Source organism: Falco rusticolus, chromosome 13 (assembly GCF_015220075.1).
Source record: "Falco rusticolus isolate bFalRus1 chromosome 13, bFalRus1.pri, whole genome shotgun sequence".
Lineage (NCBI taxonomy): Eukaryota > Metazoa > Chordata > Aves > Falconiformes > Falconidae > Falco > Falco rusticolus.
In genome coordinates, this window is record NC_051199.1 from 10551013 (window position 1) to 10695191 (window position 144179).

Consider the following 144179-nt stretch of genomic DNA (forward strand, 5'->3'; position numbering starts at 1 on the left):
GGTATTTAAAATCCAGATCTGAGTTCTGGTCTGCTCTGGAAATGAGCCCAAGCTACAAAGCAGAATTCCAGCTCTAGCTCATACGTGAACCTCTCTGAGGACCTTGTATTTATGATTCAGCCCTTTTCTAGCAATGACCTACATGCCAAAGAAAACCTCTACATTTTTAAGCCAGGCTTTCAAGCACACTTGCTGAATCTCTATTTCAACATAGTTCGTGGTGTTTTGGAGGAGGTGACAAACTCTCATGTCTTTAAGTGCCTTCTTCCACATTTAAAGTTAGATAAAACACCAAGTGCCCAGGAATCCATTCAGACTCTTTCAGGTAGTTTTTAGCAATAAGGATGGACAGTGACTCAGTGGCCAAGGAGAGGAAATGAGTCATGAAGCAGCATCTCTCCTTACTGAGCCAGAGTGCCTATGCTGAGCCCGGGCCTCCGAGTGCTAAAGTGATTGGATTATATTTCTGCTGCATTTTCTGAAAAGAGCTGATGAGATAAAGCTGGAGGGGAGAGCTCTGAATGCTACCCTTGGAGAGTCAGGGCTCTCCGCACACTGCCAGGGCTACCCTTTTGCCTAAGGGGTACACAGCCTGCATCAGTGATGTCCACGGCTGGTGGCACCCACTTTCTTAAAACTATAGAAAACAGAGCTGGAACAGGCCTCTAGACGTCATACGGTCCTCCTCTCTCCTGCACAATATTATGTGAAATAATTAATTAATATAATCTAAATTAGTTCTTTGGGACCAGGAAAAGCAATGCAGACATCCTGAAAAACAGGAAATCTCAAGACAACGCTCTCTTGCATAAGACATGTAGGTCGCTCCCCCTACCCCCTGCCCCCGAGCATGTTGTAATACAGACAGACAAGAATTTAGGGCACCATCGTTCCCTATACTCTGAAAAAAACCCAAGCAAAACCATCAGCACGCATTCACTTGGGAACAGTAAGTTCGTCTTTCTGTGCCCAGTTAATCCACCTGCACTCCTTCCAGCCTCATTACCCATGCTGCACAAGTCAATCCCGTGTTTTAGTATCAAGATCAGATCTGGTTTAGCTCACTTTTCCACAGGACCCAATACAGCCTCGCTCTGCTGGGGGAGATGGCTCAGAATATATCAAGCTCTTGCTCAGTTGCTTCCAGGCATCTTCCACTGAAAACCTTCCCCAGGAGGGACGGGGGTAACCTGTCACCTGCCAGCTTAGCTTAGTTTAAAGGATGACTGTTAAAGAAAAAAAACAACCCTAGTAACTTAAAGTGCTGACTGATTTTTTGGAAAAAAAAAAAAAAATGGTCATTTTTTTCAGCAGCTCTAAATTCTCCTAACCATGTAATTTGCTACTATACTTACCAATCCACATATAGCTGCATCTGATATTTATGTACAGTCAGGCTCCATTTAGCCAGGGAAATGCCACTACATGGAAGGAAGCCATCTGTTCCAAAACAGTCAGGTTGACCTTGTTTTCCAGTAGGCTGGGATCTAAGGCAAAGGCACGTCTTCGTGTCTCTGAGGAGACAAAGTGCCATGCTCTCGAAATGCAGAACAGCTTCGTGGGGACGCTCAGAATCCCTGTCACACGGCACGGAAGGACAGGGCTCGCAACAGGCAACATCAGGCTGCTGGAGCAGGGGGTGCAACAAGTATTGCCATCTTTACAAGCACTGGCTCGAGCCATGACCCACTCTGAGGATGCCTGCTAGCCACTCCTGGGAAGCAGGGAGTAGTTACTAACCGCGCCAAAGTCAGAACTGCTCTCCTGCCCGGGGTACCCTTATCCCGAACCCGGGCTCTTCCCGCGGTGTGCCTGAGCCCATCCAGGTACACAGCCCAGGGATTCGCTCATCGCCCCTGCGCAGGGACGGGGCTAGGTGGTAAATCCGCAAAGCTAGTGCCCTGCTGAGCACATACCAGAACTTTTTATACACTTTGAACAACTGTTTACAACTACATTTAGTCACACTTAATTCTCGTGGGTTCTCACAAGCCTGGTCTCCATATAAAGGTACCGTGGGGCTCTGACGGGGATCTTCTACTGTGCTAATTAGGATAGCTCACGCATAGTTCCAGTACTTTTCTGTTTAGTCTCATTAACCATTTGGTTCTCCTTGAGCATATCTTGTGCCCCAGCTTGACATATTTATGGTGCCGGTTCCTTCTCCCAAGGCCATGTTTTGTCAACTGGTTGTAAGGATTTAACTAACATCTTCTGGTTTTCAAATTCTGTCTTGTTTTTCACTATAGATACTTACTCTTTTGATTTTCCCCTCTCTTTCTTAGCACAAATAATTCTTACATCAGTACCATACCTGTGAGAGCAGCTTGTGGCTGAGGCATTGGAGTCATCTGCCATGCTGGCTTACACGGGACGCAGAGCCCTTTGTAAATCACGCGGCGCAGGATCAAAGATGGAAGCTGGAAGACAAATTTATTCCTGACCTTTGAAGAAAACAAACCTATCCTTCAGGCATGGGCAAACAGGCATCTCTTTAAAGTTTCAAACTTTTTAAATTTAACTTTAGAAACTATTCTTTTTCTTATAAAAGAAACACAAAACAGAAACATCACAACCCAATCTTTGAGTGCTCTGTCAATAATTAATAATGACACGTCGAATGTAACAGGCTATGGCATTACAAGAACTCCCTGACGCTTTGCCATGTAAGACATTGATAGCTGCCCTGGAGCGCCAGCAGGTTCAAGGACTCTAGAGGAACTCTCGAGCTCTCCCGAACACAAACCAAGAGGCCAGAAGCAAGGGAAGAAATCTGATTATTTGATCAACAACCAGTTGTGCTTTTTCCTGCCCCACAACGCTGCGATGGCTAATGAGCACCAAGGCAGGCAAGCAGACAGGCTTGCGCTCTGATGAGAGCCCCGGGGGGGGTGGGGATACCCACCCTTCAGTGTCACAGGATTGGTACTTAGCCCCAGACACCGGCCTGAGACCACGATTCATGTGAAAACCCAATGGACGATTTCTGGTTACTGTTGACCTAGGCTGGTGAAAAGTTCCAGAGCCCATCCTTTAATCACAGATGGTTTTGGTCCCTTGTGTTAATCTTTCTCCAATTATTATTTTTCCAGACCTACTCACACTTTTTTTACTGGGTACAGAGAACAAGAGATTAAATGGCTGGCTGAATCAGTTATTTAAAAAAGAAAACAACAACCAACTACACTTACTTTGCAATTAGGAGAAAAAAACGTGGCTGAAGAACAAGGAAAATTTTCAAACTTGTTTTTAAACCTACCAGCCCTTCCCTCCAGCCACAGGGATGGCAGAGCAAAGGCCTTGAGCTGTCTTCACCCACATGGCAAGGACTCCAGGAGAGGGAAAGCAGAGGCTCCCAAGTGCTCAGGATTACGTGCAGGCTTAGGCTTTGGTGTCCCAGAAGATTTCTTGTTGCTGATTGCTTCTCAGTTTTGTAACACAACTCACATGGGCAATTTCTCTGGGTGGCTTTTAATAACCTCCTCAGGCTTTATTGCCTTCCTGTACCCACGTCTTTCCAGAAATCCTTTTCTTTTTTAATATGATGTTTGACTACACAATGCACCTGATTTCTCAGGGAACAATAACTCTTCAGTAGGACCCTTTTTAATGAGCAACTGGAAAAAAGCATCTTTTGTAGAATCAACATCTGACGCAAGGCCTCAGAAACAGCGTTCTTTTTAGATTTTAACTGCCTTCCTCCTTTGGATTTTGTTTTATTCTCATAGTTCATAAGCTCCTGTTTGATTTTCTCTGTTTTCAATACTCAACTTTTCAACAGCAAGTTTGCTCTTAAAGATGACCTTCATTATTATTGTATGCCATACAAAATATGCCCTATGTGCAAGCAACACAATTTGCTTTGCTGATACCTTTCTCCCTCCAGCATAAATAACCACCCTAAACCGTGATATTCAAGCTGGGCTCTGTCCAATGTCCCAGGCTCAGCAGCTCATGATGCTGGAGAATTAAAATCTCAGAATATCTGGAGTTATTAGCAAAGCTAGGTATACTTATAATGTCATTAATTTATTAGAATCACAGCTTTCAATATACAAGTTTCTCCAAGCCTTAAAATTAATAGGAACTGGAATATGGAATCTCAAAGGCTCAAAAGGCAGAAGTCACACAAGAAGAGCTCCAGGAAGGATGTGCCGCAGGACTAAAGTTACGAAACAACCATCCTTGGGCATCCTATTTCTCAGGCTGTGATTCTATGGGAAGATACGTGGTTCATGATCTCTGATCGCTCAGGACGGGGTATATAAACATCCTCTCACTGCCAACATCTGTACATCGAGCTCTACCACTGTCAAATCAACGCAAACCTCACTTCCTTCTGGTCACACCTTCCACGGGTTTGCATGAGCAACACTACCCACTGCAACACGGCAATGATCTGAAAAGCTGGATACAACTCATGCATGTGCAACTTCTTCAGTGCTTCTGTCCTGCCATGAGAGGTCTGAAATTTTCCCTCCCGTGTTCCCTGGTAGATGTCAGGTCACCCTCAAGAAAAGGGCACAGCATTACTGGTTTCCTCATCCTGCTCTCCCACTTCAGTCCCAGTTTGCTCCCAGTCTCTCCATAGCTAGTCTCCTGTGCTGTGTGACGACCCAGGTACACTTCCCATCTCTCATTTACTTACAGGCAGCGCACAAACCTTAACTCCAAATTCACAGCACTGACACATTAGCTATCCTGGTCCCAGCACCTACTACTTCTCAGGCTCATCTCTGGTCCCCTGGGGAAAGACCCAGCCCAGTTGCCCTCTGAACTCCTCAGCGGGGACCTCCTGCTTTCTCCACCAATGCCAATTCCTCCAGGTTTGCTAAGAAGTCTTTCCAACATTCCTCTGGCCTTCATTTAGCTCTGCTTCTGCTGCTCTTCAGAAAAGCTACAGCTCAGCTTCTTGTTTAGTCCACCACTTTCCTCATCCTTCTGGATCTGGGTTCCCAGCTCAGGACAGTCAGCCTGTTGCCCACATCCCAGAATTCAACACTGCTTCCCCCATAAAATTTTTAGGTATCATCTCTGCTGGTCCTTCACTGTCCCCCTAACTATCTAAACAGCCACCCCCCTCTCATACCCTTCCCGGAGGCACGTACCTGCTCAGGGAGGGAGGGCAACTCTTCTGAAAGGGCCCACACTGGCCATCGCATCTGCAGACCGAGAAGCAGGCTCTGGAAACCATCTCATTACAGAAACTGCAAATCATCAGCTATTGCATTTCTAGGACAGCTCTCTCTTCCACAGTGGGGGTATTTGTTTTCATCTATCAACATTTTTTTCCATCTGTCAAGAATAGCGCAGCCAATTGAATAAGTGCATTTTACTCTGGTAAGAAGCTTTAGAATTTGGGGCTAATGTGCGTATGGAGAAGGTGATTTCATCAGTTAAACTTTTCTACTTAGCAATTCAAGAAAGTAAATCCACAGCAAATTGGCCACAGTGCTGAAAGATGAAAACCATACGCCATTTTCAACAAATTATTTAAAAATTTACTTTTCCAATGGCTGAGGCTAATTAGGTTCTGCCTACACGTTGGTGGGGATATCGTAAATCCATGAAAACAATGCCCAAAACCAGAAAGGTTCTTCAGACTCAAATTGTTCCACAGCATGGGGGCTTTTTCTCATTATTTCTCTGTCAGGCAGAATAACAACTGGCTTATATCTATATAAGTATTCTACTATATACTCACTGGCATTATATAGGTAATTCAGGTAAATGTCTGTAAGCAATCCCACTCCCCTAACAGTCCCAGCACTCCAACTGGGTAGGTGAAGTTTAAAGCTAGATTTAAACTTTGTCAAAGCCAAGTGGCATGCCTCTCTTCTAAGGCAGCTTCAGGGGACCGCTCAGGGGACAGGGATGCTTTGGCAGTAAAACTGCCCACCTTATTCTGCCTCCGAGTAAGAGGCAGCAGCTCCTCATCCAAGACACTTAAACAACCTAGAAGACGAAGAGTTGAGCAGTGAATAATTCACCATGCAAGAATTTATACAGTTTGGACCTTGGCTGAAATAAGATTCCTACTCATCCAAAGCAGAATCTAATGAACTCTCTGATCATTGCATGTTGGCAACTGAAATTTAAAGCTCATCACACCAAGAATGAGTGCAACGTATCTGGTCAAGATACTGATTCAGCATTAACCAAAATGATGGAGTCATCCTCAGAAGGTGTATATGAGCAGGAGAACCATCAGTGAACAAACCTGGACAACTCTGCTTCCTTTGAGAATACATGACTTTAGGCTAAGAGAGGTGCCAGATCTTCAGCCTTCCAGTAAAATTCATGTCTTGCCCTATCAAGGGCATTTGCTTCCCCAAGAACTCTCTTCTAGAAGACACGAGTATGACTGAAGTGGTTGCAGCAAATGAGATGTAGCTGACGGTCAGAGCTGCGTTACATAAGCTTTGCATGAAATTGTTAAATCACGTATATGCTTGACTAATACCAATAACTATCCAAAAGCTATTTACAGTCGTATCAATGAGATCATTGTCCTCCTCCCTCACTTCCCAATACCTGGATTCTAGCAGATCCAGGTAAATCAACTGCATCTTCATAATGAAAACAGAAATTCAATTATTCACAAGCATTCCCCTTGAGCTTTCTCTGGGCTTTTTGTGAATGATTAACAGAGCAGCTGCTCCAGACAGCACTCTCAATCCCTGCCTGCTGGCCTGTTAAAAGCAGTGACTCATCAGCACATGACGTCAAACCCTTCTCTCCTCTGAAATGGCAGGAAGGAGGTTTCATTAAAAAGATAAAAAAAGGTATCAACATAACAGCCTGAACTTCCTCCCAAACACACGGGGCTTGGTCAGGGGTCATCTCCGCTGCTGCTGCTGCCGCCTGGAGACTTACACCACGCGTATGCACCAACAGCTCCTTCAAAGGGTAAATTTTTCTGTTGAATACTAACAGCATAAAACGTACTTCCTCAGGCAAGTTGATCTATTAGATACCGACTCAAAAATCACAACAAAACCCCAACATCGGGCCTTTTGGTACACCTTGCTTGTGCATCTCGCAGGAACGCCTCCCTGCTCAGCAGAGCCTGGCAGGGCAGCGAGCACCCTGCCTTAGCTCTCCCCACGCTCCGAGCCAGGTGGGAGTACTTTCACAAGACGTTTACACAACCCAAAGTAGCTGTTAAGCAGTTCTTGAAATTGCCCAAATACTACATCTCAGTTAACACCTGATAAGGGTCCCCAAATGGACCTGGAGAGAAGCATCAAGTCCAGTACGGCCAAATTCATGACCGCCGCTGCATCCATGCCTCGCTAAGGTTGCGCTGAAATGTGCAGACGTGAAAAAAATCATACATGAACACGGCCACAATTCCCAGTCTTTGTGAAGAAACCTGGGCCCAGTGCCATGAAAGTTAGAAGCAGAAGAAATAGTCGAGAAAGGGGCTGTTTCTGGAGTTACTAATTCAGATTTTCACGGTCAGACGGACACACTGCATTTTACCCAGAAAAATCTGCAAGACAATGGCAAGGGGAACAAACCAGGTAAATTGAGATTTAGCTCTTACATGGGATTAATTACTAGCATCTGTGATATTTTATTTTCTCTGCTAGCTTTAGGCTGCAGAGGCAGGAGAGCCTCCTCAGAGCCCAGCTCCCGCGGCAGCGCATCCCAGGAAGCAGCTGCTCACTCTTCAGCTGCGAGCAGCAGTGGCAGGGGACCGGAGATATATTTAGCTCTGTTCCTGCTGCCTGGAGGGCAGCATCGCTTCCAGCCCACCACTCCTGACTTCCCCAGTGCAGGGATGGAAGTAGAAATACTGCTGTTAGCCCAGTCTCCTCACCAAAGGCAGTCAATTAGGGAGTAAAGTGGAGGTTTGGGAAGACAGTGTGGCAATGGGGGGGTCATCCACACACCTGGGGTTTGTGCCAGAGCTGGAAAATGCTCCTTGAGTAGGGCAGCGCTCCCACCTGCGCTCCTTCCCACCACACGTGGTCAGGCCACAGGTGATGGGAAAGCCCAAGGATGACTGAAATGACTGACGAAACATATATAACATAGCAGGGGCAGAAAAACCAGTGATACACAGGCCGAGAGTTACCATGACACGAATCTCTGCCCAACACATTTTTCTATCAAAAGAAAAAAACCTAAATAAACATCATGTCATTTTGCAGAAATGGGTTTACTGTCTGACCTTTTGGCTCTGTTAGTGTTAGCCTTGACTTGGTCTGATTGCTTATTTTTCTATGGGGTCTCTGTCTACCTGCAGCATGAATCAGAAGTTGTTTTCCCACAGATGTGCAGCAAAGTGATGGAAAGTGCACAGCAGAAATGCCCCCTGGGTATCCGAGTTAACTCTGGACAGCCAAGCACGCTAAAATGGGAGTGCAAATACTCTTACTGCTTATCTTTCTAGAATCAATTAGCAACAAAGCGCTAACAGACTTGAACACTGCACATGCCTCATTATCTCAAGTTTAGACCCTAAACAACATCTCAATTTGAAAAAGCCCCTAGCTGCCACCTTACCCAGCCACCCTGGCCCACGGTGCCAGGCAAAGCTCATCGGAGCCAGACCAAGCGCTGTGATTACTTCAGCAGGAGGACTGGGGAATACAATACCAGAAACGCGGTCATCCCTCAAACAAGGCTTTCCAAAAGACTTTGCATTCTTGGCAGAAACAAACACCAAAGGAGAGGAGAGGAAAAGGTCGCAGAAGCACCAGCAGCAGGAGCTGGAGGCTGAGCAGAACGTGGCTCCTGGGCTCCGGCTGCTCCACCTCCCCTGGTGAGACAGACCCTGCCGTTCCCTCTGGGAAGTCAGTTAAAAGTGAGTGGAGAAAGGAAGAGATGGGAGATGAAGGGGAGTTTATGCAAGAGCAGACAGCGGAAAAGGAAAGGAAGAAAAATGAGATTGGAGGAAACCTGGAACGGTTGCAAAAAGGTGGTAATGAGAGTATGGGCGGAGCAGCCCATGCAGAAAGAGTTGAAAGCTACGGGTAATGCTACCGACACCATTCCTCTCCGAATGCAGTGAAGACTACATCTGGAAGGGCGTCTCTCTTTCTTATTCCTCCCTCTTGCAGAAAATCTCCCCCCCTCACCCCCCAGGGCGGGTCACCCTCTCTTTGCCCTGCTCCCCACTCCCACGGGGATGCTGAAAGCAGGAGAGGCTGCCATCCCTCCCGCCACCGCCACTGGCTGGCACTGAGCACTTCCCTAATGCTCTTGGCAGCCATCCCTGACTAAGGGATCTCCTGCTTCCCCAGGCTGTGCAAAGGGGAAGCGTCGTGCCAGAGCCCTGGAGGACCCCCCTCCTTCTGGCCAGGATCACCCTGGAGCAGGAAGGGAGCAGTAAGCACTTTCCCTCCTGTTTACTGGTGCCGCACTGTTACTGCTTGGCCTCACATATACAGCCTTTCGCCGCTGCAGAAAGGCATTATTTAAAAAACAAAAAAGACAGAAAACCCCTCAACAACCACGTATTTGCCATCAGTACCATCTTGTAAGCAAATATGGTCTATGTATCTGCATCAAGGAACAGAAGGAAAACTGAGGCTCTCCCCCCTTTCTAAGCATCCTTTTGCTTTTCTGTTTTCCCTTTTACCAGAGTAATCTGGGAATATTCAGGGTCTCAGATTTTTCCCATTCTTTAGGAGAGAACTGGGTGCTCCAACGCAGCTGTAATATTTGGGATGACCTCATTAGCACAGGCTGCACAGGCTGCTTTGCCCGTTAGCGTGTGGCAGGACAGGTCAACCATCAGCAAACCCTTGTGTCTCCCAGCCCACTCCTCCATTCCTCCTGCTGTCCCCGAGGATTTAATTTCCCATTTCTTCTGGAAGCTAATGCAACGGCTTGGGGCACCGTTTGGGCAGTTATATGCTGAACAGGGCTAACCCAGCTGCCATGCTCTCTCAGGGATCAGCTGTCTCCATGTGCTTTTAGCCCTTCCATGCAGTGAAACACTAACAATTCAGGGTAAAAGCATTTGGATACTTTTTTTTCAAGGCTGAGTCCTACATGGAGCACAGCCATGTCTTATTAAACCACACGACCAAGCTCTAGTTCAGCCCTTGCAGTTGCAAGGTGGGATGCTCTGCAGGCCCTGGGCACGAAGCACCAGCACCAGCGACTCCTGCCCAGGGCTGCCCGGCACCAACCCCACCTGCACAGCGCTTTCAGGGTCTGCTGCAGGCTGCACACCCTGCCCTCAGGACAGGCACAGCAGTGCGAGTGCAGCTCCTCTCCTCCACGGGCACCAGGCTGAGCTCCCACACCCACCCGCAGGACAGATGTGCCCAGCTGTGCCTGCCTCGGCACACCTGCAGCACATCACTGACTGCCCCAGCCCTGCTCACCCCAGCACTCCAGCAGAGAAGCCAGGCAAGGTGGAAAACACCCCTTTTGTAATGCCTCACTTCACTGTTTGCCATGGCTTCAACACACACCCAGTTTCGTAATTTCAAGTTTCCCCTCCCCTCCAGAAGACCCCTGCCTGTCCTAGGTGAGCTCTTCTGCGGCTTTCCAGCTGGAAAATGTGTCAAACCCTCCCACCCACAGCCATCACCTGTTGGAATTCAAACAGGCTTTCCTTCTCATTAATTTTATCTCAAAGCATGACTCCGCAGTTGTAATAATGAAGGGAGCTCCCCTTTTTCTACATCTGAAAAAACCCAGCTGTTTCCGCAGTGCTGAGCCCGTCAGGCAGGGGGATTAATTCAAACCTCAAACACGAAGGTAGCTGGGCTGAAGCAGCCCGAGCGATCCTACACGCTTGGAACAGAGGACACCCCGCAGCGCCTGCTGAATACAGGCCTCGTGCACAGCTGTTACGAGCAGTTACAGCGTGTAAGAACAGAGGAGAAAGAGAAAGGAATTATGCTTCTGGGTTTCATCGGTTTAGTTGCTATTTACCTTTTCTGACCACCTACCAAGGACTAGGGTTCATGCAACAGAATCAAGGTTAAAGCCACCCATACTGAAGGCACAGCTGTCCTTGTGCTCCACCACTCAGAACCCCCTAAACCCTAAAAGGCTGCTGCAAAGAGAAACATAACAAAGGTATTTCTGTATCTATGCTCGGTATCACAAGTAGTACTGGGCTTATGTTGCAGTGAAGGAGCTGGCATTAGGAAGAGCATTTCAGCACGGGGGGAGGGGCTAGATTCAGGACAGACGATCCAAGAACGTTTTGGGATCTCCACCAGAGGCTGATTTAAAGAAGTTAGGAAAACATCACTCAGGTACAATCTAAGTGCAGCTGATCCTGCCTGGGACACAAGGATGAAAATATTTCTTGAGGTCCTAGTCTTTCCACTCTTAATCCAGGCTTAAAGATAAATACTAGATTATACATCATGACATAACGTTTTTGACATACTGGTTATTTTCATCATCATTCAGGCAGAACTGTCACGCTAAATGTTGCGGTTTCCTCACAGTAACCCAATGAGAATGAATCAATGTTTTATTATTGTATTTAAAAACAATTTAAAATATGTCATTGCCCTCTGCAGTACCTTTTTTACCAACAGAACGCTCTGTGTCAGTCCTTGCCAAACAAGAACGGATTACCCAAGCCAGTTTTTCCTCTGAGAACAAGGACCACCTTGTCACCGACAACAGACACCAGAAAAAATCCTCCTTCGCCCCAAATGCAGCTGTCAGCTCACAAACCCAGCCAGTTCTTTGTTCTTTTTCCCAGAATATTCCTTTCTTGCTGCATTGTCACAGTGCTCTTTCAGAGCTGTTATCCAGCATAATACTCACCCAGGACCACGTCCCAAGCCCTCTCAAGAAATAGAAAAGAACATATTCTTTCACCTGAAACTTCTCTGAAGATGTTCCTCTGTGATTTGTCATTGTCAGCTCTGCTCAGCCACGCTGACTCCTCGCTGTTAGCTTCCAGAAGGACCCCGAATCGTGATCTCCACAAGGCAGGGAGACTTACACAGCTGCTGGCAATTTATTCATGCAGGAGCCTGGTCCAGAGAGCAGCTGAAATCCGCAGCAAGCTCTAATGAATTTGTCAGCCTGTGTAACTAAGGATTCTACATTCAGTAGTGTTTTTTTACAACAGACAGACAAAATTCACCTTTGTAGGAAAAAACCATCAGCACTCTCTTCTCCACTGCAGAACATGGTGTGTAACGATACACACCGGATTTGGAGCATAAAGCTCCAGAAAAGAGGAAAATTCTCAGCAAAAATTCTACAGAGATGACAGAAGGGTAAAATAAACTTTACCATACCTTCCCTATGTTCCCCCCTCTGCCGAGTACCATACCTTCCCTATGTTCCCCCCTCTGCCGAGCTTCCTTTCAGCACTAGAGACCAGCAATCCTCCCACACTGATAAACAGGGGTAACCAGATTTTTCCACATGGCTATGTACACAGAAATGTTCCCCACCTCATATACTTGGACTATCTTTAAAACATACAGCTACAACCAAAGTCAAAAATCCTCAGCTGAATGACTATCCCCCCTTACTGGGGCATTCCAGACCAGCCACATGTTTGCTTTCAGTGTGTTCTTTCCATGAAAGTTGGACAAATTTTGTAGTGTACTGGGAAAGAGGACAGCAAATAAGATGCTATTTATTTCTAGACAGCCAAAGAATTAGCTCCGAACTATTTTACAGCGTTCTTTGTATGAAAACATGTGGTTACAAGAGCTGCTAAATAAGTAAATAAAAAGACAAGGTTAACTGGACTAGACAACAGAACTTGAAATAACTGTAATTTATGATAATGTATATTGCTGGTTTTCCTTAGGGTTTGCTGAACAATAGTTTCAAGAACAGCTTCTTCCCTTCCCTTAGCCTGGGTCTCATTAGTCATGTTCCAAGGCAACAGGTTTCCATGACAGCAAACATTAAGTTTTGCAGTGCAACCCTTTAAACTAAGCTTTCGCTACTATACTTCAACCTAGCCCAGCTATCTTCACGGTAGAAAAAAAAAAACCTACCCTGAAAAATCCCAACAGACATTTAACTCAACAGATATCTTATTTGTACTATCATCTTGCTGAGGAACACAGATGATGTTGAATGTAGCAGGAATGTCATCAAATTCCCCAGAAGGATGCTTTTACCTGGTCTGAGCTCACAAGTTCTTGGCAACCATCTAAAGCAAAAATATAATGATGTAAGCTGATGATGCAGACTCCATGCTCACAAAGGCATCAGACAGAGTTAATAAAAATCCCACCACAGGGATTAACTGCAGAACTGAGACCTTTGGGTTTACTCATTTTGTGCAGGGTGAGAGCAACATCTCACTCAGGCAGTAGCTGTGCTAACAAACATTTTCAAATGCATTTTCAGTGGAGTAGAATGTCACAGACAGACACAGACAGGAGTTTTCTCTATGAACTAGATTGAGCCTTGTTATTTTGCGGGGACTGCTGATTGAACGTCTCTGGGTATCTTTGAAAGCCTCACTCACACTGTTAAATTCTTCTAATCTTCCCTTATAAACCAATCCCTCCTGACCCCTAATGTACTGTTATTGCACACTGTATTACTCCAACGCAGCACAGTGCTACACAGAGGATAAAAAAAACGTGTTCTCTATTGAAAGGACTGTAAAATAAATTACAAAATAGCAATTCATCTTTTCATAAGTACAGCATTACTCTGTCCAACATAAATTCAGACAGAGAACCATACCTAGACTATACAGTAAGTTTCCGACCTGGGTTTCTGAAAGCACATGGGTTTTTTGTAGGAGCAGCCAGGGGAGGTGTTGAAGATTCACTTTCAGTGGCTTTTTGTTAAACAAAGGCTGATAGGAGGTAACCAAGGTAACCTAAATGCCAAATGTCCTACAGTTATTTGTAAGAATTGACACCTTTTAATGAGCCACAACACTCAGAAATGCATAATGAAAACAGAAACAGAAATTGTAAGAATTCATGAATCCTGTGAGATCCTGCCACTCTTGCCTCTCACACAAGATGATTTGTCATACTTTCAATATCCCTTTTGACATTATTACACTTATTTTTATCCCAGTCTGTCTGTCTCTCTTTAATTGTCATGGTATGTTCAAAGATGTCACAACTCAAGAGTTGCAAATAGTTGCGTGACAGATAACCAGCCCTGTCACAACTGGTAAGCAGTAAGATCAGCGTAAGAATCCTCCAGGCAGAGATGCTAACAAGGAAATAAAAAAGCTTTTTGTTAGATGCAGCTGGCAAAAGCAAGGATGGCAATCAAGGCTAGCAACATGACCACAATTAATGGTTATTTTAGTAACTGGAATTTTGCAAACTAGGACATGCGCTTGAAGCTTGTCAGCGAGGTCAGAGTTTAGATAACCACAAAAGATGTTGGTGAGATCAGGAAAGCTGTTAAGGCACCTGTTTTCTAACACTTTTTTTTAATTATAATTTCATGAAGTAATCTTAGAAAACTTTACATTGAGCATCGCCTAGAATAGTCAGGCAAGTTGAAAATAGAAACATCAACAGCAAACACAAATTAAACGGGCATTAAATGAGAGATTCGTGAACATATACAAAGAGATATGTATCTCCTCCTTTAAGAAAAATCAAAGAACTAAGACACTGAGAGCCAACCATCTTCTGATGAGCTATACTCCACAGTGCACTAACCTATGTAGAGTCCCGTCAATGGCAATGGAGTTCCACAAAGATGGAGGCACAGGGATTTTGACACAGTGACCTAAAGGTAACCTGTAAATAACTGGGTTTCACTTGGGCCTTTTCATTTTTGGACTTTTTCCCTTTGGAGAAAGAACTGAGCTGAACTGCCACTGTAACACCGCTTAGGTGAGTGACCCCTGCCTCACTGAAGGTTGTAAAAAGTATAAATACAAGTTTTATGTTTCCATCCAATCTGTTCTTAAGTGTGCTATACATACAGGCTGACACTTGCAAAAGTCACATTAAGTAACGCTCAACTGCCTACTTTGTGTAGGCAAAAGTAACAGGAAGATGTAGATGCTGCTTAGAGCAGGAATATAATTCAGCAGTTCTTTGGAGTGCTTAACACATGCTTTTCATCCCACTTTGTAGCACAAAGGTGGCTGGCACAGCAGGCATGCCATACTCAATGACCTTGTGCAGTAGGGCAAGGCAACCATACTAATTCTCTCACACTTCTCAAGCTGACATTGGATACATCAGTTTGGCAATACTATTTATTTCAGATGCTAGAATTGATATGGTTGGCATAAGTAATCCTAGCTAATGTATTATTCTTTTCCATAAGGAACTCTTCTCTATTTGAAATGAGAGAGAAAGAAGTCCTACAGCTCTTAGAATGACTAAAAAAAAAAACAGGCTTATGGTATCGTTATTCATACCAAGAGATCTTCTTTTTAGAACTCCTATTTTGATAATACTCCACAATTCAAGCAACATGACAGTTATAAGAGTCAGAGAATCACAGCGTGGCTCCAAAAGAAAAAGAGTAAAAGCAAATGAAACTACTGATGATTTCACTGAATAGAAGTCACTTATAAAAGCAAAGAGCAAAAAGAGCCTCTTTGCACATTCTGAAGTGGCTTCATAATCAATTAAACACTCTACTTCAAAAAACTTAATTTCAAACCATGCGAAAATAATATACAACTCATACAATTTCATTAATTTACTATTAAATGGAATGTCTTCAGAGCTATTAAAAGCCCTTCAGCAATTTCACTATTTTTTCAATGCTGAAAGTATGCCTTTGACATCAATACAGAGAAAACAGATGGATAAAGTAATTTTTAAAAAGAGCAGCACAATGCTATGAACCAGTTTGTCACAGTTTTACTAACAGACCAGATAACACAGGCAGAAAAGCGGGCTGAGAATTAGCAAAGTTGTCATGTTGTCTCAAAGTGCTCCCACCCTCCAAAAAGAACCCCCAAAACCCTTCCCCCCAGGAAGATACAGACAGACAGGAGAGAAAGGAGCAATGAAAAAATCAGAACAAGCATGCAGGACACTTAAAGATCAGAAAAAACCCTAAAGGAAAATACTGACTGTACATTCCAGAAATCAAAGAAAATATGTGGAAGGGAAATGTGAATCAACGCTCAGATCATTCTGGCATATGTCTCTGATAACTTACCTGATTTTTCTATAGGACAGTTTCATGATTTGACAGAGACAAAGCATCCAGCTATGGGTTATGGGCTAGGATAAATTGAATTTCTCTGAGCTTTGAATTCTGTTAAAGGAGGAAATTATCTCTCTAAGGAAGTGTTCAATCAGTTTAGAGAGACCAAATTGCACTGACGGACTTGCAAGTTAACATACCTGGCTCCCCACACACAGCTACAATGTTTTATAATACACAGTAAGATGCACAGCCCAGCTGATTCTTCTCTTTTTCCCTTTATGCAGCTTGCAAAGTTATAAAAGATTGATTAAATTGTCCAACCTTCACAAAAATGGGCCACGCTCAACTACTAGAAAGCTGATCATCCTAATAGGTGTGTGAATTTGGGACAGGAAAACTCTACTGGGAAAGACGGTTATTAGTAGATACCAAAAGATGTAAGAGATTATTTTCACCCTAAAATATCAAAGACTAATCTCTTCAGGATATCTCCTGCTCTCAAGCTGCACACTTCCAAAGGTTGCAGCCTTTGTCCAGGTCCAGGGGATCTGGGAAGGGGACAGCAAAATGAGAAGAAAGACAGAAACAGGCCACCCGCATGCAGCAGCAAAAAGAATACACTAAACCTGGCAGAAGCATCTTGAGCCAACAGTCTTCCTAAGGTGCGAAGTGCAGTCTAGTAGCAGTTGGAGCAGTCCTGCTACCAGACTACAACAGAAAATAGAAGGAAGATAGAGAAAGAAAGAGGCTGGTCCAAAAAGAAGTGTCTTTCTCCTTATACTAGGTGGCTTACATTTTCGAAACAAGCTTGCGAAATCAGGGTCCACAACCATTTGGCTTTTAGAAAAAAAATTATTATTAGAGCAGAATAATCATTACATTCAAAATAATGGACATTTGTACAAAAGTAGAGTCATACGGTCAGCAGTAGACCAAAACTAGTAAAAATAGCTCTTCGAAGTACTGTCAGTAACAGTTTATGATGACAAAACCTGAAGCTAAAAGACATGGTACAAAACAAGTGTTTAGCCCAGCTAGGAGAAGAGAAACTAGACGAAGGGTAGTAACAACTCTGAGAAACTCATCTGTAGAGTAACACAAGTGCAGAATTGTTAAACCCTCTGCTACATTAGCTGACCTTCATCTTCACCATTATACAAACAAACCCCTTCAGTTATTGGGTTTTGGTATTTCTCTGAGGATCTGGCACATTGGGAAGCAATTTCAGGAAGTGCATTTTAGAGGTGCATACAGCAGTTCTCTCTCCAGGTAGTTTTAACATTAAAATGCAGGCTTGTTCATGTACTCTTCCACTGTCTGGGGGAAAAACAAAACAAAACAAAAACTTGATGCATTATAAGCAGTACAGTAATATTCAAACAAATCCTCTCGTCCTCTCTGAAGACAGTTGTAATTTTGCATGGAATTAATTAACTAAAAGGTAGAAATAACTCTGCTTTAAAAACCTTTCAGAGCATTTTAGAATCTGCTCTTCTAATCGTGGCATCACGGTTGTGGCCAAACTCATCACATCCAGCTGGCCGTTGTACAAAGCTGGTGTAGTTTCACGTGCAAATGCCAGACCACTGTGAAAAACTGTTGGACTGACATAGCGTGCCCCTAGTTACTTCTACCAGCATGCTTTTCTTCCAGCATTAAAATGGGTCCTTCGCTACCCAGGAAAAAATGAAGTAAATCCATCACATTCAGCTGCTTTTGCCACTCCTGGCTCAATGGTACAAGTTACATTACAAGTTACAACAAGAGAATTCCTGCAGGGTTCTGAATAAAGTTACATATCTGTGCCCTGCAGAAAGACTACGAAGGTGTTATGAATGAAACTCGTTTGCCAGCAAGAACTTTTGCCCATGTTAAGTGTTAACAGTAGGTCATCTGTTTCCAATGTATTAGTGAAACAGAAGAGATTCTTCTGTATCCATATATATGTACGTATAAATGAAATATAACCTTAGATTATGTTCTCATATTATATAAATATCTTAGATACATCTTAAGCTATTTCTTAATATAATATCCAAGAAATTCTAGCAGTTAAACTGCAAGAGAGCATTATATAAAGAGCCTCCAGACAATTCCGCAAGATGCAAGAGGGTTGAATTGAAAGCTTATATAACTGCTACCTTGACTGCACTGTTGTACCTATTGAAACTGGACGTAAGACACATTTGGATAATTAAATACCAGAAGTGCTTAGCTGTATTTTAAGCTCCTGTCAAACAAGGAAGATGAAAGAAGGCGGAGGAAGATCAGGGGTTTGCCTTTTGTTTTCCTCTGCCTTACCTCCTGCAACATGTCAGAGTCTTCTATGGCTTTCACTGCAGACCTCTTTGAAGTTTCTTGAACTTCTCCACCGATTACAAACTCATCAAGAATAAAATAAGCTTTTTCAAAATTAAAGATAATATCCAGCTCGCACACCTGCCAGAACAAAAGGACACCCCACATTTAAATAATTTTTACAGCATTATAAGCACTACTAGGCCAAAAGTTGTAAGATGATCAAACTTATTCAACATATCCACTCTTGTGGCAAGTAGCAGGGTAAAGAAAGATACTGCATATTCTGTAATATTGCAGCTTCTGCATGTATTCTCTTCACATATATAGCCTATACTTACAGCAAAGATATTCCACTTACTATATTTTATACAATATATTACATTCATAGTAGTTTTCAGAGAACAAAGCTGACTTCCTAGCCCACTAACCTTGTAATAGGTCTTACATAGCACTTGTAATATGGGTTACACATGTTCATGCAGCTTCACAGAGCAAGACAAAATCCCTGCCCTAGTGATCTTACAGTCACGGACCACTTTTTTGTTTTGAGGTGGTACAAACGGCACAGTGATTTACATAAGAAATGTATTAAGGTAGTGGGAACAATTTCAAAAATGTTCATAGAAAAGATGGGTCTCCTGCAGTCTTCTAAGACTTACTGAAAAGACTTATTTGGACCTTCTTCAGGTCTTTGCTTTAAAAAAACCACCCACTTTATCTTTTTCCTCTTCATATGCCCTTAATTGTTACACAATATTGTGAAACAAACAAAATGAGCATATCTGAAGATGTCAGGAGAGAGAATCAGAGTACACTCACCCAGGGTTTTTTAAAGTAATTTTCCTCAAGCTTTCCCCTCAAATTCTATTCCAAGACAGACATACCAAGCACCGAGATTAAATTGGGAGGGGGGAAAGGATAAAAAAAAAATATCTTATGATAGTTTCAGCTCTATTTTATAAAATATTCTAATAATTCATTTCGCTCTGGATTAAGAGAGTCTACAAGTTAAGCAGTGCAGATGGAAACATGAAGCAAAACACCTTCAGACAACGGTTTATCAGACAGCCAGGAATGGAGTTCAGGGGAGAAAGTGAAACCTACGTTTCCAAAGTATCTGTCCAGAAGCTCTACGTATCGATGAACGACCTCTAGTGTCAGGAGCTCATTGTCTTGGTCTTCTATTGCACAACAGAAATATAAACTAGCATACCTAGGGAAACAAAGGCAAAACCATGAGTGAACAGCTATGCAAATGACAGTTAATGTCTATCTGGTCTCTAAAATAATCATTTTCTTTCATTCTTACAATGTCCCAGAGAACGCTTAAAAAGATCAGATAATTTAAACAAATTCTTAATTTAGTTAGAAAAACAAACTCCACCCTTGGCAAAGTGGGATACCTCCAACACCGGTCTTAAAAAAAAAACAGTAAATCAGCAGTACTCTAAGGTCTCCCTCAGCTGCTGCAACAGCACTACAGTAAGTGGGGTTAATTAATGAGTTACTGCTCTTTATTAAAAAATAAAGGCAAAAACCAAGGTGGAAGGAGTTACATCCCAGCAATCCTGCTGGCTATCAAGTAACTGACAGTGTTTTACATAGGGCCTGAAAGCATGAAACTGCTTAGACCAAGCAATCTTCACAACTAACTTGCAGCAAAACTTTATGTTTAAATCAACCCAAGATGGGAGTAACGATCTACCTCAACTCTCTGGTGCTGTGGCTGGAAGCCCAACTTGTCACAGCATCTGATCAGATGTTTATATCCATCGCTTCACAGCATGGAGCACCATTTTTGCTAAATGGGAGATGCCGCTTAATTTGTACAGCGTGCTATACCTTAATGCTACTTTTGTTTGCTCCAACTTTACATGAATGAACAGGCAGTTAATGCTAAGCATCCTGTAACTGGGGTCCAGTGATCGGTTTGGAAAAGGAAGTGTAAATTAACACTTTCCAGAGGAACATATATTTCAGACAAAATTTGACAAAATGTTGAAAGTGCCTCAGAATAGCTCCTGCAGCCTCCTGAAGAGCCTGATAAAGCTCAGCATGCATCTCAGCAGGCTACCTTGGGGAATTAGAAGGAGCAGTGAAGCCTAAAGCCTTCTCACAGAATTTCAAGCACCAATACTTATTATGTTACTCCCATTTCTCTCCTTTAACTGATTGTACAAGTATTTTGCACCCCACAATTTACCCTGCCGGTTTATCTGGGGACACTGTGCTGGTATACACAGATCACTGATGGCAGGCTCTGACTAGCTTAGTCTAGCACTTAAGGTTTTGTTTGCTGCTTTTCTTGAAGAAAGCCTTTATTTTCCCTCTTCTGGCACGTTATTTATATGAATAGTAATCATACGTTCTCACAAAATTACTCACACCTTTTGTAAACAAGCTTGAGGTCTTTCCAGTCAACAAAACTACATGTTTTTTGATTGCGAGACAAAATAATCTGAACAATTTCTCGAATGATCTTTTTCTTCTCTTTATCAGGTAGCGTCGTATACCATTTCTGAAGCCTTAACTTCCCCTGCCGACTGAACAGCAGTATAAAGTGTATCTAGAGTAAACAAAGCAACATGGTTAACACTGGGGCCACAGCCAGAGAAGAGCATTCCTCTGCCCCACGCCGGAACTCTGTGAAATCCTAGCGAAGGCATCTCCAGCCCTGACATGATGTCTGGACGTGGCGTCAGTGAGGTCTGGGGGAGGCTGAGCGGGGCAGCAGAGATCCCTCTTCTCTCCTGTTTCTTCCCCAGGCAGCTCTCTCCTCTCTGTGAGACCTCTCCCCTTCGCACCCTCTTCCACCCGACCTTCCCCACCTCCTTCCTCACCTCGTGCAAACAGCAGCTTTGCTTCCTACTCTACCACTTCCATGGGGAACGGGAGGAGCATCACCACTTTGCAGTTGTGAGAAGAGCCTCCTCCAGCAAGATTAGACACCTTAGTGAAGGGAATAAAGACTTATACACAACAAGGCTAGGGGCTAGGGAGACCAAGAATGCAGTGTGGCACAAGACCAGAAACACGAATACCTAGATAGTAATCACTAATTTTGGTATTGATCAATCTCAGGTCACAAACAAAGCAGCACATTCCTAGAAGAGGCTATAAGGAGCAGAAGAAAGCAACTGCTTTGGAAAGGGAGCTTGACTAGTTTTACTAAAGAAATCACCAGATTATGAAACACAGATGACTATGATGACAAAGGACAGACCTCAGTGACCAAGTATGTTACATTAAATAAAGCATAATATGTACACTGTTCTAAAATTTCAAATTTAAGTCTAGTCATAATTTTCCACAGTTTGGCCCATGATTTTTTCATGCTTAGCGTTAGCAGTATTATTGAAATACAGAAGTGCTCACTTTCAAATGCCAGTTGGCTTTTGGAAGAAAAGTATCAATTCACATTTATACAAATGCTTTTATTAGCAGATTAAAATAAATGACCATACTAAGTCTTTAAGCAGTACAGTAAGCCATCTACCCATAGCATGGCAATGGCTTTAAGAATGCAGGAAATCTATTTGAGGATGACATCCATCTCAATGGGACACCATCTGTCAAATGGAAAAAAACCCACAAACCAAAACCTAGCAGGGATAGAGATGCTTCCAGTGGCTGAAGACACTGTGAACTGCCCTGTTCCTGACAGGCATCCCCATCGCTTTTCTCACCAGTAGCAATGCCTGAAGGCCAGGGACCTGCAGGAAGGATGTCTAACCGTAGTCACGGCCATGTCACCATGACAGGCACACCACCACCTGCCCAAGCAGAGGCAAGGCTTCCTCTGATGCTGGGTGGACCAGGGAGAAGCACAGCTCATTTTCCTCATTTGTTCCCAGTCCTTGCGAGCCCCCCAGCAGAAGAGCTGGCAGGTCCCTTGACACATCCCATTCCCATTCGCCTAGCCTTACCCTTCCCTATAGTTTCCCAGTCTACACCCTAATCCCTTCTCCCTCTTTTCTACTCCAGCTTATTGCTGCACCTTTACTTCCCCATTGCTCCATCTCCCCAGTAAGGATTAAAGTTAATGTTCACTATTACTATCAAGATTAAAATGCAGGTTTCTATAAAGACAAAAATCATTCTACGCTCTGGTAAAGTCCAAGCAGAGGAGTATACCAGGGAAGCTTCTACATAAAAGAAAAAAAAGAAAAGCTACCGATTTTAAACAAAGCAATCATTCATAATTCAGAGCCACGCTCTAGCTCTTAAGTCACATAGTTATTGAGTAATCCAGAGATAAGAGTTCTGACTATACTGAGAAAGACTTTAAATGTGGGATCATTTTAAGGAAACGTGGACTGTTTTATTCATATGTGCCTGTGGCAGGATCTACTGGTGGAAATATGGCTCTTGCCATCATTAGTCTAATGTGCTTGATAAAATTACAAGGATTTTGTAGCTGCCTTGTATTGAGTCCTATAATACTCTCCAGATGAGCTTGCTAAATAAAAATTATGCTGCCAGCAGTACACATGGCCTGATTACAGTGAAGATCAAAGCACCATGCTCTTGCCTTTCTCTGTTCATATGACCAACTGGGTTTTGACAACATTCCAGCTGTCAGGGTTACCCCGGCCCAGTAGATGAAGGGACAGTACTTAGTGTCCATACACTTGGTCCGCTGAGAGGAGCTGAATGAATGAATGAAAGACTACTTTGCGTGCTGCACAGCTCATTAACTCCAAAGCCTTTGTAAAGGTGAGTGTATTTTGAAAAGCAGGGCATAGGTCCTGCACACAAGAGCAGAAGGTCAGTGGGTGTCCATTTAAAAGTAACGAGGCACAGGTAGCAGCTATTTGATAAACAAATTTCTAGAAATATGGTGGATCAGATAGGAAAGGGTGATTAGATTTGATTGACAATGCAGGGAATTAGTCAATGAATTCCTATCAAAAGCTGGCAGCACGGTCAGCATAACAAGGTCGTGCAGTTTGAGAGATCCTCAGGAAGAAATGTGTTTGCCTGCCGTGCTTCAATAGGGGAAGACAATGAAGGGGTGTTCTGGTTTGGGTTCAGCTGTTGGACCCAACAGACCTTAACTCTGAGTGCCTGCAAGTAATCCATGTATGTGCACGAGAGCAGCCTTATGCCTCTAAAAGGTTAAATACCAGCAAGCCAGGGAATTACTGTGAATATTATCACCATTTTCTGCTGATTAGTTTACTTCAGGGTGTTATGCTTCACCCATAGGAAAGCTGGCTGCTCTCCATTTAAAATTGCTTTGAAAACTCCACTGTTTCTTGTAACGATGCAGTTGATGTTTCACCACCCCTTTCATGAGCAGAAGGAACATTCTTTGCAATCAGAAAATACCCATTAACACACTTTTAAACGCATCAAGATTTGTACACAAGTTTCAAAAATCCCACTTTTGGGTCTCCTATCCCACGTTGCTTCATATACAGAATATAACTGCATACCTCATAAGGCGATTTTACTATTATAGAAATATATACAGCTAGAAAACAGGTAAGAGCTTCTACCGTAGCCCATTTCTAATTTTACAGTCTGCAGTAAAATAATGTGCCCTGAAGCCTAGGTATGTATTACCGGCCAGCTCAGAGCTCCTGTAACAAAATAATGCACTAGAAAGCTGCAGATACTTAGAAAATACGGTAGGCTTTTTTTCTCTTTTGACTCTTCTTCCTTTTCCTAAATTCCATTCAATTTGGGAAACTCTCTAAGAGGTAAATGTTGTTACATTCTCAAGAGGTTAAATGGCTTAATTCCTGTGTGAGCATCTCATTGCTATAGACAGACATTGTTTCAGGCAGTTCAGCATCGCTCTGCCCAGCCACACAGACACAGTGCGACACACCACATTCCCCACTGCCCCAGCTCCCTTGTTACAGCTCACTGGAAAGATGCCGACGCATCAATAAACCTGGAAATGTTGAAGAACTGCACAAACACAAATTAATAGCTCATTTGTTCCTTGACTGGGAAAACCTATTTGCTTTCCTATAGTGCTAACGGTGAGATGGATGTTGATTAAGGAATTTTTGGTTAGTTTTCAGCAGCCAAACTACGAACAGAGGTAGATTATCCTGGTTTTAGGTTTTACTCATCTTTAAAAGTTCTAATTCCAGAGGAAAACAAAGGCAAATGACTTGCTTCAAGCAAAATACCTTTGAAGCAGAGTGCTTGATTTCTTTTGCTTCCATTCTAGGGTGTGCTGGCTGTGACTAACAATCACCAGACCCAGGGGCGATGCCAGTGGGAATATTTAGGTCCAAGCCTGAGTGGGTCGGGATGAGGAGTGCAGTTCCTATGAGAGCATCGGCTGCCTTCACATGAGGAGTCTGTAGGAGACAAGCTTTGGTCTGGGAGCTGAGTGTAATTTTATTAGCCTGTTTTACTGAATCAGACCCAACCACCTACAGCACTATGCAAAATTATCTCCACAAACGTCAGTAAGTAGCCTAAATGACTGCATTTTGTATTTGTAAGCCATAATTTCCTAGTTGGAAAAATAGTTGTTTTTTTAAATCAAGCATTTAAACCGGACTTCTAAACCTGAATTCTATCCCCTCCTCATGCATTTCTGAATCAACTGCAGCTGTAAGTTGTGTAACAGGTCAGAAACTTAGAAGGCCTTTTGTTTCATCCAGATCTACAAAACTGCACCAGTGTTAACAACCACCCCCCTTAGTTTCAGGGCTACAAAAAACTTTCATATGAAATAATTTAGCAGTAAATAGACCACACACTGAAAATGCAAAATACAGAAGGTTTACATGTTCATAAAAAGCAAATATAAAAGATGTATGTAAAATGCACAATTGATACTTTTTTTTCCCCACCTTCCTTGGGAGACCTTTCTCTCCTTTTGCTAATGGGCTGCCATGGTCTGAGAAGTAGCTCACCTAAGCCTGTCTCCTAGACTGCTCCCTGCCAAGACCAGAGGTCCCCTTCGTGCAGCCTTCCCCAGTGTGCAGCCATTTCGCACTCCAGACCAATCAAACACTTTACAGTTGGCTCACTGGTTTTGAACTGCGCTCATTTGTTGCTTTTACAGAGGTTTTAAAACTTTATCTGAACTCCAACATTTAGTACAACTGCCTAAAGGGCCCCAGACTTTAACATATACATACAGAACAAACCACCTGTAAGGGTATCAAAAAAGACTGCCACGTGGGTAGGCAAAGCAGCTTTCCTGACTCCCAGAGTCATTTCTCCAGTTTACTGTCCAATGACATAAACATGTAAAAGATGCCACACTTCTTCCTGTGAGGGGAACTCCAGGGGTCAACGCAGCAAGGCTCTAATTCACCCGGCTGTGAGAGGAATGAGCACTAGAAATGCTGCTTCTCCTCCTCCTGTAATTCAACCTGCATAACCTGTTCTGTGGCATCTGGCTGCTCCAGGTCCCTCCATGGGAGAGGACAGGGAAACAGGAGGACTCCAAGGAGCCTACGGGGAGGGATGGCAGAAGAGATGGCAGCTGGAAGACTGAAAAAAAAGAATCCTTCTCTTTCCTGGGTGCTTGGTTTGGGCAAGGATTTGCTTGGCTAGGCAGCTCTGTCACTCCAGCAGCATTGGGTTTAGACTCTGCTCCAGTTGTAACCTTTTGGAATTCAGTTAAATCCCTCCCAAATCAAAGTCACCTTTATAAAAGAGAAAGATTCCTGAAATTCATAAGTTAACTAAAATTTGCAATTAGGAATTACTATCCTGAAACAGACAGCTTGGCAGAACTTGGAAACTTAGGTTTTCTTTAAAAGCTTTCTTTTTAAGCCTGCTGCTGCCAGTAGGGGAACAGGCAACGTATGACATACTAATAAAGAAAAACTGATGGACCACATAAAAAGGGAAGTGGGACAACAAAAGCCACACCTTTGGCTGATGGCGTGCCAACAGCTGCCGACAGAAACCTGGGGAAAACCAGCCTGACTGGCTGTACTTAGTGGAGAGGAAGCAACTTTTTTCATAAAGTTCTTTTCACTTATTCTGACTCCCTTGAAGTCTGCTTGATCTTCTGGCACTGTTTTAGTCGAGTTCATATTCTGCTTATCTTTTACTATTTTTCATTCTTTCCTCCAAATGAAAGAATGTATTTCCCAACATCGACAGGTGTCCAGAGTTTTTTTATTAGTATTTATTTCACATTACATCTGAAAATGAACAAACCTACCTTCATGAAATTGTTTCTTTTAAAAAGTATGAGCATCCAAATTATCCGAAGAGGTTTTTTTCTCCAAAACATTTGAAGAATAAAAAAAATTCATTTCAGTGTTTGCTTTGTTTAGTGGTTTTTTTTAAGGGAGGAAAGTAAATACTGACTTTTTTTTTTTTAAAAAAAAAAAGAATAGCTATACTGTGAACACACAGATGGCTTGGAATGCCAGGTGTTTAAGGGGAAATGAGAAGGACATACTGAATGGACAACTACTGACCTAATGTATTAACAATCTAGCTACATCAGGAAAAGCCAGAATAACAACACGCTGAAGTATTTCGGTATTCTGCTGCTGCACGGAGTCCCCATCTGGCTACTGACCTTTAATACATACACTCTGGGATTTTAGGGACTTTTAAAGCAATTATGTAAAATCCAGAACAGGCTACTTTATTGAAAATATTGCCTTCCTTGTTTACTCTGTTAGTCTGTTATTCACAGCCACGCAGAAGCTGACAGGTATTTGTTAAATACCGTAGAATCTCAGCTTTAAAAATTCAAATGCATATTCAGTCCGTATGATTCAAGCAAATAAGAAAAAAAGAAAATAAATGAAAAACCTGCAACACAAAAATACCAAAGTAGCTGCCCAACTGGCACAGAATTCTGTCTCACTTAATCTCCATTAGGAACATTTCTGAACAATTTCCCCTAAACAATACATCCAAAGTCCATGCAATAAAAGCTGTGCCAGATCATTACAGGCACACGTGACTATAGTTACACATTGATTTTATGCTTTTCGTGATGCAGAAACTGCCCTTATCTTATTACTGAAGATTTTAAATTGACCAGCATTCTAGTATTTAAAGGATATTTACACCATATAATATTGATCCAGGCAACAACCTTCTTGAGAGCCTCACTTGAGTTAAACAAAACTATAATCAAAACACTACAGCTGATCTCAAGTTCTGAATCAAAACCATCTTGAAGCTCCCTGCTCCTGATCCCTACCTAAGGATGAGAAAACAATGCTCAGGCCCCCGCAAGCTCCCTCCAGCTCTGTTCCTGTTTATCACTGCCTCTAGCAGGTCTAGTCCTCCTGACCTTGGCTCATTTCTCATAACCCAGCAAAATTCCTTCAACAACCACCTCCCTACAGTACAGGCATGCTTGGGTCTCCTCCTCGCAGGCTGCTGGGCATCCCACCAATGGCGAAGCTGGGTTTCCAGCACCTCTCCAAAGAGGACAGACAGCACAGCTTTCCAACAGAGCTCCTAAGATGTAGATGCAGGCAGCGACATCCAGTTTTTACAGAGGATAATTCGTCTCAGTTTTCTTAAATCCGTGATTTTTTTTATTCCCACAAAGTGGAATTACCCCAGTTTCTAGGCAATAAGCAAGAACAGGTCCAGGCAGGGAGTTTGCACAAAACCTTCCCCAAACTTCACCAGTGGAGAGCAGGCCAGTGACCACACTGCAGCTGCGTGAACCAGAGAGACAGCACTCACATCCTCAGCCTTGGCTCCAGGGACAGACAGCTGCAGGGACACCAGCTGGCTGACCTTACAGAAAGCAGCACAATTTGAAGACATTCAGAACAATTATTAACCAGGTAATCACATCCTTCTACCTCCTGTGTTCTCAGAGGTGTTTTTATTTGTTTATACGCTTTTGGGAGGCAGTGGAAATCTTCATTAGGTTACTATTAGCAGGAGGAGACCAGGGTAGAGGCTGAACAAGCTGCCAAGAACTACCTCTAATTCGCTATAGCCCCAGTGTATTTTACAGTCACAAGAAGCTGTTTTCCCAGCCTGCTACTTGGACAGCCGGTGAAGAAACAGAGCTAAAATCTAGCCCAATAGACTCTAGCAAAAGGTGCAGCCTCTTTTATTTTAATTTCCCATTTGTCTTATCAGGTATTTGCAAAGCCCTGCTATGTGAAGGCACCATGATGCCCTTCCCTTGCCCCTGAGCTTTCAGGGAGCAAAGTTAAAGAGCTTTGCTCTGGGCCAGGGCAGGCACACGAGAAGGTGATGCGTTTCCCTGGGGCCTCAGCCAGCTGACATAGTGCTTCAGCCCTGGGAAGGCCATGTCTGGCGGCACAGGAACACTGCAGGTCTGCAGCAGTCTCACACCCATTCCTCCAGCTCCCAACATAGACACTCAAGGAAAACTCAAGCTCTGAAAGGACCAAAGATTCACATGAGTTAGGATGACATTCGTGAATGACTCTGAAAGCGCACTGGAGTAATTCTTTTGAAACACTGCAGCGTTCCACTTAGGCACTTTCAATAAACTCTTGGTTTTCCCTTTTAAAATGGCATTTTTTTTTTCATTAAGGTAAAGAACTGACATGGACTTAACCTAAAGAAGCAACCGCTGTTTACAGAAGAAAGGGCCAGAGCACAGGATCTCACAAAATGCTTTATGTTGGCCCAAAATTTAGCCTCCAGAATGACAAAGTGTATGAAAAATTAATTCTGCTATACATTGGGTCTTGTCACGAGACTCAGAGGAAAGGAAATGCTTTAGGTCCTGTTCCTTCCCCATCCCCGTCTCCTGAGCCTGGTGGCTGTTGAGTTGTGAGTTTAACGCAGCCATGTAGCCATTCCCATGGCTTTTCCAGAGCTCAGAGCAGACGGGCAGACACCCACCCAACACTTCACATGTTCTACTTCCAGCATGCAATGTTGCAAGACAAAAGGCACAAACTGGTAAATTTCTGCATTTTCTTCAAACAAAAATGATTCTTTTTCTCATTCTTTTGCACTATGTGTCTATCGCTTGCCTCAGGGAACTAGGCAGAGGGACATGATCATCATACAGGGGTTCCTGCACTGGTTAATGGGCCATCGAGAACTGCAAGTGTCTGAGCAAAAACTACCGTCAAGCTCAAGCAGCAAGGCAGCAACAGGCATTTACCGGCTGGTGAAGAGGGATTTTAATGCCCTCTCTTCCCTTCTCAGGTCTACACAGAGAATAGCAAATGGACATCCTCACAAATTCTGCAAGTTAGAGAAGAAAAAAAAAAAAAAAAAGACTGGTGCATGGAGTACCTAGGGTTATATCTGTCATATTAAGAAACATAAATCCAGGACATACTAGGCCAGAAAGACATGTCTGGCAAGAAAGGCACGTCAAGCTTGCCTTAAACCATACAAATGTAAATTTTCTTTTCCCGTCCTACCCCGGTGACTCTGCATGCTATATTCCTACTTGCAAATAAAACACCATTTGAGCATGACTGGACCCTGCACCTCTCTAAACTGCAACATCTATAAAACACAAAGGCCCAGAGTTGGCCCCTCAAGAAAGCAGATACCCAAAGCAGCCAAGGAAATGCATGTGACAGCCTTTAGAAATAGGACAGTAGGGAAATGAAAGGGAAATGAATGGGCAGGGATGGTAATTAGCAGTTGTACATATGTGATACAGAAAGAATTCTTTTTACAGGAGCAGTACGGTTTTAATTTAGGCATCACTGGAAAGACTGCTACTGGCTCACATAAATGCCTGATGTATATGCCAAAGCATAAATCTTGTAAGTACTTTGGGGAGGAGCAGCTCTACCTGCCCTCTCTGACCCATCAGTTTCCTCAATACTTTCACTGTTTTGTCCCTTGCACATAACTGATGCCTTCAGAAGGCAGAAGATCTACAGGATGGTTTATAAAGCACGGGATTTTGAAGTAATTAAAGAAAAGCAGCAAACATTTTACATGGCTCACATGCTTGGCAGCATTTTCTTGCCTCCTCATAGCCACCGCTGCCCATTACTCCTCTAGCTCTCTCCCTCCATTTGCCTACCTCAGATGCCATGGCTTTCTCCAAAGCCCTCCAGGCACTTCACATCCCAGTAATGCCTGGCTCTGAGACAAGCCTACAGTTTTCTTATTTGTGAGTGAAAATATATAAAATGACTTAAGCAAAGAATCATCAGATGATCTATCATTTCTTCCGCTTTCCAGAAATGAGCATATTACCCAGAGACAGTAAAGTGTGCATCGCAATGACTGCACAGCCAGGCAGTCCAGCGCGGTCTCTAGTACAACAGTGACTCATGACAGTGAGTACTTGAGACAGACATGCAAAACTGGAAGAGGATCACATCGACAGTCAGAGATTATAGACTTCCTGAGAAGAACCCCAAAAAAACATTTTTCCTAGCAAATCCCACAAAACGGTATTAAAAAGTCCAACTGAATGGCAGGGAGTAACTGAATGCCAGATGATGGATCACCTCCTGAGCAGTACTCTGATCTGAGCAGCTTCCAGAAGGGGACAGCACAAGTAACAGGGCATGTGTAAAACCATTCTGGTAGTCCTGTCTCCAGGAATCACAGGTTTAAAGATTCAGGGCCAGAATCAGGATCCAGACAACGCACCTATGGACCCATTCTCTAAGAAATGCCAAACCACTAGGACACCCACAACACCCTTGGCAGTAGATTAAAAACATTCATCTACACTGTGTGAAAAAGCATTCCCTTTTGTTTTCTTTACATTTAGTGCCTAAAAATTTCACAGGATGTATCCTGACTCTTCTTGCAGCAACCATTCTTTGTAGCATTCATGATTTCACGCATTTCTATCACCTCCCCTGCAGTCATCTCTTTCCAAGCTGAAAAGTCTGTCTACTCAGAATCTTCTAAATAGGATGCCATTGCATTACCATTATCTACTCCCACAGTAATAGTTCACTACAAGATAAACAAAGAAATACCACACGGACTTTTCTTTTTCATGTAGAACACTGCCTAAAACAACAAGAATCATCCATTTGTAATTTTCTCTCCCTCCCTCATCTATTCTAATCTGCGCCCTTCTTGTCTTTCAGAGGTAAATGCCTAGAGGCAAGGTTCATTGTCTTTGCTAGACCAATACACAGCTGTATTACAGAGTGGAAAAAAGCAGTTAATTCTTTAACCTGTAGACAGTAAGTTCCGTGCAGCACTGAAAACATTTTGCAGATCTGTGTCTAGTTTAACAATTACGGACACTGAGACTGTTAGTGATTCAGAATAGCTGAGAGTTCATTTCAAAACACCGGGCAGGTGTCAGTAGCTGCAGTCGCTTCAACTAGTATTTCCACCCAAGCTTCTAGATCAGTGACTGGTATCAAATGTCTCGCTAAGTGGAAACAGTGCTTGCCAACTCCTTTTCTATTCAGGCCAAGTACATTTTTAGAGCCCCTGTGTCAATGGGATTCTTTTGATCTTCTTCCAGGGTTTCAGATCACGCTCACAGGTACTAATTTTTCTCGGTGTACTGAAAAGCAGCACAGGTAGGAGGGAAGCAGACCCTTTACTACGCAAGCACCAGTCCTGCACTGGTAACACTGAGGTGGCAGTAAGATCAAGGTGTTGCAACACAGGCACGAAAGACTAAAGCAACATGTGTCTTTGGGGAAAGAGTTTTCTCCTATGTGCTCTCTCTCCGCTCTTCGATTTTGTTGAGACAGCAATCCTTCAGGACGTGTTTCTCTGCTGCACCCATATATGTGTCAGGGAGCAGAATTTAGTCTCTTTTCTAAAAAGTCTTTTTTTTTTTTTTTTTTTTAACATGTCACAAAGCAGCAGCCAGGCAGAAAAGCTGTCTTTCTCATCAGGATGTGAAGTTAGCTTTGCTAAACAGACTCTTTCCTGAAACTTCCTTGGAAATCTGCAATACAGCAAGCAATCAAAACAACCCACTGGCTAAGATACAGTACCATCTGCACAAGTACCTTCCATTCAGATCTTAAAATACAGAAAAAAGGTGGCAAGCACAACTGTGTCATTCCAAGCTAGAGGAGTGGATCTACGAAGAGTTTAAATGACCTGTTGAAAGTTCTTCGCTCATGAGCCTGAGTAAGGCTTATTCTTGGTTTGTCATCCAGTAACCCTTATTTCTTGACACGTAACTTAGCGTAAACAATTCCTTCACAGAGACTGGATGACAGACACAGTAATTTTAACCAAAAGAGTACCCTGACAAAAGCACCCTTTCAACAGCACTCGTTAATAAAATTATTAACTGTAAGAATGCACACTCACCCTATAAAATTATAACCATCAATACAGTAGATCGTCTCCAAATTGTCAATAAGCAGCGCTCCCCCGGGACCATCATGAGTGCTTTGAAAACTAGCATTTATGGAGCGCATGTATCAGGGAGAGTTCTGAGATCAGCTTCCCTGAAATCTGCTCCTGTATTTACTGATCTTCAAGGGCAAAATAGGAACTCTGGTTGTTTACACAAGCTTTACCCGAGGGAAGTGACTATGTAGGGCCAGTCTCGGGGTGTAGCCGTAAAGATTATATCTATATGGGGACTTAAGGTGTGCAGACTGCATTGCCATCTGTAAATTCAGTACTATACATTTCTATTTGCAAACGTAATGACAGGTCACCTTTCTAAATACACTAGACTAACACATATTTAGCATTCTGGCTAAGCCACTGAAAAGCAACAACATAGCTCTGCCTTTGAGGATAGAGACAAACAACAAAGCTTGGCCTCCGATGAAGGAGTCGAGACTTTGACTTCTGTTCAGCTGCACTGACAGTAACTGGTATCACGGATGCACACAGTAGGCAAACTGTGCAAGACAGCAGCTCAGGGCACGCTCGCAGAACCTGCCCCAAGTCTGAATTATCAGGCAGTAAGATGGTTTCTCAATTAAGAGGCATCACTGACCACCTTACTGCTTGACAGCCCACAGTCCTCCTCAGGGAAAATCTAGCCATTATTCTGAGGATATTGGTCATCACGCTTAACAAACGAGAATAACCATGGCAACCTTTTCTGATCCCAGCAAACCACCACCAAGCACAGCACTGGAGAGCTGAAACGACAGGATCCTGCCTGTCAGCCCTTACACCTGGAGGGCTGCTGCCCCCTTCCAAGCTGCTGCTGCTGCCTCTGCCCAGCCATGGAGCCAGGTCACACACGTGGCTGCCAACAGAAAACGTACAAGGAACTGAAGCAGACCCAGCGGGTCTCTCGGACACGTCACTTGATGGAAAGGCAGCACAAAGCTCCTCTGACCCCCATGAGACCAGGTAGCTGAGCAAAGGCACCGCTGGACGCTGCGCCCACTTACCTGGCACCAGGGAATACAGGTAGGAAAAAGCTCTTCCCAATGTGCCCATCACAAGAAAACCCACTGCCTGACACCACCTTGCTCTGACAGAAGAGCCAGACAAAGGACAAGAGATCCACACAAAGCCACACCTGATCTTTCTCCAGGCTCTGGAGCTGAGCTGATCTGCACCCCGGCTCCTCAAGTTACAGGAAGGCTGCAGGAAAGCTCTCTTAACAGCCTTGTTTTCCTGGTTGGCTACAAACGGCTGTCGGCGTGACCCCAGCTCACCCCGGGGCCAGAAGACAGACAAGGAAGGACCAGAACTTTCATTCCTGCAAAGGTGCAACCCTCGCCCCAAGCCCCCCGGCCGGTGCGCTGCGGCCCCAGCAGGCAGGCTGGCACGCACGTCCTGCACAACACGTTGTACCTCTGTTAAGAGCCAACTCAGATTATTCCAGCAGGATGATTTTTCACTGAAATCCAAGTTTCTTTCCCCCAAACACAAGCCGGCCGCTGGCGCCCCGTCCCGGGATGCGCCCTGCCGCAGGCACGGCGGCCCGGAGCCCGGGGCAGCGGCGCGGCCCCACAGCGCCCGGCCCCACCATGGGGCTGGCCCCTGGGCGCCGAGCCGGCCCCGCGCAGGGTCTCCCCCGGCCGCGGCGGGTGCAGGAACGCGGGCCCCGCCGGACCGAGGGCAACGGGGGCAGCCCCGCTCCGCCCTGCCTCCAGCCAGCCCCGGCGGGGGAAGCGCAGAGAGCGCCCGCCGAGGGGGGCTGCGGCACCCGGGCAGGGGTCGGCAGCAGCCGCCCGGCCCCGGCACACTTACCATGGTGCGGCGGCGGCACGCTGGGAGCCGGCCCGGCCCGGGTGGCTGCCGGCCGCCTCCCTCCCGCCCTGCCTCCCTCCCCGCCCCGCGCCAGGTGAGGCCCGGCCGCATCGCGCCTTCCCACAATGCCCCGAAAGGGCCCTCCCGGGCCGCCTCCCCCGCCGGGCCGCGGCTCCCGGGGAGGGCACGGGGGGGCCGGCCCGGCCCGGCGGCAGCGCCCGCTACGGGAGCGGGCGGGCGGCCCCGCACGGCGGGCGCGAGGCGGCCCCGCTGTGCCGCCGGCGGAGGGAGGCAGGGCGCGGGCAGCGGGCCGGGGTTCGGCCGGGACCGCAGCACAGCTCCCCCCAGGCCCCGGCATGTGGGAGGGCAGGCGGCCCCTGCCGGCACACGGGGTGCCCCCGGGCTGTGGGCCCGCCCTGCTCGCCGCAGCGGGGCCCCAGTTTAACAACAACGCTGCCGGTTTCCCGCAGCGGCTCGCCTCAGCCCTGCCGAGCGTTCCCGGCATGAGGCCACGCTGCCGGCACAGCCGCGACGGCTCTGCACCCACCTCCACCACAATGAAACTCGCCCTAACCACCGCAGACGGCTGGGCTTTGCTAAGCTGTGCTTTCTGGGGGAGCAAGACACGAGCAGCGCCGCCGGTAGAGCAGCGAATCCCTGTAACCTCCGGCAGGGATCTGCCGATAAGCAGCTGGTGCCTAAATCATGTGCGACATCCACAGGCTCATCACTTGAATCTAAAGCTCTAAATCCAGGCCTAAGGCTTCTCAAGCTCCTACCAGGAGTCTGATTCAGATGCAAACTACCACACGAGCACAAAACAAGACAACTTAGGATGTTTAAGTGCCATGTTTGTAGTCTAAAGGAGAGCCGTTCTGCAGCACACAGCATCACCTAGCCCAAAGCGCTGCTCTCTGGATTCAGGATATGGTTCCCACCTGCCCTGGGCAGAGCTGTGCCCTGCTCCCATGTGCAGTGCTAGATGCATCAGAGCCATCAGTGAGAACGCAAAATCTGAATGAGCTCAGGGACTCCAGGGGACACAGTGATGTCAATGGCTGACACAGGTGGAACCCCTCTTCAGCCTCTGGCTTCAGCAAAGGAGAGGTCCCTCACTCAAAAGCAATCCTGCATGCATGGCTGAGAGGGCAGCTGGGCTGAAATCCACTCACAGCTGGAAAATCTTGTTTGCAAGGGCAGAGAGCATATGGAGGGGTGTGCTCCTTACACTCATTTAACAGTGTGGAGGTGATTTCCACATTTCCCTAAGCACACATGACCCTACTCCTCTCTGCCCTCCATAAGCTTCGATTTGGTCTACACAGGCACAGTGTTCATAGCGCCTTTCGCTGCTGCTTGCTCAGTTCTGGTTTCTGTATGTTCCAACCCCATCCTCTCAAGCAGCATGATGCATGCTGTGCTGCGACACTGCCAGCTGCCGAGTGCCCTGGTTTCGCTTCTGGAGTGCACAACACAAGAAGAGTCCCAGCTGCCTACAGATCTCACTGATAGTTCATCTGCTCACTTGCCTCCAGCCTCTGTCGCATCCTGAGCACATATCCCAGACCCATAAAGCAGTGCTATCTACAGACTGCATGGACACACACACCCTTTACTGCACAGCTGTGGTGCAGCACTCACCACGCCATGCTTCCAAGACAGGACTGGCCCCACTGGTTTTGCTGGGGCACTACCTTGCCTTCGGTGTGCCTGCTAAATACATGCTTACTGCTATCAGCATCTGTTAAAATAGACCAAACCCTTTTGCTAGATTCTCTGAAAGACGGCTGGGATGAGTAAACAGGCCAAATGAAGTGCCACAGCACCCATGCTGCCTTCCCCAGGAGGTAAACATCTGGCTCCCCCACAACCACAGCCAACGCTCCTGTCCTTTGGAGCCCCCAGCTCTACCCTACCCTGGCCTATGCAGAGCAACAAGAGCTGGCTGCGCGCTTGAACCCCAAATGTTCCTCACTGTTGGTGAATGGGGGATTTCCACAGATACCACCGCAGCACTGGGAAAGCCATGCCTCTGAACGCTGGGAACTGGATTTGCCAAATATGCAAACACCACAGTGCAGACGTACTGCAGATGTAGGGCATCAACGTTTCAACTCTTCCGTCTCCAAAATGAATTCAAAATTAAGGAATGAACATTCCCCTCACCTGTGAAAACAACTCTGGCCTACATTTTACCTTGCTATGTAATTTACTCCAGTGATGAACAGTAATATTTTTTTGCTTAACAACAGTCTCCCAATAATCTTTTCTATGCAAAGACTTTACTTACTTAGACCCATGAATGCAAGGGAACTAGCTTGCTGCTTTTGTGGTTTTGCAAGTACATCAGAAAAATAAGCAGCAGCAAACACATCATGCATACAGCGTACATTAATAGTAGTGGCCAACATCAACACATCAACATGCCAATCTTACAGGTTAGCAGAGAGAATTTTGCTGCCCAACAGAAACAAGGCTGCAGATACAGGATCATGCCTAAATTAGATGCTTTCCAGCACAGAAAGACAGGGCGTACTTAATGACTGGCTAACTAGGAGTGGTAAGGAGTTGGAATTCTTCCCTCCCCACTTCTCCACCACTAGCGCTGTGTGCCCACAAAAGTGATGAAGATAGCTCAAACTTCCCAGCTAGCAACTACTGATGGTTATCAGTGTCACACAGCAAAGGGAGCAAGTGGAGACAGCTGTGGCACACAGTTGTGCCAGATGAACTGGTGGGGTGATCTTATGCCAGCAAAATGCCATACCATGGACTCCTTCGGGTCCTTCCCTTAGGCCCAATTAACTAACCTGAACACAAAAGCTTGCCAAGTAACGCAAATTTATTTCTCTAATTCAAAAGGGGCTGCAAAGGCTTTGGGACCCTTCTCTTTTGGCTTCTGTCTCTGCCTGAAAGAAAACACAACATGAATTCCTTTCTTGAGGACCCTTTGAAAGGCTTTTAAGTGAGGCAAACAGCTGTTGGACATTGCATCCTCTTTGCTTATATTCCATTCTTCTATCGCATTCAGAAGTGTAAAATGTTCACGCTGAGACTTACAGTGAATTTAGTGAGCCTTGTGTGCCTATAGCTGCTGGTAAGAGCTTCTCTAACTCTTAGGTATAAATTTTGGTGAGTTTGGACATTATTTATTTGAAAAGAGGTCACTGATAAAATGTCAGATGCCTAAACCTGCAACAAGCCTTGTCTTAGACCCTCCTAATCTCTGCAAGCTTTATGGACTACAGAAACTAATCCTGGACCATGTAAGTAAAGCTATACATTCACTAATGATTTACAATCGATTGGGAAGTTGTGTTCAACGTACATTTCCAGGGAAACAAACAAATCCTGACAGCTCCAATTAAAAGACACAAACCAAAGAACAGCAGGGAGAGAACAAGATACAACATTCTCCTTTCTTTCTAAAAAACTGCAAAAAATTTCCTTCTGAAAAAGCCCCACCTCTTTACTGCAGAAAGAAGCCTTTTTACTGACATTGAGCACCACAACAAATGAAGCAGAACACTGGCCATTGACAACGATTCTAGCCAGCACATACCTTGGTGTCATTGTCAGTACCTAAACTGAGCTGCGGCCAGGTACACAGAGCCACAGGCTACTACTGATAAGTAGCCCTGTGTGAACCAAGGAGTTCAGATGATGTACAGTCCACTTGGTGATTTTACAGGAGACCTGCTGTGCCCGTTTTTTTCCACTTGATACCAGGTCCATAGGAGAAAGGTAAAACTTTGAAAGCCCAATCTATAATCAGCTGCAGGAGGTAGCTTTTAATTGCACTTGGATCAATAGTGAAGCAATCTAACACTTGCTTTTGGTTACTAGGCATGGGTTTGTACTTTTCCAGACAATTTCCCACTGCTTTTTGTGCATTCCCTTTTCCTTATGTGCTCACAGAGTCTGGATTCTCCACAATTTAAGTGCAGAACAAAGCATTCGTATCACTAGAGAACATACTGAATTACATATCTGTGCCACAATTCTTGGTACCTTATCAGCAGCAATAGCATGTTCAGTAAGCAGTCCCAACACTTAAGCAGTTTACAGTACTAGAAAAGAGTTAAAAATAGCAGTCTCAAATCCTTAGAGCCTGTACTGAAGGGATAGGTGTACACAAGTACACCTTTAAAGGGTGTCCAGTGGCATTTTGTTTGTCAGCTGTGTAAAACTAAGAGCAGGCCACAAGGCAGATAGACCTCCGTCCAGAATTCTCTATCAACACAAAATGTGTCAGTGTAGCCCTCTTGTGTTCAGTTGGATTCACAGCTGTTGGATCCATGGTGTCCTTCCTTACAACCCCTTAAGTTAAGGCTCTGCCTGCTTTAACCACACTGCCACTCGGTTCTTTGCCCTCTCCACCTTCCCTCAGTTTCGTTCATGTTTTGACTTGTCCCATCCTGGTTGTAAAATCTAAGTGTATTCAGACCATGCTTCTGAAACAGCAGAGTGCTTGATTGGTATATATACATATAGATATAACTGCATGGTATATACACCATAAAACGAGAGAACTGCTGTTTTGGAGTAAGACTAAAACATCCCTCGTTGCCTATAAGCATGCTTGTATTCCCAGCATTTCTTCTCCATAAAAGGACCACAATGAACACAATTTACAGCCTTGTTTCCTTCTTCTAGATAATGCCTATGAGATCAAGTTTTAAACTGACTGTCCTACAGACATCATTTAGACATGTGTAACGTTTCTCTACCCTTAGAAATCACGCTGACATTCTCCAAAACCTCTAAGTACTATTGACAGTCCTGCGCATCCCAGAGTGCCAGACCTTCCCTACCAATCACCAAGACTAAAAACTCTGGTATCCACCACTGAGCTAGGACACTGCACAGTCAGGTTTGTAAGAGGTAGTGGCTTTTACAGCGTTCTTTTCCAACCTGCAAAGGCTGCAGCAAACAGAACAAGTTATGGCTGCATTGCTATGGGTGCTTAACAGGACAAAGTCTTGTAACTGAGGATGAGGTACTAGGTTGTACCCTAGAAGACACTCACCTTCCCCGTCTGCTGCCTCAGTCGTCCTTAATTCCACCACTGCAAGACCAGCTCCTTCTAACAGATCAGGAGGCTCAGGCAAGCAGTTCAGTTGTGCTTCAAGAGCTGCCATCGCTCGCCTCACGGAGCCAAACTCCAAAATGGACATGCTGCTGTAGAGGAAACCTGGAGAAGGAGCCATAAACTAAGAGAGAAAGAAGGAGAAATGAATGAGAACAGAGAAAAGACAAAGGACAGTACTAGAACAGAAAAATAGCTATAGCTTAGCAGCAACATCAAGGAGTATTAGCAAGCAGTGCCCACCCTTGATCAGCAACACAGGGGTGCACTTCAGTTCATGAAAACTTGACAGATACATGCATATAGATTTTGAGAGCAGCTGAAGCCATAAGGAAAACAGGCTTCAAAAAGAAAAATCAATATAGATCGTGAGAGTCATGGTATCTTCCTTATTTGAAAGACCACTATGGTAGCAAAGCTAGGAGCAAGTTAAATCCTGTTCTGTGTCTTTCCCTACAAACGAGGTAAAGGGGAGAAAAAGGGGAGAAAAGCATGCACCTCCACAACATTTGTTATTGCAAGCCACTTTCCTGAAGAACATAAAGTAACATAAAGCAGTTTAAAGGAAAAATGGGAAGACCACGTGTAAACATACAAATGGGAAATCCTACAGCCAACCTTTATTTCTACCTAAATTTATCTTGGTTTTGAGCTGGATAAATGCAAAGATACCTAAGCCTCTGGGTGTCTCACAGAAAGCATGATTCATAGCACACCAGGGCCTTTGTAAACAAAATTGACAGGATTTACTTAGTAATTCAGTTACAACAGCTGGATGTAAGGCAACCCTTGACATCTTTGTGACAAAAAGCAAATGTACCAAACATTCTGCAAGACAAGCCAGTCAATCCCACCCAAATTAGTATAACACATCAAGTGTAAGTCAAAGCATATGGTTCAACTTCTCTGTGTGAGCACAGATTATAAAGTAAAACTGGCAAGAGACCCTGAGTACACAAGTGAGTTGGAGGGCAGTTAGAGCAACTCTGAGCTGCCTGTATGTTGGGGAGAAAATGCTCATGCTATAGAAGCAGAAAGAAAAGCTTCTAATGACCCCACATACTTCATCTTATTATTTGATAAAATATTTTATATTTAATTTCATGAAAAAAAAATGTGTAATTTTTATTACTGATCTTTTGATACTTTCTTCCATTGCCAAAGTGATAAAACCAGTAACACTGTCTTTGAATCTGTTCAACTATTAGCTTTTGTAGACCATACAGAGCTACCTAGAGACCATGCCCTTACTTCCTCTAAAGTGGCAGAAAACTATGTGGGATCATTTGGTAGCAGTATCTTAAAAGATCATTGGGAAGGCTTGTGTTATACCCATGAGAGAAGCAGATAAAGCCTTCAAAGGGCACGCTGCAACTCACTGAAAGATGGTTGGTTAGTTGATAACAAAAGTACTTTTTTAAATATTAAGCTGGCAGAAATTCATCATTTTCTGTGTAGTTTGATCATAGTACTTCACTGTTAGCCAGGTCATTCAGCACTGAGGACTTAAGTCTACAGAGACAAAAAGCCTTAGAGAGCTTTCCTTCTGAAGTATGTAGTAGTAGTAAATCTGATCAATATAAAACCCTGTCCCTTTCCTGCATCTAGCAAATTCTAAATTTCTCCAATGAGTAAAGTTGACACCACACCAAAAAAACCTCATTGCTAAGACCTGCCACACAGCTAGCTGAAATCTAAATGAAGTTTAGGACATAAGAAATGTCAAGAAGTGATTAACTATGCATTTTCACTTAGAAAACAAATACAAGTATTTTAGTGCTTTTACTAGAAGAACACCATTTGCAGTTCCCAAACATTTTCAAACATAACTAGAGTTCATATGCCTTATTTTTTTAAAAGAGTCTATAAGATGGTGTACACAAACATTTAAACAGGCTTTTCCGACTACAGACAAGCAACAGCTTCGTTGTTTCCAGTCAGTTTTTGTTGGAACTAGAAATCAGGGCATTTTGCCTTGGGAAAGGTGAGAAGCTGATCAAAATGAGACATAGTTTGTCAAAAAAGAAAAAAATTACAGTATTACATACCACACAGGCTACTCAGCCACCCTTCAGAGTGGAAAGAGTTTGTGAAACCCTTTCAGATTCCTTCTGTTGCTCCTGAATACCCCAGGGAGCAGTGAGCTACACTACATGTTAACAGGCCAGCATTCAGGCATTCCAGGTGTTACAAAGGCAGCCAGTGCTGTATTTGAGCCTGTGAAGGCTGTGTAACTGTGAGGGATAAGGATGCTTCCCAGCCTGTCCCCATCCCTTCTCCATAAGAAAGCGTCACAAGACAAGTGTAATCACCTCCTGTGGTTGCAGTTTGTGTCCTCTGTATATATCATATTGTAGACTCTGCTCATCCCATTCAGCATAAATTAATATTTCCCCAATACCTCAGACAGGTCCAAGGGATCTCTGGGAAGGGACTGACCCTCTGATCCTCCATGTTGTAAGAACCTTCACAGACCTCTGAAAGGGAACCAGATAAATCAGAGAAGAGGTCTGTACAATCTAGCAAGTCGGACACAGGATAGGGTTATACATGCCTAGCTGGGACCACACAACAGTTTGTCTCTCAGCTCACTGGTTCATCGTGGGCCTTTAACCCCACTGCTGCAGCTTCTCTAGTTCCAATACACCACCTCTTACAAGCTCTACCTCCAGCCTAGAATTTGGACACGGGCCATATAAAGGAGGAGCCAGAGCGCATATATATATATATATATGTATACTGGGGTTCTGCACTCACAGAAGAAAAAATGGATCATCCGAATAGACTAAGTGAATATCAAGAAATATTTTATTGTACATGTAATCAAAGTTTAAAAAACAGACAAGAAGGAGCAAGGGACAGACTTATCTAGCATCTCTTAACTATGCAGGGTACAGAAATACAACTAGTAAAGAATCTGCACATATTAGTACCCTTTGCTCCCCTTCCCTGCCCCAGTGGAGGTTATACAAGCGAGACTAGTAATGCTTCAAATCAAGCCTTCTCAGTAATTGCACACTTGACTGACATAGTTGATGTTCAGTTTCACGACAGAGTATGTGCCTTCAAAATAGTTGTTTATAAACCAAATCGCTATCTCTTCAGTGGTTTGTAAGCATTACTCATTCAACACCAGGAGTATACTTAAATGACGAATGATTTAGCAGCCATAATTGTCTTGTTATATCTGAACCGACACTATCTTTAAGTATATCAATTATAGAAAATAGATTCCTTAGGTTTAATAATATGTAGTAGAGAATATATTATCGAGTGGCAAAACCGTAATGTAAAGAAGCAGAGGAAGTATTCACAGGGAAGGGGCGGGAGCTGCATGCTCAGCAGGGGGCATGTTGACTAACCAGAACTAAAAAAGCTGAAGCTCAGGAGTGCCGACTGCAAGGGAGTTACACCTCAGTATCATTGGTGTAAGTTTCAGAACGTCTGGTTTGAAAAATATGCTATTCACCCCACATCTACATCAATCTCCCAGCTTAACTCGTTACCCTAGATCCTCCTTACCTACCACAGTATGACCTTAAACAGTTCTAGCAATGTAACTCATGATCTCCCTTACATGCTGTGAGGAAGAAGGCTTCCATTCTCTTCCAGAGCCAGACAACAAGTAGTCTGTAAGTGAACGCAGAGCATTATCAGGGCTTATTCACCCCTTTAACCACTTGGTTCCCCTCCTAATTTACAAGGTCTTCAGAGCAGAATGCTGAAACTTTTTTTCCAGTACAAGCTCATCTTCTCTCAATAGCTTAGAAATAAGCCTTCACAAAACCTCTAAACTATATAGCATGTATCAAGGGATGAATCACATCAGTGTGACAAGTGCTAAATCCCAAACTGAAGGCAAGACAAGTTTTCCCCCCAAAAAGAGGGGTTATTCTTCAGTGGCCCAACAAGCCTAGCAAATTAAAAGACTCTTTGCAAAACTTCCAGAAAAGGCCCATGGACAGGCAGACAAAGCCAGATCCAAAATAACAGCAACTAACATTTTCTGGATTCTAATGCCCTTTGGAGACTATCAGCTTTTTGGCTTAAAACGTGAGTGAATCATTATGTATTAACGATACCATGATCTTCATCTATTCATCTGTTTCAGCCTAGAGCATGGTCCAATGCAGATTATTAGTGTCAAGTTACACACCTATGACTTGAATTCACTAACACTCATAGCACCACTTGATTGTTGCTGTAAATAAAGACAGTCTAGCCTCTAAGTCCTTTGCCAGAAAGAGACTATTACCTTTGAGAGTTGTGCAACACCAGCTATTCTGGCCCAGCTGACCTACCCACATTTTTTATCCTCACACATATGCATCGGTTTTCAGAAAAATCTTAACAGCTTCAAGCTTAAACTCTGTGACATATTACCTTAGCTTTCCGAGTTTCAAAGTAAGTTCTCCTTACAGTGTTCAAATATAGGAAAATCACACAGCTGACAGTCCAATTTATTGACAATCTCACTAGCTATGTCTTGTACGTGCCAACTGCACAGTCATAAAAGCCTCCCTGTTCTTCTCCATACTTCTCAGCTTTGAAACAGGAAAGGATCAATATAGATATCTCATCTCAGGATTAGCAGACCTAGGTGCAGGGAAAAAAGCAGCTGATCTGTACCTCAGTAATTATTGCTCAGTATTTATCTATTTAAGCAACATCAAGGCAGTATTTGAATTTATGCTGCACTTCAGCAGATGCAGATTCCCTACCATTTAAGAAACATCAGCCTTTCCACAGCAAACAGGTCTCTAAAATTTAGCTGGCCATTTTTTCTTAGCCATTACATTTAACAAGGCAGATCTGCTTAGCTTCCCATTCTAACAGCATTACAGAGTTGTCAAAGTATATGGCTCATATCTACAGCCTCTCTTTAGAGTAGCTGGGCTGCACATCTTTGTAAGAACAACAGAAGTTTATTAGCTATGCTAAAACACTACTTAAAGACCCTAGAATTGTTCAAAGACTCACCAGCTACCTAAACAGTTGTCCCACAAAAGCGATTCCACTAATAACTGGACTTGAAGACAAACACTACAAGAAAGCCAGTAAAGGAAATCTTGTGTGATCAAAGGTCCGCTTACTATCTCATCTGAAAGAAGCTACCTGCTGCTCTGAAGTATCTCCTCCTTCCACAGGAATAACCAACGTATCTTTTGGAGGCAGTTTAGACAGTGACTGCTGAAAAGTATTTCTACAGAACTGCTTTTAAGGAAGAGAGAATAAGTTATTTTACTATTTGCACAAATTGAATTTACTACACTCATTTTACTCTGGTAACGTTTTAGCTACAAGGTATCTGTACAAGATATATCAGCAGAGATAGCACATTGTTAACACTACATATGTAAACCGAGGTCCTTTCATCAAGGTGTCATATTGCAGGTAAGCCATTTTACGTTAGTCCAAGAGCCTGCGGAACTGCACTTCCGCACCAAGGAGAGTCCTGGTGAGCCCAACAGAAAAGCCGTGCTCTACAAAGGTGACTGTCCATCCTGGAACAGCAGCAGGAGAAGAATCAAGCAACCAGTGTTTGCGGTAATATTCTTACGAAGGATCCCATTCATTTGGTGCATATTGCTGTACATAAGGTGCATAAACCTGTCACGTATGAGATCAGCGTGAAGAGAAGCCAGTTGCAAGGCTGCAACCAACTACTGGCGTCATGTCCCAGATCTGGAAGAAAATATTGTGGAGAATTATATAGCATTATTATAAGACCTAAAAGGTATTTCTGCAAGAGGACAGAAGCAAACATGAAGAGCTTCCTGGGCACAAGATAACAAATCCTGTTTAAACTATACTTGAGGAAGATGTCATAAAGAGTTATACCAGCCTTAAAACCCAAAAGCCAAACTTAGGGCTTTTAGCATTTCTGTATTTTAGAAAATGCTATGCAGTTTGTTATAAACATGCTTACAGAAAAGCAGGGACAGACTGGAACAGTCTCAGTTCTGGCAAGCAAGGCAGATGTACAGCTTAAGTACAGCAAGATTCTACATCAGTCTGATTTCCACATCACAGGGCTTTTAGTGGCAATGCTCCAAGAACCAGAAAGCTCAGTGTGAAGGAAGCCTGCACATTTCATCATGTCTGTGTCCTTAAGGCCACTGGCATATCCTCCTTCTGCTGATGCCTGCTTTGTTTGTCCAGAGGACACCAACAGTAACTAGTCCTGACATCTAGACCCCATGCAGTGGAGTTACAGTTCATTTCCTCATTCAGCTGCAGGAAGACAGTCTGCAACAAATACGATTCCTGCTGCCCACAACAAGTTAGCTTTGTAGCAATAGTTGTCAGAAAGAAAAAAGTACAAAAAAGCATTAGCTCTCCATTAAATATCTCAAATGCAGGAAAGAGGCACTTGAATACCTTCACAATCCGGTCACTCCCACAGGTCACCATTAGCCCTCTGGAGATGTCCATGGACATGTGTGAAATGTTGTGTTTTCCTTCATGAAAGGTTGCCAAGGAAGTGCGGCTGCACAAGAACAATTCAATTGAAAGGCAGCCATCAGATGAAGCTTGATGGCATCATTATAGCAGCACAAAATAAACTTACAAGAAAACTAAATTGCTCAGTACCAATAAATCAGTCCTGAGAACTGCAGTGCCACATAAAAGTGGACAGAATTAAATCAGCAAGTCACGCTAACCCATTGCTTGTGCAGTTATACTGTCACATTTCTTGGCCTTCTGCAGGCTGACTGTTAATAAAACTAGAGCAGAAGTGGGAAATTGCATTAGTAAATAATTCTACTCTTGGGTTATAAACTCAAACTCAGCCACATTTTTTCCTGCTCATTACAGTGAGTCAACTAGGGCACAGCACCTCCCTTTCAAAAAAAAAAAACGCAAACCCCAAACAAACCAAAAATCCCACCAACAAAAACAAACCACAAAACATATAAAAAACACCACCAACCATCTCAAAAATTCGCATCAAATTACTTTGATCCTTGAACATCCCAGTGTCCAAGGGGGTGAAAAGACAGTGAACAGTGAAGTGCTGTTCACATCAAGATAAAAAGGGGGTTCCTTCATTGCTAAGAAGAGTTTAAAGAGACAGCAAATCATGTTTAACCCAATTTCCTTGCATGAGGAAAATAATATTGGGCTGTGAATACTCCTGTAGAAACAATTTTCAGTAAGTGTACATGAATTAATACATATACATCCTGGCAGTTGTGACGCATTGTCAGGCATCCATTCAGCAATTTTAAGTGCAATCGATAGCCTTTTCCTAAACAGAAATATTGAGAAAAGTATGTTTCAACTCTAGATCTGGGCTCATGGGAAAGAAGAAATAAAGTGGATAAAAAAGTTGTAATCCACTTATGATCCAAATCAGCTTGCAAAGCCAGCTGAGGGATCTCTCTCATTGCAGTGCTTTGAGTGCCCAAGGAAAGGGTAGCCTATTATCAGAGTCAGCTTGGCATGTTTGTGTAGCATTGTGCGTGGATGTGGAGCAAGCACAAGTGTTTCTGCACCTCAGCAGTGTTACTTGAATTTATTACTCCTTAATACTCACTCTTCATCCTTGATTGACTCAAAACAGGAATCACAGACACGGACCTGGAACTCAAATCCCATGATTGGGTAACTTGACCGTTTGGTACTGCACTTGCCACACACTGCTTGCCCACATTTTCTGCAATGATGCTTCATGGAGAAAACAAAAAAAAACAAACAAGAAAATCACTATATTGTGCCACTTGAGCACCTTAACCAGTGTTCACTGAACAACGGCAACAAAGCTTCTGTTTTGCAACCTCATAGGAAGCAACCTGTTAGGAAGAGAATTCTGTTACTTCAACCAAGGACCAAGGACTCTGGAGTTCTGAATACTCATCTTGGCTATTAATGGGTTTACCTCCATATTCTCCCTGCCCATCCTCTTCTCCTTGCAAGCTCCTTCTGGGAGCAGGGGAAAAAAAGAGGGCTGAACAAGCAACCAAGGAAATAACAGTCTAAAAAAGCCAGAAACAGATGAGTGTCTCGGTGCCTCTGTCCAGTCCCTCCAAAAAGCAAGCTGTCACATTCTAGCCCAGTGAGAGCAGGGCTATCACCGTTTCACTGAACTGAGAACCCTACAATATGCTATGCTGCAATTTGCTCAGTTACAGGACACTGTGTGCCACTTCACACAGCACTTAAGGATTAGCTGTCCACAGCTCCAGTGCATAGAAATATTCAGAGAAATCCAACAGAGCACTCCCAGCACAGCCTGCTTTGCCCCTATGATAGAAGTTTGATGCAACACTTTCTGTAGAATTTGGAAATTTCTTAGCACTGACTGGAAGCTGTGACCTCTCAATAAACCCTCACTTCAAAGCAGCAAAAATACCAACAGTTTAAAAGATCTAACAGCTTTAGTGGTTTCTGTTTGCATTTTGCTTAAGTGTTGAAGCACAGCTAAGCACTCAAACCAGCAATCTCACCTGTCTCAACCCTAATGTCTTTGTGTCCCACATCTGCTTTATATTCCAGAAGAAAGGTTGCTCACACTTCTGACAGGAATCGCTTTCTAGCCATTGAGGAGCCTACAAAAGAGCAAGAGATGTAAGCAATCAGAATTATTTCTCCTCATGCAACAGCCAAGGAAGTTGGTTTTACCAACCCAAAGTAAAGTTTTACTTGGAACAATGCCCTGTCTCAGCTCTGGACATTACAATAGATCGCCGAGTGTACAGTACATAGGAAGTTTAGTACAAAAAACCCCCAAACCCAGGACTACAGTTATTTATTACCTACATGCCTCCTACACCTTTTAAGCCCACAGAAGTACGTTACGTTACTGCCTTAATAAGAAAACTAATTCAAACATCTAAGTTATTAAACTGGCTGCAGGCATTCAAAGATTGCTGCTCTGGTTGCCTAGGTGATTTTTAAGAGCTAGTGTAATCCAAATTGTAGAAGCTATGAGGCAGTCATCCCATCTAAGGGGGGGGGGGGGGGGGGGGGGGGGGGGATGTCCAGAAGTAAATATCTTTTCTGCTTCCCTAGGATTGCAGTTTGAAATAATTAAGAACTCATCTGCATTTTCCATCCTGCCCACATCTTCATTAAGCAACTCTTCTCCCACCCACGTATTTTTCCTGCCATAAATGGACTAGGCCAAGTGAAAACAGTTAGAACCTTCACACATTTCAACACTCATATACACTTTAACTGAGCATCCCTGTAGGGGATAGAAAGAAAGGCACAATGCTTTTAGTACATAGACTTGTATAAAGCTGTATAGAACATACATGTTCTAATTCATCTGATGGGGGAGTCTCCCTGAAACTGGACAGGAGGAAAGCTGGAACAACAAAGAAACTTTTTTCCTCAATTCACTTATATCCATAGCTTATAGTAATAAAACAATCATCTCACCATGAGTATTTATTAATACCAGATGTCCAGTTCCTACATCTTCATGTAGCATTTCTGAGAAGACAATCCCCTTTCTGGCTCCCTCTAACAGAAAAACGGGGTATCTTCCTATTATTCTCATCTTAATTTCAGCACTAGATAGGAGATAAAAACCTGCCAACACTACCAGTGCTATTACCCACACACAGCTGGATCTGCCCAACATCAACAGTACAGCTGTCAGTAGAGTCGCTATTCCTTCTAATCAAAAAAGTCAGTCTTCTAATCTTACATACGTATTTAAAGATACCCCATAACACAACTTGCTAGCTAATGCTTCAGAGGCACTATGTTCATCATTCTTCAAACATTTAGTTTCTTTGCTTTTGGATTGGGCTTGATCATGTTTTTCCAACGAGCTCTGAGACATCATGGCTGTTCTAAATTAACCATATTATTTTAATTGTGTTAAAACTGTCTACTATTTAGAAGATCCCTTAATTATTGCACGCAGATCAAGAAGAGAAATGGCTACATCTTGTTTTCCCAATTGTATTATAAGCCAATTCCTTGCAACTACGAAGTTTCATAATATCACAGAAGTTTTGAGGAGACCATGATGCTGAAAACATCAGGAGCATCACATACAGCACTCTGTATGCTTAAGGTGACAGCTCAACACATGTCAGAAAACAGTTCTTAATCCTGACACTTGCATTTAACAAAAAGCAACAGGGCAAGGAAGACCGAGCCTTAAATACCGCTTTATGGGGGCAACCAAAACTCCTATAACTATGGTTTAACCAAAGACTGTAGTAACATACATCTTCTCAGCTCCTATCATGGATATGAACTGATGCAGAAAGAATCTACCTGGCAGGCTCAGTCGCTGTGTACTGAGGTCTTAAAAAAAAAAAACAAAAAGAAAAAAAAAAAAGTGTTACCTGGGGACTGAATCTCTACATTCTGAACTGCATCTCAAAAACAGCATCTCACTACTTTACTTGCTTCGATACAAGTTGAGAACTTATCCCAAGACTGTTGAAGCACAGTCCATTGGTTTCTTTACGGCAAAAGTTTGCCTGCTTTAAAGTGTCCAGCAGCAAGGTCTGTAGCCATTCCAGCGAGCGCGTCTCACTAAGATTCTAAGCACTCCCAAGTCTGTCCTGCACTTCCCCTGACCTGGGAATCCACCTACTACAATGCAGTATGGACAGCCACTAGAACAGAGCAGGTTTTGATAATATCAGCCTTAAAGTTTCAGGCAACATGAGGACAACTGACTAAGCAAAGCCACATCAGCCTCTGAAAGGGGGGATGGAATAAAAGTCTTTGACCTAGGACACGATCTTACCTCTTCTCGACTGATATCCATGTTCCAAACAGCAATTCCCCCATCAGCTGAACAAGATACCAGCTGCCGTGTCAGTTGGATGTAACAGATAGCCTGCACCTTATCACTGCAGACAAAATAGACATTATTTACCCACAGGTATCTAAATTAAGCTTAATTTCCCAGCAAACCCCAATTTATCCTTGCAAAGCTACCTAGGAAAGCCAAAACTGATTTCCAAACACTTTGCTAAGACTAGTAAGTAGAGCTATGAAAATGAATGAACAGGTACTGTCACCTAAGCAGTACCCTAGCATCAGGATGTTGCTTAGAACAGTTCTTACAGGCTTGACCAGAATACCAGAGGTATAGTTCCACGTTAGTATTTATTGGCAGTAAGCATTGACAGTGAGCTGAGTGTCAACTGGCTCAGCATGCGCGCCAATACTTGTCTGTGTTGGCAAGGGGAGCCAGTTATCAAAACAGAGACAACTGGAAAAATAGAGAGAAATAATTTGTTTCAATATACAGCTAGGAAGCAGATGGAACTTCCATTTTTTCTAACAAATTACAATAAGTGAGTCTATAGCTGCAAAGCAAAGCATGCATACACCAATAATACAAATTAATCCTAAATAAAATAGAAAAACAAAAGTCTACCCTAAGCAACTAAACAAAGGATCTCAACATTACTAGATTGCTTTGCAACATCTAAGCTGAATTAAAAAAGCCATTCTGCTTCTCAGAGGAACTTACTTTCCCATTCAGTATGAAGTTTGATGCTAAGTGTGATGTCTGAAGAGAAACTAACACTGTTACAAGTCTTCACCAGGACACATGATGCAGCAGTAAAAGCAGTATAAAGTCCTCCAGTCATTGACTTCAGTTACTTTTTTGTAACAAGTATTCTATTATTAGTTCTTTAGCCATAAAACTAAATCCTCAAGATTTAACAAGAGTTCTAGGGCTAAGGCTATCAGTTGATCAAAGATGGATGAAGGCATCTATGAAATTAGACAAGAGGAGAATGCACTATACAAATACATTTTTAAACATAAACAAGATCTCTACTACCACTGCATTTCTAAGTAGAATATATCTTGAGTGGTGAATGTGAACTGCCTGTCAGACTGAATAAAGGCCCTGGATTTAAAAATGGCAGCTAGTGTTGTGTCTCCGTAAAAATAAAGAGTTGATTAAATACAGGCAACTACCTACCTAATCCACAGAACAGTGGAGATGTGACATACAGGGAAGTCAAGAGACCTCCCTGTAATTTGGCCAATCAGTTTATCACCTCGCTGATCAAGACAGAGAACACGAACATACTAAAGCTTATTCTACATGGGCACACAAACATGCTTGTATGTCAAGTTTCTAGCCCCACACTCACAGGCAACTCAGTGAAGGATATGCAATACAGAAGCATGTAACTTCTACATAAAGTCCAAGTAAGACGAGTTAGGATTTTTACACACCTCTTTCTATAACCTACTTCTATGTTATGTTGTTATTACCCATGTTTAGAAGTATCAAACATGAGCAAAAAAAAAAAGGACTTATCAGTAATGCTTTCCTAGTACTGATTATCCTTCTTCCACCTCAAAGGCCTCAGAGTTCTGCAAAAAGTTATCTTCCCTGTTATTCACAGATTCAAATATCTTGCCATGCTACTTAGTCCTCCTCAGACTCTGTGTTCATTACAGAACATGTAGGAAAAATAAGACACCATTACGTACTGATGTCCCTGGAGAAGCAGTGTTCGTCCCTTCCTTCCACCAATATCCCACATGATAATGCTGTGATCAGAGGCACCTGAGAAGAGCAGTCGTTGAACAGGATCCCACCACAGGGAAGTAATACTTCCTAGGAAAGAACATTCTGCAGTTAGACCTAAGGGAGCCACTCCCCAACACAATGATGCTCTTCTGGGTCACTAAAGTGAAACCTGAGGTATGCCCTTACTACAGTAACAGATATTGAAAGCCTTAAGGCAAAGGACAGCATGCAACAGCAAGATACAGTCCTGCTAGAGAGGCAAAGAGCATTTGACAACAGAACAAAACACCCCCAAGATGAAAGTTAGATGCAAAGCATAAGCCAGAAAGTTTGATTACCAGCTTGCTGCCCCTTGTAAACTGGTAGTTTGTTTTAAGAGTCAGCAGGCTGCTCTGCGAGCTTCGGAAGATGAAAAGTATTAAAACTTGCCAAGCAGAGACTAATATCTACAATACAGTAAGGTGCTTGGTCAGTGGTTGCAGGACAGCATGCAGTGTTCACAGGTAAACCAACTCCCTTACATGACCATTTACAACCTTAAAATAGTTGGAATAAGAAACAAAGTGACAGTTTCATTGCTATTAGCAAATCTGGCCACTACATACTAAATTACAAAATGAGATTTCAGAAGGCCCAACCTGGCTGTGCACCTCATTAGTCTGACATAAAAAGAAATTAGTCATCTGACAGCAGCAGTCTTATACTAAGCCCATATGCATGATAATGTAGACAGGATACTAAATAAGTAAATTTGTCACTCATGCCACCTATAGTTTTGAAGTTGCAGGGATGTTTTATTCCTTTACAGACATCCTTCCCGTTAAAGCATCATTCCATTGCTCAGTTGTCATCAAAAGCCTTGTTATTCTGAAAGCAAGATGAATGGTAATTACAGCCTAAATTAGTCCTCTCCAGCTCTCTGGAGCACGAGATTTTTCTTGCCTCCTTTAGGGCTACACTGTTTTCAGACTGACCCATTTGGGAATAGTTGTCTCAGAGAACAGTGAGCATCTGTGCCATAAAAGGCAGTTTGAGTATTAACTCAGCCTACACACAGTAGGCTGTTAAACATGGAGAATTCTGGAAACTGGCTTGTTGAAGGGCAAGCTCTAAAACCATTCAAACTGCAAAGCAAACACTGCTTGCTTATGAAGTCACAGTAAGGCAAGAGCTAGAAAGGAAACAAGATGAAGTCAGACTTCTGAAGTCTGGCAAAGAGCACACAGAGAAGAACTAGATGTTATTTAAATTTAGTTACCAGGCCTTGAGAATATTACACAAATACTGTGGAGGAAAAAAGGTTACACATAATCTGTTTTGCTTTTAAAAAAAAGCCAAAAAGCAAACAAGATGAAATAGCTACTATTACACCAATTGAAGAAAAACCTGTTTCTGCCCCTCAAATGTAATCATCTTTTGTACTAGATCAATTCTTGTTTTGAGGATCACAGTTCCCTTAGTGAACTGATATATAAGCCAAAGTTGTCTGCTATGTAGACAGCACTGCTGAAGTTAGTACCTGGACACCCACCACAACTTAATAGAGAGAATACACGCTCTATGTAGTGGCACATCAAGACATACTGCTTTCAGACTAACAACAGTATCTATCAAGGAGTTGCACTTGAACACAGACTAGGAAAAGGAGTCCCTAGGGCCAAGAAAATTATTTTGCTCTTAACTGAAACAATATGAAATTCTGCTTGAAAGCAGAAGAGGCATTTATCATTTGAAAATCTCAACCAGCTTCCCACATTCAAAACCTGCTTTGTCATTTTACAGTCATCTGTAAATCAGGAGTCTACCCAGCTTTAACAAAGTCTACTCTATACTTACAGCTATTAAACAAGACAGCCTTTTCCAGTGGGGCTGAGACTCATGACCCAGTAATTTACCCCTACCCAAATACTAACTAGTCAGCTGATGTGAAAGTTGCCAGTACCACATGGGAAGAGGCATTAAGTCTTGTTTATTTCTCTCAGTATATTATTAAATTACACATTCTCCTCTGATTTGCATTCTTGCCTTACTCATTACAGCAGAGAGTGGCTCCATATCATGTCACAGACTATTTGGTTCTTTGTTCGACGTAAGGATTTCAACTATACTACACAGCGTGAGACATTTGTCTTTGGCTAGACAGTTTTGATTCTAAAAGGCTCTCTAGATTTCTTGCTTATAGCTTAGTTTCAGCTAAACATAGGAAACTGAACTAATAGGAACTCTCATAAAGACTGATCAGAACAGCGAAGTCCACATTGGAAAGAATTAAGTGTTTTTTTAGAATCCAGACTGGGGGCTGCTAAAGCTGCTTTAGGAATTATTATAGTACTACAAGGCCTCCAGACCAAAAAAAATATAATACATTCTTGTCCTTTCTTTTCAATGTTAAGGAAACAAAAGTTTTTAAAGGTGGCCATCTAGTGGATAACTTGTGTTAATTGAATGCATATGTTTACCTTGTATTTTTATTATAGATGAAAAATATTGTCAGTATTTATAAGGTTAAGATTTCCCCTCAGCAAGTATGTGTCTGTTCTTTAAGAGACAGTCATATGTACAGCTTTGAACAGGTTTTGATAACTACTGCCCTGCACTAGTAGTTTATCCAGTATCTATCCTTAAGGGGTAGATCCTCAACTGAACGTCTCATTGCAATTTACAAAGAGGTACTGTAGTACAGGTCAAGTGGAATTAAGATGAAGAATTACTTACCTTCATGTCCTTTGAGTGTTGTGATAACTGAGCATGTATTCTGCTCAAGCTTCAAGAGAGTGATCTGTCCAGAATAATCACCAACAAAGGCATGCCGAGTTTCATGATCATATCTGAACACCAGTCAAGGAGAAGCCTCATTTGCTCATAAGAGTATTTTATGGGACTGAAACAGACAGCACAGCTGTTAGCAATATACTAAATAAACTGGAATGGAACATTTTAATAGGCCAGACAAATACTTATGTAACTACTTCTAAAGGGGTTGGAGACCATAATTAAACGTTTTTCATTCCTCTCTTCTCCCCACACTTCCCTACATGTGCAGGTAACACAGTATGGAAAATAAATATGAAAAGTTTTAGAAAGCCACTGGAGAAGCCAGGAGATAACACATCCCCTAGTTTAAGGCAAGCCAAGTAGATTTAGACCATCTCTAGCAGAAATTTACAGAATACTCTCATGATCTTCTACAAGAGATGCCAGAATTCCTCAGGCTACTTCTTGCAGTGCAGAGCTACCGTTAGGAGCGCCTCACTGGACATTGGGTGGCACTCAGTCCTACCTAGTATGTCCTCCTACAAACTTAGTTTTCTAGCATGTTATACTAGTCGATGCTGCCAGAATAGGAAAACTAAGACACAAGGACGTTAACCCACCACAGCTAGTTTACCTTACAGTGGAAGTACACTCCCAACATTGTAGCTACTGAGAAGGTGAGACCATCTAGTTTCTGTTCTCTGCACTTTCAAATTTACTGATGTGGGTCCTTAAACACAGTATTGAAGACTGAACAGTATTTCAGAAAGGGTTCTGTCGTTTAACACTGACATACAAGCCACACCACATCCTAACATGGGATCTACTAACAAGGTGCCATGTTTGGCAAAAGTATTATACATCGTAACCATGTTCTGATACTCAGTTTTTGTCACTGTAACTACTGTCTCCAGAAACTAAAGCACAGCAAACTGGATGGAACTAGACCATTTGCTGCCTTTGGAAGACCTTTGCTATTCAGGATGTAAACAAGAGCTACAAAAACCCTATACAGTTGACACCAAATAACCCAAGAGTTGTGTATAAACTTACCTGTCCTCCTGGAGCCACACAAACACACAAGCAGCAGCCAGCAAAGCAGCCTACTCTGTGCAACAGAAAAGACTAACTTTAAAAAGTCAGTGTACCAAAGAGCCCACCACCACAAGTGAAAAAGCAGAGGTTTTGTCATCTGATGACATTCTGAAATCTCTTAAGCCTTCAGAATAGAGATAAACATTTCACTTTCAACAAATCCACTAAGTCCCTGAACATGTGATCCTTTCTACATCTTGGAAATTCAGGCTAGCTTTATCCCCACTAATCCAGTAGAGAAAAGGCACTCTGATGTGTTTTTTAGAAGCTTACACAGAGGATCATTAACAACTAACTCCTAAGGAACCTCCTGACAGGGAGACCAAGCACCTAGTACACACACCAGAAAGTTAATTCTTCCAAACACAAGTCCAAAGGCAGGATCAATTACAGTGCATTTTAAAATATCATGCTGTTCATTGGAAATTTATCTTGACAGAAAAGATGATATTCTTTTCTCCATTTTCATAATAAACTGTTCCGTTATTTGCAATAGCGTTAGCTATAGAACCCACTGCATTCAAATAGTGAGGCTCAGAGGCACCAGACTGTTCTGTGAGGTAGTCTCCTAAAACACACACACCCCCCAGTATTAACGCAGTTCTGTGCTGCATGCAGCCGAGGTGAGCTGTACATGAAATATTTTCTGGGACACCATCACCCTGAACACTAAAACAAGGACAGCAAAAAAAGAGTGTAAGTACAACAATACTAATCTGTCAGCTCTTCAGTCAGCAAGGCAGTGTCTGCAAAAATAGGAGACCTCAGAAGGCTACACACGCTGCCAACAACCAAGCAGTTTGCTTTCCTCCTGGTTTCTTAGTACTGCACAGGTATATAGCGATTCTTAGAGAGGTATTTTTTTCAAGAGACGCAGCTGACCTCTTTCACCTTTTGAATTACGCCACTTCTACAACATTACTGCCATTAATCCTCATACACCAACCAGTACTTCCAATTACTGTCTAGCCACACCTAAACTGTCACCATTAAAAAGTGCCAAAAAACAGTTTTAGAATTTAAAGTATTAACTCAGGCTCAGAAGTTTTGATATATGAACTACATTTTAAGCTACTGGATTTGTAAGTTTTTTACAAAGGGTAAAGAATGCCCGGAAGTACTCACAGCTGAATAGACAACCAGAGTTCTTAAGCTACAAATGCTGCAATTAAAAGCAATGTGCAGGAAAGCAAATTGCACAGACAAATTACTACTAGTAATGAATAAAGGTACAGTGTACCCTGTAGCTTAAAGATACAAAAGGTTAACATGAGTAAAGGCAGAAAAATTAAAGCAATCCAAAGGGGGTTTATGATGTTTTATGCATTTGAGTCCTTCTAGAGCACACTGGTATCTGTTGAACAAAGTGACTTGCCTAGGAAGTTTACAGGCCAGGATGTAGGTACAGTTATTAGTCACTTCCACAAGATCCCACAGACAAACATCTCAACATTTGGAACTAATACACACTGCAATTTCTGTAATTCAAGGTCACAACATCCCCTGACAGAAATAATGGTATTAAATATCTAATCAGAATAAAGGTTTGCAGACTTGCAAGAGATTTCACTATTAAAGGAGGGAACAAATGGAGCTAAAGGAACAAAGTACTCCTTTGGTTTCAGGGCAGCAATCATTTTTCAAAAGGATACTGTAGACACGAAGCCCAAGAGGTGAAGTAATGTCTCCCCAGCATACTCCCACTCCTGGTGCACATCCAGCTGATACACTTGTCATGGCCAGTGCTGATAACCCACTCTGATGCCAGGCAGAAAGTAATAGCAGACACTCGATTCTGATGGGCTGTGGGAAGAAAAAGTTTCTGGCTAGTTTTTCCTAAAAATCAAAGTGATGTGTTCGCATGTTCTAATTCAGAGAGACATAGGTTGAAGATGGTACCTAAGCAGTGCCCTAGGGAGATGTTCTTACCATCATACTATACTCGCCTCTAGGCTGAATTAAAAGGCTGGCATTGTTCTGTGTAGTATTTGCCTTCTGAATAGCTTAAGTGAACTGATCATGTCAGTCTGCTAATTTAACCCTTTATCCCAGAGAAAGAAGTTGAGTTCAGCCCAGATACTGGTGATGCCGTGGTTAAGGGGCAGACAAATCCTCAGCTTTCTCTAGTTAGGCCAGTACTTCTGGGAAGTAATGTAATGCATCTAAAAACCTTAACTTTCATCTTTAAGTGCCTCTTTTCCTGATGCCTGGGGAGCTATCCTCAGATGCATGCTTTTAAGCACCTGACAGTGTATCTAGTCCATGCCATTTAAACTGCTACCTATGACAGCAACCAAATCCCACAGAGATTTGTTTAGGATGCTGCCACTAAGCAAAAAATTACATAAGCATTAGAAAGAAGTCCCCCCTTTCCCCCAAGATGCAAGTATTTCCCTGGACTGAGTTGTCAAGTCATCTTCCTTAGGATAAAGGCAGGGCTTGCTGCTTTAGGAACAAGGTCTTTTTCTCCTACGTAAGAACATTGCTTCTATCAGTGTCAGGGAGTCACAAGACAAACCGCACTTTGTTTCACTACATAATCTGCAGTCTTCATGAGCCTCCTTCAGGCCTTTTACATTAATATTCCAATTTCAACCAGCAATCAAGTTTTGTATTTCTTTTAAGGATGTGCAGACAAATGCTGAAATTAGCATCTCCATAGATATTAGAACAATGCCTATTCCCCATGTACCAAAAAAATAAGACCTTTTCCATCCCTATTGCTCTCCTAAGTTGACAGAGAAGGCAAGGACTGTTATCTTCAGCTAGAAGTAACCAAGCCCAGTGATTACAGAAGGTAAGGATGGAAACTGCAAATACCAAAATGTAGAAAGCTCTTACCCTCACGCAGAATAACTACTCCACTTGAAGAGCAAAATCTGAACCACTAGTTCTGGCTCATTACACTCACAGGCTAATGATGTACTGAACTTAATGATAATGACTGCAACTCAGATGACTGAGGATTACTCAGTAACTGAACATTTATCTTAAGGCAGTTATTCCTAACTAAGTGACAGCTAGAAGGTCAGTCAGATTTAAAGCATATTTGGACTTGATTAGTCTGTGACAGTGTCCAGTTTCCCAAGCATTTTAGATGCCTCCCCTTCACACAAATGTTAGTGTAGTCACTGGTCAACAGTTTACCTGGATAGGTCTTCACAAAGTTCATCTTATTAAAGTCCTCTGAAATATGAAACTCCTAAAAGCAAAGCAGAATCATTAGAAAAGATACCACACTGACATAAGCAATATTGATACAAAAAAAAAGAGAGCAGTAACCTCACAGAACAAAATTTGCTTAGCAGCAACATATCTCATGAAAAACTAGCATTTTCAGAGACTGAAGTGTAGCACACTGACACACCAACTGTAAATTAAGGTTAATAGTGAACTACATTTTCAACAGGGAGCATTCTTTCAGAAAAGAGTTTGCTGAATGGAGATTATAGGAAGAGGTAAGGTCTCGCTGTCCCCAGCAGGAATAAGTAACACTGTATCTCGCAGTTAAATTCAAGTATCTGAGTTTTCATAATAGACAGATTTAAGCGAGAGTATTCTCTATTTGATCCATTAGGCTTAGTGAAATTTTAAAAGTCTTATCTTACAATTTCAAGTAGTTATCACTAGAAACATTATTCTATGTAGTACTGCATTCACTATTCACAGGAGTTATCAGTAGAATCACTATTTATGACACTGATGCAGTACCCCAGCTCAGTTATAGGTCAGTTATTATTTTGACCTTATTTTCATAAAGAAAGGAAACCATTAAAGCATCTGGGAGAATCACAAGATTCCCCTCCTTTGCCAAGAAAAGAGGGGAAGAATACAGACCCCTTTCTGTTCTGCCATATATATCTGCTCTATTGCTGTAATTGCTCACCCTCTCCCAGAGTACAGAGAGACAGAAGGAAGACTTCCCAGAAGGAAAAGAAACCAACCCTGCCTCTTGTAATTTTAGAGCTAGCGTTGAAATTTCCACATCATAAAAAGATCTACATCAAGAAAATCCAGAGACACTTGCATGGCAAGACACAGGCTGATCCATACTTCTGGCCAGATGCAAGCCAGCTGCAGCTCACAACCCGTTAGTGCACCACCACAGCACTCTGCCCAGCTTAATGTACTCAAAATTATTCCTTGACAAAGTGTCATTGTTTGGGTCCACTGCTACACTAATGGCGCAGTGACTTCTTGAGGTTAGCTGGCTCCCACCTGGCCAGAAGAACCCTTGTTTATTTGCAGTCCTCCCATGTACATCTCAGATGAACTGCCAAGAAGTTCAGCCATTTAGTAGTAGCTGCATTCCAAAAAGGGAAAGAAAAATTATCAGCTGCCAGCAACACCTGGTGCTCACGGAAAATCTAGACAATTCTAATCTACATTCTGAAGAAAAGTCACAGCAACTTACCATGATAGCTCCATTATCCTGGCCTACAAATATTCGTCTGCTGTCATGATGATAAGCCATAGCTGAACACGGTGCTGTCAAAAAAAGCAAGTGCATTAGAGTTACTGGAATACAGGTATCAGGATACACAGAACTTTTGTTAAAACCAATTCTTTCATACAGGAAAAAAGCTGTTTAAGTAGCTTGATAGAAATTAGTCTGCAGAGATAATGTCCCTTGGTAAGACAGTTAAATTCCCATATGTGAACTGAAGAAAGGTACACTACTACAGTAACTCAGATATACTACTAGGCACCATATGCAAACACCATTTCCTGCCACAAGGTGCAACTTGGTAAAAGGAATTCCACACAGGATGAAAGCCTAACCAGCAGCAACAGCATGTGCAGATGGTTACACGGAAGAACTTGAGTTCACTAAAATTATCTCAAATAGAGTCCCGAGTTGTATACCAGAACAATATTCCAATTCTTTACATTTGAGGACTGTATCATTAGAGAGTAAAGCGCTAGACAGAAATAAGTAATTGCATGCCAACTTCATATGGAATCATGTTTCAATATCTGCAGCTTTAAGGAGACTCATGTTTTTGAGATTACATACAATTTATTTCAGCAGAAAACCTCTAAAGACCTACTTCACTTTTTGAAATTAAGAGCTAAAATAAACGTGAAAAACAACAACAACAAAATTACAATAGTGTCCTAATGAAAATTTTGCAAAAAAAATTCACTGAAGAGTGGCCCCACTAAACTTCCAAATTACAAGGATGAAGATACAGTGTTCTAAACCTCCTTCTCCAAGACCATCAGAAAATGTGGCCTTGAAGGTGGTTTTAGAAATTCAAACCCAGACAGGACAGTCTGGAATATTACAGTGGTCATATTACATCAGGACAAGTCCATCCCTTGGAACTACCTAAAGGCACACTTGATTTCGTATAAACCTTTATAGAGCAGTCTAAATAGTCTATTCAGAAAATTGATAAATTGAGCAAGTGTTGTAATTTAGACCAACTACTGAAGAAAAAAAAAAAAAAGATTACAGTTGGCATTTCTGATCTAGATCCTAGGCTACTCAGCCTGCAGCTGAAAAGACACAGAACATCAAGGAGTCCAATTCTTCGATCTTCATTTAACATTTGTATGTAAGTTTCTGCAGAAATTGACATTCCAAAGACTATCTTTTGTTTGTGTGATGGTTTGTTTTGTCATTGTATTACCTCTTTTTGTACATGGCATGTGTCTAGGTTAAAGAAGTTACAGCAAAGCACCCAGGCCGAGTGGTGTTTCAAAATCAAAAAAAGCACACTGACACTCAAGATCTACCCAATACTGAAGCTGCTACTCAGTATTGTTTTCTTAATAATATAAATGTAGGGGGAAAAATGCACACCTTAGAAAGCTGAGAATATTCTTCTGTCTTAATTTTCAGCTTGTGGTTTGAAAAACTAACTTTTTTGGCAGACAAGTTATTTGCCAGCATTTGAGGCACCTACAGCTGCAGATCCACACAGTGATTTACCTGGTGAAGGATCTGGTTCTGACAGAACACTGCCTTAGATCTTATGCACTGTGCAATTAAAGTCTGAGCTAAAGTTGCTGCAAAATTGCCAAATTCAAGATCATCGAGTGAATCCAGCACTTGAGGAAATGGGAAGGAGTCAGCCCCACACAGAGCACAGGTACAAAACTCATGCTGTGCTTGGACATCACTTACCATCTCCAGCACTGTACTTACATGACATGGTGTGATAGATGCTGGGCCAGTATTGTCCGCTGTCTCTCTTCAGCCATACTCGTATTGTTCTGTGTTGTGGGAAGAGTGATGAGAAGACAGTTGTAAGCACACCATCAGAACCAGTTCATTACTTATATACCAGCTCCAATCCTCTCAGCTTTTGTGCTACTCAAACGTAATAGAGAAACAACATAATAAAAATAGTAGTACTCCAACGCTACTAACATAACAAGAATAATGGTACTAAGAGTAGCTACCCTTTGATTCTGAACAGTTTTCTTCAAATCTATTTATACAAGTTCCATTAAACATGAAATGGAAATACTATTTCAGCTCACCTCAGACATTGCTACATATTGCATCCCTTTAATTCTTTCTCCTTGGTTCTGGCTGATTTAAGTCGAATTCAAGTTGCAGGAACTTTCCAGCTGTGTCAGAGGAAGCCACAGCTTGCTTTATAGTAGATTAAGTTTAAAAAAAGAATTCCAAATCACTCCTTATGGAAGCCTGAACTCCTGAATTTTTACAGCTCCTCTGCGCAACTCATCCTTCAGCAAGCCAGATGCTGAATATTAGTAACAGAAGCACTTCATTCTCCAGACCAGCATATTACTGACATCTCCATCCCCAAATATTGATGTATGGATCCATGGAGAACCTCATATCTAGTTCAGCACTATTCCCTCTAATCCACACTTCTACTCCCTCATGTACAAACACAAAGGACAATCAATGTTAGTAGTACTGTTGCTTTGCACTGCTCCTCTGGCCTAAATACCAACAGAATTGATTAGCCCGTCAAATGGAAATGGAAAGAAGCTGACAAGACTACCTGGACTGCATTCTAAGGCTCTTTATAAAATTGTTTTTAGTTTGCAACCTTCCAAATCAAGCGTTGGAAGGAAAGGAAAAATGGTCTTGAGAACATTTAGCATTGTAACACTCCCATGACTGTCAAATCCTGGGAGGAGGGATGTAAGAGAATCAGCAAGGGAGTGGAAAGTTATCGTCAGTTAAAAACATTCCTACAATAGGCATACTTGAAGGGAATCTACATCAAGAAGTTAAGAGAACACATAGACACAGTAGGTAGCGTTAAGGTTATTTTAAGCCTACTTGAAACTTCCTCTCCAAACCATTGTTTGACTTCTTGTCACTGTTTAAATCCAACTTCCTCCTTCCTTAAATGGAAACCTAAATGATCTGTAAATCCATGTACCTGGCAACACTGTCAAGAGATTTCATTGAGATGAGTTGTTCTATTTTAAAAAAAAAAAAAAAAACCAACAAAACCAAACACACCTCAATGCATCTGATATTTAGCATTTTTTAGAAAAAAACTAGGGGATAGATTTGCTAAACATCATACAAAATTGCCACTAAGAGTTCAATAAAAAGAGTACAGGAGGGGACTAGTATCTTGCATCAGAACTAGAACTCTGCAGGTTGAAGAAATATAGGTAGCATTTTCATTTTGTAATCCATTTAAGGGCTTTTCTTTAAAGGACCACACAAAGATGACAACACCCACCCTTAATGTACTCCTTTCCTTTTCTAAAACTTGACATCAATATAGCTGAGTACACACTGCCTCAAAACGATGATTTTCAGGTTTTGAATCAAACCACTCTTCCACCAGTTCCGTGACAAATGCACATTACTCCAGTCCATTAAACAGGTTGCATTAAGACTGTCTCTTAAAAGCTATCACTTCCTCTTTACAAGAATTGACACCCTGCCTCACCGTCAAAAAGTTAACACTTTCAGAAGAGCAGTTATTTCTTGGTAACATGAGAAAATGAAAAAAAGCCACAATGCTGTGAAGTCATTTTCATGATGCAAAAGCATGGGTTAGCACCTATGCATTTTTAGCAGCTGTTTAATCTGCTTTTTAAAACTGCTCCATCATACTCAAACTGTTCTAAACGTCTCAGACGGTAGCTTCTACCTTTACAAATCTCTTTCACTTCTAACCAAAATCATGGAATTATATATATATATATGTATTTATATGAAGACTAAGAGTTGCCATAGTGATTGAGATGCATTGCTGATTTTCCCAAAGTAGACATTGTTTCCCCTCAGTATTCTGGTCAACTATACTGAATTAGGAATTCATATAAGGAAGCAAGGATTTGCTTTTTCTAAGCAAATTATTTCCTGGAAGTATGATTTCTACACTGATCATCAACAATACAGTCCCTCAATAAAGTTGAGCGTCTAGGCAAACAGCTGCAAGAGTTAGCAAAATTAACTTCTGAAAGCTTCTTATTTTGGTTTAAGCAAGATTTAGACTTTGCTAGCCTCACGCTGCCAAAGATAAGCTGTGAGACAGCTTTATATCTAATTATACAAAGCTCTGAGCAAAATTTGAAAAGAGACGTTTCATAGTAGTCAGCAAATAACCTGTGCCAAAATACCACTTCTACTTTTCTCTCCTGTAAACCTGTTGTTGTACTGTATCTACTTTTGTTAGGACCAAATAATTTATGGAATACCGTTTCTAGCTTAAAGGACTAGAGAAGTCCTCCACTAATGCCACTTCCACATTCTCCTACCATGAAAATGTTTTATTACGTAAACCACCATATCAATCCTAGAGTTTTCCACATTCTTCTCAAAACTTGGTCTTTACTTAATGAAGAAGCCTGTGCTCAGTACCTAAGTGCTAGGTACCACTCATCTTTCCTCAAGCATTCCCTATTAAGGGCCTAGAAAGATACAGGTTTGTTTGACAGCAGTCTCAGTAAGGATGTAAAAATGTTGAAACTCATTAAGGAGCACCCAGAGCTAGACACATCCACTTTCAATCACTGTAGACTCAGACATCTGAGAGTAGCAAGAGGAATTTAAACAAGATTAAAGAAGACCTCCAAACTTCCCTAACTGAGTATTGAACCAAAAGTTGCTTTCAGCTGGAAAGCATACATATTTATAGAAGAGTAATTTGAAAGGGGTTTTTTGGCTGTTTTCTTGTTTTTTGGGGTTTGGTTTTTTTAAAATATAATATAAAGAAACAATGCATACAAAAGTAATCTTTAAGCAATACTGAGTGTGGCCTTACCAATTACTAAGGATTTCCCTTGTTCTCAGTTGCTGTTTCTTTCACAGAGTTAAGCACCGAACAGTGCTGGAGAAAAAATTTGGGGTTTGAGAGCAGAGAAAAATCCTTCAGCATTCCAACAGTATTTGTGCTCATACCACATAAACTGCCCTCTAAAAGCCAAATGCTCGCATGGCAGGGAGAAAGAACTGATGAAATACGAACAGGCAAATCCAAATGTGTTACAAGCACTGCTGCAAGTACTACATGGCTACACCAGCCTGTTCCAAGAACTGCATCTTCCCAACACCTTCAAACCACAAACAATTGCTTTCCTATCTGAAATCAGTCACTAACTTGTTTTCCTAGCAAGAGCAGAAGACTGGATTTTTCTGGTAGTCAAAATAAAGCAGAAGTATTCAGATTGCTATTGACAGTGTTCCCAAAACAGCATTAGGAATCTGGTTTTTAATTACAGTGTGATACAAGTTCAAGGACATCACTTGCAGTTGATGCTTTTTATCAAATTTAGCCTCACTAAAACATTAATTTTGACCAATATTTAAAGTTCCATAACCAAAAAAACCCCTAATACCACAACTGTTCTGTGATCAGCAGCAGCAGTTCCAACACAATAGCAGCTGCTGATGGTTACAGAACAGCAGCATTCAGATGTGCTAGTGACTCTACAGATCCTGTTAGCCTGTGGTAAATACTGTACTTTAACCTTGCATTTACGGTCTTGTACACTAGCTTATTATCCCTCAGCATTCCCAGCTGCAGCTGGCAAACACTTCTCTTGCTTTAGTTATTTGTCTGCTGACAACAAAGATAATAAGGCTATGTCCAGAGATTTTACTGTATCACAGACCTGTCCAGCCCACACTGGCCTATCTCAGCTCTGAGAAAACACGAGCAAGCCTCAAGCAGACTGATCCAACTCACAGCTGGTACCTGAGCTAGCTGCCCAGGCTGAGAGACACACTGAAACAATTCCAAACATTGTCTTGGAGCCAGGGTCAGGCAAGAGGCTCATAAGGACACTGAGTTAATCATCCTTTCTAGGTAAATTCTGAGAAAGCTTCACAGATGGAAATTATCCTGTGAAAAAGTCTGATTGGGAAAATTAACTACTGCACTCCTGCGGGTATTCTTGCTGCCTATTTTGGCTTCAAAACTTTAAATAAAAAAGAGCTAGATTTTTATTTGCATTCACGTATTTGCTATGTCATCTTTTGTACCCTCAAGGAAAAAAGTTACCATTACTTCTCATTGTAGAAAACATAATTTAAACCAGAAAGAACTACAACCCCTCTAAGAGAAGGATAATCTACAACATTTCTGCAGAACGTTTGTGCACCAATGTTTTCCTCACTCAACTTATAAACACATGCCTCTGACTGGTTTTTATGAAACACTTGACAGCCTTAGCTGTATTAAGACATAATCAAAAATACTTCAGCCCTACTCTTTTGGTGTGCATAACAGCTCTTTCACTTCTTGAACTCTGTACTTTGCTTGCTGCTAGCAGCATAATCAGTTACGCAGTATTAACACCTACACGCCGTTTTTAGTGAACAAACAGGACCGCAGTAAGTTTGATAACACATTAAACTGGAGGTGAAGGATACATAAGTAGGCTCTGATGTGCTGTAGGAGGTATCCCAGATTAGAGACAATACAGCACACCAGTTTCTGAAAGTTTCAGGATCTAAATAAACTCTCATAGTAAGATCGGCACCACAAATTTAGCCTTGAGTCCAAAGCTTCTCTTAGAAATTTACACACACCAAAGGTAGGCAACAGCTTTGGCTCTCCTTGCACAGGTCTGTATCTGGTATCAAAATCTGCAGAGATGAAGATGCAGCTGCATCCTTGGCTCTTACCAACAAGAATGCAGACTGCTACCTTCAGCATCAGATCTTTAAGCTTAAAGGCTGGCGTCGTCTGCTATAGGCAAGCCTCTGCCATGAAAGTCTGTTCAGGTTTAACTCGGATATGAACTTGTAAAAATTGCTTCTCCCTCTTCTGTCCTTCAGGAAGCGCACCAAAACAAACCAAACACAAACATATTAACACTTAGCCCACACTGGCACCCAAAACACCAACTTCATCCTGTACAGGACTATGATACCAGAACCACCACACATAAAAGTGGAATAAAAAGGAAGCTGCTCAGTCTCCTCCAAAACCTGTTACCCAACATGTACTACAGAAAATCATTTCCACAGGAAGAGAAGAGACAACCAAGTCTGTCTTGCAATCAAAGCCAGAAAACATACCTAACACATCCAAGCGTCACCACTTGCTGCAAGCTAGGTACAATTGCTGCCATGGGTCAACAAGGAGTAGTATGTACTACTGCTTCAAAGGGTCAACATTCAAATCCTGCTGCTTTTACATAGGCATTACTACAGCGAAGGAAGCTGTTAACCTCTTTACCAGGGAGAAAATTGCATTTTAACTCTAAAGAAGCCATACTAAGTGGCAAAACGAAGCTCTGAAGAGGCAGGTGCTGTTCTGTGAAGTCACAGAACTGTTTCCCTCTGTTGCCCACCTTCCAGTGCACACATTGCACAGTATGATATCATGCAGTCTAAGAGCATGAAAATATTTAATACATCGATATCTAATTGTATAGTTTGAGAAGCACATATACCTTTTATCCTCTGATCCCGCTAACACTCTGCTGAATGCTTCCAGCACCCAGAACTCCAGCATTCTGGAAGCTTGGGAAAGATATCTGTCACATTCTATAGAAGCTGATGGATAATCCTAACACTAATATTAATGCACTTAAGAGCACCTCTTAGATGGCCTGTTACAATAAGCACCCAATCTGATGGCTGAAAAAAATATTTTTGAGGAAGAGGAGTCTGACTCAAAGTACTTCAGAAAAATATTTTCAAATAGCCTTTAAACAACACAGGGAAATCTTTGCCTTTATAGTTACCCCAAATTTACAGCATTTGTACTTCAGGCATTTAGAAATCAGTGATTAGTTTTTACTCCAGTTCCAATAATTGATAGCTCACCTAAGACTTAAGTGTGCTAATCTTTGGGGGTGGCGGAGTGGGGAGGTGGAATCTGATTAGCCATTTTAAAGTAGTACATAATTAAGTCTTCCCCTTCCAAATTCAACTACTTCTGCCTGATCTCTAAAGAGTTCAACTGGCACTTGAAAACAATTCTTGGAATGCCAATGAAAAATACATTCTTACCACCTCTCCAGTGGAAGTAAAGATAAGACTAGCACTTCCTGAATTCTCAGAAGTGCTGGTAATCAGCACCAGTAAGTGCAGCTATGGCTTCACATTTTTTAGTAACAGATTTATGTTGCCACGTCACCGCGAAGTATGACAAGTTTGTCAGTGTTTCTACCTGGTCTGCATAACAGCACCATGACATGTCCTATACAAATTTTGTCACTTTAAATGCCAGCTAATGAAAAACTAACAGTATCTGGTAAACTTCACTTAAACCAGGACAAGTTTACATCCTTTGCACTTAATCTGTCCCCCTCCCAAATCCTGAATGCCTTGGCTAAGACTATGCTTATGAAATTAGCATGTGGCATTGCTAGCTGGTCTGTTTGCTCTTTTTGACCTAAAAATAAACACCAGAAAACCTTGTTTACCCGTTCAGGTAACACCATAGCTCTACTTATTTTCAGCACTCATACTCCCACAAGGTCAGGCTTTTCAGATAAGATTTAATGCAAAAATGAACGCAAATTCAGTTTTAAAAGTTATACATTATAACAGTAAAATTATCCCTCCACCAAGCTACATCTCAAAGAAGGCACTTTCGTACTTTAACATGCTTCTTTCAAACACTGCCACAGTTCTGGACAGGAGCTCTTAAGAAGCATCTCCTACCCCTCTTCATATTTAAAAGTCACTTTCCACATAGCACAGGGGAAATCCCAGCTCTCACCACTCCATTGTAGACCCCTCACCTCTCTCCTAGCCAGCAACCCTCTGTGCTACTTGCTTCCTTATTTTCACTTCTGTTTCGTCTGAGTAACTGCTTAATGACATTACCAGCTTTTGTGACAGATGTTTCACATGCTGTGTGCACCAGTGCCAAGGATCAGGATTAGACTCTGAAGACATTTTCCCTTCCAGACAGAAACCACTGTCCTCAGCAGCTCATCACCACCTCTCCCCTCAGATCTGCCAACTCACTCCCTGAGCTGTTTCAGCCAGAACGAAACAGGCTGAAGACCTTCAAACTGAGCCATCAGGATGGGCTTGTTTTGACTGAAGCAGCTCGGGGAGCCTCAACCCTCCTGACAGACCGGGGAGCAGCAACGTACCTACAAGTGATTCACCCAGCTGAAGACTGAGTAAAACGTATTCCTACGTTTTTCGTTCTGCTCATAACCGTTGTAGAACCCTTTCACACACACCAGTTGTACTTTTCCAGCTAGTTCGGAGGGGCCGGGACGCAGGCACGAAGCACAGCAGCTTTTTCCCACCAGGAGCGGAACGCTGCCGGCCCCCATAGCCGCCGGTCGGCCAATGCCGTTTCCCTCCCTCGAACTGCAGCTTCAGTCATTTCCTTATGGCTCCAGGCTAAGAGTCGTGGCTGCGTGCCGCCGGGCAAAGTTACAGGCTAAAAAGCGATTTCCCCCCCGCACCCCACCCCAGTGCCCCGCTTCCCCGGCTCAGCCAGCTCCCGCCGGCCGCCACCTTCCGCGGGGGCCGCGCCGCCGCTGCGCCTCGCTCGGGGGGCTGCGGGACCGGGGGGCTCAGCCCCAGCCCCACACGGAGCGCAGACCTCCGAGGGAGAGGAGGGGGACCCGCCCCGCCGCCGAGGGGCCGGCCCTGCCCGCCCACCCCCGCCGCCCCGGCCTAGCCCCTCGCCGAGCGGGCCCTGAGGGGCCTCACCGCCCCGCGAGGCGCCTCGGCGGGCCGGGCCGGGCCGCGGCCGCCGCTTACCTGTCCTCGCTGGCCGTGATGACCCCGTCCTCCTTGGGGATGAGGAGCGCGGCGCTCACCACGTCCTGGTGCCCCTCGACCTTGCTGAGGAGGACGGGCCGGCTGCTCTGCGGCCGCGAGTGGATCTCGGCCGCCATGTTGCCGCGGGACCGGCCCGGCGCCCATCAGCTGACGGCGCGGGGAAAGCCCGGCGGCCGCCGTAACGCTGCGTGTAGCGGCGCCGCCCCGCCAGGCCGAGGTGCCCTGTGTAGCGGCGCAACCCTACACGTCAGACGCCCTCTCCGGCGTGAGGCGGGCCGGCGGCAGCCGTACCCTCTCGAATAGAAGAGCCGCACGACCGTATATCCTGGAAGAGCAGAGAAAGCCGATCTGGCTTCCGGTGGGGGTCCCTGGCAGCCTTCCCGGAGCCGGGAAAGCGCCAGCTCCGAGCGGGCTCCGGCTTCCCGGGGAGGGGAAGGCGGCCCTGGGCTCAGACGCGAACCTCCGCGGCTCGGGCGGCGGGGCAGGCTGCGCTCCCCCGCATGCAAACCGCGGGGAAAGCACTGCTGCCAAGTACAGTTATGACCACCCCGGGGGGGCCAGGAGCCCCCCAGCTCGCTGCCCCTTCCCGGCTGGCCTAGGGCCACAACAAGGCAGCAAAGAAAAGGCTGTACCCCCCTAGGATAATTAGTGGAAAGGTACGGACTGAGGAAGGAGGTGTAGTCACAGGAAATATATTAGCTAGTTTCTTTATGTCGTTTAAACTAAAAGCACAAAGGCTTACAGCTGCTTCTAAGTTTACAAGCAGCTAGATTGCATTGGCTGTTGCCTTTGTGGCCAGTGCACGTACATATTGCCCACGGAGTGGGTTAACCCACAGCAGAACGTGTGCTCTCCTCTCAGTGCTGGTTCCCTGGCAGCTGCTGTGCCCATGGCACTGGTGGTGCTGACACTTCTGAGCCCAATCCTGAACCAGAGCAGCTCTTGTCAGGACTAGCCAGGGGCTGGCAGACCCGTCTCTGTGGGCAGAGATATAGTTTCTAATCCCAGGTCTAGCAAATATGTAAATATTTGAACAGCGTGTCTAGATGTAACCAAACACACACACTGAGTCTATGTGAAAATCCTAACTGCAAGCTGGGTGAAGCTATTTCTGCTCAGGACATCTACAAGATGAAGTAAGGACAAACCTCCCAGAGCGGGGTGGTGGGGAGCGCACCATTTGATAAGCCATCACAGACCACCTCACACACCTGCAGTCAGGGAGGTTGAACCAGGCTTCTGCAGGCTCCAGGAGGGCAGCAGACAGCAATTACCTTTCCCCTGACCTGCCCCAAGAGAGGAATTTCACCTTGCTGGGTTTCCCAGCTATTGACTAAACAGCAAAGGAAACTGGAAGAATGGGTCCAGCTTGAAGTTTTAAAAATGCTTGTGATTAAATACACTTTACCTTCAGCTTTTCCCTGTTTCTTAATGATTCCTCCGTATTTCCAGAGTCCACCTTTCTTCCACCCCTCCTACATCCTGCACATTCCCCACTCATTCAGCTCATGCCTGTGTCACAGTGCTTTTCTTTCTCCAGCGTTCCTCTTTTGGTCCACTTCCTAAACTTATAACCTGCTTTTTCTCTCCATTTCTTATCCTTCCTCAACCTATTTTTTCCATCACCCTGTCTGCACCACTACCATCACAAACAAACCAAGCAGCATGTCAGTCCAGCCCTGCGCCACCTCACGCCTCCCATGGCTCTGATGAGACTCAGCTATGAGATGAACTGGCAAGATAACAGTCCCTGCAACAAAGGACTGACTATGTTCACTTCTTCCAGGGTTGTGCAAGCCTTTTCCCAGGCTTCACAGGGAGAGGTCACAGAAGAACACGTGGAGGAAATAAGTGTTTCCAAAACAAGGGACTCTGTGCAGAGCTACCCTAAAAGCCTAGCCCAGAACCTCAGAGGGAGCCAGGTGCCTGAATCCCCTTTGAATCTAGGGGAGTTAAACATCTAACTCCTTTTGAGGCTCCCAATCTTCATGTCTACAGCCCTTACGCTTGCTCTACCCTACAGGGAGCTTTCAATACCTGCTCCAGAGGTGGCTCCAGCAGAGTGGCTCAGTCATCCCTCTTATACTCGTGGGTGCTGGCTGCATACAAACATGCTTGTGCAGGAACACTTGTAATCATTTACCAGTTCCTCATACCAGGACCACCTTTATCAGCATCTCCGTGGGCAAGATTAATAGTTTATTGGGTAATGTGCTGGTCTATAATGCTGTGAGAATCTGTCCTGAATCCCATTCATAAGAGGGCACCTGGTGCACGGCAGCCTGACTTGGTCACTGAGGACAAGCATGTTACTCCAGGTCTGGTCTAGCAAATCGGCCCAGTACAGACAACAGGCAATGACCACATAAGTAAAATACAGGGCACAGCTGGACCTAAAATCCTCCAAACACAGTATTTCAGGCCTTGACCACGTTTGCTGTGCAAGGTTTCCCTGTGCTTGCAAACAGTAATACAGTGCTTAGCCCAGTGGACATACCCATAACAAGAACTAACAATTCTCGCATAATCCAAGCAGCACCCTGCTGCCCAATGCTCTTTTCCAGTCAGACTCATACATACCTATTCCTCTGCTTTTTTAAACCTGACCTGCTTAGCTCATGCTAGTTATCGGTGAGACTATGGCTCTCTGCCCAAAGACAAGAGGGGAAAAGCAGTGCTCTCCCCCTGCAGAGACTTCACAGCAGGGACCCTGTCTCAACGTGCAGCTATAGGATAGCATATCCACAAGGAAATGTTTTCAAGAACTTTATTTGATAACGAGTGGTTATGAGCTTTTTTTATTCTTCCTTGTTTTTAATCTTCCTTTCTTATCACGCAAGACATTGCCTCTGGCCTCATCATCTGGTACTCATCATCCTGCTGACCTTGACTTGGGATTGCAGTGGAAATGCATTTTGGCTCAGAGGTACATACTTCTACCAGCTCTTCCATCTCCTTCACAGGAGCAGGGAATATGAAAATACCTTGTGTTTGCCACCTTCAGAATCGCAGCTTACCGGATCCTCCTTGCTAAACCTTTCTCCCTCCTCTTCCTTTTCTCTAGCTTGCCTCCTTTTGCCTCCCACACAGGCACCAACTACAGCACTGTCACTCCTCCCCTCCCTCCTGTGTTCCCACAAATCACCCATGCCATAGCATGCCATGATGGTCAGTCTAGTTTTAAAACATATTGTTCCAGGTAAATAGCATCAAAGCCACGTCCAGCATAAGCTGTTCTTTTGTCATAAGAGCTACTCCCTGAAAAGACATTTGTATTACTCCTTACCTGTGCCAGCCCTTGCTCCTCCTCCTCTGCAGCTCCTTGCCAGCTCATAGCATTAAAGGGGATGGAGTAATCTGGCAGAAAATAAACCCCCTTCTATTCAATATTGTTCTAATACAACTTCTGTTAGGTCTGTAATTTTTCCCTAATTCCCCCCCCTCCAGGTGATTTTCCCACATGCCTGTCTGGCAGAACACGGCATGGCACATCCCATCTCCTTCGCCCTTAGCAGGAGCACGCCTTGCCTGGGCAATGCCCTGCCGGTGCGCCCTCCTCGCCGGCCTGGTGGGAAGACCTGACTTCCCGGCCCATCTTAACAGGCAAAGAGCCATCAGCCGAGTTACCGCGCAAGCCAGGCATAATTAGCACAGCATCAGGCATCCCTGAAAACGAGACGAGATGGTGAAGGACCTCCCCGTAACAGCCTGCCCCTCTCTCCGCCGTGCCCCCTCACACCAGAGCTCCCCACGGGGACAACCCGGGCGGCAAAGCAGCAACAGGGGCCACAAGGCACCCGGGGAGGGCAACGCTGGGCGCTCCAGCCCGCCGCGGCGGGGGGAGCCGGCGGCCCAGGGCTTTCCCGGTGGATCCCGGCACCCCGCCGCGGGGCTTCCTGCTCAAGCTGCCGGCCCCGCGGTGCCGGGGCCCCGGCCTGAGCTTGCCGGCGGGGGTGGTGGCTGGGGGGGGCGCCCCCTCCTAGGAAGGGCGGCAGCCGCGGGGAACGCTCTCAGCGGCGGTTACCGCGGCCGGGAGTGGAGACGCCGGTTCGAGCGAGCGGCCCTTCACGGCCGGCGGAGGGGGCGGCGGGCAGGGCCGGGCAGGGCGGCGGGCAGGGCCGCTCCCGCCACACCGCCGCCAGGGGGAGGCGCCAACGGGGCAGGAACCTCCGCCCTGCGCGCCCTCTGCTCGGCCCTGCTTCCTGGCCGTCAGCCTTAAGAGCTAGTTGAAGCTGAACAAACAGAACAAAACTATTCAAATTCCATCATTTCCCCTCAGATTTTTTTTTTTTAATTATTTCTTAAGTACAAAGACGAGCATCCAGGGTGGCATTGCTTCTCAGAGGCGCTGCCCCTGGGCCACCAGAAGCCCCACGACACTGCTGAGGGCAGTGGCCGGCCCAGGCCAGGCCAGAGGTCTGTCCTCACAGGCACCCACAGCCCAGGGAGCCCTTGGCCAGGCTGAGGGCAGCTACCTCCTCGCCTCCACTGTTTGGGAAGGTGGAATACAGCAAAAGCCACAGTGCTGCCTTCCCTGCTCCCCAGCACCTATCCAGCTCCAAACCAGCCAGCGCTAATTAGTCTGGGAGCAAAACAAATGGTGCCTGTGAACCGAGGAGACGGAGCCCGCCCTTTGGTCTAGGGCAGGGTGGCTCACAGCCCATGTAATTAACTGATGGCCACAGGTTCCAGGTGCTCTGTGCCCAAAGGAAAAGCACCTGATTCACTCCTATTGCACAACAGGAGTGGGTATGCTTAATTACAGGGTGCATCAGGAGCCCAGATCCAATATTCAAGGGAGATGGCATGGGCCTAACAGCCAGGAGAGGCCTGGGGAAGGTAATCCTTGGCTCACGGCTGATCATGCAGTGGAGGTATTGTTGGAAAGGAAATGTCAGCATTAATGCACATACATGTCACACATCCAGACAGGGTCCAATCTTCCACACCAAAAGTTATATCCACCAAGGCCTTGAATGCAAGAATGGCATTCCTGGTAATTCTAGAATGATCTGAAGGACAGGAATGACTAAAGACAGCACAGCACCAAGATGGCTGTTACAGCAAGCTAGCAGTACTCACCTAACATGACTCCATGTCCCCGCAGCACACAAAAAGCATCACTAGTCAAGAGCTCACAGAAAATTGTCATCTGGGAAGTGATCAGTGCCCACTTGGCCGTAGCAGCAAGCCTAGCAAACCAAGAGCAAGGAGATCTGCAGTCTGTCATCAGCTGCAGCACCAGCCTCCTGGGGAGGAGGCCAGACTGCATCACCCTCTGTGGCTTCTGCCTTCATCTTCCCCACTGCCTTTGGCAGGGGCTTGTCTCCTCCTGGGTGTCACATCCAGCATGCCAGACTATCACAGCCTCCTGGCACCACAGTAATAATGAAAATTATTAGCATTAGACAGGTTTCAACCACTACAGGTAGTAGTAGCATTACTAATAAATACACAGTTTAAATTGATGAGGCTAAGCTAAAGGGCTTTCTCTTTCTTTGAAGCACAAGGGAGAGTTTTTAGAACAACGCTTACAAAGAGTTATTTGAATTTCTTTCTCTTTTTCATCTTTATTAACCTGCTGTGCTGCTGGGAGGCAACACAGCCATGTTTTTAAAGGAGAGGCTGCTGCCAGAAGGAAATTTGGTATGATGCCAGGGGATGAACATCAGTTATCCCTTTACAGAAGCCTTGAGGATCTGGCCCCTCCCTACTCTGTCCAGCAAACAAGATTCAAGAACTACAAAGTGTTAATGAAATGTGGAAGTTGTAAAAGAAAAGCAGGCTTTTTAGAGCTCTGTGAAGTCATGAAAACAAAATTGAGACACAGTTTAGCAGATTAATAGCCTGCTATTTTCCCAATTATTTCATGAATAACCACTTTTTTCATTACAAATCATCTGGCTCAGGAAGCATATGGAGAGTTTTACCAAACTCTTCCTCCCTACTTAGTCTCTAAGGCTAAAGCAACTGTAACCACAAGCATTTTCCACAATCATTCCCTGCTCAGGGCTTCAGTCTCATATTACTGAAGAGCTAGCAGTCTCTCTGGGCTTTCCACCTCAGAAAAGTTTAGGAAGTATGTGTTACCTCCACTTTTAAAGATTGAGAAACTGAGGCATGCCTAGGGAAAGCAGCCAGCAACAGCAGACAGAGAATGAGACTGAGCTGCAATTCTGCATAGTTACAGTCCTGCTTGAAGTTACTAATCCATCACTAAGTTACAAGCTTTACACATTCCGTCTCACTATCACTGCTCCTCCTGAGGACAATTCCTCCCCAGCCCTCCTGCCCTCAGACAGAGGGCAGGACTGGCCACCTCTGCAAGGCTCAGGGGCCCAAAACCACCTCAGCTTGCAAAGACAGTGATCAATGGCAAAGCAGTCAGGAGAAAAGGAAGAAAATAGATCAAAGCAAAACCAAGCAGCACAAGCATTCACCTTGCTTGATATTCCTGGAGACAAAGAAAGCTTAAAGAAATCAACAGCAACCTCTGCAGACCCCAGAACCTTTCAAGAGCAGCCAGACTGCTACAGTAAGGGTTAATAAGACTACAGTAAGCACAAGCCTAACATTAAAACATCATGCTGAACTCTAGTTACTCTGTTGAGCAGGACTGGAAATTTGATATGAATAGACTCCCAGCGCTGAAGAGCACAGCCAGTGTTTTTACAGCATTACTGAAAAGGAAGTTTTCAACAGCTAACCTAACCCTCTCCTTCCCAGGCTCTTATTTCACTTCCCTCCATCCTGCTCTCCTTTACCCAGTGTACAGGCAAATACCATTAGCATCTTAGTTCAAACCTGCTTTTGTTAAACTTTTCTTTCCCAGCACTGAAGAAAAAAAAGACTACTGCTTAGGAATGTCGGAAGTGATAGAGCTGAAAAAAAAAGCCCTTTTTCTGAGTGGTGATATATTTCACCCATGTACTGCAGAACGCTGAGGCTCCCACATAGCTGCTACATGTGACATTCCCCATCAGTTTGCTCAGAGCTCAGCTTGGGCAGGTAGCCCCAGCCCCATCACACTAAATAATCATGTTCACATTTGCCAAGCCACATTCTTAGTTGTCCAGCTTTGGTCTGGTTGGGGAGGGGGGAAAAAGAAAACACCCACAGTTACTCTTTGTTCAGTGCTCTAAGCAATCATCTTATTTTGCAAGTTATTTCAGGAATAACAGAAGGGACCAACAGTTGTTTACAGAAAAACTGTGCTAAGGCAAACCTGGAAACTACATCATCGCATTTTTTTTCTTGCCTAGATCTAATCCCAAGCCTGCTTGCTGCAGAGCACACACTGCTGCTTCGAGTACCAGCCCCTTAATATTTGAATTCTTACCACAAACAAAGAGAAGCAACAAAAAATTCCCATATTGTAATTTTATTTTCATATAAAAATGGCAATACTGTTGCTCTGAAATACAATCCCATGCTGCTCCAGAGCATTAAGAAGGCACCTTGTACCCCAGTAGTCACCTCTCACACACATCATGCCTTCTAAAGTCCAGCTCAGGTCCTAGCTATATAGTTTGAGGCAATGCCTCTATTTCTGCAGAGCCATACCCCAAGCTAGATGCAAGACAAACCAATGCAAGTGGCACTGTCATTGTACAGTACTCTACCAATTCTGTTATTACTTTTGCTCCTTACCTTCGTGAGATGCAAGAAATTGAAGGCAAGCCTGGCTACACTAGCCAGGACAGCTTTCCTGCTCAGCAACAGAATCTTTGGTTACATCAGTCACACTTTGGAGTTTTTTGGGTTTGTTTTCTTTTGTTTTTCCTGCCTGCATAGCTCATTTTCTCTTCAATGAGACAGGAAGAAAAGTGCATCATGCTGGTTTCTTCATTCACCTCTTTGGAGTCAAGGGCAGGAGACCTAGCCCTTTGTATACAGCATCACAAGAAAGCATGCAGCAGGAGCACTTCTCTCCTAGCTTTGGAGGATTTGGTGGCAGGCAGCAAATCCATCCCATAAAAGACAGCTAGAGAGATTTATTCTTCTTGACATGTTTGCAGTAAGAGGCACCAACAGCTAAGAGTCAGACATTCTTCCCATAGAATAAAGAGCTTTTCTGCTACTCCTGTCCCCCTTACTAAGTTAGCACCTGTCCATCACATACTGTGGCAGTACATTATGAGATCTCATCCTGTGTTTTGTACTGGGTTAGGACTGGCCATCCATGACACATTCAGGCAGTTTTCTGCTGGAAGTATTTTCACTTCATTTTGTATTCTTACCTGACAAAGAAGCTCAGTGCTTCCTCACCTTCCAGCTTATGGATATGCATGCGACAGTCATCTACTTACACCAGGGCAGTCTGTGAGACACTGCAGGAAATTCTCCCCACAACCCACCATTAGCCAGCCTCCTCTCACTTCCAGTGTGCCCTTAAGTGAAGCAGCTAATATCAAAGACTTACCTTCCCCATCCAAACCCCTTGGTTGCCACAGGAGCAGTACAACAAGCTTGCAAACAAAGAACCGTCTGTGACAAGCCAAAGGGCTTTTTACTCCTTGCCTTTTGAAGAGTTTTACACTCAGGGGAGTTCTGCAAGGACCTGAAGAAATACAAATGTGCACATAATCTATACCCACAGGGAGCAGGAGGAAAGGCCCCTAAGGTGCACTGAGATGTCCTCACATGGCAATTTTAGCAGTAACTTGGGCACAGCAAATACAAGGAGTTTGCTCTTCAGATACTGAGCCTACAGATAATTCATCTACAGAATGGCTTCAGCAGAAAAGGAAATCAGCCACAGGCAGTAAAAAAAACCCTGCCACAAAAAACCAAACAACCCCAACACACCAAACAAACAACCTACACAAAGTCACCCTGAAAAAACCCCACACAACAAAACTCACAAAACAACGCTCCTTTCACCTTCCTTGGAAGGAAGGCTCAGACAAGTACTTCACAGGGCTCTGGACCCAAATACCCATTGGCACATGCACATCCATGAGCCACAATACTGACTGTTCATAATGCACTTTTATTTTTTCCTTTGTACAAAAACAAATATAAAATTTAAATCCAATAGAAAGTGTATACTAGCAATGACAAGTTTACATTACAATAAGACAGACAATGCGATGTGTATCGAACACCACATTAGTTTTAAAACTCTCAGTGATACATGCACTATATAAAAATTGCTAGAACTTTAATCTATTTCTACCAAGAATATCCAGGTACCAAGATACTCAAGAACAAAAAGTAGTCTTGATAAGTGGTATTACAAAAGTTAGACTTTCCACACACAAGAAACCAACATTAATAGAAACATCTATCATTCTGTTAAAATCCTCTCACAAAAGCCATACGTAAAATTCTTAGTAGATACAGAAAAAGCTCAAAAGTTTGTTAGCATAGGTAACCATTCAGTAGTTTAGAGAATCTTTTAGACATTTTGAAGAAATACCGTAGTTTTCAATCTGTATTTTCCCCCCAAAGCCAGAACTACATCGACTCCCGTTTCAAAACCTAGTCAGCAGTTAAAACTAGCTCTTGAGTGAAGTCAAAGAGTAGCGTACAAAATATTTAACAGAACTGGGGTGTGTCACAGGAGTGTTTACTTCTTGAAGAAAGTCTTTTCCACATTCAAGGTTTGTTTATTTGTCCCATAAACAAGATTGTGCCTGAGGGATGAAATGAAAACAAGGATTACCACAGTCTGTAAATACTGTTCTTTCACGGAAAAGTTTAACAAAGTCACACAGCACAGCTGAGCTACCTCATCACAGTCTCGTCTAGCCTCCCTCAAGTCTGTGAGCCCAGGGAAGCGTATGTTTGGATAGGTGGCCAGCTCATATTTCTAGAGACACACAGTTCTGTTGATGCTCTGTGGAGCCTCAGGATGGGGACAGCTGCCAGGAGCCTACTCTTCCCCTAGTGCTGGCAGCTGCATCTTGTTCCTTACTAACTAGTAGTATCATCCACACATCACTGCAAGAAGCGGAAGAGTTACTCAAAGTAACTGGGACAGCTCTGCTCTTTGAGAGTCAACCCATAGCGATCATGGTTTCTTTGCCTGAACACTGACTTCTGTTCACAACAGGCTGGTGTAACACCCTAGATCCCTGAAGCCCCTATTCTAGCCTTTGCCCTAGCACTATATTACTGTCCATCAGAAAGCTGGATCCTATTCACCAATGCACTCAGTTATTTCCTCTCCATTCAGGAAAACTATGACTATTACAGACTGTTCTTTTGTACCCATGAACCTGCCATGCTTATTTCTGTTAACTTGGCAGCCAATATTTATGTTTTTTTCCTGTTCTGAATTGTATTCCAAGTAAAATAACCCAGTATTAAAGGCATAAAAAAATACTTGCAGAATTTTTTTAAGGCAATAGTTACTCAGTAGCTCCAGACTTTTGTTCCTATTGCATAGCTGATACCCAACTTCTAAGCCAAAAAGTACATACAAATGCTCCTTACCTGTAGGATTGTGCCGGATGAAAAAGACAAATGGCCTATCTACTATGAACCAAGGAGGGGATGACCTGGCTATTAAAATTGCAGCTTGCAGGAAAGAGAAGGTTTAGAAGTTAGAGAAACAAGTAACAACACATTATATATTCTGTCAAAGTGAGGTTTCCTAGTGTTTACTAGAAGCTTGCACAGGTAGAGATAAAATGCCTAAAACCCTCCAACCTGGACATTTAAAGCCACACAGGTCACATGTTATTCTTATAGGAACCGTATTAAAAGACACAACACAAAGCCCACAGAAAGCTGGAAGGAAGGTTGTCACCCAGAGGATGTGGTAGCTTAGTCCTCTTTGCCACCTTGCCAGGACATTACATTGGTGGCCAAACCATTAGTGATCAGAAGACACTTCTCTAAAAAGTAAGCCTGTTTACATTTCTTAGAGTATATCAATAGTCTGATCAGTATTGGCAAGTTGGGATTTTCTGAGGAATTGCCTAAAAAAATCAACGGATCTCAAGTCAGAGCACATTCACATAATGGTCTCAAAGTGGGCTATCTTCACTTAGTGGTATAGCCTTATACAGTTTTCCTGCGTCTGAGTTATCGGTACAGTTGCTTACTTGTTGCTGCAGAAGCTTTGGTTCCATCTTCACTAACTTCAATTTTTGTCTTTTGCAGAACATGAGATACGTGAAGACCTTCTGTTCCTGAAAAACCAAACAAAACCAGCACTTTCAGTAAAGCTAGCTGCAAGAGTCCCGACGTACACCGTGGCTAGTAGCCATTCTAGCATGGCTCAGAATAATAAAGCTACTGCAATCCTGCCGAAATCCTGAAGCTGCAGCAAAAAAAACACTGCTAGTAATACCTTTGAATACAATCATTTTTTGTAATTACAAAAAAATAGAGAACAACATCTTACTCCTCTGCATTTACTAGGTTTTCTTATTTGATGGTTTAAGTTAAAATTAAAAATGCAAGTGGACTTTTAATTAGCATATTTTTTCAGTCATTTGTTTACTTGAATTCCATTTATCTCAGCATCATGGGAGAAAAAAGCACTAGCAAGACACCTTGCTGTCAATGAAACAGGAATTTGTTTTCAAATTAAACCAGCACGAAGCAGGGTTTTTTTGTTAGATCTCTCTGTAGAAGCTCATCAGGAGTTTAATGGAAGCAGAGAATAGAAGTAAAATGGCATTTTAGAGCCATGAGTTCAAAAAAGTGTACACTTTGTTTTCAGACTATTTACAGCTCTGTGTTGGTTCAGCTCCTTAGACTGGGAATTTAGTCCTTGAGCTTTCCTACAGTTCAAGAAAGTCACCAAACATACTTGAGGGAGAAGTTAAATACTGCAGTTGCAGCGTTTATTACGCTCTAAAGTACAGTATTGTTAGAAGTCCTGCCATAGATTTTAGACAATGCTTGAGACCCTCAGGTTGTAACAACAAGTCTTATGAAGCTGACCAACATGATTTATTGCTTTAATGCAAGACAAGGGGAAAAAAGCCACTGCAGAGTTCAACAGAAGCAAGCAGCCATGCTTGGCTGGCTACAAAATAGAACTTAGCTCCAATGTCATGGTAACACTTATCCAAGACAAAACCAATAACTGCACTGGTAAAAACAGCACTTTATTCAGTGCCAGAAACTATCAACAAGGACCACTATGGATTCCAAAAAAATAACTTACTTGTTATTTTTGCAAAGTTTGCCTTTGACTGGTCAAACATATCTGTAATACCAAGTGCTTTCAGAGGGTCCTTTAAGTCTGTTTCTGCTACTGCTGTAAATCTGTTGGAACACACAAAAAACCACATCAGTATCACAAAGGAAAGTTATCTTAAGCACTCTTGCTTCTATATCAGAAAAGATATGTATATGATCCCCAAAACATTCCCTGAAAGAGAAATTGGTTATGTTAATACTTACTTGGGTAAAATAACCTGCACTCTTTTTGCTACCATGGTGGTCATCCAGCTTCCTATGGTTTTTGTGCTGATGTGGGGAATGATAGCAGAGAGTGGCGTTGTGCTTTCAGTAGGCAGAGCAATCAACATGCTTATCATTTCACCATGGTATGGCAACTCAATGATATTGTACCACAGCTCATTTGGAGTACTTGTAGTGCCTAAAAAAATAAGCAAAGCTGATGAGCCATCATTTTGGTTTTTTTTTTTTTATAGCCTCAAATTTCTATTCTACCTTCCGATACCTACTGCTATAACAGTCTGTTATGAAAGCTCTGCCCACGTATTAGAACTGACTCTAAAAAGTCAAGACTGCCTAGCAGGAAGGCAGGCAACACTTCTAACTGTATGGGCTCTGTACAGACGCTAGTTTGACAAAAAGCAAAGACAGGATGACACCATGAAGCAAATACTCATTTGAGTTTGACACACATACTGCTTCCCAAGCAAACCTCATCTGCCCGGAGTGGCAAGCCAGCTATGTCAGAAATGACAAGGTCTGTAAATCAGCTCTCCTTCAGATACCAACTGTTCCAGAACCAACTGAGCACTGAGAAACAAAAAGAAGCAACAAACCCCAGACCATCTTTCCAAACTGAAGAGAACTAGTAGAGAAGATCTTTTTCCTCTAGGAGTTATTGGAAGAGCTCCTGCTTGTAGTAGTCTGTTGCATTTACTTCATTTTCTTGCTTAATAAGGATCTCGTTAGGAAGCAGTCTTCAGCCCTTCAAGGTAGTGGAGAGCAGCCACTTTGAGGCAGTGCAGGAGGCCAGTTAGATGAGAAGGATAGCAATGTCTCCAAGAGTTACAGCAAGTGCTGGGAAGACTGTCTTTGAGCAACCCTCTCCTCCAAGCTCCCTTTGCTTACTGTGGGATTTCTGGTACATGACTGGGAAGAATTATAGGAGCTTCAAGTGAAAACTTGTCAGTTTAACTACAGACAGGGTTTCTGGGAGAGTTTTTGGATAGCAATAAGATCTTATTATCTTTCCACTTTCTTCATGTAAGCCTGCACTTGTCAGCCCAGGCTGACAAATCAACATCTTCATTAGGAATTTAATTTTGTTGCCAGCACCATGCAACCTGCCTTGACTGAGCTCATATTGCTAGAAAACTGGCAACATTGCACTTTTTTTACAGTAATCGTGTCAGGCCTGGTAGTTTGATTGTTTCTTTTTATTATGACAGTAGTTCTCAGAGAAGGGCCTACAGATCAAAATACTGGTTGCATAAGTCAGCTACAGGACAGTAACAAAAGGCAAACTATCCAACACTAAAGTACCCTGATGTGCTGCAAACTACTATTGTTACTACCATGGCATATCAAACAGGATGGGAGTTCATCTTCACAGTCAACTGATGGGATTTAAGATGCTTAAGCTTTTACAGACCCATTTGCAAGCGTTAATAAGATAGAAGTCCTGCATTAAGAAATCCTGAGATACCCAACCTAAAATGAGCCTTAACTCAGCCATATTTCTCTTGTTCCTTTCTAGCCTAAATAGCTTTTCTAGCTTAAACACAGGCCAACATAGTGCTGACCCAGCATTAGAATCCAAAGCCAAAAGCCTTTAAGATAATAGTCTTGCCAAAGCCTGTCTTAAGCTATGAACTTCTTTCAAACTCTACAGATTAGTATATGCTGCCATAGGCTTCCCCACCTCGCCCAGCTAATGCTTCCAGCTATTATCTCAAAGTATTACATTATATCTGCTTTAATACATGGGTTTGAGACAGTGTTACAGCTGTTTACTTTCAACACAAGTCTATAGTATTAGTTGAGCACTATTGACAGTAAAATTAAGCATTTAAAAGCACAGCGGGTCTTTGTTTTTTGACTTACAAGAAGTTGTATTCTCAGCCCTATTTTTCAGGCTGTGTTTAGCACGTATGGAAGCAAGTTCCAGGCAGCACTGCTCTATTCTTGGAAGGATGCAAGAGAAAACGTCCTTTTATCACAGCTTCAATCTTTGACCAATAAAATCCCCACAGGGCTGCAATGCTGAAGTGCTGAAGCACACTGTCAGTCACATCCAGCCGCCTATGTCAGCTCTGAGAGTCTCTGATGGAAGTCTGGCTGAACCTGCTGAACTTCTTTTCACTAGTGACTCAATTTAAATTTGAAGAGCAGCTTCACACCTTGAGAGATATAGCCAACATGCTAACCCCGTGCTTCTCTGGCTCCCACAGGACTACAGACAGTGCAAGTCCTGCTTCTTTATTATACAGTAAACTACAGATTGATTCGACTTCAATCTTTCTTTCATACACAGATCACCAGATAAACCTCAGGGTTCTGTTCCTGTTGGCAGTTTTCCTTTATTCTCACCTCTTAAAAAAAATAAGGATTTCTTCTTACTGCAAACTTCTCAGTTTGAGTACTTCAGATTTTCCTTTTTAAAGGACAACAGGGTAAGGCAAGTACTTTGACAGAGTATTCAGCTTTAAGCAACTGTTAAATACCTTGCACAGCAAGCTCATCTATACCTCAGCAGTATGAGATACTTCAACACAAACCCTCCTACATCAGCTGGAATAAGCAATACCATTAAACCACATGTACAGCAAACTTGTTTCAGTTGGAAGAAAAAGAAAATTTTATAATCATTTTGATAGTAGTGGGAGTTACCGAGCTTACCACAGCGGAAGATAGATAACTGGGACAGCATAGGAACTTGGTAGGTCTTCCCATCAGCTCCATAAAATGGACGTTTCTTTGTATTTTCAGGTCTAAATCGTGATTTCCATAAGCCCTTGAAATACACAGCGTTTACTAGAACCAGTCTGGTCAAACTGCCATCAATATCATCTGGAGCTACAACCTGATCAATCATACCTAGAAGAAAAAGAAAGTCTGAGTATTTGCTGTCAACACTGGACAACTGCTCTTTAAGAACCTGAAGCACATACTATTTTAGGCCTCTAGATTTGTTAGGGTGCCAACTCCTCACAGGGCAACACATATAAGGTTCATAAAGCCAGCTGTATTCTTTGTCAAAAAGTAAACCTTTAGGATAATTAGAAAGCAAGTATACCTTGCTAATCAATAGGCTGATGTTGTAACTAACAGGGCCTTACACTTTTCAGCAGGTGAGCATATCGAAGACTATGTTACAGCAGTAACAGTTTCAGATGAAGCACTTCCCCATTCACACACTGCTTGCAACATTGCTATGCAAAACTGGTGATATGGTAGAGAAAGAATTTTGACTGCCCCATTTCACAAATACACAAATACCACATCCAACATCATTAACATACTCCTCACATCCAGGAGGCACCGGTTTTAACATGTAGTTCACCTAGACTATGAATATGTTGTAAAACATGATCTCTGGCTTTAGCATATGTAAAGCTTGACAACTAGATGCCAAGAGACTCTAACCAGGAGGAATTCTGTCACAGCAGGGTTAATTAACAATCTTCTATTAAACATGACTCCCAAGAACATTGCCATACCTTGTAAGGGTTTAGGGCAGCAAGAGCAAAAATTGAACTGCTCTACAGCTTTCCATGAGTCTGATTTACTGAGTCAAATGTCTGACTTGCTTGAAAGCACATTTATGTTTGAGAAAGCACAGCCCCAGGAGAACTCTGCTTGGATTTCTCACCAGTTGTATGAAGGCAAAGAGCAGTAGAAGCAACTCTGATACCATGGGCAGATGGACACACAAACTATGTACAATCCTCAAGGCCACTAGACAGGCACACCTGTTGGGGCAGTGAGACTGCCCATTCCTGCTCACCAGTTCTAAAACATTACACTAATGCCAGCTTAAAGACTGTTTTCAGCTGCAATAGAGCTTTTTCTACCTCCCCATCTTTCCATGCGAGTCTGAGATGTTTCGGACACCACCCTGCCACACGCAGAAAGCACTTGCCAATACTCACCCCTCGTTTCATTTTTCACCCACTGGTTGATGGAATCGCATGCTGCATTTGGGTCTTCAAAGTCCACACTCTTGACACTGCACTGAAACACCTCTTTGTTCCTTGTAACAAAAGGCACTTCCATTTTAAAGCCACTCTTTGCAAACACTGCATTAGCAATTGTAACAATGTCTTTATTCTTTTTTGAGACTATGAGCCTGTTTATCTTCTTTAACGCTTTACCAACTCCTAGTTGGAAAGAACAGCAAGTTTAATTTAGAATAAGATGATGAACAAACAGTTAGCTTATATGCAACTATTAATTACATGAAAGGTCAGACATTAAGCGCTAGACTAGAAAAGGAGACCAAAGCAGGCATTCTGAGAGGCCTTCCAAAATACCCATTTCTGATATCTCATCTGAAGCACACTACTGTTTCCCAGCGAAAAGACAACCTTCACTGTTATGCCAGCTGTCCCTCTAGCTGCCTGCTCGGAATGCTACAGACAGGCTGGGGATAATACCAAGGTTCAAGTCTTACTGCAGAGCTACTTAACCACACTCTCCCATAGAACAGACTGTTCTGAAGTGTATTTTGTATCATATATGCCCAGGTCACCTGCCATTTCTGTGACTGTGACAAAGTCCAGGGCTCAGCCTGCTCACTCAGACCCAACAGCTCTGCAAGATTATACAGGTGGTCTTGAACCTCAGAGTGCAAAGCAAAAGTTGTTTTCTCATCATCTTTCCTTCCCGTTTACTGGAAAATAAAGGAAGCCTTACTCGAACCTCATAAATCTTGGCAGCCTTAGGTTCCTTAAAGACTAGGCCCTGGCCTAAATTAGCTACAAGCAGGAATCAATCCCTTAACACATGAGCTTGCCTTTAAAAAACAGAAAAAAAGGGAAAACAGTAGGTACCAGTGCTTACAGTCAAGATCCTTAGGACCTGAAAGCAGCTCATATTGAGTGCTTGCTAGCTCCTTCACCGTATCTGAGAGAAGGTATATGGCAGCACAGAAGAACTGCTATGTTCACCATAGCCAGTTCTTCCCGTTGTTACAGCTTATGAATGAGTGCTTGTCTACACAGGAAAGCTATCGCCAGGCAGGCAACTTCATGTTCAACCATTACACTGAACAGGATCCCTGGGTGGCTGGTTTTGTAGCAGTTATTGATGGGCTCCCTCTGTTTCCCAGTAAAATTTAAGCAGAAACATTTCCAGACTGCTTCCTTATGTAGACAAACTTGAAATCAGAGAGATATGAAGTGAATAAATTAATTCAGAGTTATTCTCTTAGCTGCATATAAGAAAAAGCCTCAGATGGCTTTGCTGTTTCACATATCATGAATGCTTTAGCAGTACTATTTGTATAAGTTTCTATATGTTCACTCTCCAGTATTATGGAGAAATTATTTTGGAGAACATACCATAACAGAGGTTCTCAAACTGTATTCTGTGGACCACTGGTGGTCCACGGAGCACTTGCTGGTGGTCCGGGGAGAGCTGGCTGGTCTCATGATGCTGGCTCTCCTCTTTGCTTCCTGCTGCTAAATTGCATTAAAAGACAGCTAAAGATAAATTAAATGTTTTTCAACCGTTACCTTTCCAAAGAAGCAGTTGCTATAGTTGCCAAAGGGAATGTAAGGCAATAATTAACAAAAGTAGAGGAGATCTGTGCAAAGAGATAGGTAGCATCCCATGACAAGTCTCTGTAAGAAGGTACTGGCTACCTTTTAAGGAGTTTGAGAACCTCTGTGTCTTACAGTTAGGATCAGAAAGCCTGCAGGCCAAATAGAACCAGTTGGTATATCGCTTCAAGATTTTTGCAAGTATTTATATTTTGAGTATTCAAATGCTCCTAAAGTTGATTATCCCATGAAGAGATTTCAATCTACAACACTTAGATCTTAAGCTGACAAATCGTTTTGCTGTACTTCAAACCCAGAACCAAAACAGCAAAGCAAATGAAGACAGGATGTGTTACATGACAATACTGCTCAAGATTTAAACGTGCACTTACCTCTTGGAAGGTTTCCTATTCCTGGAAGTAAGGCAGAATGCTGGCACTAAGATGTTAAGTCTTGCTGGCAAACATTCACAGAAATACTCAGCATGCAAAGTAAAGCAGCAAGAACCTTCAGCCTACACCCTCTCGAGGGGCAGACATCGGCAGAGGAATATAAATACAGATGCATGCAGTGTCAGGCACAGAGACAACCAGAAACGGCTGTTTCAAGAAGAGGGCACTACAAGAACTACAGATTCAGGGATCCTGACAGCAGAAACACAAATGAACAAAGCTGAAGAACATCAAAGTGGAAGTATCAATCGTATGGTTAGAGTTTGCATCACTTTCAACATGAGGTAATGTGATCTGTTATGAGTGGCACATTAAGGGCTGTTCAGCACAGCCTCAAACGGGGTACTGCAACCTTCCCGCATCATGCTGGCACTGGCCTGCCATCCACACTGTTCTGGAAAATCAGTTTTGCAAGGATGAAGGCAGTCCTAGCCAGGGCCCTGAAGTCATAAACAAAGCTGCTTATAAGCCAGTTCAAGTATATGCACACATCAATATTAAAATCGCCAATTAATTTCAAGTGTGACCATTTTGTGCTTTGGTAAACAGAGTTAATTGGTTTATGATGCAATCTACCACACTTTGAAAGCCATCTCAAAACAGCATGAGGATTCTGACAAAACACACCCAAAACCACCTTAGGAATCACTGACCATTTACACTGTATCTCATCATAGTTGTCAGCTGCTTCTTTGTCTTGCCATCAGCACCCAGCTGCAACACCCCCAGGACTGATGCAATCCCATGAGGAGAAACAACAACATTGTCCTGAGGCTTAGCTTTCACTATCTGATTGAAGACCTGGATTCCAACATCAGAGCTAAGTTCCTCCAAAGGATAAAAACTGAACTGGGAACATACAGATGTTAAAGTCCCAAGAACAAAGAGAAGTGGGAAGTGCCTGTTCATGATTTCTGGTTGGAGCTACCTGTAAGAGAACAAGAGGGGAAAGTTAAGTCAGCTTTCACAAGTACAGCATTTTTATTTTCAGCCTAAATTCTTGTGTAGGACTCGCCTGGCCTTTAGGTAAACATGCTCCACACACCATTCACAGAGCTCTGGCAACAGGACCCACAGCTGCATTTTACTGCTACCAGTATTTTAGGTCTAGGGGTTTCCAGAAGCAGAGATAACCATGAAATAGCCAGATATCATTGACTATGTAACAGGACAAAAGCCACCAAGTTGGGAGACTACCTCCCACCATATACAAGTTCAGTTTTATGTTTCAGTTAATTGGCGTCTTGGCATTCTATTTGAACTGCCCTTTAGGATAAATTAGCACTAAGAGCCTTATGATATGGTCCTCGCCCACTAAAGTGTGATGTACAGTACATCTGATAGATCATTTTCTGCAGTGAACAGAAGCATGTATACATATGCAAACAGACCTTCTGTTGTGGGAATTTACACCTGTCTAGAATAATAAGAGTTAGCTGCATAACTGGCATTTTCCATAACAGGAATAGAGAAAGACTTTTAGATTTTTAAAATGCAAAGTTTGTTTTGGATTTTAGCCTGTACTTTTCCATTTAAGAAAATTCAGCAGCTAATAAATGCAGAAGGAAATTCACATTCAAAAATGGGCCAATCTATAGATCCAACACCTAACAGAATTCAGTATCATTACACCCATGACCTCGTAGGAACTGAGGCACATGCAGCACCAACGGTTGTCCAGGACATCTCAACAACTGATTAGACAATCAAGCCCAAATCTTACGCACTGGGTGCTGTAACTACTAGGCTGTATTTCTTCTTCATGGACGTGTGTTCAAAACCCTTTTTTGTGAGTGCAAACAGGTACTTAGAGGAACAGTCATGCAATAAAATCCTATTTCACAAAATTAGGTTCCCAGCTCACTTTTGAAAGGTTCAATCACAACATTTTTGTTTTAAGAAGTTTCAGTTGCACAGTTCAAGAGTCCTGACTTCGCTTTCCAGACCAACCGAGCCAACTCTGGTGCTCCAAGAGCACACTTCAGCATTAGTCTCTCAAACATACTGATGAGTCAACTAGTTCCCTAGCTCAGTGCAGTCTAACCAGGCTGCAGACAGTATACCACTGATGAAAATGCAGTTTGCATACCACACAAAAAACCAGAAATAGGTGTTTCCTTCCCTTGAGCCCTCTGCTCAGCACCACACACTTGCTTTTCTGGCTCTAGCAGCCTGAGCCAGAGGCCAGCACAGAGGCAGCGTTCAGGTGGGCAGAGCCTTTCAGCTGAGGCATTATTCCCAGCCACCTCCCACTCCCACAAAAGGGTGTCCCGCGCCAAGGAGCTCTGCCATCGCTCAGCCTACCTACGCTGGGAGTTCAAACCGTGCCGCAGTACTTGATTATCAGAAAACCAGCTGGTGTTTGTGCAGATTCACGTAATCTTTATAGCATGTACTTTGACTTGAAAGTAACAGATACAGCATTTCTACTTTCTTCTGTGCCATTTCAGGGGACAGAACTGGCTTAGTCAGTTTGCCATTGCAGCACAGAATAAACCAAATGCTGAACATGAAACAGCGCAGGAGTTGAGGCATCTTCCTCCCCCCAACCCAACTGTTAATATAGCTGTGACCTGAGGAACCTGTCAGACTAATTTAAGTTATGCAAGAAAAAGTGAAAACGCTGTCCTACAAAGCAGTTTAACAGCACACCCACTAATTAAGTCTTTCCCATCAACCTACTAATCCCTCAAGCAGTTCTGGAGTCACTGGAGTACAATTCCTTCCGAAGGTGCTCCATACCAGCCATCAACTGGCACTACTCAAGCTCAGCCGGAGAACGAGACTGGCTGTGGCCAGCTGCAGTGGAGCCCTGCTGGAGCAAAACCCAAATGCCACCTCAGCCCCTGAAGCAGGTTACACAAATCACTTCCTACATCTGTCCTGCAGCCCACACTGCCTACAGCGGGAAGCGGTTGCGTGCAAGACCAGCAGCCTAACAGGGAAAGTGAACTTGCACTTTTAAAATAAAAAATGTTAAGGATATTCCTATTTGTTTTGATACTAGCATGAAATCAATCTCTAGTTCTGTTCTTAGGGGGAAGGCTTTGCTCTCTCCCAGGCAGCAGCTCTACACGGATGGCAATGCTGCCTTGCAGGAGGCAAGTATGACTTGCCACCCCACAAAAAGCTAGGTTTTAGGTTTAAGAGTTTTCTTTGGTGGCATGGTGACCATGTCTCCTCCCTACCCAGAGATGCAAGGGGCAGTTTAAACAAAAATTCTTAATCACAATATTAATCAGACTTCTACCTTTACCTAGTAACTTGGCCAAAAAAACCCCAAACTACAAAGCCCCACAACTACTAGAGATTTAGTAAATGTGATTACAGGGAAGAAGTTAATGCTGGTGCAATACAGCCTGTCTGACATAGTGATGGGACCACGAATAGTGACAGGCAACAACCACCAAGCGCACAATTTGAGCTGTAATTTGAAAACCTTGCTTTTGAGACAGCTCCATCTGATCCAGCCAGCAACCCAGAAGAGTTCAGGCTCTTTTGAGTGCATCCACCCTTGACTTATTACATTGCCAGAAGTGTATTATGAGACAGGAGTGACACTTCTATGAAACCAAATAAAGCAATGTTTCATTGTCATTTATGTACTACTGCATCTGCACAAGCTTAATTGAAGTCAGATATTTCTCCTTCTGCCTCTACCACAATATATTGCAAGTCCCAAGTTTTCTACTTCACTGGTGAAGGCCCCTGCCAAACTCAGGGTGACAGCTACCAGCAGCCTTGTATTTTCCCTATGACACATGCGTGAAGTCTTGTCAAAACAACCCAACTGCTCCCAAGGCCACTGCTACAGGATTTTAGTTTTGTTTTTTTTTGTTTCAGGGAAAAAACTACTACCTGCTGCACCTGATTTCCCCAGAGGTCTCCCCCATGCTTGCCTAACCTCTCCTCCTGCTGCACCATTAAGGCAAGCTGGTCTCCATTTTGGAGCACAATCTCTACCAGACACCTGCTCAGTAAGTGAAACAAGGTTGTGCAGTGCTTTGACCACAGGGAGAAAAAAGTAAAAATGCTTTTCAGCATTAGAGCAGTCACTTTTTGGCCCTGCCATGCCCACTGCACAGCTTAACCACTTAACTGAGAAGCCAATTTCATCTTCGAGCAGAACTGGCATTCACATTATTAATGCTTCTGTATTTCAGAATATCCAGCCTCTATGCAGTTCAGTAACAAGAAGTACATTTGCATATCCTGAAAGAAAGAGCCAAAGTAGAGTACAAGGAGAAAAAAAATCCAAAAGGATGTAGGATGGAAAACAGTTGACCTGCTATACAGAATAGCAACACTCTTTCAACAAGCTTTCATAATGCTTAGGCTAAAAAACATCGTGATGGTTAAATTTCAATCTAATGCTTCAGAAAGCCAAACAAAAAACACAAGCCAGGCATTTCTTTGCCTATGATCTTTATATTTTTTCACAAAGTTAACTGAGAAGGAGGAAGGTGTATAGGCAAATTAATTTACATAAATGTGGGCTTTTGAAAGATGCTGGTCTAAAAAAAATAATCCCTCTTCAAGGTAGGCTGTCTGCTTCTTAGATTGAGAACTAATAGGAAGGACAGCATCCCACAACTTAAAATTCTAAATAGAAAATGGAAATACTGACAGAGAAATGCACCTAGAGTAATAAAACCAAAAAAAATTAAATTTGCTACGCAAATCTAGTTCCTAACACTAACACTTCTGAACAAAACAGATGACAGTATCATGTATTCAGCTGCATTAGGAATACCTTGTCTACAGCGAGCATACTGAGACCTCCATTCGTCCATCTGCCCTGCTGAACAGCGCCATACCAAGTCCTGTACACCATGCTAAATTAGTAGTTACTACCCGTGTCCAACTGCAGAGCCCAGTTTAAGCTGCTGCATATTTTGAGACAGTTAGTCCAGCCAGAGAGCTCTGGGGAAGGCAGGAGAGGAGCACCACAGCATGTCTTATCTGTGCTGGTAGTTTTGTGTTGTTTCATGACAGATGACGAAATGTCTTCAGGCTACCAATCTCCAGATGACCTCAGCCTCTAGAGTGTTGCAAACACTAGTCCTCATACATGCTAGGCAGCTACTCAACTCGCACTAGGCTCAGCTAATCAGATCACCCACATAATGCATAGTTAAGTTTTTGGCTGAAGTTATGGAAGTATTTATGTCAACAAAAAGGACACAATGCTTTTGGCCTGCATTTACAGAATGCTCAGTACATAGTTACATTAATATGGACTGTTTGATCTGGGTCTAGAAAGGCATTTGGTGGAGCAGGGAAAAGTCAAGTCTTCAGCCCCAGGCACAAAAAGCTGCTGAGCATGGAGATTCTCCTACAGCAAAGCACTAGCTTAGGAAAGACTGTTTTGAGAGAGCCAGACTGAGCTGCTGCACTTTTCCCAAGAGGAAGAGAAGTTAGTTTGGTTCAGAGACAGAGGCAAAACCATAAGATAAAAAAATATCCAACTTCAAAATGCAAGGCAGAGAAAAGACCCGTCTCAGAGAGACTGAAGACCACTTTGAGGAAATTGAGGAAGAAATAGTTCACTGTATATAGATTTTGATATCTGCACCCACTGCACTAATATGTTAGTATTCTGAGGCACCTCTAAGTGTTTATTTTGAAACCTGACTTCAACAGCAATAAGGTATAAAGCAAAAGGCTCATTCTTACAGCTGCAAGATTGATTCTGCAATTTCTTTAAAGATGTATCAAGCATAAGGAAGTTTAGACACCAGACTTCACTTCTGCAAATAGCTGTAACTGAAAGAGCAGCAGGCACAGTTGAACAGAGTAAAACTGAAAAGCAGTGTTGCAGCATTGCTGGTCTTGCTGTATTGAGCCAAAAAAACTCAGAGCCCCTGAACCCACATGGCAGGCACTGGGCAGCCTCTATGCCCGGAGAAACTCTGCCTGGAACAAACATTCAGGGACTTCTCAAAGCTTGAGATGTTGATGTTTCCCCGTCAGTGCCATCTGTGCTACTAATTTTAAAGTCTTAACTTCAACTGACATGCAAGCTCAAAGAAAGCAGTTTCACTTCAGGCATTTAACTAACTCTCTCCAGCAGGACTGAATAAATACTCAACCAGACTTGTTAACAGTCATTTAAGGAGCCGGCTGAGCACACAGCAATTGTTTCTCCAAAGCAATGAGACCACTCTAGTTGCAATGGGAAGGTCACATGCTGGGTCTTGTTTTTCAGATGATGCACACTTGGCAGTACATTAAAACACTCAAGCCCATTGGTAGGCTTCTCTCCCCATCACAGGTGTTCACAACTCCCCTTCTGCCTAAGCTTCTTATATCCTAAAGCCTTCAGCATCCTCTCCTACCATGTCACTTGGCCTCTGCTACATCTAAACATGATTTTGGGTTTGGTCTGAATGCAGGTGAGTTCAGAAGTGACTTCTTCCACAAGACAGAGCTGGGAAATATTTTGTTTTCCTCTGGGTTTTCTGGTACATCCTGAATGTTGGCTCTTCCCTTTTATCTAATAACTTGTTTCCAGTGCTTTCTGCTTTAAAGTAGTAAAGAAAAACCCCACAGTCACAAAAATAAAAGCCACATTGTATCAACATGTGATGTCACATGAAAAATATCTAACAACAAAAGATTTTTATTACTCAATACCTTGAAGGTTTAGTACATGCAGAGCGTCACTAAGGATGATTGCTAGCTTTTAAACACTGTTAAACAGCTCAGTACTCAGAGCTCTGAAGAGGGGTAAGCTACTGTCAATATGTGCACAATTTCTGTTTATCTCAGAGATAAGCTGGAAGGTTTTTTTAGAAAAAGCATTTTGTATGTTAAGATACTGGTCTGACCTCAGGCACTACAGCCAACGTTCCAACGTTACCATACAAAAAACCTGGTACCAGTTCTGAGGCTTTCCTCTCACCCTTAATCTTTTCACTATTTCCAATTCTCTCTCTTTTGTTAGTGCATTTGTGTTTGTTTCAAGATGGACTGCCTCCATCTGGAATGCCTCCTTTTCACTGTGTCCAACCAGCCTCCCCTGCCAAGGGGGAATTTCCCAGCAGAGCATCAGCTTGTAGAACTGGCTGGCCCCAGATAGGAACCATCTCTTTGTCCAAGCACAGTTCCCACATGAGCAGAAAGTTAGAATTTAGTGCTTCTATATGAAGAATCCTGACCACCACTTTTTGGGGGGTTCCATTTAGCATGAAGGACAGAGAGACAAGCTCCATTTAAACTTACTGTAGCTTCACAACTAGAGTTTTCAGTTCACAAGCCGGACTGGTTTTCTCTCTCCAGCATTTGGTGGTTGCACATGGTGGTTCACTACATGTGAAATTGGTCCTTGTAAAGTTGACCAGAGACAGCTTTTAATTTCACCACTCAATTGTAACCATACAACTACACAAGCACTGTTTAGAGTTGCAAGAACACAGATAGGCATTTATTTATCCTTTGCTTTTACTTACATCTCTCATTTATATATAATTTCAAGAGACAACTTTAGCTCTGCTTCATGAAGCAAATACAGTTTGCTGCAATGACAGGGCAGGGGGCTTACAGAGAGTTCTAGGGCTTTACAGTTCTACCACCATTTTCAAGTTTTATCTGTGTTTGTTCATTACAGTAGGCTCAACAACTATAGTTAAGTTTTCCATGTGTTATTTACTCCTGTATTTAAAGCAGTTTCCACAGCCTTCTTCCTCTAAGATCTATTATCAAGTCTCACAATATCAGGAAGATTAAAGAAAATTGTATTTTTAATTTACTGGTGCCCCTTTATTAAATAAGTGGGTTTGTTGATTACAAGTTCTTTATGCAATGTGGTTATTTTAACATAATGAAGAAACAGCATGGGACAGTCAGCCCATCATGACTAATGCTGCAGAACCAGTTTCCCAAAAAGATGCAGCACAGTGGTGTTTCACAACACAGCAGTGAAGCTATACCCTCTTGCTCTCAATTCACCCCTGTGAAGGGAACAATGGTTCAATGATTAAAGCATTTTCTTAAAACGTAGCAGCAGGTCCATAACCTGCTCCCATTTTAAGTTTTTGTGGAAGAAAAGCCTCATGGAGCCACAGCTCCCACATTTACTGTACATTAACAATGCTCACTATGCAAGTACAGGCTCATTAAGAAACAACAGCAAACCTACAGGACTGCAAGCTCCCATTAATGAGGTACAGGGTATTAACTCTTTGGTAATGGGCTGCTTAAGCACAGATTTATGAATTAATTTCACAAGGTGCTGGACTAACACCAGCTGGTGTCTTAGGTACTTTACCATCACATTTACCTTAACCCTCACTTCTCCTGTAGTATTTGACCCTCTTTCTTCCCTAAAGAATATTAAAGGGAAATCCAGTACACTTACTCATTCCCACCTGTTGCAGGACACAACTGACACCAGGACTGTTGCACCTCTACACCCCTGCAGAGCAAAAACTTGCTGCTCTTCTCCCAGGGTAAATTTTAATCCGCTGGCCAGCAACACATGCCCCATCTCCTGCACGTACCAGGCTGAAAGAGTAGAAGCAGCCCTGTTGAGATGGCCACTTGGAGACTGCATGGAGACCTGTACTTGATGTTCAGTCTGCTCCAAGAACTTCCCAGTACATATCCTTCTTCTAGAAGGGTTAAGCTACTGTTAGCTGTAACACTCAGACCTAGAGAACTGTCAAGCAAAGAAAAAAAATATGTTTGTAAAAAATAATGAAAGCTAGAAGACATGGAATTGAGTCCTCAAACCAATAGTCAAAGCTTTACTGAAATTTTCACAAGGCACATGAGCTGCTGCAGAGGAGAAAACAGATGACTGTTTGCCTTTAGATTTTACACCTTTTTTGTTTAGTTTACAAAAGAAGTACTTTTATTTCCTATTTGATAACACCCTATGAAGTCCAGTTCCTACCATTCCACACCTTATGGTTTGGTCTGGGCTACCAGCACAACTGAAAATTGAGTTTTCTATGTAGTAGTAACATTTTTGTACTTCTAGGAAGCTAAGAGATGGCAGAACTTATCAGCCCCATGATACCTAACCAAAGCCTATGCTGGCTTTGGTTAGAGATACCCAACTGATAACAAGTAAGAGACAGGCTCTCAGTCTTCCAAGTAGCCTTGAAGAAACCCCACTTAATGAAATTAATTCAGTACTACTAAGTTTTCACTTATTCTTCCTCCTACAAGAGGTAAGAGTATGGTAATAACAGTGTTGACAGTTCTGTAAAAGTTAGAGTTATTTGATACACTCATTTCACTATAAAAATAAGCTGGAACAACTCCAGTATTCTCTGTTAATAATAAGAGCTTTTATAAGGACTTGTACTTACTTACAGAAACTCATTGATATCTAAAGACCTTAAATTTAAAAGCATTTGTAACTAGGATCTGCTACCATCTGACAAAATACTGGGGGAGATCAGGAACACTGTTCTAACCATTTACTGCACTTGTGGTTTGAGATCTGCAGATAGGTGACTAGCCTTTTATTTAGCAATCATACTGTACAACGTTAACAAACAACTGCTTCCTAATTGCAAGTAAGTTTAGAAACCCCGTTCTTGTCTGAAATACTAGGCAAGAAGCATAGCTCTTAGTGTAATGTAGTCAAGGATTAAAGTTGTTGAAGATGAAAAAAGCATATTGATTTTCTGCCTCCAGGACAGCACCACTGAAAGACTTAAGCTCACATATATATATTCATTTTCCAGTGGAGTCCTCAACCATTTCAGAACTAGTTTAAAGGGTACCCAAGAAGGATATTTACATTTTTTCTTTACAGCATACAGATTACTTATGTTCATCTCTCCCTGCCCCTGCTAATGTCAGAAGCAGAACCAGTCAACTACAAAAGCATCCAAAGTCACAGAAGCTGTAAGGATGTAGGAATTGCGCCCAGGAAGAATGCGGGAATCAAGCACTGTGCTGGGTACCTAACTGTACACTCTCAGACACCTCCTCAGTCATCTGCAAGACTATTTACGTTAACCAGTTAACAAGAGAATTAACAGCTCTTTAGAAGACCTGTATTTAAGAAAATATACTCTTTTCATTAACCTGAGTTCACTTCCGATTAATCCCACCGACTTTACTTTCCAGGTTTCTGGAAAGGCAAGACCTAAATTTCCATGGAAAAAAGGGACAACTGAGTATGAACTACGCACAAGAATCCTGCAAGAGCAGGTCATGACCTGGTATATTCAGCCATCTGATTCAGTTCAGATTGAAAGTTTGCAGGCTGAGCTGTGAGCTGCGTTGGCTGAGAAGCCTCCGCACAGTCCATCGCTATTTCTGTAACGCAGATGACGAACCTCAGAGGAAGCAGGCAATTAGCTGGGAAAGCAGCCTCTTCAGCTGAGCTGCCAGAGCAGCTGGAGGCCTCAAGCCCACTCCATTGCTGAGAAAGCTCCATGAACTACTTCTGGAACAGGAAGGTATACAGCCAGAGAGAAACATATAGCCAACAGATAAATCCACCAACTTCTAAGCAGGATTTTTAGATTGCTTAAAGATGTAAAGTAAGAAGATACCAGAATGGAAGAAGAGTTCAAGAAACATCCAATTCTCCTCTTGCTTTTGTATCTGTAACCTGTCAGAGCCAACAACAGAGACTGCTCCTCCCCTATTAAAACAAAACAAGCAGCCTCAAAAACAACTCAAAACCTTTGGTCAGCAGAAGCTTGCAGTTCAGACCAGGTGACACAGCCATCTCTGAAACAGCAAGGACCATCACTAAATACCAGAACATGCCCTTTTGCAGGAATGGGTGTTTAAAGTTCAAATTATTTAATAACAAGAACAGCATTTAAGAAGAAAACAAAGCTTGGTCAAAGCTATGTATTAATTCACATTCATCAGCTACAATCTGCATCTCAGCTGGACTAACAGAGCTAAAGTGTACCAGCATTTCTCAGCACTACTGCTGGAAACCCCAATGTGGCTTAGAATTGTAGCTTAGAGTCTGTTGACAACTAATATTGCTCAAAAAGAAAGTTTCCACCTGCGTGCTGAGGCCGCTACATACACAGCCTTGAGCGGGGGTCTTCAGTTCAGAGCCTGCTGGTAGTCAGTCTTGATGTCTTCTATAATTGCTCTCAAGGTCCCAAGATACTAAAAAGTTCAGAGCCACTGCTTCTAAAGCCCAGCAAGAGAACAGGAGAATGCCTGAAGCACATGGTTTTTTCATCATGTTGCCGAGTATGGCCAGCAAGACAGATTCCCACCATGGGGAGATCAATCCACAACATGAACATGCTTTCATAAATATGCCACAAAGTGGTTTAAGTATCAGGCCCCAGCATGAGTCATCTCCTGATTTCAGCCTGGAAATGCAAGCAGAAGCATGTTTCTGGCTATTAAAGGTGAACACCAGACCACAGGCAAGATACAGTAGCTGCCAAAACTCATGCGTTTCCACAGACACTGCTCAAGAAGAGGTGTTAAAGGACAGATAAAGCATTTCAGTTTGCATATAAGTGTATTTCAAGGTCATGACAAACAGCTCATGAAACTATGGCTCATACTAGCATCGCCACTGAAGTTGCTCCATCCTCTTCCTGTCCCTGATCACCAGCTTCAGCAGTGATCTCCTCTATGCTTACAGAAGCATTCATGTAGTTGAGTACTGAACTAGATCCTAGTACTAGCAAGGAGACAGGAGAAAGCAGAACACAGGACAGCTCTTTTCCACAGCATGCCGGCCTAAATGTTTGTGTAGCTACAGCTGTAGAATGCTACTACCTTTATTTTCATCTTTCTGGTCTCCTCCCACCCCCTCATTTTAACCACTGTAGAGGAGACACACCTGAACATGTACATGGTTGTACATATTCACCTTTCCCATTTCCATACACCAAAGCCATTTACTTAAAATTTTATATTTTCATAGTTCTAACTTACGCTGTCAATCTTTAAATTCATAAGTAGGAGATTAGCTACTCCATGTTACCTGCTCTCCAAAGCTAGAGCAAGGCAGTATTTTGTATCACTCCGCTTATTTAAAGGTTAGTTATGGTTAGTATAGGAATTGCATGGTACTTACAGGCTAACACTTTGCTGTTTAACGTGATTTGTAAGTTATGTCACAGGCAATTAGGAAGATGCCCAGAGGCACACAAAGATGACTGCATCAAGCAACACTTTACAGATTAGTGATGATTAATCCATCTTTCCTGTCTTCCCATGTATAAAACCTTTGACCCTACAAAAATAGTAGAATCCAGTTAACAGACCAACTAACTGGAAGCGTTTTGATGATTAGGCTGGATTTCCCCCTAATTAATATTACAAAAGCATACTGTCTCATGCATGCTCATGATTAAGCAATCCAAGCGGTCTAGACAACCGTAACTCCAACTTCCAAGAAAAACCTTCTACTGAGCCTCAGCTTTGTCAAGCATGAACACAGCAGTTGCCCAGCAAGTATTAAAAGCTGCAACCGGCTGCACAAGCCAGGTAGATATGGAGTCCACCACCACCACCACAGAACTCTCTAGCCAGAGGTCCCGCTGAACTGTTCCCTTACTATAGATGAATGCAATTTATATGTGTCTCCATTTTAATTCCTAGCAATACGGTGAGGTGGTTATTTTTATATACATACAGTTCAATCTAGGCTAAAAATGCCTAGTTCAACTTAACTGGGCTCGCTGCTTGATGTCTTTCTGTCTAGCAGTATGCCATTAAGAAGCTTTAGGACTGGAACACACTTCTGGCTGTGCAATTTAGAGACCCACACTAAAAGTCTCCGCATGCCACTAAGACATGCTATTCTCCTGGTTGTCAATGACAACACCAAACAGAAGCTTCAACACTTCTGTGTACACCTTGAAACAGAATCCACTGCAGATCCCTGTTGCTTTCTTTTTTGTACTGACATGAGGTGGTATCACCTCCCACGTGAGGGACACTGAGCTATACAGACAGTTGTCTATCGTGATGGCCATGTCACCGTCCAAAGCAAAGATGAGTTTTTATAACATCCTGATACCTAGGCAGCAGATGCAAGGCTGATGTCCAGAAAAACAGCTTTTCAGCATCTTAAGAGCAGCGACAACATTTGCTGACAGATTGCCTGATGAACAATTTGTCCATAATTGTAAAGAAGCTGTGGACTAGCATTCATTACTCAAAGTTTACTCCTGTGCCAATCAGCTGCTATTCTCACAGGTTTAATCACACCCCATAAAGTGCTAGAACTCCAAGCTAGCACATCTTGTATGTATTTGAATCAATCTACCTAATCACTCTGCCTTTTTATTTGCATTGGTCTTCACCTCACACACTTAAAAGATTTATCTGATCACTCAGCAGGCATGCAGCTGGTTTTCACTTTGCTGTTGGTTTTCTGCAGCTTGTCCCCTTTTTCAAAGCTACACTAACAGCACAGCTGCTCACACCTACGTATGTTTCCTGAATAGTCCCTACAAAACCAGGCTTCTAATGAGTTCCCGTGGACAGCAAGGGGTAAGATGTTACTAAACATTCACACAAGAGAAAGTGAAGGGAGAAGTCATTTTTTCAGCGCAGTGAAAAACACAATAATCAGTCCACCAGGTTTCTCTTCCAGGAAGTTGCCCAAGAATGCAGTTAAAACCACAGAAACCAAACCGCGTTTCAGAACCATACGCAGGCATGAAAAATAGGAAGAGAAACAAAAATCACACTGAGGCCTCTAAGCCATAAACTGGTACTCCCGAGTTTTAAGGGAAATCTGACATCTCGGCACCTATTTGCTTGCACAATGGCATCTCCAGAGGTTTTATTTCTCTGTGCAGCTCCTCCCACACTGCACACCCTTGAACATAATTTTAACCAGGAGTGTCTCTCCCAGGCTCACTCCGTATTTCCCAGTCCTCCCAGCACTCCGCAAACGAAGCATGCTCCCACGTATCCAGAAGGGAGCCAGGAGTTTTAGCTGACCACTTCTCTGCTCCAACACACGATTTGATGGCACCAACACTACCCAAACGCTGTTTCAGTTAGAGAATACACGCACCCTTTCCTCCCCGAACCGCAATGGCTGTGAATACGTCTCTCCCGTTTCTCTGTTACTCAATACAGAAAATCTTAGTTAAGTCAATTTTTTTTTCACTACAAGCAAAGCAAGCTCCGTCTAGCACCAGCAAAGTGAGCAACTTCCAGCTCCCAAGCTCTTGCGACGAGGCCGGTGCCAGGGAGGTGCCGCCGCGGGGTCGGTGGCAGCGGCGAGCGGCGCCCCCCGCCCGGCCCGGCACAGCGCGGGGCTCCCGGCCCGCACACCGCTTCCCGGGGGGCAAACACAACCACCCCCTCGCTTGCCGAAAAAAGCCACCGGCAAGAAAAAACTCGCCACGCCAGAAGCACCCACGCAGCCGGCGCCGGGAGGCTGGCGGGAGCAGGCAGCAGGCACAGCACCCGGGGGCCCGCCGGCACCCGCGTACCGCCCGGCCCGGCCCCCGCCGCCACCGGGTTGTCAGCAACGAAACTTCGGCTCCCGTCCGCCCGCCCGCCGCCCCGACCCCCCTTCTCCTCCGGGCGCCGAGCGGCTGCGCCGGGCACCACCGCCGCCCCCGCGGCACGGCGCCGTGGCCAGCCGGCCCCCGCTCACCATCCCCTCGGCGGCTCTCGGCCCGGTTCCACCGCGGCAGCCGCTGCGCTGCACGCGCCGCTCGGCCAGAACGCGGCGGGCGCCCGTTGTTTATAGGGCCCGCGGCCCGGCCGCCCCGCCCGCCCGCCCCTCGCCGAGCCCCGCGGCAGCCCGCCTCGGGGGAGCTGCCCGCGGCCGCCCCTGCGGAGCGGGGCGGGGGGACGTGCGGAGGCGGGGAGCGCCGGCCCGCCCCGAGCCCCGCCGGAGGGAGCGGCCCCGCCCGGCCGCGGGCTGACGGCGCGACGGTGCCTCCACCGTAGGGCCGGTCTTGGGGGGCACGGCCGCTGCGGCCCTCGCCCCAGATCTGCCCGCCGGCGCGCCGGTGCCCCTGCCCTAGCCGCCCCCCCGAGCCCCCCCGGCAGCCCGAGCCCCTCTGCTGCAGCGCGGGGAGAGGCGGCGGCCGTGGAGGGAGAGGGGGAAGCCGAGCCAGCTGTGGTGGATACGGGGAACGGTGCCAGCTGTGGTGGGATACGGTGAAGGTTGCCAGCTGTGGTGGGGTAGGGGAACGGTGCCAGCTGTGGTGGGGTAAAGGGAAGCGGAGCCAGCTGTGATGGGATACAGGGAAGCGGTGCCAGCTGTGGTGGGATACGGGGAAGCAGAGACAGCTGTGGTGGGATACTGGGAAGCAGAGCCAGCTGTGATGGGATACTGGGAAGCGGAGCCAGCTGCCATGGTGCCCACGGGGGCTAAGCCCAGCCTGGCAGGGCCGCCAATGAAGGGGGGGAGTGAGGGGATGGAGGCCAGTGAGGCCAAAGGCTGCAACATCCTCCAATGCCATGTGGCCCTGTCCTGGCAGCGTGGCGTGACAGATCCAAGGATTTTGGCCAGAAGGGCACCTCTCGCCGCCCTGGCCTTTCCCGTGCCCCCACGGCTGGGGCCGCTGTGCCATGTCCTCAGCAGCCAGGACAAGGAAGCCGGCAGCCTGCGGCCTTGTCCCCTCACACGGTGCTGGGGTCTGACCCCTCACAAATGCTGCCAGGGGGATCGGAGGGAGACCAGCTGCCGCTCCGGCATCACGGCACAGGCACAGCGGCGTGACAGGACAGAAGTGTAATCCTGGGAAACCACATGTGATCCTTAACACCAACTGACAGCCCCCAACTCCTCAGCTGACAAAGCACAAGAGGGAATTTCCGCTGCTCATACCTACACGTGCTGCTGACAACACGGAGAAGCAGGCAGTGCGTTGGTCGGCAAGAGTACAACACTGCCATTGTTAAGTCATCCTTTCTGTGCCCGTTTTCCAAAAATTTTCTCATGTGTTGGCGCACGTCTGGCTTTGGAGAAACAGCACAAGTATGCAATAAACCACATTTCTTCCCTCAGGAGTTTGGACTCTTCTGGATAAAGAAAAAACAACCCATCTCCTGGCAGCAGCTGCAGCAGCAGCGGTGGCGGCCACCACCGTTGGTCTTTAAGGTGGAAAGCCTGGTGACCACTGAGGTGGGCTCTGGGTGGAGAGCCCTCGTGCCTGGATGAGACCGGAATGCTGGCAGGCGGGGTGACGGAGGTGGCACAGCCCGGCAGTACGGGGCGGCAAGGAGCTCGGCCTCAACCTGGGCAAGGGGAGTTTGGCTGAGACGAGGTGCTGGCACCAGCAGGCTGGGCTGTCGAGGAATGGTTTCTTTACGGGCAGTGCCAGCTGAGGTGGATGTTTCTTAGACTATCTACTCACTAACTTGATTTTGCTGTTTTAATTAAAAATTGTTTGCTTTTCATCTTCCCAAAATGCTTCATACCATCATTTCTACAAATGCAGATCTGTGTTCAGAATAGAGATGAATTAAAAACAATAACAAAACCCCCCCACCTTTTGCATGATTTTCATATTAGCAGGGACAATCTTTGAGTATCCATCCATTTGCTGTCATGGATGAAGACAGAAAGCTACGTAGACATTTGTCAGATCTCTTGCCCAACTGCTTAACATCATGAAAACCACATGGAAAAATGTTACGGAGTGTTTTTTAGGAGCCTTTTGGTACAATCTGGTTTACGGAAAGGAGGCAGAAGAGCCAGACCATGACTAGCCAGCTGCACTCAGATCTTGGGGCAAGAATCCTGGCTCCAGCCCGAAAGACTGAAGATCTAAGCCATCAGCCAAGCCCAGATACCCACCTTGGATCTGAACCCAGCCTTTGCAGGTACAGACTTCATAGTCTGTCTTCAGTAGAAACAGGACAGGGATAAGGGAAGTTATGTTCCAAACAAATGATCACGAAATAGGCTTAGTTTTGATTACACCCAGTTTGGACAGCACAGTTCCAGTCCAGTGAAACTGGAGCTAAAGAATAGCAGCCAGAAGGTAATGCTGTTCCTTCCCTTTCTTGTTGCCACGTAGCCCACAGCTAGAAACCAAAGTAGGTGTGGGCAATCACCTCTCACCCAGGCAAGAAGTCACAGTTTCTCTTTGTTAGCAAATGGTTTAAGTGACCAAATTTGTACCTGTTAAACAGTTAACTGGTTTTGGAAGGAGTGAGGCATCACAACTATTAAGTACTTATCATCAGCAAAGGACTCCTTTGTGGAAATTCAAGCATCAGGCAAAAATTGTTGAAGTCAAGAAGAGCTTGAAGTGAAGCTGCGTGAGATTGGCCCCCCCAACTTAAAGCTGCCAAAAGGGGAAGGCTAGCATCCCCCCCTTTTTCCCCTACCCCGCTTGAGGGTCTCAGAGCCTCACTAGCTCTGCTGCTTGCAAGGCCCTTGTGTGACCCATCTCATCCTGGCAGGGGAGAAAAACAACACTGAGCTTTTTTTTTTCTGAATTTATTCTCTGAAGAAGGCATCTAAGGGGCTTGATGAATGCTGGAGCCACTGGAACAACAAAGTAGCCAGGAGAGAGACTGGCTTAAACTGCTAGAAAAACTCAGCCACAGTGCAAGGTCTGGCATAGATTCCTTTAGGTGGGTGCATGTGGGAGACACTTGGTTGCTACTGAAATTAATTTCCTAGATAAGTACCTGTGCACAGAGATGAAAGATGCGTACATGAAAGCAAAATTCACTGACAAGTTGCGTGTGCTGTGAGGCTATACTTAAAAGCACAGAGGTTCTTCAGATGGTATCTCACCTTAGAAAGGGCAGATTTCAAACCATTCACCAAGTTGCTAATGAGGATACAGGAAATAACCATTTTTTCCACTTGAAGCAAAATATCTCTTCCCACAGAGGGAAATGTTGATGTTTCCCTGTATGATTTAGGCTTAAAGAGGAAGCTGACAGGCAGAAAGTCGCAGTGAAAGAGAAGAACTGGCTCCAACACAAACAAGCCTAAGCTTGACAAAATAGGCTGTAGTTTTAATAAGCAGCTTAGGAGAAGACTAAGGCGGAGGCCAGTAATGAAAAGTATCACCTTTTCAGGCCAAAAATCTTAGAACACCATTTCTCAAGCAGTTCAGATTGGATATCCTATATAAAAGTAAGAGAAACTTCACAGTTCCCATACGTGTTTTATAAAGCTAAAGTAAAAAATTATGGTAAAAGTGATAAGCCTATAGAATTTATTGTTTCATGTATGGTTTTGACAGGTTGCCAAGAGAATGGTGCTGCTATATGGAGAGTGGAAGAAATGACATTTTCTTTGCTTTAGATTGTTATAAAATTTTCAGTGCTTTACAAGTCCCCAGATGGTTTTTATAACCCCTTCAGGGGTTGCAACATATTGACTGAGAAATACTGATTTATATAGCAAACTCCACTCTCTTCTCATTGCTGGCAAAAATCACTGCTTTGTATATGTGTATACACACAGTGGCTGAATAAAATAAAAGCCCAACAAATAAATGAATCTGAGGAGCAAAATCCCACACCTGGGGGTACAGTACTCAGATGAAATTTCCCTAAATTTACACTGGGGTAAAATAAAGAGGAATATTTGGCCCTAAATCTTTTAGGTGAGCTCTGGATTGACAATTAAAAGTTTGTACTCTGTTCACCTGCAAACAGAGCAGATTGCCAGCTGCTGTTATGGTGGCAGCAACAGGGAAAACATTTCCCATCAACAGTTCTCCTGTTTATTTATTAGCTTTCATTGTGTTAATCTGAAGTGATTTAACTAGAAATATCAGTGACTTGGGTCATAGCAAGCCGTGATGGAAACATCGCAGCAGTGATCTTAGCTCCTCAGGAGTGACTCTGAAATGCTTTGCCTGTAATGAATAGACATCTGGAGTAAACAGTGTGTCCAGTTTTTATTTTTGGAAGACCAGTATATTCACCACTATGTTCATCTGTGTTTCACACAGTCCGAAAGGCATAACACAATTCTTACTGAACAGTGGCTTCCTAAAGTATGTTGAAATCCAGCAGTGGACCATGAAGAGAAAATATCCCTTGGGTGACTAAACCTGTGCTCTTGCTCTTGTTCACAGGTCCTGTACGATCAGGCTAGTGGCTTGGCTCGCTGGGTGACTGGCCGCTGCCGAGACCACCTGGGTACAAAATGCCACAGTACCCAGCACACAGCCAGGGAGGAGGTAGCACTCCATTGTGCACCTCAGGGTCAAGGTAGTCACTTAGAACATGGGGAGTGTGATTTTAACTCTACCAAAGGCAGGAGGAGAGTTGCTGGTGTTCCCAGGAGAGGTCTCTATTCACCCTGTCTGAGGCCTTCCTGCAGCAAGAGCGAGCTCTTCAGCTCTTGTTTTGGTGCCTTCCTCTTTGCATTAAAGAATAAAAATGCATTTGATCAGGCAGAAGGAAAGGAAGAGCATGGCACCGTAGCTTCATATTTAAGTCATCCTTTGGGAGGGTGGAGACTGCAGTTCTGCTCCCTGCTTGCCGGGGAGAATGCTTTTGTATTTTACGTTAATCAGCCAGTGGATGAAACACATGAACAACCCTTAGGCTGGGCAGAAGATTTAACCGATAGCCTTGTACTCAGTATCTCCTCTGCTCCTTTGCATTTGCAATACCTCAGACAGTTCTTGGAGCTGGGTCTTAACCCATGCCCCATAGCTCTGCAGGGGTAAAGCAGAACTGCTGCACTAACTTTCTGGCAGTTTTCAATATGCAGATTATAAACCCTTCAGATTGCAAACTTTCTCTGACAAGCACGCACACGCGCTTCCAGGCTATTCAGCTCCCATCTCAGCTGAAAGCCGTCTGACACTAATACAAAGAAAAGGCAGTGAGCTGCTTCCAGATTACCTTGGATTTGTGCGGATTTGGGGCTAAGCCCCATCAGCAAAGCTGCTGCTTAAGCTTTTGCATGCTGTGTTTAAGTTGTAGGACCCAACTGACCAGAGTTGGCAAAGTTTTATTGTTGGTTCAACTATTTCTGCTCACTTGGACAGCTGTAAAAAGAGCAGGCAGCAGAACAGCTCCAGACCTGAAAGAAGGCAGCAAAGCAGACTTGGCAGAGGGAAAAAAGCACAGGCAAGTCAGCTGGCTCGGGGGAGGCAAGTCAGAGAAATGAGCCCAAAGCACAAACAAAGCAAATGGCAGCCTTGAGGCTGGCCCAGGCCCTGGCGTGGCAGAGCTGAGCCACCGACCAAGGCATGGCCTGGTTCCCAAGGCCAGGAGAGGCATATTCGCAATGGGGTCAGCAGAGGGGAATGATGTGAATGAATGCCACTTGCTTTTTGGCTGAAATTTACCTGTTACTCCAGGCTGGGAATGCTACCATTTGCTATTGCAAACACCCTGTTCTAAAACATGGGCTCTCAGCACCCAGCTGAAGGACGAAAGGTCTCGTCTGCAGCTCCTCAGCACTAGAAAAAGCCGGTAGTGCTGTGTCAAGCTGAAATTACCTTTCCTTGGTGTGGGCAGGATGCAGTGCTTAAACTCCTGTAACATGCATTTCCCAGAGACGAACGATAATTCCCTCTGTGGCCCATCATTTAGTATCTACATAAAAGCAGAAGATGATTACAGTGGGGTACTTCCCTGCTCTTGCGATATATAGTGCCCGCTCTGCTCAGCCTATGCCATTTTGCTATTCGGTTGTAAATAATACTCTAAGAAGGGGAATAAAATGAAAATCAGAACTTGGAGAAGTTCTGCTGGTGTAGAAAAGCAGACAAAAAAAAAATAATAACCACAGGTCCATACCAACAGACAGGAATAAGCCTTCTGCTTGGGCTTAAAAGCAGATGATGGCATTAGCTGTGCACATCCCACCGCCTGCCCCGTAGTCTGGAGTAACGTGGGACTGCAGCCTTTGGGGTCTGCCAGCAGAAAGCTGAATAAATCAGTCCTTCTGGCTGGTTCCTTCTGCTGGCACCTGCCAGTACAGTCTGATGTGAAGGCTTCCACTGTTATACCTAAAGGAATTCTCACATTTAGATTTCAAAGAGTGCTGGGAGGCAGCACAAATTTCTTTTACATGTACATATTTAAATCTATTCAAATTTGTTCCTCTTATGAATCATTGTATCATCATGAATCATCATCAGTACTTACTAGCTTAAACGCTACACAGTACACACTTGTAAGGAAAAATACAAAATATATATGCCTGGAATATTCTAGTGATGGCTGGGTGTCTTGCAGCAATAAATAGATTTTCTAGCAACAGCCTTGTGAGGAAAAGTGGAATTATTCCCATTTTGAAGAATAGTAGTGAAGGTAAAGTGGTCAATCCATGGCTATTCGGGAAGTCTGTGGAAATGACCCCAGACCTCTAGTGTTTCAACATAATTACTAACCCACAGGACCAGCTTCTCCTAAAAACAGATGGAAAAGCAATACATAAAGGAAAAAGAACAAAGAAAGGGGTTTGGTTTGGTTTGGTTTGGTTTGTTGCCAATGAAGAGTAAAAGAAGAAAGCTATTAACAAAGCAGTTTCCCATGTGATTCAAATTAGGGCAGCCATAATGGCTGAAGAAAATTGTGCTTTTAATCTTTTTCAGTGATATTTTAAAAATTTGGGGAAGCTTTTGTTGTTGTTTTGCCATTCAATGTAAATAAGTTGAGTTTGGTTCCACCACCAGAATGACTCATTGCCATAAGAAAGTTCAGAATGTCCTCAGTAGAGGAAACACATTACTAAACTTTAAATCTGAGCCACATCAGTACAGATTTTTCTATGCTGGGACATAATTTCTCTACAGTCTGGAGAAAGCGCTCTTTAACACGTGAAAAATGAATTCTCTATTGCAAACCCCATTAAGTTCACTGGGGCTTTTTTTAATGAGTAAGGAATGAGTAAAAACAAACAAACAAATCCTTTTGGATATGAACCAAAAAGAGGCTTAAAATATTAGTTGGGCTTTTAGCCATAACCTACTGGGAGATCTATGCTCTCAGTGAGTTTTTGGTCATGCTCTTCAGGAAATACACAATACATAGTTTATTCAAGATAACTTAATGATAACAACTTGAGGAGTTTTGCTTACTAGCTGTAGGTTTCTTTCTTACTGACTCATTCTTCTGGAAACCTGGCCTTGGCTCTGCATTGTGCCCAAGACGTGTTTTTTTAGATTTTAGTTCTTTGATTCTTTCAAACTGAAAAATAAGGGAATATATATAAAAAAAATTAAATCAGCACACAAGAATTTCAAGCTTGAAGTTTCTATTCACTGTTTTAGGGCTTCTTTTATTGAAAAACTCACAAAATTCGATTTTAAAAATAAATATTTATAAAACAATGGTTTGCAAAACGTGCTTTCCTGCCAGCTTCCATGAATGCTTTCTGATTAGCCATTTTACTGGCACTGCCTGGGTGTTTTCATACTCTCAGCTCCTAACACAATACAGTGCATTGCCCTCTCCGAGAGTGGTTAGCTCACACTCAACTAGCATCACGCGAAGGCACCTCGCATTTGGTTGAACAGCGTTTGGATCTGTTCTGTTCCGTATGCTGAATTCTGGGATATGTTTGCATGATCTATTTGCAGGAGTAAACCAAAGAGCCTAGAAGGGACATTTTTTATGATAAGTAATGGGAAGTTGTAGAGGTGGGGCAGTTAGGACTATTTCCTGCATTTTATTGATAGGGAAACAATAAAAAGCTAGTATTTTCCCCAGGGATTTAAAGATTAAGACTTCAGATTTTTGTTTTGGGTTATTTGTTGTTGGTGGTGGTTTTTTCCACCCACTTAAGTGACTTTGGGGCTAACAATTACTTTATATCCACTGAGGATAAGGTCTAAAGAGAAATTCTATATTCAGCCCACAGATATTAAATTAATTTAGATTACTGTTCTCCTTCAGAGGCCTGTAGGGACGAACACGGTTCCGGGTTTTGATTTCAACCTGCTTGGATAAAACAGGCTGCTGCTAAGTCTATGCAAGAGAACATGCTATTGGCCTGCTTGGTCAGTAAATATCTAAAGTACAAAGTTAAGAGTCCAGAAAAGAAATGCTATGGCTTTGATTCCCCTAAGGTTCAAACCACTGTCTGAAATAATTAGCAGCTGCAGCCTGTAATCACTTGATTTACCGGCAGGAAGGAAACCCAGCAACAGGCAGCCAAGGTACAACACACATGTACTTTGCTCCTGCTGCCTGCCAGAGCTAACGTGGCTTCTCCTTTGTGCATCAGGGTAAGCGCAACAGCTGGCCCCAAAAAGCAAGCCTTGCAGCTTTCTGTTGGAGCATAATTCCATCATCACAAGTGCACTAGACCTGGCACCATAGCTAAACTTCGGCATCTCAAGTTAGCTTGCCTTTTCCCAAAACAACAGCTAACTTCTGAGTTTGCAAGCTGCAGTAATACTCACAGAAGACTTTTTTTTGCTCATTTTGCCAAAATAACATAGAAGATGGCAGATCAGGCAGTCTTTGGCTAGCAGTAAAGGATTCTTGCCTTTCAACTAATCAACATAGTTCAGGTCTTGCTTTGAAAACCCTGCTATTTCTTGGCAAGGTATTTCATGCTTTCCTCCTAGTCTCTATTTTCCTGCCTGCACTTAAACTCTGATTATGCTGATGTGATCTTCAGTTTCTGTTGCTTCTGTCATGCTTATCATGACCTCTCTAGGTGTCTAGGGCTTAGCAGTTAAACGCTCAGCTCTGGTTAAGGTGAAGTTTTATCTGTTTCTCTCTCTCTCTGAGATATAAAGCACCTGTCGATAAATATTCCTTTTCTATTTTCCCAATTTATTCCCCTACCCACTATGTTTGGTATGTTTGATGCCTCAGTGTCTTGGGTTTGCCCACCCCCTTCTGCATTCCAGCACCAGCTTCTTCCAGGACTGATGTCCCCTCTGCTTGGTAGGAGAGATCTGGTTTAACTTCTCTTGCCTATAGTTTAATCCAGACATCCCCTTGTGTCAGTTTGTGCTGCAACAACAATGAAGACAGGATTAACTGGTTCAAAGCTTTAAGAATTAAGCCATATCATGATCATTTGAAAGAGGGTGGGAAAGGTTCTTTCCCCTGTCCCCTTCTTAAAGTGGGAGTTCAGGCTAACAATTTCTTAAGTCATAGTTTCTGAAGTGATTGAAGTTTCAGTTTCTGAAGGCAGAAGTAGACTAAATGGTTCACAGTTCAAACCCATGTTTTCAGAAAGGGGTGGGGTTTGTTTTTAATAACACCAGACTAATTCGTGAATTAATGTCTCAATTTGCTGAGGTACAAGAGCAGTCTGCTTTGGAGGGCTGGCTGACAGGATGTAACAAAACAAACAAAAAAAAGATGAAGACAAATACAGTTCTTTAGATTTAGTTGCTACTGTGCATTAGAACTAAAACGTCAACTGCCCACTATCAGTCTATAGGAAAAGTTTCACATATTTTCAATACATGGTAAATATATATAAAAGCATATATGACCTTAAGTTTGGGGTTTTTTTTTTAATTAAAAGGCAAAGCCCGGTAGCGCTATGGAAGGCAGATACTCCATTAAAAAAAATATGGAGAAACAGTAAGGTTCAGGAAACAATTTTTACAACTACCAATAACAGAACAAGTAGCTTTAATAACAAGAGTAGTACACACAGCTAAGTAGAGCTTTGGGCAGAAACAGCTCTGTCCTTATTCACACAGAGGTGTCCAAGAAAGCTCCAGAATTCTCCTTGTACAACTAAACAGCTGCCAAGGAACAAAACCGCATTTGCCCTCAATGTACTCCTACGCAGCTGCAGCCAGTGTCCTAAGTGGGGTTTTTTTGGCTGAAACCTTGGGCTGTACACTGGTAATGGCAAGACCAAGGGAAGACACAGAAGCCTTGCCTCTGGCGAGCGTGGTGTGTATGTCCCCACGCAGTGCCTCAGCCCTCAAGTCTACGGGGCCCTTTTGCAGCGCACTGCTGCTGGGAAGTAAAAATATGCGTTTGTAGATTAAGGAGAGGGTGAAAAAGGGTCAAAACCCTTTCTGAGACAAGGTTTAGATGCTACTGTAACCAAACTTCAGAAAGAACCTTAAATACACTACATCTGCTCAGGTCAGTGCTCTCAGGGAATGATACCACAAGGAAAAACACAGGGAGGCGAGGGACAGACAGGATGCTGAAGAGCTTCCCAGACGTCAGCAGGGCCATTCCCATGGTATGTGGGTGTTGTGGGCAGATGCAGCCCACACCCTTGCCCTGTGGTTAGCCTCCACCACAACTTCCCATCTGCTTCATTTATTTCTGGCCCTTTTGGTGGCAGTGCCAGGTCAAGCCCCAGCTGGATGGCCGAGGCCAGCCCCTGCCATGCGCAGGGCTGCCCTGCCAGTTTCCTCCGCTGCTGCACTGGCACAAGCTCCATCTCTTTCTGAGGCTTCAGCAGATGGATCCATCCATGAATTACAGCATCACTAGGAAAGCTAAGGAAGACAATCAGACTGTCCCAGGCTGGGGACCTTTCACCATGCCAGCTTAGGAAGCTAGACAGTTAGTTACACCAGCCAATGGTTTCCTCTAGAAGCAATTAAGCACACTGAAGTCATCTTGTGGGTCTGAACGGCTCTGGTGGAGCACATTTCCTTCCCAAGTCTGGACCTCTGGCTGGCGACCGAGCACCATGAGTGCTCCTTCCTGAACAGAGGATGCTGCCGCAGTGATCTGTCTTGCTGTGGCTCTGCAGACAGGGACTGCTTTTTCCACAACTATCATAACAGTGCTTAGGGATGTGTTTCTATCTCTAAGCTGTGTCCACTGTCTGCATTTTGAAACCACATGTGAGCTGGTGGGCTCATGGGCTAGCCTAAGAAAACCTCAGTTCTGCACCAAAGTCTCCCTCTCAAGGTCTTCCCTGAGTCAGGACCTTTTCACCTCAAACACACATAGCCCAGCAGACCAGAGATCAAAGATACTTCTTAACCAAGGCAGGACACAATGAACTGGAGGTTGTCTCACGTCACCTCCTTCTAAGGGAAAACAAGTATGACTTTTTCTTTTTTTGTGGTGGGCAGACATGCCTTGCCCACCATGTTTCAGTGTTATAAGAGGGGATATCAATCAATATCCAAGCCCACTCTGTGCCTGTCAGTGCATAGACTTACCCTGGCTACACCAGAGTACTTTTTTTTTTTTAAACTGGGCTGAGATGATCTATATTTTATTTGCAGCTTTGGTTTTGTTCTAGTCCTGGCTTGCCTCCACCCACTTTTGTCAGCTAGAGTTTTACTGCTTTGTTCTCCGGTCACACCATTTGGGCCCAGTGGATAAGCTTTTAAGTCAGAAAGTTAGCACACTGGCAGCAGTGTCCCAGCTCAGGCTTGCTCTGCCCCATCGGGCTTGACAACACTTCTGAAACGATTGATGCTGTAGCCCCAGCGCCTTCCCTTGAGATGACAGCACTCAGGAAAGCTGTCAGTGCTCGAGGAGAAAGGACCACTGCAGAAATGCTAGCTTGTTTCAGCTTATCTCCAGAGTTACTCACTCAAAGATCATAAATATGTGGATTAAGGTTTCTAACTTCACAATTTCCTGGGCAGCTGACACCAAGAGCTGTATTTCTGTAGTAAAGTGTGGACGTACCTCCCTCTAGTCACAATGCCTTGAAGCAGCCAATATCTATAATTCATAAGGTGTACTGTGGGGTTCAGAAGTCATGGAAGACCATGTAAAACATCCACCCAGATGAAAATGACTGCAGTTAAGTCCCCACATAAAGTATTCTTCTAATTATGCCCCAGGAGGGAAGGGGCAAAGGGGCAAAAGGTGTGTGAAGCAAAGGAGGCATACGTATTAGCACTGGCATTATGTTACCGGTTCTCATGCCCTACAGTACCAGAGGAAGCTATTTTTGGCAATTTACCTGGTATCAAGAAGGTCTAGGAAGGTAATCCAGATGACAATGCGCTGCATAAAGCACCTTCAGCTTTTCTTAGGACTTCACACTTTGTTCATAAACTAGTCGAAAGGTAGTGATCTCGGCGGGTGCCTTTATGCCTGCCCTCTGTTACTGGTATTTGTTCAGGCTGAACAATCACTTGTGTTGCATAAATGGCGTATATCAAACCAATGTTTTTAATAACTTGTAAGAGAAAGGCCAAGAATTAGGTTCAAAGTAGCTCTGAGACAGCTTAAGGCACCAGCCTTTCATATCCATCCATTTCTTCTAAAAGCACTTCAAATTCCCTTTGCTTCCAGAGAAATAATTTCTCACTGTCACTTCTGCCAGCCCAGTCCTCAGAGGTGCTCTAGGCTTTAACTTTCTTAGGGTGGTTATTTCTCTCACAGAAGAATTCCTGGTAGCTTGCCACAGTTTATCTCAATAAATCTTCACATACCCAATTTTTATAAGCTTTTTTTCACATCAAGTGTTGAGCAATCTACTGAGTGTTCACTGTCATCAAGAGCAGAGAGCTGCCTACTGGATACAATTTCCTTTCAGAGGTGAAACAGAGACATTTTTACTAAGCCTGAGTATTTCAGTCAAAGACAGCGAGTCTGACCCCCCCAACCTTTCACAGGCGTGTAAAACTGGTGTCAGGCAGCCACCAAACACCACAGAGCTCCCTCACCTTTCAGAAGTGGTTTGTTCACACCAGCAGGGCAACACAAAACAACTGAATTCCAGTTCAGCAGCATTTAGAGTCCAGTTTGTGTAGGAATAAATAGTTACCTGAGGATCAAAGGCAGAGAATTGGAGCTTAGCATCCATACAGTATATTCAAAATGAACGGAACACGTGATGACAAACTCTTTTTGTAATCATTAGGGTGGGCTCATTCTAAAATGCTATTATTAAGCAGATTCAAGGTGAACTACATCTCTGGGAATATCCATAATACTTTCAAGACTAGATTTTTTAGTTACCTGTTTGCCTGCATGTCTGCACAAATAGTGCATGCCACATCTTTTGCACTAAGATAGCAAGTGTGTGCACAGAAGTGGCATCTGTGGGTGCACATGGCCAGCTAGACACCCGGCTGGACTTGGACTGAACACCCAGGCTGGACACACAGATCCCTCAGGACAGTCGGCTCCTACTTTTATGAAGTTACTGTCAAAACAGTGCAGATAATAGAGCAGCAGAAGCTGAAAGCCGTCTCCGAGTAACATAGACAAACCCGAGCTCACATATCACTCAAGCAGTGCCAGCAGCTCCTTTGATTTTGTGTCCACCTTTCCTAAACACACTGCATTCAGCAATTCACACCTCACACCTCAGGTGAAAACATTTCTTCTTTTGTACAACCCTCTTGCCAAGTATCCTTTTATATTTTATTGCCAATGCCTATTATTTGGATTAAGTTACATCGTTCCTATGACTGGCTACCTCCCAGCTGCCTCTGAAACCAGCAGTGATGAAGTGGGGGAAACAGCAGCAGCAGATGCTCTTCCTTCAGTCCCTACCACCCACACTGCAACGCAGCACTCAGTGCTTCTTCCCCAGACCTCTGCCCTCTCCCCATCCCTTGATTCCTGGAGCTAAGGAGGGGAAAGCTGCCACTGGTGGCCGGTGGGATGGTGACAAAATGCCATTTTCCTCTTACCTCTTTATAATAACCTCTGTCAGAACATTAAAAAAAAAAAAGCACAACCAAACCCAAGAAAAGCCTAAAAAAACCCGACCACAAACCCAGCCACCCAAATTCCATTGTCCTTAACAAATTCCCTTGTCCCCAGGCTTTCCACTTTTTGCCTTTTGGTACCCATTTAACACAGACTTCCGCAACACTGGCAATTATAATAAATTTTGCCATGTCTAACTGGAAATCTCTAAGCAGTCATTCCAATATCAGGCACTGTAAGATACATCATGACAGCACCATCTCTATTCACACTTCTCCAATATGCCCTTGATAAATCATATACAGTATTTTCAGCTCCTTTTCTGGATTGGCATTCAAACCTTCACTTGGTATTTCTGGAGTGTTAACAGCTGTCTCCCTATTCCTGGTGAATACTTAGCAAAGGTTCTTGAAAATAATCTCAAACACCTAGTGATCTGTTCCTAGGGCTGCTCAAGTTTTCCACAGATGCACTAGTGGAGACCATTAGGAGCACTACTGTTGCAGTCACCCCTTGTGACATTGGTATCTCGGTTTGTTAAACGCTGCTTGAGATTAGAGATACATTTATAAAAGACAATGCAGAGGTGGGATGGCAGATAAGTTGCAACATAAAAAGAGCAGATGAGGAACTGAGCCACACTTGGCTTTCAGCCAAATATGCAGTACATGCTCTATATAAACACGCGAGAGAACAAGGAGGTGGCACATGAAAGCCCTTAAATCTGTCAAAAGAGAAAAGAATAACAATTCTGGATTATTAACAATGACCCATTTCACAAATCAGGTAAAAAATCCCAGTGGCTAAAGATTTGTCTAGTTCTTTGGGGACTTGCGTTCAGTCCCTGACCTGCCAACAGTTTCTTGGTGCAATCTTTACAAAATCACTTCATTTTTTTTGATCTACCTCCCTGACTGTAAAATAGGAATAGTGGCATTTCTTTACTCCAGTGCCAGACAACAGAAGTTTGGAGCATGGAAGTGCTCGGATGACACAGAGTCTACTACTGCTCCTCAAAACTGAATATTCCCATCTTACAGAGTGGTTTTTGATGTGCATGTAACAGAAGGTAGCTAGCAAAATGAAACAATTAGTTCTGTGACATTTTCAGCTGCCTAACGAGTTTCTCTTCTGCTTGTCACACAATTATTTCAGAATTGGAGCTTGTGTTACCAGTTCTCAATATTTTACGCTTTTTCAGGCTGCAGTTCAACAGCTGTCTCAATATTGCAGTTGGAGCCAACATATTTCATATAGATTTTTCCTGAATAGGTTGCCCTTTTTTAAAAAAACCTTTGCCATGCCTTTTTGCTATTCATGGCTTGATCATGGCTACCTTTTCATTAGAAATCTGGCACTTGAGTCTTTCTCCTACAAATGTGGGAAGTGAGGTTGTTTTAATGTCAGGGAGATTAATCTCTCTGAAAGCTCAGGTTTCTGTCCCAGCACTTTCCGCCCCCCCCCACTCTTCCAAGCTGCACATCATGTGCTTGTTAGTCAGTTCTCCACAAAAATACCACAAATCTCATACAGAGTACTGCTTTTCCCAGCCTTTCTATTTTGCTTTCTAGGTTCAAGAAGGTATTATATTTATCACCCATGTTACTTCAGGGCTTTTTTTTGTCCAGCCTCTGTTCCTTAAAGTCGGTCCACAAAAACTTGTCCTTATGACAGCTCTATATGCTATCATTGTTAATATTAATTCTTCCCAAAATACTGTATTGAGGTACTGAGGTATTGAGAATATCCTCAATATGGTATCCTCAAATTCTTATTGAGGATAAGTCTCCTTTTTACCTCTCCTGATCCAGTAAAAAATCCTTCCAGTGGAGAACCACACTATGCAACTCTGGCCCTGCTCTCCTGTCCTTTGGCATGGTTAGAGCTGTACTAAGCTCCCACTTAAGTTCCTTGTCCTGACTTCACCAGCCCCAATGCCAAAGGATGTAAGAGGCTTGCTTCGTGCAATTAAGAATCATTACAAGTGCCTGTATTGATTCTAAAATTAAACTGATAATATCTTCGCAACCTATACATAGATCAATATTCTTTGAAACTTTGCATTCCTGCAGTTTTGCACATCCCACAAGAAGGAGTCATTTTCCGTGCGGGAAGGACTCTGTGGCAAATCCATCACTGTCTGGGGGTGGAACATGTCATATACTTTGGACCACTAGAACCACAGACTTTTTTAAACAATATAGTATTTATGAAAAAGGAATATACACTTTTGTATCTGATATTACTTTAAAGTACTTATTATAACATTGCATATACTTCTGGAATCAGACTTTATGTAGGAACAGTTTATTTGGTTTATTACTGGGACAAGAGGTATATTCTCTTCTTATCAATTACCCTTTTCATACAATCTGCAAGTACATAGACAATATTCAAGACCTTGGGACATTTATATTCTTCCATTTCAGTTATACCATTATACTCTTTTCCCTTCTGAAAATAGCTTATGCAACTTGTCAAAATCTGCAAGTTCAAAACTATTTCTGAACGTCAGAATTATATCATATATAGCTTACCAAGTACCAGCTTTGTTTTTGTAGTTTAGGCAACCTTCTATCTTAATTCACCATATGTTGCCAAAATCCGTGAGCAGTCCCTTGCCTTCTCTCCCAGGTATCACGCCCATAAATGCTGCAACTATTTTGCATGTCTTAAAATTCTTTGTCCTACGATGAGTGTTACTCCTGTCAGGCTCTCCTTTGAGTGTTTCCCTAGTTCCTAGTGCTGCTCACCTAAAACCATTGCCTCCATTCCTCACCCTTTTTCAGGCTCAGTTTTCCTCATGGTGTTTTTGGGTAAGCCTTCTTCAGTCTGTCCGTGTGGCATGGCTCCACCGGCGTGAAATCCTGAGCTCATCTTTGGGATGGAGTGACTCACTGTCCCACCAGCTTGACATTCCCTGTGGGCAGTGTCCCTGGGTACTCAACTCTGCTTCAGCTCAGCCTTAGGGCAGCAGCGCAGGAGGACTGGAGCAGCGCTGCAGTGGTGATGGTGTTGCCAAGGGACTTGTATGAAGCGGAGGAGGGAATCAGAGCCACATCCCTCATGTCCCAGGTAAACAGTCCAGCTGTTAAACTAATGGGTGAAGGGAGCAACTGCAACAGCCACTGTCTACTGTGAGTGCTTCCCCCCGTCCTCCTTCTAAACAGCTAAGTGAAAGGTTTTATTTCAACTAACTTTCAATTTTTGCTCTTGTGAAGAAAAGGGAAAAAAGTACTTTTTGCCTGAGCCAAGAATACGGATCACCCATGTCCCTTACCCATAAGAAGGGAAACATTGGTTAGTGATGTTAGAGGGAACAATTCTGAGCAAGTTATGAAAGGATAAATGGTCTCCTGCCACATCAGATGTGGCATGGCTCTCCTGCACAGCCCAAATCACTGCAATTCCTCCAAATGTGTAACTCGGTGATCCTTCCCCAGTCCACCCTGAAAATTCCCATGACGTGTATAGCCCCCAGTCAGCCTGGCGATGGCACTGGCCATCCCTGGCAGGGCGATGTCCTGGCTGGAGCTCCTGGATGCCTACCTGCCCACAGCTTCAGCTGCCTTTGGAGGTGTCACCACTTTTCACCAGCCAGGTTTTAAAGTAGTTGTCATTTGGCAAGCTGGATCCCATCTGGGCCCTGGGAGGCCCTGTGCAGGCACACCCCAGTGAGTTACAGCCATGCTGTGAGCCAGCCAGAAGCCACGTGCCTGTGTGAGAGCCACCACAAGCCCTCACAGGGCTCATTCACTCTGGCTGGGGAGCAGGGCAGCACAAGCAGCCAGCAGCGAGCTGGGACCGTGGGCCGGGCATGCCACAGCTGCCTACAGAGGACTGTGGAGCACTGCCTGAGAATGCTAAGCAATGAAACCAAAGGCTGGGAAGAGCTTTGTAATACACACATTACTGTCAAGGAATCTTCCCCTGGTGAGGACATCAGGCACAGACACCAAGAGGTCACCCATGTCTCCTAACGTACAGAGACAGCACGGGTTACTCTTAGTCAACAGGACATGTTCCCACCTAACTATTTTTCCTGCCTGCTGTCACTGCTATAAAATATTCTTTTCCAGTCTAAGCTCCATCCTTTTCCTCCTCCACTTCATCTGGTTTTGTTCCAATTCTGTCTATTGTTCTCCTTATGCACATTGTAATAATAATACTGGTATAACCTCCCATACCCTCTGCTAATGAATGTCACTGTATGAACTTTACCAAGGGTCAGCACCTTCATTTCTGTTTCATAATAGCTAAACTGAGCCATGAGGAGGCGAGCTGATTTGCTGGGGGCCATCGAGCAGACCCTCGACAGCTGTGGTACAAGAAGCCAGGTCCAATGAGACCTTGATTGTTGCCCTACCCACTTAGAAACTATTCTTCCTTCCCTACACGCATGCATGCAAACAATGCACCTACTGTGGGAATAGGAAATTAACCCTGTTCTTTCAGGATGAAGAAACCTTTCAAGGCTGTTGTCAAAACCTGGCAATTCCGTGGCCGCAACCATGCCTGGGCTGGAGCAATAGCTGAGTGGATTAACATCAAACACAAATGCTTGCTTGCCAAATGTCACACACACAGCAGAGGACTCTCCACCCCAGCTTTCATAGACATGGGCAGATCACAGATGGGGTCAACAAGCTGCATGTGGGCTTGGGGCTGACAGAGACCATCACGCTTCTCTCCCAGCCACAGACTGCATCACCTGGACCTTAATGCTCCTTCACCTGCTGGATGCCTCCTTTTTCCCCTCAGTTCCTCCCCTCTGCCCACCAGGAGAGTGGACCCATCTCTCCACCAAGCCCTGCCTGGCAAGTCTTCTCCTGCCACGCGGGGTCTCACGGGGGCCACAGGGTCGGTCCAGCAGTGAGGTGATGCCAACAAAGAAAGCTCACGGTCACCCACACAGCCCACATCTTCCCAGGGTTCAGCCAGGCAGAGCAAAGGGTTAAAAAATCGTGGGGTATTTCTCTGCGAGTCATGGAAAGGACTAAGAAAACGGAAACTAGGCTGAATTTAAACTGAAGGACTCCATTCTTCTGCCAAGCCACTCGGTTCCTTAATCAACTGGAGCCTTGTTTCACAGTCAGTCATCAGAGGCTTTAGAAAGTCGTTCAGACAAATCTGTAGCGGGAGAGCCACAAAGGATGTCTTTTCTGTGACACTCTCTACCTAGAATATGCAATGCTTGGGGACCGGGCTGCCCTCAGTGGTGCTTCTGTACCGCTGGAGCACAATGCATAATGATGCTATAGGATACTTTCACTGTTGAGCTCCTGCTTATTTAAATATGCATTTAATTAAAGCAAGTCCTGTAGGAAATTGAGCAACGAACTTTCCCAATGGTAGTTCTCCTTCTCCCCAAAATCAAATCTTTGTGTTGGGGTCAGGAATGGGTTTTGGAAGCACTGCAGCCTGCCCCAAGTCAGACTTCTCTCGTTAGCCCTGCAGTCCTGTCGCTTGCTAGACTTCTGGCTTCTAAGGAAACTTAGTTCCTTTTTTTTTCCCCAGCTCAATCTAGTAACGCTTTCAATGATTTCTGATAACTACACTTTTATTACTTGTTATTATAGAGTTGGGAGAAAAAAAATACCTCATATAATAGCAGAATTCTGATTATTCTGTGAAACTTTGAAGTTCCCTTCTCCAGTGGTATTCTTTGATGTTCATATTAAATAAATAATGATTTTTACATCTAAGGTTTATCTTACAGTGCAAAATACACCATTATCCTCAGTGTAAAAAATCTTCTCATTGTTAGCCACCATAAACATCAGCTGAAGCTGGGATTCAGGAGTGCTGGAAGCTGACCTGCCCAGGTATGGGGCAAGGTAGTTTTTTCGTATTAACTAGTGAAGTGAAGGAGAAACCGGCACTGCAGACAGAGGTACTGCAACAGGGGGTGGAAGGGAAGAGGTTAGATCAAAATAGAAAAGGCATGCAGGCAAAAAGAAACTAGCAGATGCTCTAAAGACAGAAATGCATCAGATTAGAAACAGAATATCAGTCTTTTCATAAGATTTTTCAATCGTGGCCTCGCCTCGGGCACTTTGTATGACAGTGGGAAATAGGATGACATTTCTGGAACTCTGCTGAATTAAAAATAATAATAAAAAAGACCAGAATTTACTGTAGAAGGAACTCATTAAACACTTCAGTGACAGTATGTGCAGTATGTTAATGTGTAAAGCAGGCCACGTAAATTGATTTAATTTTTTGTATTTACTTGATGCGGTAATGGCTTTGACTGTAAAGATAGCATGGTCCAGAGACCAGAAACTGCTCAGTACCTGTGCAGCCCTCTCCTGAGGTCTGCCAGGGCTTGTGCTCTGTGCTGTTTTCTTATTCCCCTCACTGTCCCTCTGTGAGGCTGGAAACTGCAGGACTGAGCTGTGCCACCGCTGGCAGTGGCAGAGGCAAGGGCATGATGACCAAGCTGTGCATCCCTGAGCTGCGACAGAGAAGCTGCGGTAGAGCCTACAAGCTTAAATGGGAAGGTGTGTTGTCTCAGCAGCAGATGAGCCCCCAAACCTCTCTTCATCATCCTCTGACTTTCAGCCACAACATCCTGGCATGGGGAAGCCCTGCTTCTGCTGCACACAAGCCTCACAAATCCTGCACGCACATTGGTTTGGCTGCCTGGTGCTGGGCTGGTAGGCATGTCACTTCTCCTGGAAATGCAAGGGGCTCCTAACCCACCTGCCCGAGGTGGGCACCCACCCAGACAAAGCCTTTACTTGTGCATGTCAGAAAACACCCCCAACAGCACCTACGCTGTGATCCACACGGGGAGGAGGACGGGTGGAGAATTCACAGCAATACCGCAGGCGAGAATGTAGAGCAGCAACACGCCAACACCAAGCATAGAGAGAACAGAAGGAGCAGGACAGAGAAGTAGAAGCTGGAATTCTGCCTTTATCTCCACTTTTATGTCCTGAATTCTCTGTGATTTTTTTTTTTTTTTTTTTTTTTTTTTTGCATTACAGATAAAACTTAGAGGTCTTCTCTATCCTTCCCACAGCTACCAAATATTTGCCACACTCCAGGAATGGTATCTCTTCCACTTCCCTCCATATCTCTCACTTTCAACTCCCACCTGCACCTCCCAAAACCTCCCTGAGCCCCTGCTCCTTTCAGCAGTCCCATAGCACCTTTTGTTAGTGTGCCGCCACTACATTCATCTGACAAGACTGGAAGAAATAATCACCACAGGCTTCTCAACACTGAGATGCAACCTCATGCTCAGGGAACTTACCCTGGCAGTATGCTGCTCTTCCACTTGTTTCCTGAAACAAATGTCCATTTACAGAAACTGGAGGTGATAATCCTGGAAAGGGTTTACATCTGGAATGGAAAAGCTGTGTTTAAAATCAAAGCATAAGTACAGTGATAAAAAGGTGTTTACTTTGGATGCCAGTGGAGTGGGAGGGTGATGCCCTGGTTGTGTTCCCTTGCACCACTGTGTGAGTGCTGTGTTCAATCAGCCCTGGTTCACAACTGTGTGAACCAGCCCTGTTCAAACCCTGCCACATCCCTGTCCTGAAATGGGAGAAAAACAGCAGCAAAATGAATGGGAGAGAGCTGTGACCAGTAGTAAAGTGAACAGGAGAGAGGCCTTTATCTAGAAACCAGAGCTCCTCCTGACCTCCAGACTATTGACCTGTATAAATATATCAGCAAGCCCCATCAAACTGTCTTTAGCTGGCTGGTTTCTTCCAAAAGAAGGCTCCTCTGCCTGCAGTCCTGCTCACCAGAGCTTGGTGGAAGGCTCCAGATTTTGTGTGGGTCCTGCATGAGGTAGCAAAGAGGAGTGTCCAGTGGCTTTCTGTTTTCCAGTCTCCTGAGCTGCTGAAACCGGTTCAGCCCTGAGCATTATTCAGACTGGCTTCCCTGCAGCCCAGTTTCCTTTTACTCAATCCAGTCTGACTGAAGGCTACCAAACGGAGTAGTGTTCCTCCCTCTGTTCTGCCAGATGGGGTCTCCCAGGTTAGATTGGCACATGCATAGTTTTGGCCTGACACAAACTGAACCTGTAACACACAGAACGTCGCCTGCTTTGTGCTGGATGAACAGCATGATCCAAGTCAGCCCACAGCCCGAGGATACCCACAGGTGACAGAAGGGAGAGGGCAGGAATGCACATGTGGGATGCGGGGAGGCCATCTCTGTTGGAAGCAGTTTGCATTTAAATTGGATTAAGCATTTCATGTAACCCTTAGTTACACTGGATTTAGCTTCCAGGCCACTCTTAGTCATCACAGTTTGCAGCGTCTCTCCCAGAGGCCACTCCACAAACTATGTGCCACAGTCCACTGTCATCTCCAGCGCTTCTGCTCTCTTTGCGTAGCCCGTAAGCTGGATGGAAGAGTGTCTGCATGTCAGCCCCACTAGCTCCTGACCAGCCGGGGCAGACCAGAACTGTACCCACTGTGAAAGACCCTTTCAACGCTCCTTCCATGTCCTCAGGGATGCAGCAATCAAGGGAAGCCTTAGGCTTGGGGTCTGTCCATGTCACAGCATAGCAGCTGTGCCTGGCCATGGGGAAGAGGAACCAGAATGGATGACACACCGCTGCTGCTGGTCAGCAGCCGGCACAGTTTCAGACAAACGTGTTTAGCATCTCATGAGCAAGCTGTGGTTAAATCCTGGGCAGCACAAAAAACCACAGGCAGGTAAATTAACAGAGAACAAAAATTATCTCCAGCCTATGTGGCTTGCCAAACTGCAGTTGGTTTCATGTCCTCAATTGAGTTCAAACATGATAGCAGCTCCTAATACAACACAAGACTTCAAAAAAAGCCCTAAAACCAACACCATGGGGACGGCAACTTCTACTGCCCAAGAGGATGAGCTAATCAAATTATACAAGAGGAAGGGGGTGGCAGCATTCAACTTTCACCTTTTCTGAACTTCTGATATTTTTCCAGGGAGGGCGTTGGTCTCTTCAAGAAACATCACCTCCTGTAGAGTCACATAGTGAAATTGCTTACAGGAACTTTTAGGAAGTGACCATGGACCACATATGTGATTCTCAGCCCAAAGTCAGCTAAACAGCCCTGCTTTTCCTTTTTCTTTGCATATGTGGCAAGGCCATTGCACGGGGCATGGTACCGTTGTCCCAGTTCAGTAAAACTCATGAGCATGCCTGTAGCTTTATCCAGCTGCTTAGGCTGCAGTTCCATCACTGGTTAAGTGAACCTAAAATTGATGTCGCTCTGGTCCTCTCCTTTTCCTTGCACTGGCTGCATGTTCCCATCTTTCTTCCTACATTGATGGTGGCATTTACCTGACCCCTGGAGCTGAATGGAGCTCCAGATTCCAATCTGGCAGAAAATGAAGTCCACAGGAAAAATGAATACTTCTTGGCTATTTTGAATTACCACAAAACCACACCCATAAACCCATCACTGATCTGAACCCTCCATAAGACAATTTCAAAAAGCAAGTTACTGTAAATTGAGAGTCCTCTTGCATTTATCATTCTGCAAGATGTCAGATATGTTCCAGAACCACAGATAATTAAATTTTGAAAAACATGAGTAATTAAAGACCTTGTTCTCCAGAAAGTCTTTTCTTTCCTGACTCTTGAGGAAAAAAATGCAACTGTTTCTAGCAATTTCTTCTTTAAAGCATTTTCAGAAAACAAAAAGCTAAAAGCTTGCAAGGGGGGGGGAGGGGCAGAAAGAAAAAAGATAATTTTAGTTGAAGATGCAAAAATCTTGAGTAATTTCTCGTAGTCTTTTACTGGAATCCAATAAACACATTACCAAATTACACTGTATATTTTACTAGGCTAAGTTATGTTTCTGTGTATTAGAGGCACAGCATGAAGAAAAACAATAAAAATATTAACCTCCTTCGTATAACTCAGTAGAGTTATAAAATATCTAATTGAATAAACTACATTTGACATGAACAAATGGCGACATTTCCATGTAATGTTGTCTTTTTGGCTTCCTGACAAAGAAAAGCTTAAGGAACTATGATTTTTGTTTCCTAAGGGCAAGTTCTTCTATTTTTATAAACTCAGCAATCAATACTAAAGTATGAGCATAAGCACTTTTAATTTATGAACTGTGTACTTTGAGTGAGTTTAATAGTTTAATCTTACACATGTTGTTATAAGAGTGCTTATTTTTGTTGTACCGTATAGGATTGCTTAATGGAAAATATTGCATTAAAGCATAAAAGCAGCTATATATTTATAAAACCAGAAATGGAATAATTAAGACACAGTGAAATTAATACTGTGCTGATTTTTTGTAAGCAGAAGAGCAGCATTAACTTGAGGGAAAGCACAACCCCAAACAGGGAGCCTGCACTGATGTCACCCCTAGGCAGAGGACCATCAGAAGATGTGAAGGTCCTCTCTGGCTGGTGCCCAGATGAACAGGCTTCTTCCTCCCTGGCAAGCATTTGGCACTCTTCTTTTTCACTTAAAGACCGGAGTCCAGCACTCCTGAGTTTCGACATCTGGCTTAGGTGCCGTTTTGTACCCAATTCCCAACTCTGATGATGTGGCTTGTCCAGCGTGTCCCCTCCAGAGCACCGCTCCAGCGCCTGCCTGTGTTTGAATGGATCTGCCAGTTTGCACAGAGGTGGGAGTCAGCCAGGAGGGGTTACACGTGTTGGTTTAAACTGACCTAGAAAAGACTTAACAACAACAACACTCATCTATAAAAATATCACTCCTATTCATCTCAGAGAATAAGGAGTAGACTTTTATGAGACTAGCTGCGGAGTGAATCACTGCTGTCCATTGTTCACAGCTGAAATATAAAGTGACCTGCTGTTAGTGTTACAGAGAGGATGGCTTTTCCCACCGAGCCCACATTCAGCTCTGATAAGGATTTTCACAATGTGTATTTACCATGTAAAAGCAGGCTTTTTTGCTTTGTAATATTGATGTTAGCCGCAGATGGGCTGGTGGTTGCCATGCAGATGATCATGTTCCAGAGTGTTTCAGTTATTATTAAATGGAAAGTCGCTCCATTTGCATGTCGCCCTAGAAAAGGCACAAGAACCATCTTGAGAATCAATATTGATAATACTCTGAACATGAAGCAAAAAATAAACACACACAGCAATAAGGAGCACGTATCGTGGTGACTCTGATAGCTGTTAAAAGACTGCAATAACATGCAACAGGAAAAGCAGGAAATTTAAAAGAAAGCAAAAATCAAATGTGGCCTATCCAACTTGGCGAAAACCAATATCAGAGCCAATTCTTCATAACTGTATTCTGATTAAGGCCACGCATTAATTAGCAGATTGCAGAATGTCTATATACAGCCGCAAACTTGACGTGTCAAATCCGTGTAGCAGTGTAGGTGAGCGCCCCGTGCAGGAGGAGTGCGCACGAAGAGCAGGCAGACCCAGGCCAGCTGAGCTGCTGGTCATCTCCTGGGAGAGTTCAGGGGCCAGGGAGAGACCTCACACCACCTTTGGCAAGGGAACACAGCGCCCAGGCGAGCCTACACCTGCATTACTGAATGTGGGGCTTTTTGTTCTTTTTGGCCTATGGAAATGTAACGAGACAAAGCAGCAGGTGAGGAGGTTTGTTTCGTAATGCCAATTTGCAACCCACATCACACACAACTAGGAAAGGTGATACTCGCTCACCCAGCTGCCTCAAGCTAGGATGAAGAGCTCGTGACCACGTGTGGGACCAAATGGTTCGTATGGCTCACACCTTTCTCAAACAAGTCTAACTTCACAACCTGGTTATGTAGTCAGTAATTAATGGAAAATCATATCATCTGAAGAGCAAATTCTACACCAGCCAAACTGACCCCTCTGATAGCCTGCTGTGTTCTCTCAGTGCCAGCTTTTATATTTCTATTTATGGAGGAAATAAAAGATTTTCAGGAAAGCATACGTACAGTATTTTTCTTAGCTCATTTAATATTACTAGTAGCCTGACTCCTACTAAGTATTCAGTTAAAATAGATTAAATCAACCCATCAAAACAGAAGATCATGTGAATCAAGGCATGGCAATGAAGACCAGACAAGTGTGGAGTCCTACACACCCTCTGTAGGCAAGTCTCATCATACAGGCAGGATTCTCATTTATTTGATTAATTATGAGAGTGCGTGTGCGCACACATGCACAATAAAATAAAAAAACCCTTTTACTATGTTCTAAAAATATTTAAAGCAAGCAAAACCCACAGCAGACAGAACTAGGAAGGACACCGTGCGGCTGGTTTGGAATTTGAACCAAGGGAAAGGCAATTTTTCCCTTAGTTCCTCACTGATTGCGTGCAGTGCTCATCCCAGCAGAGCCCACATTATGTCCTAAACTTGTCAGTGAAGGACAGCATTGATACTTTGGACACAGGTGAAAGATAGAACATGTTCAAAAACACTGAATAACTGGTGAAGTTGGGGCAAATCCCGATTCAGGGCTAGTGGTAAGCCATAGTGATTCCACTGACCTAGATGTGGCTTCTTTCCTTCAGCTCAGGCTGGGGTCAAGCAGCCTACTCATTTCCTGATGAGCAGGGCAGCATCGTCATTATCCACATTTAAACAGAAGAGAGGGACGTCAGAAACTAACCTGGAATGCAGAAACAATTTGTGCATCACTTAGTAGAACGAAGGAAAACAGTACATGAGTAATTGGAGTCCTCAAGGAAGGAAAAACACAGAACAACATTGGTAAAGCTGAAGTAAAATACAAATGAGAGTGCTTGTGTGTTCCCTCATCTGCAGCCACAGCTCTCAGCCTGCTTACGCAGGCTTACCTCTTGGTATGGCAGACAACTTTTCTGCAGTGAGAGGAGAAAAATCATAAGCTCAGCTCAGTATCTCATGATTTAATGCACCAGAAATTCACTTAGTTTTAATTTTTTTTTTTTATAGTTTGCTATTTCAGCTGGACCCAGATAATTTTTTTTTAAAATTATTGTCACAGGTTTACCTTTTCTAATAACAGTGAAGTGGCTATGGATGTGAATTATAGCATTATAGTTGTTGCCACGGAAATAAACTGCAATGTTATAAGCACAAAAATAAAGAGCCTGCTGCAAAGGAAGATGCTGCAGCCATGGCTTTAAGGAAGTGCTTTTTCGCTAATAAATGTTGAACCAGTTCCTCCAGACTTCCTGAACCATGGGAGGTAATATAGCAGCCCCATTTTGCATTTTTATAGAACTGTGCATGATGTCTCAAATCACTTTAGAAACCAAGAGTGCCTCATATTTGATGGCTTGACGTTAAAAGGTAGTTTTGTCATACCAGGAACTCAAGTGGGACCTTCTGAGCCTGTTTCTGTCATGCTGAAACACAATCCCAGGAGCACGTAGTTGCCAAAAAAGAAAAAAAATAATCTCTTTTGCAGCAAAAATATGCATGCATGAGCATGGCTAAGATACCTCACAGCAGACCCATCCCTTCAGAAACTCACCTTACGCAGGAGGACTTCTCCACTGGCTGTATCCTTTGAGCCTGTAGCCATGCGATGCCACAGAGAGCTGCAAGGGGGCCAAAGGCTGGTGTGATCTAGAGACCTGTTTTAAAGGGAGGAGGAAAAAAAAAAGATTTAGTGTGGCTTAGTTATTCTTGCATGATCAAGGCAAAAACCACACTGCGAAAAAAACCCTCACTTGCAATCAATTAAATACCGTTTTGAGAAAAGCCATCTCCTAACCTTGCTCAGAGGATCCAATAGACCATTAGTAACGTCCCAGCCCAGGTGGCTCACATCAGCCTCACACACGCTGGGCTGCCCCACCAGAGATGCTGCCTGTGGAGGCAGCAGCCGTCGGGAAGTACATGCTGGGAAGAGACCTCTTTGGTACTCAGGTTGAAGACATGGTTACTACGTAAACAAGGAAACCAGTACTGGCTGCAGAGAAGCCCTGGCACCCATACGTGCTGGTCTGCATCTTGTGAAGTCCAGCTCCAGGGCGTGGGGGAGTGAGGAGCTGCGGGTGCAGCTGCTGTCCTGCTCTACGTGTTCACAGAGAGAAATAGGTACCAAACGAAATAGGTTTCCAAAGAGCATGCCCGTGCCAGGGAGGGGACGTGGGACAGCAGAGCAACAGGGGACACAAGTCCACCACTCCCACCACAAACATGTTCCTTCAATTAACAGAGCAGAGGCACAAATGAGGTTGCAATAGCTCCTCATTTTTTTACTTTCTAATCCGCTTTCCCAGCCCCTCCAGAAGAATCGGAGGACCAGGCTTGCAGAGGCTCCCTTGCGCATCCCTGCCTTACTCGACCCTAACCCACCCTCGCCGGCTGGGATTCTGCCTCGCTTGGGCAAGGCTGCAGGTCATCATCCCCGGCAGCTGCCCGTGCCCTACCTGCAGGGGTGCTGGGCTGCCAGCCAGCCCCGCCGACCTCCCTGGCAGGCGCACGGGCAGGCATGGTGGGACAGAGCCAGCCAGCCGGGCTGAACGCCCCCGCCCTGCACGTCGGTGGTCGCTGGGCATCAGGGAAGGAGCAGCTAGAGGACGCAGCGGCCAGCTGTGGGCATTGCCAAAGCCCACCCTCCATCTGCTCTGCGGGTACACGCAAACACACTTTGCTTTCGTAGTCTTAGGCCGACTCATGTCACAAACAGTCAATTAGCTTTTTAAAAGTTAAATAAGCAAACAGAACAGGAGATTATAACTGATTAACTGAAGGGCAGGAAACATGAGAAGCTGGTTTACTAGAAAGAAAAGATCTTGTGCTGAGATCTCCAGTAATTAGCAGCAACAAGACCTACAGAAATTTATGAGAGGAAAAAAAATATCGAACCCTTCCTGTTTAAATGTTCTCTTTTCACATGTTTTGCTTGGAAGACTAGCTTAAAATACAAACACAGGCTGGGTCTCAAATACAGAATAGATTCATGCTCTGCAAAAGTCATATGCTCAGATTGCAAATCAAATGAATGTGGATCAATGCAAGCTTTTTTTTTTCTTTCCCCCCAAATTGTGTATTTTGTTAACAGCTGTCAGATTGACAGCTCAATACTTTACTTCAAGCATCTGGAAGGCGAGTTGGTTACTGCTGGCAAATGCTTCAGGTCCTCCTCAGAACACAATTGTAGACCGAAGCCACTAGAGAGTAAAAGGAAGGCTTCCTTCGCCGTTACTGAACACTGTGATTCGGTCATAATTCAGCAATTTCAGCTCAGCAATGGCTTTGTGACCTGTTTATCAGCCTGCATGGAGCTGCTCTCGATTGAGCAGAAGCCTACCTGGTTTCATTACACTGGTTCAGAAGTATCTTCCACCTGGTTCCTGGAGCAGCAGAGTCTCCCTGATTCACATAATGAGATCCCCAGGCAGAGCTGAAACCCTGACCTAGATTTCAATAGCTCTCCAAGCTGTGTTTATGCATCTTCAGCATGGCTGTGTTTACTCTTTTAAATTGCAGATAAATTGCAAATTAAAGAGAACCCTGGGTCTTTTTTTTTTTTTTTTTTTTTTTTTTTAAGGTGCATTTATCTCTGCTTCACTCTCCTGGCTTTGGCTTTCTTTGGCTTTGCTGGATATTTCAGAAGAAAGCTTGAATCAAAATTAAGCCTCGCTCCAATTGATAACAAGCCATAGGATACACTTGGAAAACCAACGCTAGCTGAGCAGCAGTAGTTTCATTGCGAAGGAGGACAGCAGGTCTGATCCTGACTGAACACACAGAGTTGTCAGGTTGTTATTCTGCATTATGTTGTGCGAAGGTCCCAGGTGCAACTACAGCTCCAGGACGTGGGTCTCTGCATGGGGTTGAGGATGGTGCTTGAACTCCAACGCAAAGGTGAAGTAGAGCAATATTATTCCATTTCCCTGATAGTAACTTGCAAACACCCGAGGTAAATCTGCCTATGGATACAAAGCAACATAGAACTGGAGGTGGCCCTGGGGGGCTGTTGGGCCTCATAGTCCTGTGAGTCCCACCAGCAGCGCTGCCAGGGTGGCCAGCCCCTCTCCCATGTGGGGGCATCACTTACTGTTTGCACCTCACTTCCAAAAATCCTCAGCAGCGGCCAGGCTCTTCCCCAGCTGAAATGGGTGACAGCAGGATTAGGCCACTGCAGAGGACTCTGAAAAACCCTCAGATAAAGAGCAGCCTTCCTTCACCTTCCAAAAACAATCACAGATTTGGGGAAGAAAAAGCCCAAAGCTTGAGCACCTTCCATGACAGTGCATTGTGGTGGCTCTGCGTGCACATCCTCACCACGGGAGCTGGTGAGGTTATCAGCGCCCAGCGACATCTCATGGGAAATGATGGAGCAGGGGGCTAAGCTAGCAACTTTCCTTTGCTAGCTTACCACCACTGGAAAGCGGGGAGCCCTTTTTCATAAGCCACCGTCATAGACACAGGAGGTGGCGTCTGGCTCCTTGGGCAGTGATCTCGTATTTGTGTAAAAACCTGCCTGTGGACACGCTGGAGGCCCCTGGCTGGGGCCGCTGCAGAGCAGGGCGGTGCGGGCAGCAGGCACGTGCTTTTTGGAGCCTGCTGAAGCCTTGTTCACATTAAAAAGTGAATGAGCGAGTGACAAACTGTTGAATATTTTTGGCCTAAAAATAGCTCTCCCACAACCTCACCCTGCTTATTTCAGTGCAGCGCTGAACTGCCATTAATTTACACTCACCGGAAAAGAGAAGGAATGATAACATTTTTGTTCTTTCCATAAATGTTTTCTATTTGAGTACTTAACATTGTGGACTTCCTTTGATGGGACTTGCAATGGCAAAAATACATTTTTTCAAAACGGTTTTTAGAAATCCCTGTCAACACTTGGATACCTACAGAGCTGTGACCGCCCAGCTGTCACCTCCATGCGAGTTCCCCAGCAGCCAGCCCTGCAATGACACAGGTAGGAGGCACAGGTCTCTGCTGCAGGCAAAGGTGAGAGCTGGGGAAGAGCTCTGCCCTTCTCAGCCCGTCGGTTTGCACTCTGATTACTCCTGCTGAGAAAAAAATTCCCAACAGGTCTGAGAGGCGGGAAAGAGTGGCAGAATTAGGGCTCTTTCTGTGCTTGGAGTCAGGCAGGGCTTGAAGAACTTTTAACACTGAGAAGGGAACAGCTCAGCTTTGAATGCATGGGAAGCTGGAGATAAAGTCTGAACAGCCCCCTTCAAATCAAGAACTTCATGTCTGCTTTTGCTCTGCGTGAGGTACCACAGCCCTTTCCCCTTGCCTGCTCTTTGCACACACCAACGGAGATCCCACGGAGCTGAATTTTGTGCCATCCTGCTCCCATTGCCTTAAGGAGGCATGCCTGTACTCAGGGACTAAGCCTGGAATAAAGCCCTGCTCTGCATGGTGAGAAGATAGAGAATTGACCTTCAGGTGAGCAAGAGGTCCTGTTCCCATCCCTGCTGCAGCCTGCACTCTCTCAAGCAGCCCCATGCTAGGGGTCTGGCAACCACATGGCCGCTCAGCACATCACACCTTGCTCATCCGGCTGAAAGCTACCTCGCCATGGAATGCTTCGGAGTGACACCGGCAGCGATGGGGAGCAGGAGGAGCCAGCCCATCCCCTCCTGTCACAAGGCACCGCTCTGCCAGACTAAGCAAATCCCTAAAGCACATGAAATGCTGTAAGCCTGCCGTGAAGCCACCTCCTCGTGGGCATGGTATCCCATACCCAAGGCAACATCCACCACTCAGGCTGATAGTTGGCCAAAAGAAGAGTTGCAAAGCTTTGTCCAGGAAGGAACATTAGCTTTTCTTGCAACTTCACTGAGAAAGATTTGGAAACTGGTCCCCGTAATGAGGTGGGTATTACATTTCTGTCATTCTGCAAAGGCTCGTGAAAGCCAGGCACCACCTGGCACAGCACTGCCTGCAGCAGCAGTTCCAGCAGGCAGCTGGGGCCGTTTCAGCTCCGACCGTTTTCCCCACAGGTACGTTCATGAAACTACCTCTACTCAAAGCCCATTGCTGGCCCTGCTCATGCAGCCTGAACACTGTCCTGCTGTTTTCAGTCAGGGTTTTCGATAAGCCTTTTGCAGGATGAAGTCTCCCTCTTTGAAGCACTTGCATTAGTAGCCTCTGCTGTTTGTTGTTAATCTCCAAAACATGACTGTAAAATGATACAGTTGGTTAAATAGGAAAAACAGTTTTTTCCAGCTGCCCTGATGGCACTGTCATGCTCTGTTGTGATGGCCATGACCATGTACATTACAGTGCCCATCAAATCTCCCTGTTTGGGCTTATCTCTGCTGCTGTCACTTGCTGGTGAGGCTGTTTGGTGCGTCACCCACCCCACCTCACACTCTCAGCTCCAGTCTGTTCCTCTGTTCCTCCATATGGCACAAACCAGGACTGTGATGCTGATTAGAAGAGCTTTAAAATTTATCTTGTTTGATTTATGTCTTCAAAGGCCTCTGGAAAATGTAAATCTGCAGGGGGGGTGGGGTGGGGCGGAGGGAATACGTTTTTGAAACAGCTCCAGATTAAGCACATACAACAAAAGGCAAGGGAGAGGAGGTCAGACTGACCAGAGAGGTGTGGGAACCCATCTTCTCTTCTTTGGCAGGTCGCTGGGGCAGTCACCGGTGGTGCAGCAGGCAGCTCTCCAGGCTTGGTCTGACCTGGTGACAGCGGCCATGGTCCAACCGAAGTACCAGACTGTCAGCGGGGGCCCCGGGCAGCTCTGGCAGGAGTGGCATTTCCTCAGGGGGTTGGAGGAAGGAGTGAAAGGATGGTGAGTTGAAATGCTGGGGGATGCCTGAGCGGTGGGATGAGCCCAGCTGGCCATGCAGCTGCAGGGAGGGGAAGGGCTGGGGGGTCCCCTGCCTGTCTGGGACTGCTGTGGCTCCCTGGGGATGCAAGGGCACTGTGGGCAGACTTATTGCCTGCACATTTTGTGTCCCTGGGAAGGTAAGTAACCTGTATAAATACAGATTAATGTAGTCGAAAAGATTTGGATGCTTAAATCTGTAGCTTTTAGAACAGATGGCTGCTGCAGGACCCCACTGCCTCAAAAAAGGGGGGCATGGAGATGCAGGAAAGAAAAGGCCATTCTCTGCCCGTGTCTTCCCATCAAACACACACAGTGCCTTTTATTTATTTATTTTGGAACGGCACTGCAGAACCCTGAGACCAATAATGGACCATAATGAGCTAAAACTGCTGACCACGGCTTAGCTGTATGTAATTAAAACCCCGGTACATGCATGGCGTTAGCGAGGAGTGCCCAGGGAGCAGTGCATAGCGCTCTGGCAGCCTTCCCATGAAGGGCTGCCCTGTACCCCACCGCCTCTTCCAGGGGAAGACCCCTGCACCGGGAGCCTTCCCTCAGCTGGGACCGCTGCCGGCAGCCAGCAGCTGGGCCCCCATCCTGGCAGGGCTGCGTGCCCCCACGGGTGCCACCAAGTCCACCCGAGGGGAACTCAACCTCCAAATGAGAGGTGCCTGGGAAAAGTAATATGAATAAACAACAAATCGGCAGCACTCGCAGATGCCCTGAAGGTGATACGGGTTCTTTTATGTTCTTCTAAATTAGATTCACAGAAATTCATTTAGCGATGCTAATGCTGCAGGCCCAGGAGGACTGCATCATCCTTTATGGGCGCATAAATACGTGTTTCATTCTCTGTCACATTTAGTATCAGCAAAGATTTCACACACAGCTGTAGATCAGCTCCCTTTTGATCATGATCTGCCACCCTTTTCTAGCCATTCAGATTTATAGCAACATTAATAGTTTCAAAATAATAGCATTTACTGTATACTAGATTTCAATAAATTAGAAGGAAGCAACAGTTCCTAACAAAGACTCCAGAAAGCAACAAAGCTGGACTGAATGTAAGCTTTTTCATCCCAATTAACACATCCTTGTCTATTGGCAGAAAGTTTCCATTGCAGCTGTGAGAAAATAATTCCATGGATTATGTCACATTGATTCAAAGTGAAATTCAAAGCCAAAGAGAAAGCACAAAAGCATTCCCTATGTTCTTACAGAAAATATCACTACTTCAATTAGGTGCTACAGATGCTTGGAGTAAACATATTTTCCACTGGTTTTCTTAGAGCCATACCCACTTAAATCTCCAATATTCTTCTGCATGTTCATTTTTCATCCCAGTTTCATACCACGCCTCTGGGTGTTAGTGGTTAAGGGGATACTGCCAAGCAATGAAAGCCAAGAAAAGCTGGGATAAGAAGGGAAAATATGGCCTTTATATAGTAAATAAACTTTTCAGCCTTAATGTTATGGCTGCTGTCAGTATAACTCAGAGAGCAAAAAAAATAACCCAGTGCTAGTTGTACCTTTCATTTCTTGGACCATGTGAATGTCCAGTTCTCCAGTTTTCAATCTGCTCCCAATCCAATGGAAATAATGCACACAACTGAGCATTCAAGCCTCTAATAAATCTCATCTTTGTGCGGAATCCTTGGGATTCAGAATGAAAACAAAACTAGATAAGACTTTTCAATATTTCAGTAAAACCTGACTTTTTTCCCAGTAAAAACTTGAGTTCTAGGGAGTCTAAATATCCTGTTGATACAACAAGCACACAGCAATAAGGCCGGAATTGAGATGTCGAGCATCTGTTAAGTAGTACATGTGAACTGTACATAAATACACATAACACCTGTGTGGATCTTTTCAAAACAATAATAAAAGTTAGCAGCCTTGTTGCCAGAATAAACTGGGAGCATCCTAAATATGCAGGCGCTGGAAGATAAAACCTCCTCAGCTATGAAAGTCCTTCCCAGGAGCACTGATGGTCGGGGTAGCTCAGAGGTGGGAATCCCGATGGAGACACACCTTCCTCCCTGGCTGCAGCTGCACCTTCATAGCACCTGCGATGGGAAGCTGGAGCCACGGCTCTCCCACCCACTGCTAAAGAGAACCTTTTGGTCCTTTTGGTCCTACTCATGGAGCCAAGTCCCCCTGAATATGCTTGTGCTGTTCTCCATATACACCAACAGAAAACTGTCACCCCAAGTTACTATACTGTACATCCTTCTCTTCCAAAAGTGTGGGCAGGGGAGAAAGATGGGAAGAAATCACCGGGTTTATAGGTGTTATAAATGCAGCTTACTTTAGAGCTAAAAAGTCCTGGCAGATGGTACCCAACATCTGGGAGAATGTAAATGCCCAGGTATAAAATTTGTTTTCTTTGTTTCTCTTTATTGAGACCCTATTTGGTTACAGTGTGTTGTGATAAGTTCTATTTCCTATGCTTGTCTTCTAAATTTAAATCTCAAAGCAATGTTTATAAACATTACAACCTATCGGTTATTACTTTAGTGCAGGGCTGAATTCACATCACTGATGGTATGTATAAATATGTCACATAGAAGTACCTCTACAACACTTTCCCTAACAAACCTCTAAGATATTATTTTTTTAAAAAAAGCAATGGCTGAGAAAAAATAAAAAATATATTAGCACACCCCATGAAAACAAATGGTCTGACCCTGTAGGAATAAATGCAGGAACCGCTCCATTAATCAGATAAAATCCCCCAAAACTATAAAGGTTCGCTGTTTTGGGGGCAGGAACCATTTCTCTTTATTCCTCTTTGACAGCAGCAGGTGCAGCCGGGAGCGCGAGCCGTGGCAAGCACTCCTAAGCCCTGCAGTAACTCCGTGCTACAGCCGTTCCCAAGACAGAGGCTCTGCCTGCAGTCCCAGGGAAGTGGCACGGGAAGGCTGTCGGATCCGTGTTCCCTGAGCCTCTCCCAGCTGGGCACCAGGGAGCCACAAGTGCTCCGAAAGCCTTGCCCACCCCAGCACGTCAGGGCTGGCTGGGGTGCAGCAGCATGGCACGCTTCCCCCCGCCCACCCCCCGGACCTTGCCTTTTCCTACAATTAGCTCTGGTTTTGGCTAAGTGGGGAAATCTGGGTTTCCCTCCTCTGACCACTGCGGCTGCCCCCCAGCTCCCCCAGAGATGCCAGGCAGATTTTGCTTTTCATCAAGCATGCAGGAAAACCACAAGTCCTCCCTGTTTAGGAGAGCAGGACAAGACTGTTCCCAGCTGAAACACCGCAGGAGAAAACAATAATCAAAAGACGGATAGCTTCTTCCCAGTCCCAGCACTGCACCGAGAGCCCTCGGCGTGAGCTTTCCAGGGGCTAAGGGAAATGAGCAGATTTAGCTTGCTAAATCAACAGCTGGGGTAGCGAGGGCTATTTACCACAGCTGTACACCTGAAAAGCCTAGAAAATATTCCTGTCGGGGGTATGGGAATAAAAGACCTGGAGATATAGGTTTTTTAAAGGCTGGTTCTCTCCTTAACATCTTTCTCTTCTGCCATAAACACAGGCAAGAGGATACAGGCGAGGGGAGGATGCTGGCAAACGTCACCTGCCACGGAGCCTGCAGATGGCCCAGATGTTACCAGAAACTTAAAAGGAATGGGAATATTTTCTTTGAACCAAGTAAAATCTAATCATAGCAGTTTGTTTACATAGCCCATCCCCCTTTGTAGTGCATTAGCAGTTATTGTTCCAAACTCTTGCCGCCCTTACCACTACATCCAGCTCCCAAGGTCACTGGGAAAATGCGGCATCACTCCTGTGCACAGGCTACCTAAGACCATGCTCATCATGGAGAAGCTTCAGGTTCCTTCCCTTCCCTTCCAGCACTGATCATGGCGTGCCCTGCAGGTCGTTCCTCTCCTTCCGCAGCCTGGCTGCTGGGCTGGCTCAGCCGCCTCCGCCTGCCCCACGCCACTGCTCCGGCTAGTCTCCAGCTACAGCTTTCGGATTTGGATGGCAAAGGCTAGTCACACACAGAAAGGATAAGGAAAAACGGGGCTGACATGCATTCCAGAGCATTTGGAAATCAAGTCCTTACACTGTGTATGTAATTCTGGATCACATCAGTTTGAAAGAGCTAATTTACCAAGTTATTTCCTTACTGTACTGCTAATTCACCAATATTAAACAGAAACAGAGTATTAACTCTTAAACCATAGAAATAAAAAAACCCAATCAATCCCCAAAGGCAAAGATAAAGATTCACCTTGCATAAAATGCTAGGGGGTTAGCTGGGGCACAGGCTCTGCCAGTAGAACCCTGGCTCTGTTACCAGCATCTCAGTGAAGGACAAGTGTGGAACTACACAAAGGAGTGCACCAACAGCAGCACAGCACCCAACAGCCTTCACCTGCTTGTAAGTCACCTTCTTGGCATCTTACTAGAACAGGTTTACAGAGAGAACATCCTTCAATTAACCAGTTGGATCAGGGTCATCTTTCCCTGTTACAAATTCCTCTAAATTATGGAAAAACAAACTCTGGGGAAGAGCGTATCTTTTACAAGTGCTCTTTGAAGTAACACTGGGGGTAAAAAAAGGATGGACTTGTTCTTGGCCCCACCTGTACTTCAGTTCATCATGAAAAAGTACTGTCCTTGTATTATTGGCAGTAACCTGAGGTTTCCTTCCTGTCATCTCGTAACAGAGCAGTTCTCTCCCCACAGTGGCATCTGTCTTCTTACTGTCAGCTCAGAAATTTTGCTGGGGATTCCCAGCATCAGGTCCTGATGGCCCCACTGGGGGGGCCAGGTCTGGTGGGGAAATCTGCAGCCACCCAGAGCTGTACATCAGTGCTGTCTCAGGGGTGTCGTTGTTCCAGGACGTGACACGAGCTGCAATAAACTAAATGAGATTTTTTTACCTTCCGTACCCTGAATGGGACATTTCTCTCCAGTGAGGTCGGGTGTTCTCCAATGAAATAGCTGCATCTAAGGAGAAGAGAGAAAAGAGAAATTCACTTTTGCGCACGTTAGCATGGTCTGCAAGAAATGCATAGGCTGACGAGACAAAATAAGAGAGCTTTTAATAGCAAAAACATGTTTTCTTTGGCCTACATGCAACCCAGAGCTTTCCAGGTGCTCAAGCTTAAAGGAGTCATAGAGACCTAGAGCGGCATTAATGATTTAACAGGCACAAAAGGAGGCCCGAGGAAATGATCCCTCCTTCCTCCTATTCACTGCGGCGGCACAACTAATGCTGGCGCTTGGATCATGGGGATTTTTCAGCTGCTCTGAAAGCCTGAGTTTTGTTTCCCCCTTCATTTCCTTCCTGCTAAAGACCTCCTTGGTGCACAAAGCCTTGAAGCTGATCCATGCTCTCTTAGCGGGAGCAGAGCTTTGGATGAGCCCAGTTTGGAGCCAGCTGCTGAGGCCCTGAAGGTGGACACTCGCCCTCAGCAGTGCAGCTGGAGCCCACCAAAACCTGATGGCAGCAGCTTCAAGTTTTGGTTCCTTATCTGGTTGTCAGAAGGGGTGCACGGTGCCCAGTTGCTCATTTCTCCACACCAGCTAAATGCAGCCTGCTGGGAAGCCGGGAAGATGCCACGAGGACTAATGGCCTCACCGAGCTGCAGCATCTGTCCCCAGACAGTGGGATGGTCTCGGTCCCCACTGCGCTGCCCTTGCACCCAGCCCCAGGGGCCTCGGGCTGCTCCTCCGAGTCATCACTCTGGTCCTGCTGATTCGAAATACAAGCTGTTCATCTTCTGCCTGAATTTACAGCAAATGATTCCTTTTGGGGCAAATGAACTGCTACGGGGGATTGTCCTGGGAAATTAACAGCTATAAAAATTTCCAGAAGCCAGTGACAGAGCACACTGTTCCCCGGGCAGATGACTCAGTGGATTCGTTGTGTCATGGTGTTTTTTTCTCAGCCTCAGACACCAAAGCCCCCAAAAGTACATTTTGCCTTAGCTTCTGCCACCCAGCATCCTGCCTTTACAGCTGGCATGAGGCAGACATCACCAGGAAGGAGCACAGGAGCTAATTCTGACTGCTGAGCGGGGTGAGAAGCACTCCCTCTACAAATACCAATAGCACGTTGGTGTTGGCTTCTGCCAGGCTTTTACCATCAGCACCATCAGCCTTGCAGTGGGTGTTTCCCAGCTATCACATTTCGTGCTGGCTGCATTTTTTCAGAAGAGCTTATACAAGTTGGGACCACTTTAGTTCAGTTAATAAAATTAAAAAAAAAAAAGAAAGAGAGGGAAAGAAAAAAACCAATTAATCAAAAATTATCCAGATGAGTCTTTTCTTACGCTCATTTTTTTAGGCTGTGTTGAGCAATATTTTCTCCACACTTAACTAGGGTGGAAACAATGCAGATTTGAGAAGGAGCCCTTACATCAAGCTAAGACAGGCTTTGTGAAAGAAAGGAGCTAAAGTAGGGCAGAATAAAACAGGAAAAAGGGACACATGTTCCTCATCTATCACATAATTTTATAAGATGCTGTAAATGAAGTTAGTTTTAAGAGCTGGCCGCAGTTGGTCTTCCTATGGAATTTTCAAGAGGAATCAGTAGGGCTTTAGCTTTATGTTACTCCTTTATACAGAAACTTCATTTATTTGTCCTGCAAAAGGGCATTTGTACAACAGCACTTCATTGCTATTCAAACCTCTAAGTGGGGCGTAGTGGGGGTGATGCTGGGAGCCTTCTGCTTGCCCACGGGATCAAGTCTGGTTTATCTGTTCTGACCCAGGTGTATGATTCCTACTAAGGCAAAATATTCCAGCTGTATGCTGTTACACAGCTCCTCTGAGCTGTAGGGAACACCTTCTGCAGTTGTTTTGGAACACCTCAGTGCTGCAAAGCCCCCAGTGAATCCCCACAACACTCGCAGCCAACAGAAAATCAGCCAAGAAGTAGTACAGGGACACAATGAGGAGTCATTTCATACTTGTAGCACCAGGCAGAAAAGCCCAATCTTTACCTACTGCCCAGCAGCCCTGAGACACAGACAACACGGGGGGGATGCCAGCCTTTGATCACACACCTTTTCAAGCAAGCTGATGGTGCTCTAGTTCCTATGCTCTTCCAACCCAAAGTCTACTACTTGCTTCTCACTTCCCCCATGCCCCTATTGCCTAACCCCACAGCCCTACGATGGAGGGGAGATGCTTTCCACTTCAACTGGGGGCTGCAGCCAGCTGAGAGTCCCCCGCAAGGCCATTTTCATGGGGGGCATGCTCACAGGTAGTGATTAAATACAGCTTATTGCTGTTCTGCTCTGCAAGGTGGAAGAGCAGGTGCACATTTATAGCCAAGGAAGGTTCATGACCCCATTCAGAATATGAAAGGTACAGAAGTTTCTTAGAATTTGTGCTAAAACTTGTCAAGAAAAAATAATAAAAAAAGAATTACTGCGTTTTGCTGCTTATTCAATTCAGTCACAAGAGACCAGATGTTTTCAGGCTGCTAGACAGAGAGTTCAACAGCAAGTTCAGTTCAGTGTCAGCCATAAGTCTGAAATACAGGACATAAGTGCTTTGTACAAGAAGATCTCATTTTTCTAGATCAGGTAATGACTTGAACACAAATACCTGCCACAGTTACGAGCAGATTTTTTAGAAGGATGGAAGGCAAAGGGAAGGAGTGATAGCTCATTCAGATAGTACAGAGTGTCCTTCTAGTAAATTGACAGACTTATAAGAAAGATGTAATTAAAAGGCTGTTTATACAACAACAGTTTAGGAAACTTGTAAGATGGAAAAAAACTTGAACGTTTGACAGATGTAGTGATGAATTTCAGAGATCAGTGATGGATGCTGAGTCATAGACATTCTGGCCAAAAAAAGGGTTCCTACCGATAACTCCCCTGGGAAGCCAGGGGCTATATACATCAATAAATCTATTTTATTCTGCCAAGTGTGTAGACACATAATTATCCAACCTGTAATCACCCAGAACACAACATGTATTTTTCAAAAAAAAGGTGATTTTAGAAGCAGTAACAAGGGAGAACATCGTAAGTATCTGCTTTGGAGCAGGCTACAGCAATGCCATAAAGCCTGGAAGCTCAGGTTTGTGCTAAAAGCAAGGTCTTTGACATATAAAAGCATAAAACAGCAGAAAGCAAAACCCTCACAGATATGTATTGTTAGTAGTTACGTGTGGTGAAACACGTGTGGCTAGCTGTGCTAGCTCGAGTGTAGCACACAGAGCCTGCTCAGCCTGACTCTCTAGGACATTTCCTCGACCTACCTCTAAAAACAGAACGTGCAGAACATTGGTTTTGCAATATGTTAGTTGTACTTACTAAAAACCTTTCCGTAACACATACAGATACCATCTTCTGTCATGGCCTGAAACACTTGAAATGACAGTTTCCTCAAAAATCAAACAAAAATTTATATCGAGCTGAAAGATGATGACAGACTTCAGTGAGATTAAGCAATTTCTCTCAGCATTTTTGTGGGTTTAACTAAATCCAGAGGTTACAAGCAAAAGGGAAAGAACCACCCCCAGATTTTCCACTTTAAAAAAAAAAAAAAGTGAAGAAACATTTTGAAAGAACTATAGAAGGTAAACAGGCTGGTTAGACATGATGTACCATAGCCTTGACCTCCCATCTACAACTCTGTTACTCCCATTCAAATCAACTGCTGATATGGTTTTCTTCTCACCCAGCAGCCCCAGCTGCTTCTGAATGTTTCTGCTTTTGAGCTCGCAAAAG

At 44.1% G+C, this 144179-nt stretch overlaps 3 protein-coding genes across 5 annotated transcripts; all 3 read right to left on the bottom strand.

Moving 5' to 3' along the window:
• Nucleotides 1–16897: 16897 nt before the first annotated feature.
• On the bottom strand, nucleotides 16898–34528 carry AP1S3 (adaptor related protein complex 1 subunit sigma 3). The gene is made up of 5 exons (XM_037406692.1): nucleotides 34402–34528; nucleotides 20754–20932; nucleotides 19471–19579; nucleotides 18367–18504; nucleotides 16898–17382 (listed from the first exon to the last, which is right to left on the bottom strand). The coding sequence occupies exons 1-5, from the start codon at nucleotides 34510–34512 to the stop codon at nucleotides 17347–17349; spliced, it is 573 nt and encodes a 190-aa protein (XP_037262589.1). The 5' UTR covers nucleotides 34513–34528; the 3' UTR covers nucleotides 16898–17346.
• Nucleotides 34529–42276: 7748 nt separating this feature from the next.
• WDFY1 (WD repeat and FYVE domain containing 1) lies at nucleotides 42277–70178 on the bottom strand. The gene is made up of 12 exons (XM_037406691.1): nucleotides 69958–70178; nucleotides 61972–62039; nucleotides 60232–60305; nucleotides 58965–59019; nucleotides 57470–57620; nucleotides 54684–54796; nucleotides 51929–52055; nucleotides 50211–50316; nucleotides 47941–48042; nucleotides 47031–47161; nucleotides 45872–45980; nucleotides 42277–45175 (listed from the first exon to the last, which is right to left on the bottom strand). Exons 1-12 carry the CDS (start codon nucleotides 70092–70094, stop codon nucleotides 45116–45118), a joined length of 1233 nt encoding a protein of 410 aa, XP_037262588.1. The 5' UTR covers nucleotides 70095–70178; the 3' UTR covers nucleotides 42277–45115.
• An 8772-nt stretch (nucleotides 70179–78950) lies between these two features.
• SERPINE2 (serpin family E member 2) lies at nucleotides 78951–103032 on the bottom strand. Of its 3 annotated transcripts, none has more exons than XM_037407324.1 (10): nucleotides 102915–103032; nucleotides 88990–89266; nucleotides 87684–87803; nucleotides 86274–86501; nucleotides 85021–85218; nucleotides 82345–82543; nucleotides 82106–82206; nucleotides 81033–81119; nucleotides 80419–80502; nucleotides 78951–79616 (listed from the first exon to the last, which is right to left on the bottom strand). In XM_037407324.1, exons 2-10 carry the CDS (start codon nucleotides 89243–89245, stop codon nucleotides 79579–79581), a joined length of 1311 nt encoding a protein of 436 aa, XP_037263221.1. In that variant the 5' UTR covers nucleotides 89246–89266; nucleotides 102915–103032; the 3' UTR covers nucleotides 78951–79578. The 3 variants fall into 3 exon arrangements, with proteins under 3 accessions (XP_037263221.1, XP_037263222.1, XP_037263223.1); XM_037407325.1 differs by lacking the exon at nucleotides 102915–103032 and adding an exon at nucleotides 100365–100513 and having other exon boundaries at nucleotides 88990–89264; XM_037407326.1 differs by lacking the exon at nucleotides 87684–87803 and having other exon boundaries at nucleotides 79125–79616.
• Between the last annotated feature and the right edge of the window lie 41147 nt (nucleotides 103033–144179).

What these genes read in the sequence shown, in the direction of transcription:
- AP1S3 (XM_037406692.1), bottom strand. Translation starts at nt 34,512, where the DNA reads ATGCGGCCGGGCCTCACCTGGCGCGGGGCGGGGAGGGAGGCAGGGCGG. An exon ending in CTCAAGCTTGTTTACAAAAG is followed by an intron (nt 19,580 to 20,753) that starts GTGTGAGTAATT and finishes TTGTTTCCCTAG; the next exon opens with GTATGCTAGTTTATATTTCT. An exon ending in ACTCTGACATGTTGCAGGAG is followed by an intron (nt 17,383 to 18,366) that starts GTAAGGCAGAGG and finishes TTTTTCCCCCAG; the next exon opens with ACAGTGGAAGAGTACATGAA.
- SERPINE2 (XM_037407324.1), bottom strand. Translation starts at nt 89,245, where the DNA reads ATGAACAGGCACTTCCCACTTCTCTTTGTTCTTGGGACTTTAACATCT. An exon ending in GGTGAAAAATGAAACGAGGG is followed by an intron (nt 85,219 to 86,273) that starts GTGAGTATTGGC and finishes TTTTTCTTCTAG; the next exon opens with GTATGATTGATCAGGTTGTA. An exon ending in GTGCAGGTTATTTTACCCAA is followed by an intron (nt 82,207 to 82,344) that starts GTAAGTATTAAC and finishes GTGTTCCAACAG; the next exon opens with ATTTACAGCAGTAGCAGAAA.
- WDFY1 (XM_037406691.1), bottom strand. Translation starts at nt 70,094, where the DNA reads ATGGCGGCCGAGATCCACTCGCGGCCGCAGAGCAGCCGGCCCGTCCTC. An exon ending in CATCTATCACACCATGTCAT is followed by an intron (nt 60,306 to 61,971) that starts GTAAGTACAGTG and finishes TTTTTTTGACAG; the next exon opens with CACCGTGTTCAGCTATGGCT. An exon ending in CTTTGTGAAGACCTATCCAG is followed by an intron (nt 57,621 to 58,964) that starts GTAAACTGTTGA and finishes TTCTTCCCACAG; the next exon opens with CCCATCAGAATCGAGTGTCT.